General features: G+C 40.6%; 1 protein-coding gene across 7 annotated transcripts; it reads left to right on the top strand.

Moving 5' to 3' along the window:
- The first annotated feature begins 14,489 nt into the window (after window positions 1-14,489).
- CD86 (CD86 molecule) lies at window positions 14,490-77,793 on the top strand. Of its 7 annotated transcripts, none has more exons than XM_037051499.1 (7): window positions 14,490-14,626; window positions 57,395-57,444; window positions 64,720-65,055; window positions 67,263-67,571; window positions 70,314-70,466; window positions 75,476-75,521; window positions 76,789-77,793. In XM_037051499.1, the coding sequence occupies exons 1-7, from the start codon at window positions 14,613-14,615 to the stop codon at window positions 76,883-76,885; spliced, it is 1,005 nt and encodes a 334-aa protein (XP_036907394.1). In that variant the 5' UTR covers window positions 14,490-14,612; the 3' UTR covers window positions 76,886-77,793. The 7 variants fall into 7 exon arrangements, with proteins under 7 accessions (XP_036907394.1, XP_036907398.1, XP_036907393.1 ...); XM_037051503.1 differs by lacking the exon at window positions 14,490-14,626 and adding an exon at window positions 44,578-44,761 and having other exon boundaries at window positions 76,794-77,793; XM_037051498.1 differs by lacking the exon at window positions 14,490-14,626 and adding an exon at window positions 44,578-44,761.
- Window positions 77,794-102,834: the final 25,041 nt, after the last annotated feature.

Raw genomic sequence — 102,834 nt, 5'->3', positions numbered from 1 at the left:
TGTTTGATAAACAGACATTTTCATTATTTATATCAATTAAGGTAATTTGTTAACCTTTTTCTTTAATATTTTTAAGGTTTTAGGGTTTCATTTAAGAAACACTTGCCTCCCCTAGGGTTATTAATATATTCTCCTCCGTTGTCTTCTAGAAGCATAATATTTTGCTTTTTACATTTAGATCTACAATCCACATAAAACTCAGGTGTGAAATAGGGAGTTAAGTTTCACTGTTTTCATAGGGATATCCAGATTCCTTTCCCTACTCAGCAGTGTCAGTTTTTCCAAAAGTCAAGTGTATATATATATATATATATATATATATATATATATATACGATCTCACTTTTTATTTTCNATATATATATATATGATCTCACTTTTTATTTTCTATTCTATCCCAACTCTTGTGCCAAAATCACACTCTTTTAATTATTATAACTTTATAACAAGTCTCGGTATCTACTAGAACAAGTCCTTCCTCACACATTTTATAATCAGCTTGCTAAGTCTCACAAAAATCTGGTAGGCTCTGAATTAGGGTGCCTTACACTGATAGATCAAATTAGAGGAATGTTGTCATTTTTATATTATTGAGCCTTCCAATTTTTGAACTTATTATATACATTCGTGTATTTTTATATTCTGTACTTTCAATATTTTTTGGTAGTAATTCTACACATCTTCATGGGGTTTCTTTTTAAGTATCAATATAGTTTCATGGGAAATTGTATCATTTAAAATTTTTTTATTGTTTGTGGCTGGTATATAGACATTCAGTTTGTATTGTATGTTGACTTTCTTTTGGCAAAATTGTCTGCCTGGTTATTTTTGTTAAATCCCAAAAATTGCATATGAAAAATTATTAAGACTAATTCTGGTTTCACCTCAGAGATGGAGAGAGCTATAAGAGAGTTATTCCCACCCTTTAAATAAGAAAATACTGGACAAACTTCAAACTAATATAGATTCTGGACTCCTTAACAGGACTTCTATCAGAAGACTAATATGTAACCCCAAATTTAGGGAGAGACAAGATTCTATATGGAAAAACAAGATGAGAACATTTGAGTACCTGATGCAAATGCCTCCAGATACTATGTAATCCAGTAACAAAAATCAGCTGGAAAATTATAATAAATTGCTAAAGGCTGAGTGTGAACTAGTGTTATACGGTGAAGACCCTGGGATTTTACACATTTTCTGTGAGAACCTCACCAGGAACTCACAAGAAAAATTAGAGGTTATCCTGTAGAAATTTTCCTTACAGGGATGGCTGGATGAGGGGAACCAGAAATTGCTGCTAAAACTCTGCCCAAACCCATCTATTCTATCTCCCTTGTGGAACAAAAAGCTTAATCTTCAGGGATAATGAAAATAAAAACTGTATCCTTATGGCATTGGTGTGAGTCCACTGAAACTGGGGGACAAAACGAGAAAAAAAATTTACTCCAGGGAATAGATTCTGGCTCAGCAGTAGATTTGGAGGAAGGGCAGGAACACTAGTGAAGGCCCACAAGAAGCAGGCTGACAATGTCTGACTGAAACTGACACAGATAGAACATCAGAGAACTATGACTTTCTCACCCTCACTCCCATAATCACTCTAATAAGCATCAAGTAAAAACAAGAATGGAATACAGTTAGGAAAGCTGTAAAAGACAGCTTTTTCCTGGGGAGAAGTTCAAAGGAAAGTCTCAAAACAAAGCAGAGAGGCATACAGCAAAGAACAGAGCAGATATTGAGAGAAACACTCTGGCAAATATTCCACACAAGGTATTGCTAAAAAAAAAGTTGAAGCTGTGGTGCACTAAGGTTAATCATAGCAACAATAAATTTCAAATCCAATTCAGCTCCAGAAAAAAAAACTAACACAAATACCCAACATTGCTAAGGGTCTAGCAGAAGGAAAGGCATGCTTATCTTTAAGGATAAAACATAATTTACTTCAGGGTCTATTATCTTAATATAACACATCTGATTTTGATAAAAAAATTGTGAGATTGTCTTAGTCTGCTCAGGCTATCATAACAAAATGCCATAGACTGGGTGGCTTAAACACCATAAATTTATTTCTCACAGTCCTGAAACCTGGAAAGTCCAAGGAAGATGAAGTTGCCAGCATGCATGGTTGGGTTCTTATGAGAGCTCTCTACCTGGCTTTCAGACAGCTGTCTTCTTGTGTAGTCACACAGTGGAGGAAGAGAGAAATAAAGTTCTGTGGGCGCCTCTTCCCAGATGAGCGCTAATCCTGTCACAACCTCATGACCTCATTAAAGCCTAATTACCTCCCAAAGGCTATCTCTAAACAGGGCCTCAACCTATGATGCGGCAGGGGGAACTTGATAATTTCATGGAATTAACAAGTTCCTTTGAACTTCTCCCCAGGAAATCTCAAGGAACATTTGACACATACAAAATGGCAAGAAAAATCAAAATCCAAAAGAAAGAATCATGAAACTTGAAAATAAGTCAATAGAAGTTGCATAAACTGGTCAAGAAGAAAAAGAATAAAATGGGAGAAAAAAGAGAATACAGCAATCAGAAGCTGAAGGGAAATATCAAATGGTATAATATACATGTAATTGGAATCCCAGATGGAGCAGGGAAAAAGAATATGAGACAGAACAAACATTTGAAGTGATAGTGAGCAAGTATTTTCTAAAATTAATGCCTACCCCAAACCACAGATCTAGACTGCTTTGCTGCTGTTGGAGCATCAGAGAAAGGGGAAGGAAAGGAAAAAAAAGGGAGAGAACCACTGATATGAGAGAGAAACATTGATCAGCTGCCTCTTGCACGCTCCCCGAGCAGGACAAACCTGCAACTTGGGCCAATCTTCTGAAGACCAGAGTGAACAGCCAACTGAATCCCAGCTAATATGAAGTTTGGAGGCCAAAAATTATAGAGGACATTGAAAACTAGAGGGTGAGGAGATTGCGCCAGGACAGTAAGGTCCCTGGGATCTGTGCAGGGTCCTAGGCCACTGTGGCTCCCCAGCCAGCACCTGCTGCAGGATATGGGGAGGAGAGCTAGATCACCAGCTCCCTCCCCTGCCAGAGCAGGGAGGGCAGCCCAGCACCAGGAGGGACCTGGATGTTGGAAGTTGCTGGGGGGAATAGAGAGGAAGTGGGAGACACACAGAGGCAGTACACGTTGCTGGGACTATGGACACCGGCACCAGAGAAATTGGGATGCTGGGTGACACCTGGAGAAGGGAAGAGTTGGGCCATGTCAGACCCTGACTTGGATAGTCTCTGGAATGGTTGGAAAGTTAGGCTGTGTGAAAAGCCGTGCACTTATTAAGAACAGCATCCCAAAGCAGATAGGCCACAAAGCAGCTGCTTTGTGAGGAGCTCTTGAGCAGCTGCTGGCTCACCCTGAGGAGGATTTGAGCTGCATGTGCCCAGACACTGAGTGGCTCAGTGGAACCTCACACCTGAGCTTGCCTCGTGCTGCGGGCTCAGAGACTGAATGGCTGATTTGAGCCTGGCAGCTCATGAGGAACCTGGACTGGAGGCTGGGCAACTGTGAATATTGCAGCCCAGACCTTGTCCCCATCCTCTCAAAACCATAGGAAGGGAGGAAAAGTGAAGCCCAGCCCTCCTCGTCCTGTGGCATACTGGAAAACCAGCAGAACTCGAAGCACAGGTTTAAAGTCAGCAGGAGGCTTAGTTTTTTTCTTTCCTCTCTCTTTTTTTCCCCTTTCCCCCCACCAAGTGAGATAATAATACATGGAATTATGAAGGGTCCAGAGACAGATCCAAAGGGGGAGCACAAGGCTAACCCCCAAAATTGAGAAACTGAGACAAATGTATTTTTGTTATCCCATAGAGCTGGCATTCTATTGTTTATGTGTATTAGTATCATTTTTTCATTATTTTTACCACCTTTATTTTACTAGTTTTTTTATTTATCTTCCTTATATTTAGTTTTCCTCATTTTATTTCTCTGTTTAATTGTACTGTTTGGCTGGTTTTCCTTATTCTCTCTTTATTGTATCTTAATTTTCCTTCTTTCACTTCACTCATGTTCCAGTTACACACTACTCTTGATCATGTACTTTCTATTCTGGTTATCCAAATCATATATTTCTTGTCATATTATTGTTGTTCCAGTACTATTATAAATAATTTTTCTTCCATACAATTACACAGTAACATACTACACAGCAATCCCCCTGATTTTAGCCCACTTGACTTTATCCCTGAGCATTATTATTGTGGTTAACTCTGTTCTCTCTTACACTACACCTACTTTTTATCCTTTACTCTCACTACATATTATCTAACCTTGTGCAAGTGCTCTGTTTTCTGGATTCAGCTCACAATCCTCCTCCCCTCTAACAAGAGTCTTATCATTCACATTTTATAAAAAATGGCCTGCTGGGTGAAATATCACAGTTAATGCTATACTTACCCAACGAATCTCTTATCTCTTTTCTACTTGCTGGTACTTTAAATTCCATAAAATACTCTCATGCTGTCCTGATCCATTTTGCCTACCCACTGCCACTGATTACATACAAGAATAGATGGGAGCTGCAAACATCAGTATACCTGCCAGAGGAGAGAAACCTCGAGCGAAGGACCCACCAAAAGGTAAAAATTCAAGTATAACAAAAGAGTCCACACAAACAGAAGAAAGGACAAACCTAGAGCATCCAGACAAGGAAATCAAAGGGGCCACACCATTAAACCCCATAAAATTCATGCCATAGGAGTTTACCCTACAAAGACAGCTAGCAAAGTGAAACATCAGGAAGTGCAGAAACAAACAAATAGAGTCACCTAAAGTGGGGAGACAAAGAACATTCAATCAAAAGAAATGGTAGACTCCTCACTAAAAGAGCTAAATGAAATGAAGGTAAGCAAACTATTAGATACAGAATTCAAAATACTGGTTATAAAGATGCTCAAGGAACTCACAGACAACTACAAGGAACTGAGTGAAAACTATATCAGCATGAAAAAGGAAATAGAAACTATAAACAAAACCCAGGAAGAAATGAAGAAAAAAATCTCAGAAATAAAAAGCACACTAGAAGGAACTGCAAGCTACCTAGATGAAGCAGAGGATCAAATCAGTGAGATGGAGGACAAGGTAGAAAAAAACACCCATAAAGAGCAAGGAAAGTAAAAGAGTCTCAGAAAGAATGAAGAGGTGGTAAGGGAGCTCCAAGACAACATGAGTGAAACAGTATCTGTATAATAGGGATACCAGAAATAGAAGAAGAAGAGCAAGGGATAGAAAACCTTTTTGATAAAGTAATGATGAAAAACTTCCTAATTTGATGAGAGAAAAAAAGTCACACAAATCCAGGAAACACAGAGAGTCCCAATCAAGAGGAACCCAAAGAGGCCCACTTCAAGATACATCATAATTAAAATGGCAAAATTCCAAGACAAAGAGAGAATCTTAAAGGCAGCAAGGGAGAAACAGGAAGTAACTACAAGAAAGCCCCCAAAGACTAGCAGCTGACTTCTCAATGAAAACGCTCCAACCCAGAAGACAATGGCAAGGAATATTCCAAGTAATGAGATCAAAAGGCAACATAGAATAGCTGAATGGATAAGGAATCATGACCCACATATATGCTGCCTATAAGAGACCTACCTCAGAACAAAATACCTACACAGACTGAAAGTGAAGGGCTGGAAAAAATTTTCTAAGAAAATAGACAGGAAAAAAAAAGCCAGGGTAGCAATACTTGTATCAGACAAAATAGACTTCAAAACAAGGGCCATAAAAAGAGACCCAGAAAGTCGCTTCATAATACTCAAGGGGAGAATTCATCAAGAAGACATAAACATTGTAAATACATATGCACCCAACATGGGAGCACCCAAATACATAAAGAAAATCTTGGAGGACTTCAAAAAAGATATTGATGGCAACACAATTATACCAGGGGATTTCAATACCCCACTGTCAAAAATGGATAGATCTTCCAAAGTATCAACAAAGATACTGCAGCAATGAACAATGTCCTACATCAAATGGATTTAACTGATATATATATATATATATATATATATATATATATATATCAGTTATATCATATATATATCTATATATACATATATATACATATATACATATATATACATGTATATACATATATACATCTATATACATATATACATATATAGATGGATATATACATATATACATACATAGATGTATATACATATATATATACATATATATACATATATATACATATATACACACATATATATGTATACACACACATATATATATGGACCCTTTTACCCCAAAGAAGTAAAATACATATTCTTTTCAAATGCATGTGAAACATTTTCAAAGATAGACCACATGATAGGACACAAAACAGGCCTCAACAAATTCAAGAAAATTGAAATCATATCAAGCATTTTCTCTGACCACAAGGGACTGAAACTAGAAACTAACCTCAAGGAACAAATTCAAAAACACTCAAACTCATGGAGATTGAATAGCATGCTATTAAATAATGAATGGGTCAAGAATAAAATTAAGGAAGAAATAAAAAAGTTTCTGGAAACAAATGAAAATGAACTTACAATAATCCAAAACTTATGGGACACAGTGAAGGGAGTTTTGAGAGGGAAGTTCATAGCAATACAGGCCTACCTAAAAAAGATAGAAACATTTCAAACAAACAACCTTACCTTATGCCTATAAGAACTCAAGAAACAACAACAAAGACAGCCCAGAGCAAGTAGAAGGAAGGAAATAACTAAGATCAGAGCAGAATTAAATGACATAGAGACCAAAACCACAATTCTAAGGATCAATAGATCCAGGAGCTGGTTCTTTTTTTTCTTTTTCTTTTCTTTTTTATGTAATTCTTGTTCAAGTAGTTTTCTGTCTTATATTCCCAGCCCTGCCCTCCCCCTCAGTGCTCCCCACCTCCCTCCCATTTCCGCCCCCCACCTTAGTTATTGTCCATGTGTCCTTTATTCTTGTTCATGTGAGTCCTTCCCCTTTTCCCCTGTGATTCTCTCCCCTCTCCCCTCTGGTCCCTGTCAGCCTGTTCTGTATTTCAGTGTCTTTGATCATATTTTGCTTGCTTGTTTGCTTTGTTGTTTAGATTCCTGTTAACGGTGAGATCAAATGGTATTTGTCTTTCACCACCTGGCTTATTTCACTCAGCATAATGCTTTCCAGTTCCATCCATGATGTTGCAAAGGGTAAGAGTTCCTTCTTCCTTTCTGCAGTGTAGAATTCCATTGTGTGAATGTACCATAGCTTTTTGATCCAGTCATTTACCTACCGATGGGCATCTAGGTTGCTTCCAACTCTTGGCTATTGTGAATTGTGCTGCTATGAACATCGGGGTGCATAGGTTCTTTTGGATTGGTGTTTCAGGGTTCTTAGGATATACTCCTAATAGTGGAATTGCTGGGTCAAAAGGCACGTTCATTTTTAGTTTTCTTAGAAAATTCCATACTGTTTTCCATAGTGGTTGTACCAGTCTGCAATCCCACCAACAGTGAACTAGGGTCCCCTTTTTCCCCCAACCTCTCCAGCACTTGTTTGTTTCTTTGTTTATGATAGCCATTCTGACTGGTGTAAAGTGGTATCTCATTGTGGTTTTAATTTGCATCTCTCTGATAGCGATATCGAGCATTTGTTCACGTGTCTCTGGATCCTCTGTATGTCCTCCTTGGAGAAATGTCTGTTCAAGTCCTTTGCTCAGTTTTTAATTGGGTTGCTCATCTTGTTTGAGTGGAGTCGAGTGAGTTCTTTGTATATTTTGGAGATTAAACCTTTGTCTGAGGTATCATTGGCAAATATGTTTTCTCAAACTGTTGCTTCTCTTTTATCTTGATACTGTTTTCCTTAGCCATGCAGAAGCTTTTAATTTTGATGAGATCCCATTTGTTTCTTTTCTTTATGACCCTTGTTCTAAGGGATGTATCAGTAAAAATCTTGCTGCGTGGAATATCTGAGATTTTCCTGCCAATGTTCTCCTCTAGGGCTTTAATGGTTTCACGGCTTATATTTAAGTCTTTTATCCACTTTGAATTAATTTTGATGTATGGTGTAAGTTGGTACTGGAGTTTCATTTTTTTGCATGTAGCTGTCCAGTTCTCCCAACATCATTTGTTGAAAAGGCTATCTTTACTCCATTTTATGTTACTGCCCCCTTTGTCAAATATTAATTGACTGTAGAGAGTTGGGTTTATTTCCGGGGCTCCAGGAGCTGGTTCTTTGAAAAGATAAACAAAATCAAGAAGCCTTTAAGCAGACTCATTAAGAAACAAAGAGAGAGGACCCAAATAAACACAATCAGAAATGAAAGAGGAGAGATTACAACTGATACCACAGAAATACAAAGGATTGTTGAGAAAGTACTATGAAGAACTATATGCCAAGAAATTTGAAAACCTAGTGAAATGGACAAATTTCTAGAAAAATATAATCTTCCAAAACTGAATGAAGAAGAAACAGGAAGCCTGAATGGATCAATAACAGCTGACAAAATTGAAGCACTGATGAAAAAACTCCAAACACACAAAAGCCCTGGACCAGATGGTTTCATAGGAGAATTCTACAAAGCATTTAAGGAAGAGTTAAACCCTATCTTTCACAGACTATTCAAAAAAATCCAAAATGATGGAAGAAAGACTCCCAAACTCTTTTTATGAAGCTGGCATCATCCTAATCCCAATACCAGATAAAGACACAACAAAGAAAAAAACTTCAGACCAATGTCACTGATGAACACAGATGCTAAAATCCTAGCAAAATATTGTCAAACCACATCCAGTAATACATTAAAAAGATCATACATCATGACCAAGTAAGATTTATCTCAGGGATGCAAGGATGGTACAATATTCACAAATCAATAAACATGATACATCACAAAAACAAAAGCAAAGACAAAAATCATATGGTCATATCAATAGGTGCAGAAAAAGCATCTGATAAGATATAGCACCCATTTGTGATTAATTAAAACACTCAGTAATGTGGGAATAGAGGGAGTATTCCTCAACCTAATAAAGGCCATATATTAAAGACCTACAGACAATATCATACTCAATGAGCAAAAACTAAAATCTTTCCCACTAAGCTCAGGTACAAGACAAGGTTTTCCACTTTCACCACTTGTATTCAACATAGTATTGGAAGTCCTAGCCACAGCAATCACACATGAAAAGGAAATAAAAGACATCCAAATTGGAAACAAAGAAACAAAACTGTAACTGTTTGCAGATGACATGATAGGATATGTAGAAAATATTACAGACTCCACCAAATAACTGGTTCACCTAATAAATGAATTTGGCAAAATTGTGAGATACAAAGTCAATATTCAGAAATCAAAGGTATTTTTGCATACCAACAATGAAACAGCAAAAACAGAAATCAGGAAAAAAATCCCATTTAATATAGCAACAACAAAAATAAATAAATAAAATACCTAGGAATAAAGCTAACCAAGTAAGTAAAAGACCTGTAATGAGAAAACTACACAACACTGAAAAAAGAAATTAAGGAAGATATGGACAAATAGAAACATATATTGCGTTCATGGATTGGAAGAATTAACATAATTAAAATGTCCACACTACCCAAAGCAATTTATAGATTCATGCAGTATCTATGAAAGTACTAATGGCATATTTCACAGACATTGACCAAACATTTCACAAATTTATATGGAACCATAAACAACCCTGAATAGCTGCTGCAATTTTTAGAAAGAAGAGCAAAGTAGGAGGGATCAAAATACCTGATACCAAATTGTATTACAAGGCCACTGTAATCAAAACAGCCTGGTACTAACATAAGAACGGATATATGGACCAATGGAACAGAATAGAGAGCCCAGAAATAAACTGAAGTCTCTACAGTCAATTAATATTTGACAAAGGGGGAAGAAGCATAAAATGGAGCAAAAACAGTTTCTTCAACAAATGGTGTTGCGAGGTCTGGACAGCTACATGGAAAAAAATGAAACTTGAGCACCAACTTACACCATACACAAAAATAAATTCAAGGTGGATAAAAGACTTAAATATAACTTGCAATACCATGAAAGTCCTTCTGGAGAACATAGGAAAATCTCAGATATTCCCCATAGCAATATTTTCATTGATATGTTCCCTAGAGCAAGGGACATAAAGGAAAGAATAAACAAATGTGATCTCATCAAAATAGAAAGCTTCTGCATTCTAAAAAAAACAGCGTTAAAATGAATAAAGAACCAACTGTATAGGAAAATGTATTTGCCAATGATACCTCAGACAAGGGTTTAATCTCCAAAATATATAAAGAACTCACACAACTCCACTCTAAGAAGAGAAGCAACCCAATTAAAAAATGGACAAAGGAGTTAAACAGATACTTGTCCAAGGAGGACATACAGAGGGTCCAGAAACATATGAAAATATACTCAGTATTGCTAGCCATCAGAGAGATGCAAATTAAAACCACAGTGCGATACCACTTCACACTGATCAGAATGGCCATCATAAACAAAACAACAAATATCAAGTGTTGGAGAAGTCGTGGAGAAAAGGGAACCCTAGTACACTGTTTGTTGGAATGCAGACTGATGTACCTACTATGGAAAACAGTAGGGAATTTCCTCAGAAAACTAAACATGTAACTGCTTTTTGACCTGGCAATTCCACTGCTAGGATTATATCCTAAGAACCCTGAAACACCAATCCAAAAGAACCTATGCACCCCAATGTTCACAGCAGCACAATTTACAATAGCCAAGTGCTGGAAACAACCTAAGTGCCCATCAGTATATGAATGGATAAAAAATCATGTGTATTTACAAAATGGAATTCTACGCAGGAGAAAGAAAGAAGGAGCTCCTACCCTCTGCGATAGCATGGATGGAACTGGAAAGCATTATGCTAAGTAAAATAAGCCAGGCAGTGAGGGACAAATACCATATGATCTCACCTTTAATTAGAACCTAATCAACAAAAACAAGCAAGCAAAATATAACAAAAGACAGTGACAGTATAAAAACAAACTGACAGTGACCAGAGGGGAGAGGATAATAGGGGGAAAGAGTGAAGGAACACATGGACAATGACAAGAAGGGGTAGAAACAGGGGAGAGAGGTGGGATGTTTGGGGTGGTGTGGAGGGGTGAGGGGAAAAGACAGAAAACTGTACTTGACAACAATAAAATTAAAAAATATTTAATAATAATAAAAAACCCCACAGATCTAAGAAGCTCAGAAAATACCATGAAGGATAAATAACAAAAATAAAACAAAACAATAACCCCAGCCCTAGGCATATCATATTTGTATTAGGTTGCTAAAGCTACCATAACAAAATATTGTAGACTGGGTGTCTTAAACAACAGACATGTATGTCAATTCTGAAGGCTGCAAGTTAAAGATCAAGGTGCTAGCAGGGGTGCCTTTCTCTGAGGCATCTCCTCTCCAATTGCAGATGGCTGCCCTCTTGCTTTCTCTTCATATGTTCATCTCTCTATCCATGGATGTCATCCATGATGTCTTTTTCTCTTTTTATAATGGTATCTGTCATATTGGATTAAGAGCCACCTTAACCCTCATTGTAATTTTTTAAAAGAATTTTTAAAAAGATTTTATTTATTTATCTTTAGAGGGGAAGGGAAGGAGAGAAGGAGAGAAGTATCAATGTATGGTTGCCTCTCATGGGTCCCCTGATGGGAACTGGCTTGCAACCCACGCATGTGCCCTGACTGGGAATCGAACTGCGATCGTGTGGTTCGCAGGCCCGCGCTCAAGCCACTGAGCTATATCAGCCAGGGCAACCCTCATTGTAATTTAACCACCTCCTTAAAGACTGTATCTACAAATACAGTCACATTGTGAGTTACTTGGGATTAGGACTTCAACATATGAACTTTGTGGGAACATAATTCAGTCCATACCAATATTCAAACTGCTAAAAACAAGAAAGAAATGTACACTTGAAACCTATATGATCTTATTAACCAATGTCACCCCAATAAATTTAATTTAAAATATTTGCTTAACAGTCCCTTAAGAAATTCCTATTGCAATGTAAATAAAATAGAATATATCAACTGGAAGCTCAAATAAATTGTTTAAAAACAATAAAATAACAGAAAATTTTGAAAATACACAGAGAAAAAAATTACCTGCAGAAGGGCAAAAACATAAATTACAGAAACTTCCCACCCCCCCAGAAACCAGGCAAGTAAAAAGACAGTGTAGTTACATATTTAAAGTACTGAAAAATAGAAAACTGTCAACCCATGTTCTGTGCTCAGCCAAAATATTCTTCATAAATAGTAGAGAAATACTTTTTCAGACAAATACTTAGGAAATTCATAGCCAGTACACATACTTTGAAAGAAATGTACAAACAAACAAACAAACAAACAAAAAAACTTCAGGCAGAAAGAATGTGAAATAGGTAAGAAAATTGGATATGTACAAAAATGAAGATGGAATAAATTAAATGGAATAAATAAAAGAAAGTAAAATCCATTTTGGATGTAAGTGTGCTAATTAAAAGATAACTAAAGAAAACAATAACTCTATTGTCTTATATGTAAAAGTGAAATAGATCATGAAAAAGCTCAATTATAAAATTTACTGATAAGTTCTTAAAATGCTTAGTTAAGGAAGGACTTTATTTATTTATTTATTTATTTATTTTTATTTGCGGAGATTTTTAGTATATTTTATTGATTATGCTATTACAGTTGTCCTAGTTTTTTCCCCTTTGCCGTCCTCACTGCTGTACACCCCTTCCCTCCAGCGATCCTCTACTATAGTTCATGTCCATAGGCAACACATAAAACTTATTTGGCTTCTCCACTTCTTATACTTTTTTTAATTGTTTATTTACAGTTGTCCCCATTTTGCCCCCATTGATCTCCCCTGCCCATTCCCCCCACCTTACACATTCAGTCTTCCCTGGACCCATTGTCTTTGTCCATGGGTCCTTTATACATGTTCCTTGACTTGACTCATCTTCCCCTTCTTTCCCCTGTTGTACCCCTCATGCCCGCCATCTTGTTACTCTCAGTTTGTTCTGTATTTCCATGTCTCTGGTTCTATTTTCACTCACTTGATTGTTTTGTAGATGAGGTTCCACTTATAGGTGAGATCATATGGTATTTCTCTTTCACTGCCCGACTTGTTTTACTTAGCATAATACTCTCCAGTTTCATAGGGGGGACTTATTTTTAAATTAACAAAACTACCCCAGAATTAAGTGGAAAGAATAATAACTATGACTCTTGAAGATTTGGGGGAAAAAAGTAATGAAAAGTGATAGCCTTCATAGATATTGAGAGTATTTGTTGTGAACTAAATTGTATTGACTTTATTCTCAACTGGGATCTTATTTGGGTAGAGAATTCTTCCTCAAAATTTTATAGATGTTGTTTGCTAGTCTTTTGTTATTTAGGGGTAAGTAAGAGGCCAAGCTGGTTGATTTTTCTATGCAGTCATTCTACTTTTTAATTTTGTTTTTAGCTTTTTTGTCTTTGGAATTTAAAATGTTTGCAATATTTACCTGAATAAAAATTTACCTTCTCAAAGTTTTTGATAATCTAAACTCTTTGAGTTTCCTAATAGTGCTTGTTTTAGTTTATGTGTGACTTCTTTTGGTAATAGTTTCTGCTTCATGGCTTTTATGTTTCTTTATAAACACATCTCTTAGTTTGGGGATACTGTTTTTTTTTCCCCCAGGCAAAAATAATCTGTTTGACATTTGGTCTCTGGTTATAGTAGGAATGAAATCATAAAAGCAGTGGCTTTTGTTTGCCATCCTTGATTGTGCAGCTCTCATAGGAGGACACCCCAGTATCCCTGGAGTTCATTAAAATCCTCCATTGTCTTGGGGTGGACATCAACAGGGGGAAGATACTGGCTCTCATTCCACATACATAATAAGTCACACTTCTTATTGTCTTACCCAAATCTACAGAATGCCAAATCTACAGAATGTTGTTTTATTCTATCTTATAGATGCAGAGATTCCCCCCTCCTCTTTTTAACTATCTTACTTTCTAGTTGTTTGTTGTTTTTTTTAGGGAATTTCAAGAGGGAGGATTTTTCTTTAGAGATTTTTCTTTATTTATTTTTACAGAGGTGAAGGGAGGGAGAAAGAGAGGGAGAGAAACATCAATGCATGGTTGCCTCTCATGTACCCCCGACTTGGAGACTCGGCCCACACCCCATGCATGTGCCCTGACAGGGAATCAAACCAGCCACCCTTTGATTTGCAGGCCAGCACTCAATCCACTGAGCCACACCAGCCATGGCTCAAGAGGAATGATTTTCAGTCCACTTCATCTTAATGTTTTGTTTGGAAGTAAGCCACTGAATTATTTTTTAAATCACACATGGGTAGACCTAGCTCAATGAATTCAAATGTGAGGAAGAGGTTAAATTTTTTTCCACAAGAGTCAGCTAACTCTGACAAAAGAGAAAAGAGGAACAGCTTTTGTTAAAGAAAACTACAGGGTATATATAGTTATTGAGAAGGAAAGCTTTCATAGGGTGGAAGGGATTGCTTCTCCTTCCACTGTAACTTGGACTAGCACAGACAGAGACAAGTGGGGTCATTCCTAGACATTAGCCAAACGGTGGACAGAGACAGGATGGATCTTGGATGGTGAGTAAACATTCTTATTTTTCTTTGAAAGGCAATTTTGAATTAAGTGACCTCAGTGACAGGCTGAGGTTTAGGATGGGTGCTGTCTTCTGTCCTTCCTGCCCAAGAATGCTAATATGTATTAAGGACATATTTATACAGAAGCCAAAACTATAAGCACTGGGGAGAAAGAATGGTCTATTCTAGAAAGCACTAGCTGAAGTCCCAAAGCCATTTTCCCCTTCTTGGAACATCTGTTGTAGTTGATTACATAGCTCCAAGGCAGGGAAGCTTTTTAAAAAATTTCTATGAAAGACATTTGACTGCCACTTGAAGGAGAGAATTATTGAGCTGCCCAAAATTGTATTGCTTGTTGGTTTTTTTAAGTTCTTAATTTTAATTTTGTAAATTCTTTTCAAATATTTGAACATCGCAGTTGTTGATTTTAAGAATCACGAAATATTAAAATAGCTACATAAAGATGGGAAATAATTGGGAGAAATTTTGTGTCTACCAAGATCAATTTGGTCCAGGGATGGGGTAAAAAGAAAGAGAAGGTAGAAAGGGACAGGCCAAGGAAAAGGGAGAGGAAGAAGAATATAAATAGAAAATACAGAACATAGATAATGAGTCATCAATAGGCCTTGGGAGATTCTGAGTAGGGTGAGGTGGTGGAAAAAAATAGAGTAATTCAATTAGCTACTGGGTATTGAGCATGCGTGGTGTGCTGTGTACTTTATTACTGTTGTCTCACTGAATTTTAATCTTCACAATGACTCTCAGGCAGATAATATCATCACTGTGCTTTATGAATGAGGTAACTGTGGCTGAAGAGGCTAAAGGTCACACTGCTCTTAAGGAATCCAGCTAAAAATCTTTCTTGCCACTTGGTTCCACACCACAGAGTTTCTCCATGCCCTGGAAGGTCCCTGTGTCAATGACTTAATGAGGGAGGGGTCACAGCTACACTTCTCTTGGATCATGGCAGCTGTGGTAATTACCTATTATTGTTATTTGAAATCTAAGTAACTCTCATCTACCCAGTGCTAACCGGTTTGGGAAACAGCTTTGCTGCTTTTATTTTGAAAATTAGAATTTAATTTGCAAGTAAAGATTTCTTTTCCCTCCAGTGGAATTCTGAAATATTACACACGTGTGAACATTGTATAGATTCTACATTCTCTTTGTTGAATGAGATTATCAACAGGAATTTTACAATATAAATAGCCAATAAATAATGTTCAGTCTTATCTGAAATAAAGAAATGCAAATTAAAATAGTGAAATAGTATTTTCTTTTATCGAAGTGGCAAACATCTTGTTTAAAAAGCAAGCAAGCAAAAATTCTACTTGTTTCTAAGGGGAGAGGAACAGTTATACCCTTATTATCGGAAGATGGTAATACAGTCTTTCTGGACGATAATCTGGTGACACATTTCAAAATCCCTTAAAATGTGTTTACTTTAACCAAGCAGTTCAACTTCTAGGAATTTCCTGTAAGGACACAATCATATATGTTTGTCAAGTTTTAGTGATGTGGATATTTTTCTTGCCCTTGTTTCTAATAGGGAAAATCTTGGAAACAACTTAAGTTTCTAAAGATAGGTAACTGGTTAATTAGGGAACATCTATAATGGAATACCTCACAATCATTAAAAATGCTACTGTAGAACAATTTTTAATATGTTTAGATTAAGAACAAAAAAGCACAATGTACAGTTCTATTATTTTTATACATGATACTTGTATGCACACAATGTTAATCGGATATGTTGGTGATTTCTATTCTCTACTTTGTGCTTTTAAACTTGGATTACATCTGTAGGCAGAAAAAGAAAATTAGATACCTAAAAAAACAGAAACCAATAAATCATGATTTGTGAAATGTCATTGTTAGGGCTTTGGCACTTTGTGTTTAACTTTTTGTCTCTTGACTCCTCTTCAAAAATACCTACCGTACCCATAATTCACTAGATCTTAATAGGATTGTTTTCATAGAACGATCTATGTGAAAGAGACCAGAGCTCTCATTTCCTTATTTTATGGATACAATGGCATGGCCCTACAGTGAGTGACACGTTGGGAAGAAGAACAGTATAGTGGTTAAGTGGTTACACTTTGGAACCTGAGTGCTGGGGTTTGAATCTCAGCTTCTCCCACCTTCTAGCGATATGACCTTGGCCAAGCTGCTTAATGATTGTAATCCTCAGTTTGTTATCTGCATAATGGGGATAATTGTGACTTGTCAATAAGGTGGTTGTGAGGTTTTAATGAGTTAATCCATGTAAAGTGCTTAGAGCTTTGTTCTGATAACTACTAAGTAATTATTATTAATGTTTTTACTACTGTTACTGTTAAGATTAAGAAATAGAATAAAAATGATTTGTCCAAGATTACACAACTACTTGATGGCAATATTAGGACTAGAATTCAGGAAGGTCTTTCTTCAAGCAGGTACTTGATACCCTCTGAGCCTGTCAGGATGACCCCAGACTGGGCTCCAAGGGGAGCTAACCTGAAATAGGCAGAGCCCAAGTACAAGGCCTACCACTTCTTTTTATTTATTTGTTTAATCGTGTATATTTTTCATATTATCTTTTAGTCCTGTTATACCCCCCCACCTCCAGCAGTCACTACACTGTTGTCCATGTCCATGAGTACTTATTCCTTTTTGTTCAATCCCTCCACCCCCTAAAGCACCCCTGCCCCCACCAACTAGCTCTCTGTCCCCATTTTCCTTTTTTGTTAAGTTTGTTCATTAGATTCCACATCTGAGTGAAATTGTATGGTATTTGCCTTTCTCTGACAAGGTCAGATACTTCTGATTACAGTAGGAAACCAAGTGCTGGAGAAGAGGGTGAGGCTAAGGAAGCTAAGAGCCAGGTTAGGCACAGAGAAAAAGCCTGGAGCAGAGGCTAGTGCAGGAGAGGAGACGATGCAGATACTTTTACAGACCACCATCTGTGGCCTTCATGGTGGGTCAACATGGTTTAAAGACCCAAGGTCTGGGTGATTAAATAGACAAGTAGGGTGCATGGGGGAATTGCAACTATAGCTGCAAGAAGATGCCTGACCGATAGTAATAAAAAAGAATGAGGGGGAGACTGGGAGGGTCCAGGACAAAGAGCCTCCAGAGCCCAGGCATCCAGTTGTGATTATCCTAAAGTCACAGCCTAAATATGACAAGTCATAAACAAGCAAAATAATGATAAAATTTGCTTTAAAAATTCCTCTGGCAGCAGAGCACAGAAATGATCTGGGGTGACAAGATCATTTAGAGAATCATTATAATAATTCAAGAAAAGGTGTTAAGGGTATGAAACCAGGGCAGTTATGGTGGGGTCAGAGAGGCAAGGATGCATTTAGGAAATTTTTAAGACTAGAATTGACAGGATTTGGGTCTTGGCGAGTGTAGAGCTTGGAAGGAGAGGTCTAAGCACATAGTGGAGTCCTTCATAAAACTGGGAGTATATAGGAAGTAGATTGGGTTTGGGCTGGGGAAAAAGAGGGAAGAAGTTGAGTTTAATTTCTAACAGGCTTCATTTGAGACCCTGTGGAGCAGCTGAATGGAGATGTGCAAGTAGACAAGTAACTACACAGGCATAAAGCTCAAGAAAAAGTTATGGGCTGGAGTAGACATTAAGAGTCTTCAGCATAAGTATGGCTGATTGTTGCAGTTCTTGTTGTGGGTGAGATCACTAGGGAGATATGGGGGAGGGAGAAGAAGCCAAGGATGAAACTGGTAAAACTTTGAAATTTAAGGAGGTAGAAGAGGATGAAGAGTCTGAAACAGGCACCAAGGAGGGCCTACAGAGATTAGAGCAAAGCAGGAGAAAGATGCAAGAAAGAGGAGGATGTATCTATGGAAAGACCAAGCACATTTACTAAACTTCTACATTGAGCACATGAGATACAACAGGAAAAGTGACTCTAGGGACTCGGTGTTAGGGATTGAGCTGTGTCCTCTCAAAGTTTGTATGTTGCAGTCCTAACCCCATACATCAGGATGTGATCATGTTTGGAGATAATCAAGTTAAAATGAAATCATCCATGTGGGCCCTAATCTAAGATGACAGATATGCTGATAAAGAAGAAGAAATTTGGGTGCAGAAACACACATAGAGGGAAGATGATATGAACAGCCATAGCAAAGATGGCCATCTACCTACCAAGGAAAGAGGCCTGGGAGAGATCCTTCCCTCATGGACCTCGGAAAGAATCAGTATGGCTGATATCTTCATTTTGGACCTCTGGCTTCTAGAACTGTGAGACAATAAATTTTTGTTGTTTAAGCCAGTCAGTTTGTGGTACATCATTACTACATCCTATCAATGTAAAAATGTCCAAACGTGAAGCTCATTTTTATGGGAGTTTATTTGAGCCATACTGACAATTGTTGGGAAGCAAGATCTCAAATGCTTTGAAGAGTGACAGTTTTTCAGTTTCTTTTATGCATTTTGAATTAAGGAGGGAGCATAAGGAAGATTACATGAAGGTGAGAAAAAGCAAAGCAGAGATTGGATTACAGGATAGTTAATAAGAGTATGTGCTCCTTTGAGGGTGGTTACCTTCTGAGGGGTCTGAAAAAGAGGCATTTCAACAGTGTGTTAACCTGAATGTACAAAACCAATGGACAAGGCTTGCTTAAGGCAAAGATTTACCTTTTACTAAAGAAGTTATATGCCTGGGACTGGCCCAGTTAGGAACTTTTTACCAGATCACCCTGTGAGGTTACTTTCAGTTAGATTTATTACAGCGCCCCTTTTTATTCACAATCCCTGGCAAACTAGTAAACTTGGTGAATGTGCACAATACCTTGGTAAGAGTGCATTCAGCTAGAGAAAGAAACTGAACAAATGACTCACACATGGGAGGGGGAGTGTCCAAAAAGGATTAGGTTACCTAGGCTAAGAGGAGAAAGATGTTTCACAAAGCAGAGGGGAGTCACAAGGTCAAATTCTGCAGAAAGGTGAAGTAGGAGAATGACTAAAAATGTCAGTCTCAAGGCCTTCAGTGACCTTTATAGAACATTCCTAGTTAAGTAGGCATAGATCTCAGAGAGCTGAGAATATGGAGACAGCAGACAGATCACTGCTGTGACACATTTGCTGATGAAAGGGGACCTCTTCACTGGACCCAGCTTACCTCTGCTGTCTATAAAGAGCTTCATGGAAACAACTTAGAGTTGAGTTAGCCAGACCTGGAGTCTCCTCCAACTTAACAGCTAAACACAGGAGAGAAGAGTCAGTACTTCTTACTCCACCCAAAACCACTTTGGGAAGAATTTCAGGAAGAAAGGATTTTTGCTGTTTGTCACTTTACATACTGGAGTTTTGGTACAAGCACAGATTCCATTTTGTTTCATTAAGCCATAAGAAAGTTGTTATTCAATGCTTCTCAGAGATGAAACCCACGATGAATCTGGTGATGTAAAGAAGAAAACAAGTTGGAGGAAATTTTGGGAATCACCTATAATTTAAACAAGCAGGAAAAAAACATAGAATTGGGATGGAAAAGCACTAAAGCATTTTCTTAGAAAGCTTTGAACTTTAAATGAGGTTCTAACATATCCTTTCTGCAATCTCAGGGATATCATCAGCAAAATAATCCAAATGTCACAGTTCTATATTAGGGTATCAAATTAATCACATTTGGCTGAAAGATCTAAGAAAAGACCTAATGGGAAAGAAAATGAGCATTTAGTGAAGTAAAACCAATTAGTCACTACTAGCCAGAAGCTAATCATGGGGTAAAATCTGAAATAAATAACTACCCAAAGGTAAATCTACATCATCACCCCAATCTTACAAGTATTTTCAACCAACTAAACAATAAATCTTATGAAGAACTTAATAATTTTAAGAACAAACTTAAAGAATACACTAAAACAATACAGAAGAAATAGCCAACATGTAATTTTAAGAGTCTAATTGGGAATAGAAAACAACAATTTTAAATTACAAAAGCAATGCATGCAATTAATAATTGTGATTTTTATTTTTTGAATTTAACTTCATTGTATTTTTTCTGTAACCATTTATATCCCTGTTATACAACCCCCATGCAGTAATCACCACAATGTAGTCCATGTCCATGAGTCCTTTTTCCTTTTTGCTCCATTTCTACACCCCCTCACCTCCACCCAACTGGAAGTCATCCTGCTCTCCACCTATGAGTCTATCCCATTTTCTTTGTTAATTTAGTTTGTTCATTAGGTTCCACATATGAGTGAAACCATGTGGTATTTGTCTTTCTCTGACTGGCTTATTTCACTTAGCATTAATACTCCCCAGGTCCATCCATATTGTTGAAGACAGTAAAACTTTCTTCTTTTCTACAGCCAAGTAGTATTCCATGTTTAAATGTCCAATAGTTGTTTTATCCACTCATCTACTGATATGGACACTTGGGCAGCTTCCATATCTTGGTGATTGTAAATAATGCTGTGTTGAACATAGGGGTGCTTATGTTCTTTCAAATTAGTGTTTTGGTTTCCTTCAGACATATTCCCAGAGGTGGGAAGCTGGGTCTAAAGGCAGATGCTTTTTTAATTTTTTGAGGTATCTCCATAAACTTTCCACAGTGACTGCACCAATCTGCATTTCTACCAACTGCGTTTCTACCAACTGCATTCCCAGTGCAACATTCCCAGTGCAAAAGGATTCCCCTTTCTCCACATCCCTGCCAGCAATTGTTGTTTGTTGATTTATTGATGATAGCTATTCTGACAGGTGTGAGATGATACCTCATTGTGATTTGAATTTGCCTTTCTCTGACGATTAAGGGACGTTGAACACCTTTTCTTATGTCTATTGGCCATCTGTATGTCCTCTTTGAAGAAGTGTCTATTCAGATCCTTTGCCCGTTTTTAACATGGGCTGTTTGTTTTTTTGGTGTTGAGTTTTGTAAATTCTTTATTTCCAAAAACAATACAGGGGTTGATTTCCAAAAATTTGGAAACTACTAGATATATCAACAAATATGTTCTCCCATTCTGTGTTTTTATTATGTTGATGGTTTTCTTTGCTGTGCAAAAACTTTTTAGTTTAATGTAGTCCCATTTGTTTATTTTTTCTTTTGTTTCTGTCACCTGGGAAGATATATCAAATAAAGTATTGCTATGAGCAATCCCTGAGATGTTGCTGCCTATGTTTTCTTCTATGATTTTTATGTTTTCAAATCTAACATATAAGTCCTTGATCCATTTTGAATTTATTCTTGTGTGTGGTGTAAGAAGGTGGTCTAGCTTCATTTTCTGCATGTATCTGTCCAATTTTCCCAGTACCATTTATTGAATAGAATATCTTTAGCCCATTATATGTGCTTGCTTCCTCTGTCAAATATTAGATAATTAATTATAATGGTGTGGGTTTATATCTGGGCTTTCTATTCTGTTCCACTGATCCGCGTCTCTGTTCTTATTGCAGTACCATGCTGTTTTGATTACTATGGCCTTACAGTATAGTTTGGTATAGGTAGCATGATTCCTCCAACATTGCTCTTCTTTCTCAGGAATGCTGTAGCTATACAGGGCATCTGTGGATCCATATAAATTTTTGAAATATTTGTTCTAGGTCTGTGAAATACATAATTGGAATCTTTTGGAAAAGATTTTATTTATTTTTAGAGAGAGGGAAGGGGAAGAAGAAAGAGTAGGGGAGAAACATCAGTGTGTGGGTGCCTCTCATGTGTCCCCTACTGAGGACCTGGCCTGAAACCCAGGCATGTGCCCTGACTGGGAATCGAACCAGCGACCCTTTGCTTCACAGACCCGCACTCAATCCACTGAGCTACACCAGCCAGGGCACATCATTGGAATCTTGATAGGAATTGCACTGAATCTATAGATTGCTTTGGGTAGTCTGGACATTTTAATGATGTTAATTCTTCCTATCCATGAACACAGTATGCACTTCCACTTATTTGTCTCTTCTTCAGTGTCTTACAATTTTCTGAGTACAGATCTTTTACATTTTTGGTTAAGTTAATTCCTAGGTATTTTATTCTATCTGAAGCAATTGTAAATGAGGTTATTTTTTTAATTTCTCTTTTTGTTAGTCTGTAATTGGCATATAAAAATACAATTGATTTCTAGATATTAATTTTGTTTCCTGTTCTTTGCTGAATTCATTCACCAGTTCTAGTAGTTTCTTGGTGGAATCTTTGGGGTTCTCATGGCATCTGCAAATAGACAGTTTTACTCCTTTCTTTCCAGCATGGATGCCTTTTACTTCTTCTTGTTATCTACTTACTGTGGCTAGGACTTCCAGCATTATGTTGAATAAGAGAGTTGAAAGTGGACATCTCTGTCTCATTCCAGGTTTTAAGGGGAATGCTTGTAGTTTTGCCAATTGAATGTGAGGCTGGCAGTGGATTTGTCATATATGGCCTTTATTATGTTTAGGTATGTTCCCTCTAGTCCCACTTTTGCTTGGAGTTTTTTTTTATCATAAATGGATGCTGGATTGTATCAAATGCTTTTTCTGCATCTGTTCATATGATCATGTGGTTTTTATCCTTCATTTTATTTGTGTGGTGTATCACATTTATTGACTTGTGAATGTTGTACCAAACTTACATTCCCAGAATAAATCCCACTTGATCATGGTGTATGATCTTACTGATGCATTGTTATATTCAGTTTGCTAATATTTTGTTGAAGATTTTTGCATTCTTTTCATCAGAATTATTGGCCTATAATTTCTTTCTTTGTAGTATCTTTATCTGCTTTTAGAATTAGGATAATGGTGGCTTCATAAAGTGAGTTTGGGAGCCTTCCTCCTCTTGAATTCTTTGAGGAATTCAAAGAATTCCTCTTGAAATAGTTTGAGAAGGAGAGGTGTTAGCTCTTCTTGGGATGCTTGGTAAAACTCACTTGTGAAGCCATCTGGTCAGGGCTTTTTTTGTTGTTGGGAGTTTTTTTTATTACTGCTTCAAATTCACTAGGTGTAATCTGTCTGTTCAGATTCTCTGATTCTTCCTGATTTAGTTTTTGAAGATTGTATGTTTCTAGAAATTTATCCATTATATCCAGGTTGTTTAGTTTGTCGTCATGTAGTTGTTCATCATATTTTCTTACAGTCCTTTGTATTTCTTTGGTGTCAGTTGTTATTTCTCCTCTCTCATTTCTGATTTTATTTATTTGGGTCCTTTTCCTTTTTTTCTTGATGAATATGGTTAAAGGTTTGTCAATCTTGTTTATCTTTTCAAAGAACCAACTCATGCATTCATTGATCTTTTGTATCATATTTTTAGACTCCATTTCATTTATTTGTACTCTGATCTTTATTATTGCCTTCCTTCTACTCACTTTGGACTTTGTTTATTGTTCTTTTTCAAGTTCCTTTAAGCATAAAGTCAGATTGCTTACTTGAGTTTTTCCTTTCCTTTTCTTTTCTTTTTCCATTTGTTTTTTGAGATAGATCTGTAATACTATGAATTTCCCTCTTGGGACTGCTAGTCCTATGTCCCACAGATTTTGGGTGGTTGTGGTGTCATCTTCCTTTGTTTCAAGGTGTATTTGACTCCTTTCTTGATCTTGCGCAGACCCACTTATTATTTAATAACATGTTATTTAGCTTCTATGTCATGTATTTTTCAGTGTTCTTCCTGTGATTGACTTCTAGTCTCATAACATTGTAGTCAGAGAAGATGTTTGATATTATTTCAGTCTTCTTAAATTTATTGGGACTTGTTTTATGTTCTAGCATATGGTCTATCCTAGAAAACATTCCATGTACACTTTAAAAGTATGTATATCCTGCTCCTTTGGGGTGAAATGCTCTGAAGATGTCAATTAAATCCATTGATCTAGTGTGTCACTTAAGGCCACTGTCTCCTTGCTAATTTTCTGCCTGAAAGATCTATCCATTGCAGTCAGTAGGGCATTAAAATCTCCAGCTATGACTGTATTTCTGTTGATCTCTCCTTTTATGTCCCTCGAGAATTGCTTCACTTATTTAGGTGCTCCTATGTTGGGTGCCTAAATGTTTACTAGGGTTATATCCTCTGTTTGGATTATTTCCTTTATCATTATGTAGTATTTTTCTTTGTCTTATTATAGCCTTAGTTTTAAAGCCCATTTTGTTGGATATAATTACTGCTACCCCAGTTTTTTCCTTTCCATTTGTATGAAATATATTTTCCATTCCTTCAGTTTTAGTCTATGTGTATCTTTCAATTTGAGATGAGTCTCTTGGAGGGAGTATATATGGGTCTTGTTTTCTTATCAGCCCATCTACCCTATGTCTTTTCATTGTAGCATTTAAGCCATTTACACTTAATGTGATTATTGATAAGTATACAACCAATATTTTGAATGCAAGTCAAATCACAGATTTCCCAAAGAATTTTTTATGGCGTCAGTAGTATATTAATAGTTTTACTTATGTACTCAGGTGACCATGCCAGAAAATAATCTCTGTACAATTCATTTGGCCTCTGTAAAATTGATTTGAATAACACAAAAAATTCTTATACACTGGCCAGCCTAAGCCTCATGGAGAAAATGCTTATTTCCCATGGGTAGACACTAACGTGCTTGGGTTTCCATAGTGCCATTTAACATATTGTTCTAAATTGGTCGAGTAAATGTTCTTCTAATATCCCCTGGGAACTGCTCTGCCTTATAATGTTCCTATCTCAATGAATGTGGTACCTGATACTTATAAAATGTTAGTAAATAAATGTATCTTTGAAGTGATATTAAACAAGGACCAGTATGGCAAATTGCGAAAATTAAAACTTTTTGCTTTCTTAAAAGAAAAGTTTGTTAAGCTCGCCTTTTTTAAAAAAAATTCTTTTTTGTTTTTCTGCTGCCTGAATGTTTCTTTCTACCTTATCTTCCAAATCACTGGTCAATCCTCTGCTTCATCCAACCTACTGTTTATTCCTTCCAATGTATTATTTATTTTAGATATTGCAGTCTTTTTTCTGACTGGTTCTTTTTTATAGATTCTATGTCTTTTTATCATGCTACTGAGTGTCCTTATAATCATTACTCTAAACTCTCTATCTGATGTATTGTTTGCCTCCATTTCATCTAGTTCTTTTTCTGGAGAATTCTCTTGTTTGTCATTTGGGGTCTGTTTCTTCCTCTTTCCACTTTGGCTGCTTCTTAGTATTTTCCATGTTAGTCATTAAACTGATCAGTGATATAAACTCAAGCTGTAATCAGCAGCCTAACTTAAGCACCATAGCGAGGGGCAGAATAATTCCTGTGGGTGGGCATTACTTCCCCTGAGGCTGATGCCACTTCAAGAAGAGTGCTCTGCCTGAGAAAGATGGCTTCTGCAGTATGAAGAATGACTCAGCACAGGGACTGTGGAAATTGTTCCTTCAATTCTCTCCCCAGATCCACCAACCCCAGACTATCCTCAAATGTCTCTAGTTTACTCTGCACTCTCTCTGCCAGAACCCAGGGTAAGTGCCTGCAAACAAAATTTGGTCAGCTGGCCCTTTAAGAGGTTCTCTGCATCTCCAACTGTCTCTCCCTGGCAGAAACCCTGCTACTTTTCACAGCTGGATGTTATCCAGGTTCCTTTCTGGCTCTGGTGCTATAGGCTAGGGAGGCTGGCTTGGGGTTTAGACCCCACATGCTCAGGGATAACGCCCTGGCTGCTGAAATATCCCTTTAGAACTTTGGCTACTGCTTGTTGGAGCCCAGCTCCAGCCCTCTCACATCTCCTCTGCACTCCCTACCAGTCTTGTTGTAGTGAAGGGGTTTCTCCTATCTGTCATTGGTTATAAGGCTTCCCTTCAGCTAGTGCTTAGTTGACTATTCAGGATGATTTGTCTACAAATTAGTTGTAATTCCAGATTGGTTGTTGGAGGGAGTTAATGTAGCTTTCATTTACTCCTCTGCCATCTTGGATCTCAATAATTGTGATTTTTTAAAAAATAAATATAGATGACAAAAATATTCTCATTAGATATTAAGGAAACACCAATTCAAACCCAAATTAAATATTTTCATTTGTTAAACTAAACAGTAAACAAACAAATGAATGATCTAATTGAAAATGGGCAAAAGATGAAAAAACCCATTTCTGCAATGGGAATATGTAAGTACAGATGACAAATAAGCACATGAAAAGATGTTCAATGTCATTAGCCATTATGGGAATTAAAACCACAGGGCGATATCACTATCCACCTACCAGAATAGCTAGAATAAAAACTAAGAACATAACCCCATCATAAGTTGAGGAGCATCTGTACAAGCAAACACTGCCTATTTCTCTGTGTTCTAGCGATTTTTTCAGTTCACTCAGCACCTTTGGTCCAAGCATGGGCTACACATTAGAATTATACCAAAAATGAGTAAATATGATTTTTGTCCTCAAGGAGCTCAGTTTAATGGTAAATATATCAAATGTAATGATCTTTTAAAATAGCAGTGGAATGTGTGAAGTTCCATAGGAGCACAAAGGTAGCTGTCTTCCATTTGTCTGTAGTCAGTATTGTGTCTTGAATAGGTGCCAGAGCTTTGAGTCAGTCAGGCTGGTGTCGAGTCATATGTAGTTAATAAGTAGTTTTATACATATTAGCAGTATCATCTTGGGGATGCTGTCCAACTGCCTGAACATCAGTGCCCCCATCTATAAAATGCAGCAATTAGTACTTAACCAATGCCATGGAGGTTTTAAGAATTTATAATGGATGTAAAATCATGTGGAAATAAAATATTTTTGTCTTCACATTCTTTCCTTTAAGATCTATTATTTATTTTTTAATTTTATTTTTTGATTACTATTTACAGTCAATATTATTTTATATTAGTTTCAGATATACAGCATAGTGATTAGGTAATCATATACTATACAAAGTGTTTGCCCCAATATTTACAGTATGCATCTGGCAGCATACGTAGTTATTACAATATTGTTGACTATATTCCCTGTGCTGTACTGTATATCCTGTGACTATTTTGTAACCACCAATTTGTACTTCTGAATTTCTTCACCTTTTCAACCACTCTCCCAACTCCCCTCCCCTCTGGCCAAAGTCTGTTCTCTGTGTCTATGCATCCGTTTCTATTTTGTATTTTCATTTATTTTGTTCTTTATATTTCACAAATAAGTGAAATCATATGGTGTTCGTCTTTCTCTGACTGACTTATTTCACTTAGCATAATACCCTCCCAGTCCATCTATGCCGTCACAAATGTTAAGATTTTGTTCTTTTTTATGGCTGATTAATAATGTTCCATTGTACATATGTACCACAACTTTTTATTCACTCGTCTATTGATGGACTTAGGCTACTACGATACCTCGCCTATTGAAAATAAAGTTGAACATAGGGGTGCATACATTCTTTTGAATTAGTGTTTTGGGTGTCTTAAGATATACTCATATACCTAGAAGTGGAATCACTATGTCATAAGACAGTCCAATTTTTATTTTTTAAGAACCTTTTTGAGTACCCATACTGTTTTCTATAGTAGCTGTACCAGTCAGCATTTCTATCAACAGTTCACAAGTGTTCCATATTCTCCACACCTTACCAACACCTCTCATTTGGGGATTCCTATATTTTAAATAAATATTCAGTTTTCTTTAGCTCTGCCTTTCCCGATTCAGTTACCAAGAATTTACTATTCTAGTAAATAGATTTTTACCTGTAATCTAGAAGTTGCTGTAGTAGAACTCCTAATTATAAATAAGAGAAGAGCAGGCTCAATGAAGGTGAAAAAGGTGAAAGCCACTTAAAATATATTTCATGTGAGGGTAGGACACCAAAAACATTAAAATAAAATCATTTCCTGTAACTTGTAATCATATGTCTTCATGAAGCTATCTATACACCCCCCATTTTTAGCCTTCTGACCTTCAAAATAATTTATGTCTGTTATGTCTGCTTTTAATTTATAAAGATATTTTTGCTCATTAGCCATCATGAGTAACATTCAAATTGCATTTCTAATTCTAGAAAATATATAAATGACCATTTTACTTTGTGAAAAAATGCTCATTCCTCTTGCTCTAATAATTTTACATTTAGCAATTTAAATAATAAAGTAATAATAGATATGGAAATGTGCATACAAAAATGTTTATTACAGCATTAATATAATAAAAATAATAACCTAAATTTTTCATAATAGGTGAATGGTGAAGCAAATTATAAATGAAGTTGATAATGACAGTTGATAATTTCTTTATTGAAATAATAAAGAAAATAATGCATAAAAATAATGCATAGAAACAAGATAGCAAACAAATATGTCAGAATAGTCATAGTGGTTACCTCTAGATTGGTAACATTATAGAAATAGGTTTCGGGTTTTTTTTTTTTACTAAAATTGCTAAATCTACAATGAATTTACATTGCTCAGCTAAGCAGGATGAAATCAAGGTAAAAAGCAATCTAGTGGTGAGGTACAGACTCTAAGTCAGGAGTGGCAAATCTAGAATGCCCGTGGAGACCCTCAGATAGCCAGTGAGTGATGCAGGCCTGTGGTTATCAGGCCTTCATGACGTATGGATGGTAGAAGCTATGTGGCACCAGCAGATGAGCCCCACCTCAAGCAATGCTGCTGGTCGCCACTCTGTTGTCCTGTGGGCAGGAATGTGGGCCAGCACAACTCAGTCTTATATTTCAAGGGACACCAGAAAGACAGATGTATAGGTGAAATCTCCTGGTTTTTACATACATAATGCCCCAGTGTCTGGATGGGTTGGTTTGGCCCAGGCCACCAGTTTTTACCTTTGACCTGTATTGTGCAACAGAGCTTTAGAGGAGAGGGAGATCATTGTGAATGGAGTGGTTTAGGAATATAGGATATTCCAGGCTTTAAAGAATCAGAGCTGGAAGGGAGGGAATTGGAACTGCTTGTTTGTTAATTTACTCAATACAGTTTTATTTAATGGTGAGAAAATGAAGATTAATACTATAGAGATCCTATTTAAAAGCTACTAAGGAAACAGGTTTCCCCCAGCTAACATTTCTTACCATATGGCAGGCATTAGGGAATACCATGTTATATCGTACATTATTTTCTGTGATCCTCACAACTCCAAGGAGTAGGTACTATCATTGTCCCCCATCTTCCACAGATGAAAACTGAATCTTGGAGAAGTTAAGTAACTTGTCCAGGTCATGTGGCTGATAACAGAACCAGGAATCCAGACCTCCATCTGACTCTAGACCAAACCTCTAAACAAGTGTGTCATGTATTATGTGAGATCAGGGGAAGAATAGACTCCTCTCAGCAGCAAGAATGATTTGTGGATGGAAAGACACGCGGTCAGAGAGAGCTGTGTTGGGTGAGGGTCTAAAACAAGCTCTGGCAATCAACTAGCTCTGATAAGAGCTAGGGAGCCATTGGTCCAGCCCAGAGGTTGAAAACTAACGGCTGGCAAATGAAAAATAGTATACAGACAAACAGTAGTCTTTAAAAATAATTTTTAGTCCTGGCTGGTATAGCTCAGTGGATTGAGCGCGGGCCTGTGAACCAGACAATCACAGTTTGATTCCCAGTCAGGGCACATGCCTGGGTTGTACGCCAGTTCCCGTCAGGGGCCAGTTCCCAGCAGGGGAAGCACTATAAGCAACCATACATTGATGTTTCTCTTCCTCCCTCCTTCCCTTCCCCTCTAAAGACAAATAAATAAAATATTAAAAAAATAAAAAATAAAAAATAAAAATAATTTTTAAAAAGAACTCCATAATTAGTTGTCGATACTTTAAAAATCAGGAGAGGTCACATAGATTTGAATGTTCAGCTCCTCTGGGAAATCATAATACTTAGTAACATTGGGCCCACAGTCCCTGATGGCATCAATTTTCAACATTTTTCATCTTGTGGCACAAGTAAACTAATTAATAAAATTCTATGTCACACACACACACACACATACATATATATGATCTGACAACAAATAGATATAATTTTTGTTCAGTCACACTGAATGGCTACTGTCATATTAGCTATTGTCTTTTTAAAAAATATATTTTATTGATTATGCCATTACAGTTGTCCCATTCCCCCCCAACTCCTCTCCACCCTGCACACCCCTCCCCCACCATTCCCCCCCTTTCGTTCATGTCCATGTGTCATAAGTTCTTTAGATTCTGTATTTCCCATAGTATTTCTGCCCTCCCTGTTGTCTATTTTCTACCTACCATCTATGCTACTTATTCTCTGTACCTTCTCCCCTCTTCTCCTTCTCCCACTCCCCTGTTGCTAACCCTCCACGTGGTTGCCATTTCTATGGTTCCACTCCAGATCTAGCTGTCCTCTTAGTTTGCTTTTGTTTTAGATGTAGTTTTTAATAACTATGAGTTTGCTGTCCTTTCACTGTTCATAGTTTTTATCTTCTTTTTCTTAGATAAGTCCCTTTAACCTTTCATATAATAAGGGCTTGGTGATGATGAGCTCCTTGAACTTGACCTTATCTGAGAAGCACTTTGTCTGCCCTTCCATTCTAAATGAAAGCTTTGCTAGATAGAGCAATCTTGGATGTAGGTCTTTGGATTTCATGACTTGGAATACTTCTTTCCAGCCCCTTCTTGCCTATAAGGTCTCTTTGGAGTAATCAGCTGACTGTCTGATGGAAACTCCTTTGTAGGTGACTGTTCCCTTATCTCTTGCTGCTTCTAGAATTCTCTCCTTCATTTTAACCTTGGCTAATGTAATTATGATGTGCCTTGGTGTGTTCCTTCTTGGGTCCAACTTCTTTGGAACTCTCTGAGCTTCCTGGATTTCCTGGAAGTCTATTGCCTTTGCCAGACTGGGGACGTTCTCTTTTATTATTTGTTCAAATAAGTTTTTCACTTGTTGCTCTTTCTCTTCCCCTTCAGGTACCCCTATAATTTGGATGTTGGAACGTTTAAAGATGTCCTGGAGGTTCCTAAGCTTCTCCTCATTTTTTTGAATTCTTGTTTCTTCATACTTTTCTATTTGGTCATTTTTTTCCTTCCTTCTGGTCCACTCCCTTGATTTGAGTCCCAGTTTCCTTTCCATCACTATTGGTTTCCTGTACATTTCCCTTCATTTCAATTAGTTTAGCCTTCATTTGTTCCTCTAATTTGTGACTAAAATCAACCAATTCTGTGAGCATCCTGATCACCAGTGTTTTGAACTGTGCATCTAAAAGGTTGGCTATTTCTTGATCGCTTAGAGTTATAGGCTCTGGGGCTTTGAGCTGTCCTTGAGCCATAATGTTTTGGTCTGATTGCACCTGTTGTGTATGAGGGATGGAGCCTTAGGTGTTCACCAGGGCGGGGTGACCCAGTCCCTGGGTTGTGACGCTGTACATGGGGGTGGGGTCAGAGAGGGGAAAAAGTGGCACTTTGCTCTGCTGTCAGATTTCTGTCCCCTCTGTGGCTTCCCACAAGCAAATTGGGCCCCTCTGGTGCTGGTTCCTGGGTGCATGGGCCCATGTACCCTCCAGGACCCTGTGGGTCTCTCCAATGAACTCTCTGTGAGCCTGGGAGCCTCTCCCGGCACCTCAACCCTGAAAGTCTTTCCAATTGGTACTTTCAGGCTCTAATTCCCGTTGCTGGGGCCCTAACCTGAGCAGTCTGTCTCATTGTTCACTCCTTCGCTTGGTTTATCTGCACCCGAATGTGTGACTGTGGTCAGCCAGCCACACTGCGCCCTCACTGAGTCCACCTGTTGCCACCCCATCCCTGGGATCTGCCAGCTGCCGCTACCTACACTCCTGGGTTGGTCTGATCAAATGATCTTTCCTGCTTGACCCGCTCTGCCGCTGACTCTGCCCCTCTTGCCAGTCTAGCTGAATGGTTTGTTGTTGTTGGACTTCTGTACAGTTCAATTTTCTGTGTTTTGGCTGCGTTTTTGTTACTAAAACTTTGCTGTCTTTAAACTTAGTTGTGTGAGGAGGAACAGTGTTCCCTCCTATGCCTCCATCTTGGCCAGAAGTCTGTCTTTTTTTTTTTTTTTTTTTTTTTTACTTGACAGTCTAAGGGAAACTAGATCAGTGTGCCTGACTAAATGGGTTTGCATGGTTCAAAATTCTTGCAGTCCGCCAGTGCCCTGTGGCACACTGGTAGAATAGTAGTCCCTTACAGTAACAACTGGTGAATCTGGCAGAGGTTGCTCAGCTTCTAATAGGGTATAAGCTCTCCTCTTTCTGCATGGCCTACTTTGTTCATTTAAGTTCCAGCCAGGAATCTTCAGGCACTTGTGTCTTTTTTAAAGCCTTGGTCTAGAAAGTGAAGCATCAAAGTGTGGGAAGGAATAACCAAATGGCACAAGGCAGATGAGAACTGGGAGCATGGAAGGTGAGGGTGCTTGAAATTATGGGCCCAGAAATACACTTTCTGAGGAACACAAGATCCTAAGGCGGAGGCCATTTATCTTATTCCCTTCTGGCTGGGTTGGACATGGGCCCAAGATCGTCACCTGGATTTTGGAAGAAAGTGGATCCAGTGGAGAGGGGAACCTGATTGAGGGCCCAATTGAGAAGGTGGAAGTTTGAGGGACATGGAGATTTTAGGCCATAGGGAATGAAAAGTTAATGTGACCGTTCAGTCACTCAGTCAAGATTCTGTTTCCAGGAGAATTCTCTGGCTTGCTAAGTGTTCATGATTGCCAGGAAAACTAGTTAGAAAAATAGAAAAAGAAAAAAATCCAAACCCAGTCTCTTTAATGCCTCTAGTTTTGTTTTCATACATACGAGCAGAGTGATTTCTTTACACACTATTTAGGTACTGACCTGAGGGTCCCAATCAGTTCTGGGGACCTTAGGAAAAACATTTCCTTAGATTAAAGACATTTTGGACAGATTACTTACTTACTTCTCTAAGCTTCAGTTTCTTCATCTGCTAAAAGGTTTAATAGTCTCAAATTTTCAGAGGATAAGAATTAAGTGAGTGGCTGAAGGAATATGCAGTGAATGGCTCAGCATAGGAAGGAATAAAAGACTGATTGCTGTGATGAGCAGGGGTGGGGCAAGGAACCTTACTGAAGTGTCTTCCCCGAATCTTTACGATGACCGTGTGAACAAGGTGTTATTTTCTCCGTTAAACAATAAAATGAGGAAATTGAGGTTTAGAGAACCTTAGTAATTTACTCAAGGTCACACAATTAGTAAGGGGCAGAGGGGAGAGGCTTACTCAAAAAGTGCCAAACTATGCCCCCCAAAAGTACTAGTATCTGTCTGACATTCTAATGATAGTCATATAACATTATTGGCTAGAAATCCAAACATTCAGTTCTACATCCTGCTAAAATCTTAAAGTCACCCATTGTGTGTCCCTGGGCAAGTGGCCTAACCTCTCTGAAACTCAGCTTCCTCATTTGTAAAACTTTGTATGTTTATTGTAGAGATTAAACAAAGTAAATACAGTTAAAGTTCTTTGTAAGCAATCAGCTAACAGATGTTAACTCCAGTCACGTTTACTGGAACTGTTACTGTGCCAGGGATGCAGAGGGGAATAAAATGTGTCCATATGAGCGGTGAAATTTTAACACTGAGGAAACTGTTATAACGGGAGAATAAATAATGTGATTTGGGAGGGAGGAAGACACAGATATGGTGGTGCAGGTACAGATATGGAGGGAAGGATGCCTTGGAAAGATTCAGCTGTGAACTATGGAGTAATCTGGATCTCAAAGCAAGAGTAGAGTTTTGCAAACAGACAAGGCAGGAAAGGCATTCCAGGCAGAAGGAACAGGCTTGTGCAAAAGCAAAGAAGGCAAAAAGTCTGAAAAGGTCTGGGAGGATCAGGGAATAGTGAACAGTTCAAGTGTGGCTAGAGGGTTAGCTACCTGGGCTGACTAACAGAAGCAGAAGAGAAAAATTGGATTCACACTTTGAAGGGCCTTATGTGCCTTGCTGAGTAGTGTGACCACTAGCCCATGAGGAACAGATAGCAAGTCTTTCAAGCAAGTGTATTTTATAATCAGATTGCTTTTGATGGAAGATAATAATAGAGGAAAGAATAGTGAGAGGGAACCAGCCAGGAGGCTATTACAATAGTCCACACAAGAGGTGACATACTCCCAAACTAGCCAGCAATATGAATTGCAAGTGGATGGTGAGAAAGAGAAAGTGAAGGCTGAGAGCAATACAATAGTGAAATCCAAGGTATGAAAATTGTTCAGTCCCGTCTTGCTTACCACAGTCATCCCTAAGGACCAAAACAAAAACAAAGTAAACCTCTTTTCAAAATGATCTCTTTTGTTTGTATGCAAATAGGGCATGCACAGTGAAAGTGCAACTCAAGTGAGAAGGTGAGGGCAGTATTTTGTCTCCAACCCACAAAACGCAAAAATGGAATTGGTTTACCAAGGTGTCCTGGTTAAATATTCTAACTCCTCGCATTAAAATTGTAGCCAACCAGTACAAGGCTTATGTGTGATTATTTTCCATCTCAAACCAGATTTGAGGAAAGCTATTTAAGGCCCTTGTCAAAAGAGGCCATCCCTTACTTACTTACTTACTCACTCACCCTGCTGAAAAGTAGGAGAAGCAACAACTTGTTTTACTGGAAAATTTCAAGTAGCAACCCCTCGGGGTGGTGGGGGACCGTTGCAATCTCCCAGATAAGAAGTGTGCAAAGAGAGCTGTAAAAATTGCACCTCTGCACCACCAACTTGAAAGGTGCAAGTCCACGTTGATAAGTACATATCTGAAGGGTTCTCAGAAGCCTTATGTACGTTGCTTTTGGTTACTAAGATGGCACAGGGAAGTGAGCCTTTGGGGGCTCAATGCCCTGCCCTTGACCATGTTGTGAAATGGAAGCTTTAAAAAATCTTTTACTTTCTTAAATAAGCTTAGTCATATTGGCTGTGTTCTGTATGCTGTAATCTGTGTTATTTTAGTTAGAGGTACATATTTTATTTATACTCTTACATAAATATTTTTGCATAAAAAGGTGTTTTCACAGACTGTCATGCTTCCCTAAATTTGAAATAGGCTGCCATTTGTTAAAATGTGTTAGTTTTGTTATGTATTATATTCCCTCCTCTACACACATAAGAAGAAAAAACATACGGACTTAACTCTTCAAGCAACTTTTACACTTAGAATATTACCTCATTTTATTTCTTCTGAGGTTGTAAAGGAAATGACAGATGTCAGATGCTTTGTGGGAGAAATGACAGCTTCTCAGAATGTGTAAGAGTGTCCCCTTAAACAAACAGGCAGCTTTAAACTCAGAGACCGCAGTCTTTTGGATTGGGGTTTAGCGTTCCCAAGTAACTCTGAAGATTGACAGGATAATGAGTTTGGAATCAGATATTTACTTCGTTGAATTCTGAACAGTGCCATCACCGATGTTGGTACTTTACTGGTATCAACTTTGAAACTTGCTGCTGTATGTGTTTCATTCATCTTGGAAATATTTTACTTGGTTTTGTTATTTGTTAACTAATAGGCCATCTTTTATGTATTGTATTATAAATCTTATTGATTCGCTACAATTTAGCATTATTAAATTAAAAGCTAAGGATCACTTAGTCTGCCCTACCCTTGAGTGAGTTCTCTCTCCTCTGCTACCCATGACTAATGGTCATGCAGACCTTGTGCCCGTTTAAAATATGAGGTGAAGGAGAACTGATATCTCTGGGAGAAGCCTATTCCTGAGACGGAGGGTCCAGGAAATCTTTCTTACCTATGACTTACATGACCTAGTAAATCTACCTCACGCTCTTAAGATGGTATTTAGTCATTATTAGGACATCATACTTAACTGAAGTTTTTTATGTTAAACATTGCTTGGTGGCAAGTACCTTGACATGATTAGATTTGTATATGTCTCTTAACACTCACCTGCAGGCCCTGGGAAGGCAAGGACCTTCTGCTTTCTCTCACTGGGCATCGCAGGACCAGCCCAGGGCCTGCACTCAATCAGGGCTGGTTAAGTATTTGTTGGATGAATGGAGGCAAACTATTAAAAAGGAAAAATTCCAAATGGTGCAATTACATCTGTGGATGTTGAAGTACTATTAGAAAATGGGAAATATTTCTGTGATAAAATGATGGGTAGGGACAAATGTAAAGCGTGAAAATGTGAGAATTTGTGTGTCACTGGAGTCTGTAATTACTACCAGTTCCCGTGGACGCCCTGGCACTGCCTCTGAAGCTCTGCCTTCCCTTTGTGAGGTGTTTGCACACAGGCAGGCAAGACTGCTGCTCTGGATGTGTTCTTACTGTTATAATCCTGGTCTCTAGTATCCATGGGGCGAGTTGTGAGTCTCTCGGTTCCATAAGCTGCAGCCCTTGTTTCCTGTTTCCTGACCTTGTTTCCTCAGCTGGCTTAGCCTTGTTTCCTGACCCAAGGTCCAGTTCCCAACTGGCTTTTTGGGGCTGGTTCCCCAGTGACAGGCCTTGTCCCCCACGGAGAAATGATGAGGTGTCTCACCCACCCGCTATAGATATTGCCCTTCACAGAAACTCCTGATTCTGGAGGTGCTGGGATAACCCCACCCCATTCTGCTGTGTCTTCTCCAGACCACCAACCCCTCCCAGACCCTGGATATGGAAAGACAGCTCCTCACTTGCTGGGGTTGGTCTCCCTAACCTGAGCTCTACGCAACCCCACCTTCCTCATCTTGCCCACTCCCCAAACTGCCGAAGTCGCAGCCCGTCAAAAGGTCACACCTATGCCTGGTACGACTGTACTTCTTTTTCTAAACTGCATACATCATGATGCCTACTCTTTTGACATTTTTTTCTTAACCTCTTTTCAATACATGCTAATGTAACTTTCAATCCAAATAAACGTATTTTACTGCAGGGATTAGTCATGTTTTATTAACCCATCATTTGATTTTGAGAGAAAGTGCAGACAAGAGTCTTTTGCATTCATTTCATAGAATCTTACAAATAACTGTCTTGCCTTTCTGAGTTATTCTTCAAGGACATCTAGACAAAAGTATGTCACTATGTCCTAGTTTCTGTGTTTAGAAGTTGATTGAATACAAGTTAAGAAACAATTTACTTTGTCTCTTTTTTTTTAGCATGCATGAATGATGGTTGTTAATTTGCATCATGAGAAAGTAAATAAAAGAAGGTACCCCAGGGCAGTCAGAGAGATCGAACGAACCAACCTAGGACTAGACAGTAGAGCCTGTAAGATTGAGGGTCTCTCCCAACCTCGGCAACTCAGTTGTAGGATAGAAATATCGAGGCGGCAAAATTGGGCTCAGGCAGAGAAAAAACACACAACCTCTAATGCTTAACTGTATAAAGTTCACTTTTAATTGTAAGTCAAGACTGTATCACCACCTCAAAAGAAACTTATTACATTTCTAAGAATGTTCCTCTAGAAACATGGAACTGAGAACTTTTTTTTCGATTGATCTGGCCCTTAGAAAACAATGGGGCTTTTTCTTTTATTTACCTAAGGAATTGACATAAAAATCTATGGTCCCTGCACCAGAAATCTGCAGAAAATGTCAAAATAGACGGCAGAAACACAAAACTGGAGATTTTCACAGCAGCACCAGTGTGTGTGGCATTTGATTGCATGTCTGCAACATGGAGAAGTGAACCTTTGGACTGTGAAATCAATGCTAATTTTCTTACCCACTAGTCTAGAAGCCCTCTAAAATGCCACATCGTTAATTTAGTTACTTTACCAGGAATCAGTGCATGTGGTTACTGTGTGTATTTTTTTAATGAATAGACCTTATTTTTAGAACAGCTTTAGATTTACAGAAAAATCAAGCAAATAGTACAGAGAATTCCCATATAACCCCCTTCCCTGCACAGTTTCCCCTACTTTAACCATCCCTCCTTAATGTGGTATACTTGTTACCATTAATGAATCAGTATTGATATATTATTAATAACTAAAGTCCATACTTTATAGTAAGTTCCTCTCTTTGTGTTCTACAGTTCTATGGATTTTGACGAATTTATAATAACAAACATCCATCGCTACAGTGTCATAAAGAATAGTTTAACTGCCCTAAAAATCCCTGTAACTCCCCTTATTTATCCCTCCTCACATTCTCTGGCAAACTGATCTGTTTACTAGCTCCATGGTTTTGTCTTTCCCAGAATGTCATTTAGTTGGAATCACACAGTAAGTAGCCTTTTCACACTGGCTTCTTTCACTAGACAAAATACATTGAAAGTTTCTCCATGTCTTTTTGTGGCTTGAGAGTGCATTTCATTTTAGCATTGAATTATATTCCATTGTGTGGATGTACCATAGCTTGTTTACCCACTCGCCTATTGAATGGCATCTTAGTTGCTTCCAGTTTTTGGAGGTTATAAATAAAATCGCTGTAAATATTTATGTACAGTTTTCTGTATGGACATAAGTGTCAACTCATTTGGGTAAATACCTAGGAGCGTGATTACTGGATCATGTGGTAGGTTTATGTTAATTAGCTTTTATAGGAAACTGCCAAAATGTGTTCCAAACTGCCTGTATCATTTTTTCACTCCCACCAGAGATGAATGAGAGTTCCTGTTGATCCACATCTTTGTCAACATTTAGTATTGTCAATTTTGGGGGTGGGGATTTAGCCATTTCAATAGGTAGGTGTGTAGTAGTATCTCGTTGTTTTACTTAGCAATCCCTTAACGACATGTGATACTGAGCATCTTTTCATTTACTGATTGCCATCTGTATATCTTCTTTGGCAAGGTGTATGATCTGATCTTTTGCCCATTTAAATTATATTTTTTCAATTAAAGTTTATATTCAATATTATTTTATATTAGTTTCAGATGTACAGCACAGCAGTTAGACAATCATGTGCCTTACAAAGTCGTCCCCCTGATAATTCAAGTACCCACCTGGCACCATACATAGTTATTACAATGTCATTGACTATATTCTCTATGCTGTAGTTTACATCCCTGTGACTATTTTTTGGCTACCAATTTGTACTTCTTTTTTTCTTTTTATTGGATTTACTATGCTGACACTGGTTAACAAAATTATATACACATTGCACAATTCTACAACATATCACCTGTGCACTGTGTTGTGTATTCACCACCCCAAGGCAAGTCTCCGTCCATCACCATGTATCCCCCCCTTCCCTTCCTCCATCTCCCTCCACCCCACCTTCCCTGGCAATCACCACACTATTGTCTCTGTCTGTGAGTTTTTCCTCTTCAATTTGTATTTCATAATGTTTTCACCTTTTTTACCCACCCCGCTAACCCTCCTCCCCTCTGGCAACCAACCGTCAGACTGCACTGCATCTGTGAGTCTGTTTCTATTTTGGTCGTTTATTCTTTTGCCCATTTTAAAATTTAGTTGTTTTCTTATCTTAAGAAAGGTAAGGGAAAGGTAGTGTGTTCAGGTCATCTACTTTCTATTTCTTCATGTCTTGGAATGTAATGAGAACCTTAAAGGAAACTTAAGTTTTAAGCGTTCTTTGTGCATTTTGGATACCAGTCCTTTTTCAGATATACATTTTACAAATATTTTCTCCCAGTCTGTGTGGCATTCTCTTAGCAGTTAGAATATATATGCTTTAAGGAGAAAGGGTTCTAAAAATACAATGTTACGATAGCAGTAAAAGGAAAATTTTGTAGCAGATGTTTTATGTTCTCTCCCAGGTTGTGTCAGGGAACCCTGTCTGTGGACCCAGCTCAGTTTCGTCGAAAGGGGAGAGTCAGAGCCCGGAGACTACTCAGTGTTACTAGAGGTCATGCAGTAGGGCTGGGAATGAGAACAGAAGCTGCATCACTTCTAAATTAAGAACGATTTGGGAACTATGTTTACAGTGCAATCCAACCCCGCTGTGGGGGTTATACTATGCCTAGGGTGTGAATTCCTGTACGTGAATCCGAGTACGTAAGAGATTGTCACTTTTTCATTTCCTTTGATTCAACCTAATACCACCTCTGAGCCACCATTCTACCAGTTGGACAGGAGACTCTTGATTATACAAGGTTCCCTTCCTCTCCGGCAACCCAGGAAGGATTCCCCGCCGCGTAGAAAGTGGTGAAAGGGCCTCAAGTCCCTAGTCTGTCTCAGCAGCCATTGGCAACTTCACTATCTCACCCGCAGTGGTTTATGAAGTCTGGCAGCTCTCTGCCCCATGCCACAGTGGGCTTGACATTATCTGCTGAGGCTGGGACCCCTGAGCCAAAGGCACAAGCCATCTGTCGTCCCTGAGGTTTTTATCCCTTGGGAGCACCAAGAGTGGGTGCTTGGTTCCACTGTTCACAGTATCCACACACCTGTCCCCTTCCCTCCCTTCCTCTTGCATCACAAGAGCACAGCCTATTTGCTCTCACCTTCTAGGGTACCTGTACTGTGTCTTCCATGGGCTTTCACAAGAGTCCAGAAGTGCCTTTGACTGTGGGTTTCTTCTACTTTTTCCCCTGCAAAAATCACTGTGTCAAGATAACTCAGAGAAGAAATGCTAATTAACATTTAAATGGATAATGCTGTTACAATTATTTGTGGGGACTATTTTATCCTATATTGGCACCACCACCACCTGGAATACTTTTAGACTGCCTTTTCCACCCGCTGGCCACAGGAAACCACTTATAAATAACAACAAATGTATGGCTGAAATTGAAACATTCAGCTAAGTGTCCTTTAGATGTTTCCAAATGCCTACAAGTTTCCAACTTTGCCTCCCAGGATTAAGCCTAACTATGTGGTCCCAGGGCAATATCTCATGGGCAGTGTTGAGCAAGAACATCAGGAAGCTATCAGTTTCTTCCCCTCAGCTACTGTCTGTAGCCACTCCCTTCCTGCTGCTTTCCCTTGTAGTCCTCGGCCCTGAGAACATCCAGGAGTGGAGCAGTGGAGGAAGCGGCCCTACACAGAAAGCAGCTTTCTGAGGTTACCAGCGACTTCCTTCTCCCAAACACAAGGAACTGATCTTCATTCTACTCCACCTCCTCAGCATTTGATACCGTTGACCACCATTGAACCACCACTGCTTTTAAAACTTCTCTGTCCTTGGCTCTTATGACCGCTGGATAAGGCCTCCGTATCAGATTTTTGAGTGGCACGAGGCTAGAGGGATAACTAATACAATGGACGATGTGTATGGGATTCTGAGTAATTTTAATTGGCCCCAAACACTGACACACAAACAAGATGAGGCCAAGGTGATGATCTGACTTAACATGTGAAAAAACCACAGTGAGCCCTGGCAGGGGTGGCTCAGTCGGTTGGGCATTGTCCCGCAAAGTGAAAGCTCTCTGGTTCTGTTCCCTGTCAGGGCACGGGCCGGCATTGCGGTGTCCATCCCCCGTTGGAGTGCACACAAGAGGCACCCAATCAGTGCTTCTCTCTTATGCTGATGTTTCTCTCCCTCTCTTTTTCCTGTCCTTCCCTCTCTGTAACAAATAATTAAAATCTTAAAAAAAAATTTTAAAAAAATCATGGTCAGCCAACCTCCCAGTGCAACTGCTTATGGGTTAATTTGATCTCTGACTCATTAACGAAAGTGACATTAGTGTCCATCTCACCCTGTGAGCCCTCTCTTCAAAGAGGTATGTTGACAAATTGTCAGGGGACCGGGTGGCAGTTGGGGAGCCACCAAGTGATCAGGTCTAGGACCACATCATATGAGGGACAGTTGAAGACACTGACTGTATTTAGTTGAGAGAAGAGACTGTTCAGAAAATTGATAAAATCTGCTTTTAAGTATTTCAAGGGTTTTATATAAACCTGGAAATTATTATACATTCCTGTCATTGCAGAAAACAGGACAGGGACAAGTTGGTGATATTTACGGGGCTGGGGAGTGAAGGGTGGGAGGTGTGGGATTATTGTAAAGAAGACCCGTATAACTGTCTTGTCAACTACTGAGTTCTTCTGACAGAAGAGAGAAAGCAAGGTCTGGATATCCATCTGTTGAGGGTAACATCACGGGGGCTCTTGCTTGAGTGAGATACCAAAATGACTTCTGAGATCCCTTAAATAACCTTGCACTTCTTAGGGTAAGAATCCCATGACACCCCCATATCGTCCTTTATTTCTGCTGCCTGTCTCATGACATTGAGGGAGGCTGCTCTAAGAAGAAACTAAAATAAGTAGATGAGGCAGGGATATGGAAAAGAGAAAACAATAAAAACTTTTTTCAAAAAAAGGAGAACCTACTATATGCCAGAATCTGTGCTAGGCACTGTATATGTTACCCTGTTTAATTCTCACCATAAAACCTATGAGATATTTAGTATTACTTCTGTGAGGAAGCTGAGGCTCAGAGAAGTTAAGTAACTTTCCCAAGAACACACAGACATTAACTAGTGGAAATTAGAATTTGAGCGCATGTCTCTGTAATTGTAAAGCCCAGTGTGACATGTTCTTTTTACCCACCCCTTATTTATTGCAAATGATACTGCTTTGAAAAAAGTTTTACTATTCACATAAAGATTCTGTGTAAAATTACTCAAAGTTAAGAGAAAAACCTTGTATAACAAACAATATAGATTTTACATGGATACAAAAGAGTAGCTAGAAAGAATGAAGTTTGGGAAATACTATTCCAAATATTTTGACAGCAGAATGTTCCAATTTAGCCTATCTTATATTTTGACTGCTGAGTACAAGGAAAGGAAAGACACTTAAAGACAAAGCTGAATGTGAATTAATTCTCCTGTGCTTTGATGGGTAGGTAATTTCATGTGTTACAATAAGGAAACCAAATGGACCTTGCAAATAAAAAAAGTTATGATTGTAAAATCCAGAGGAAAACCCCAGGTGGGGCCTACTTGAATAAAGGATGAAGTTTCCAAGGTATGCACAGAATGGCTGAGGGGAAGTGATGACCTTGTGAGTCAGGGCCCAGGACCCACACCGGAGCCCTATGGGTTTGAGAGGCCCTGGGGGGAAGGTGAAGGGGTTTACAGACCTGTTTTGGGAAAAATGATCATCACCTTTCTGGTGATAGAGGGAAGACCTTTGTGGAAAGTTCAAAGTTAAAGTTGGAAAGTCCAAAAAGAAGATAGGAAAATGGTCATGAAGACCACAGAGCTGCACAGATGCCAGGTGATTTATGTGCAAGACAGCATTTGTTGTTCACAACAACGCAGCAAGGAAGTGATCACACTTCATAGATGAGGAGACTGAGACCGGGAGCTGCTCGGTAGTGTGCCCAGGGTCCAGGAGTCGAGCCAGGATGTGCTGAACCTTGGTGCAGCAGTTCTAGACGTGCACCGCCTCCCCCGCCCGAGCCACACATCTTCGCTTGAGTGGGCTTGCTCAACCCATGCAGCAATAGCAGCTTTCACTTTGTCACTTAATTTCTCTAACCGTGCAGGGCACAGCGAGCCTCCAAGAGAGCGGGGGAGTCATGCTTGAAGAGGGTTGCCTCTCTCCTGAGCTCAAATGCTGCAGACATGGAGGCACATAACTGTCCCCCACAGCGAGCAGAGGGCTTTGCAGAGCCTGATCCGGTCAGAAAAAGAAGTGGTAGGTGTGTGGGCAGGATCGTATATGTAAAGCCTGTCCCTGCTGAAGCCCTAGGCTTGGAAAAATCCGCTGGGCATTCACACACACTTTACACTTCTGCTTTGACTTGTTCCCACTCTCAAGGGGACCGCTCACTTCCAGGAATTGTGGACCAAGGTAACAGAAACATCTAGATTAGAACATCTAGATTAGAACATCTAGGAACAGATTGGGATAATATGGAAATAGGAGCTGGGTATATTCATTGGCTTCTAGCAGGATCTATGGAGAGGTAGGTACTCAATGAACAATTGGAGGGGAAGGCAGCAGGTGAAACTTCTGGTCTCTCTGCTCTCTCTTGCAGTCCTCCTGCACCAGACACAGTGCCGGGCATATGGCTGCCCAGTAAAACCTTTGTTAAACTGAGCTTAATCTTTACCCTGCAGGCTGCACCCCTGGATTTGTCCATCTGTTAGGGAATGTGTCTTTTTCATGTTTGTGGCTGGGGCTGTCTTTGGGGGGTTTCCTCAGGGCTTTACACTCACTCTCTGAGAGTGCATTCATAGTCATTATGATCAGTGGAAAAGCCCACCTGCCAATCTTATCTGGAAGAAGAGCCCGGCCCTTTCTGTGGTGTTGTTTCTCTCTAGTCAGTTCCCCTTTCTACATTTGCGTCCTGGCCTCAGCCCTAACATGTTTTATCTCTACAAGGAGTGTTAGGAAAAAATGGGTAGCTCACAAAATCTCCTCTTCACTTATTCTTGATACCTCGTTTCTGTGTTCCTCTGGAATGCCACTTGGCTTACACGTCTGGTTTCTGGGAGCTGCCGTGGATGGGCACTTGTGACAGGTATGTTCTTATGAAGCTGGTGTGCCTGGGGAGTGTGGTGTGGAATGAAGCTGCGTCTGTGGCAGATGTTCAGAGGTGGGGCTGATGGCCACCAAAGGAGGGGGTGAGAAGGGGTGTGGAATACATGCTTAATACCTGTTGTGATCTTGGGGCTTGATTCTCAGACTGGCTGCGTTCGAGGTGGGGCATTACAAAACTGTGTCTTTCAGCCAGATTCCTTCCTCTGCTTTGGTGAGCTTAGCGGCAGGACAGGCAGGAAATAGAAGGGGCCACTTAACCGACAGCCTCTCTTGGCCTTAGTGTGCGGGGCGGGGGGGTGGGGGGCTCCCGGTAGCCCTGCACTAGGAGAAGCTGTGCAAGGATGCTGGCCCCGCCTGAGCCGCCTGTGCCAGTGGGAAGTCTGGGGTGGGGGCACAGGACGAAACCCACAGTCTCTGCAGTGGCCTCTGCTTTCTTCTTTGGTCTTCTCCTTCTCTGGTCCAGAAACCTTCCCCCATTTCTTCTTCCCATCTAGGTGCTTTGTCCTGATATTGGCCCCTCTTGGCACCAGAGACCCCAATAGCTCATTTGGAAAGAAATAGTCTGGGCAAAAAAAGAGCCCAGGCAGCGGTTTACTGTGTTCTGTATACCATGAACATATTTGCATTTGCAGGTCAGCTTAAAATAATGCCTCCAGTAATTATTTCAGGTTCTGGAGAGACAGGTGAAAATAATTTGGGGCCAAGGGAACTTCCCACTACTCTCCAATTTTTTATTTTATTTATTTATTTATCTTTAGAGGGGAAGGAGAGAGGGAGAGAAACATCAATGTATGGTTGCCTTTTGTGCATCCCCTGCTGGGAGTTGGCCTGCAGGGAACCGGCCTGCAACCCAGGCATGTGCCCTGACTGGGAATCGAACCACGATCCTCTGGTTCGCAGGCCCCTGCTCAATCCACTGAGCTACACCAGCCAGGGCCTACTCTCCAATTTTTACACCTAAGGAAGTGGCCTGTTTCTCTGACGTGCAACCTCAGTCTTGGGACTAAGGCTCTGAATTAAAATGAGTCTATTCAATTATGGGCACAGGTTCACGGTTCTATATCACGTCTTCTGTCTGCTTTTCCAGATAGCATTAATGCTATTTACAAGAGCTATCCTGTACAGAATGAAAGCCTTTCTAAATGTCTGTTCATTTGTATGCTTTAAATATGTGTATTGAGTGCTTACTATGTCCCAGGTACTGGGACTTCACAGGGAGCAAAAAAGACATGGTCCTAATACTTTGAAGCTTCTAGCCTGGAGGGAAAATAGTCACACTAAAACTGACTGTATAGCAACAAGGCTATGGAGGGAAGGAAATAGTTCTTTGTAATTGTGCTCACTGTTTAATAACTATGTCATTGAGTTTGATATTTTGGCTACTTCGATATCCCTGAATGTCGGTGTCCCCTCCTGGTGGAGGTGAGGATTGGATTTTTATGGAGATGAGGCGGTGGGTGGGGGCAGGTTGGGGAGGAGAGAACTTGAAAGGTGAAAAGGTGAGCCGAGCCAGATTCTTTAAGAGAAAAATCAAGGTTCCAATACCGTATTTCAAACACCAGCTAGAGGTGGGAGTGAGTTAGGGGTCTCTGGGCCAGGAGACTAAAGCTGTGAAGAGAGAGAGCTAGAGTAAAACACGTCTGAAACAGGCAAGGAGGGTGCTGGGAAGGTTAATGGGTGGTTCTCCAGAGTCCAGGCAAGTTTTGTCAAGTTGTCTTTCATGGTGGGGCTGGTAAGAATATTTGGGAGGCAGGCAGGAAGGATCGGGCAATAGGCTGGGCATGCAGTCTTTATTGGGTGCTCATCCTCATCTCTAACCAAATATAGAGACTTGTTTCTAACTGGGCATCAGTGTGTGTGTACTCTGGCTGAGGTTTGGAAAGTAGATGCCGTTTTGAATGTGTGTTGAGGAAGAAAAGTGTGTCTCCTGCACTTTTCATCCCCCATCAAGATGGGAAAGGTCCTGTTCCCTTTTGTGGGTATAGCTCCTTTCTGAGTTCCATTTCCTACTTAGATAGATTAACTTGAACTTAACTTTTAATGGCTAAAAACAAAAACAAAAAAAACCACACATTTCTTCCAGCTTGTGCTTGCATTTTAACAGGGATTTTCAAAAATGCCTTAACCCAAGGAATGAGTAATTTGGAAATTACAGAGTAGGGATGGTACTTGAAATGGGGAGACGGGGACACCTCTAAAACTGTGCCTCTGAAATGCTGACTTTCTCTTTGACCGCGATTCTGGCTCTGAGAGAAAGAGAAGGAAGGGGCTCCCTTAGGCAGCCGGGATTGGGATGGCTGCCTTTCAGAGACTGTGCGCAGACTCAGGTACCTATAAAACTTTGCATGATGCTTACCCATAGGCACTTTTTGGCAAAATGGAAGAAGTGGTTTCCTAAGCCATTGACAATTTGAAAAAGGCATGATCCTTGACACAGAAAGGTCTGATTCTAGATGTAACCAGGGGAGCTGGGGGTCTGTCGTGTATACAGACTTGCCACTGGAAGACAGAGAAAGCTAAATGCTATCTTATTTAGCTTCTGAGTGAGAGAGGAGAATGACCTCTTCATTTTAATGCTTTAATCACCTACAATATTGGGGAGTGAATAAAAGAATCTTCTGCTCCTTAAGTATTTGCATAAACATTTCTTCCTTGTACCTATGTTCCCCTCAGACCCACGTGGAGGCACTCTGCTCTCAAATGGGTGAGGGAAAAGACAGAAAAATTCTCCAAAAGTGGGGGCCCAAGGGGGTTTGCTCCAAGAAAAGGTTGGAAACCAAGTCAGACATACTGTACAGCCTGAGCTAGAAGGACATGTGGCTGGCGGGGGAGCTCAAGGAAAGCGGCGCTCAGGATGGGCCACATGTGTCCATAGCCAGTGATCTCATGTGTCCAACGGACACCGGGAAGTCTTCATGTTTTCATCAAGGCATCACTGACACTCCTATCTTTTTTGTCCTGCTGGTTCATCCTCTTCATCTCAGGCCCACAAGCCTTTAATACTGGCTTTCTTATTAGTCACTCTGATATCAGCCCTCACCTCTTTCCTCAGGTTACTGATAGGCTTATTTTCTGTAAACTTTCGTTGTGATTTTTCTGCGCCCTAATGATTAATCCCAACTCCTAATTCTCTTATCAAATCAAATATAAACTCCTTATCTGACTTTCTAGGCCCCCTTAAGCGATCCTACCCTACTTATAGGAGCTAATTTCTCATTGTTTGCCCAAAGTGCACTCTTCTAGTCTGGTCAATGTTTCTTATCATCCTGCAAGAAGGCCATGACCATTCCCCCACTTCCATGTGTCCCTATAGACTATCATATTTTCCTGTGGCTTAGAAATTTGCCAATGCTTCTTATACCAATACAAAACATTAAATGCAGGGTTATGCCTCTGTTCTTGTACATGTGTTTGAACACATGTGTATCAAGAATGTGGTTGAAATATTTACCCATTTGGACTCAATCCCACATTTAAAAATAGTTCATCAGAAGACAGTAGTTCTTGAAGACATCAGCTGGATGTCTAGGATGCAGGGTTGTACCTCTTCAGGAATCTGTTTGGGAGGATGGCATGAGAAGAATTGTTGGAAGCTTGCGAAGCCTTTTAAGGACAGAGGCAGAAGTCCACTACATTGCGTTCTAGGCAATCAACAATTGCTAATGTGAAAGGAAAACAGCAGTTCTCTGAAAAAAGATGTTAAGCAATGTCGTGGCAACTTGCAGGAGTGAAAGTATCAAAATGAGTAGGCTTAGTTGGAGCCCATACTGAAAAAAAGCCTCATCTGCTCTAACAGAAGTCAACTCTCCTGCAAATACCCCATGCCTAGCTCACCATGTTTCATTCTCAGCCTACAGTTCTGAGACCAAGTCCAACCTACTTTTACACCTTCACCCCACCTTTTGGGCTATAGGATTGCTCTCTTCCGAAGCCCTGGACCACTTGTAGTCAGCTCAGCAGATCCTCTAAACAGGGGGACCCTCCATACTATACTATACCGTGCTAAACATTAGAGAAATGGACTCAGGGTGGAGACAGGGAAAGGTAGTGTGTTCAGGTCATCTACTTTCTATTTCTTCATGTCTTGGTATGTAATGAGAACCTTAAAGGAAACTTAAAAGTTCTAGAGTTCAACTACCCACCCAAATCAAGAATCCCTCCTAAAAGGCTTGAGCAATTCTGATGATGAAAGAACTCCTTACCTCACGAGAACATCCAGTCTTTGGGTGTAGCACTCTATTCACAGTTCTTCGTTATCTGAAACCGAACTCAGGTTCCCTGTGGCCAGTTATTGGGAGTACTTGCCTTCCAGTAACATGCGTTGTCCCACAGGAGGGCCTTTCCATACCCGCAGAGATCTGCAGATCGCTCACGTACTTCTTCAAGTTTATCGCCCCACTCCTTCTAACTGTGCCTCACTTGACACACTTTCATTGTTTTCTAGTGAATTGTGCTGCTCCTTCTCTTGATAAGCTCTGGCGGTTTTTTAATTATCATTCAAGTGTAACTAACCTCACTAACGTGATACCACGAGTAATGTGCTCTGATAAGCACAGAGCACAGTGACCAAACTCTGCACTAGGACTAGAATCAACTTTTGCTTAGCCATGCCACACTCACATCTCTGTGATTTTTCCACTTACTGTGGATAAGCTACTTCTCTCTCTCTTTTTTAAATACATGACTTCTCTGTTGACCATTTATTCCACTTCACAGTTGTTATTTTAAAACTTAAGTAAGACCTTTATGCTTATCCCCATGAGATTCACCACGTCAGTATCAGACTCTTTTGGGGAGATTTATGAATATTATTAATTCAGCTGATGAACTGACCAGTAACTGGCTCATTTTTGTGTCACCTGCACCTTTGAAAGCAGAAGCATGATTTCTGTGCTTTCATTCATAATTTTACTAAATACGTGAAAGCAAAAAAGTAAAACCCCACTCTGATACCAGCCTATTAAACACGAATGATTCCTGGCATTTGGTTGTTGAATAAATGAGTGAATTAATAAATGAGTGAATAATCAATGAACCAATCAATACCTTGTCATGATCCTCTGTATTTAATCTATCACCATGTCCTGTTGATTATAATCCCAACTATTGCTTGAACCTATCCACTTCTTTCTACTTCTGTCCCTTCCACCCCAAAAGAAGACCAAACAGCCGCCTTCTTTTCCTTAAATGACTGCCACCTAATTCAGCTGCTGGCATCTATTCTGGCCTCCCTGCTGCCCATTTGCTTCATAGTAGCCAGAGTCATCTTTTCAAAATGCCAAGCTGATTATGTCACTCCCCTGCTTTAATGTCTCCAGTGTTTTACATTGCTCTCAGAAAAAAAGACCAAATCCTTAACTGACCCATAAGGTGAGCATGGTCTGGCCCCAGCTGACCTCTCCAGCCTTGTCTCCCACCTTTCTGTTCCCTTGAGCACATCAACCTTCTGCCTTGGTGCCTTTGCATATGCTGTCTCCTTGGCCTAAGAATATTTCCAAGCCATTGCTCAACCTTTCACCTACTGACCACCTATTCAGCCTGTTTTGTTTACCTATTGGCGCATTACAAACTGCTCCAATTTTAGCAGCTTAACACAATAAACATCTTTCTCTCTTTCAATGTTGTAGGTCATAAATTTGGTCAGGCTTCTAAGTGATTTTTCTGTTTCTGATAGCACCAGTTAGGGCCATTTGGTGCTATTAACCGAATGAATGGACTTCTCTGGAGCTTAACTGTCTAGTTTGGTAGTCACTGGCCATGTGTGGCTACTGCTCAGCTGAAATGTAGCTTGTCTTAATCAAGATGTGCTGTAACATTTTGAAGATTAGTACAGAATAGGAATGTAAAATTTCTATTATAATTTTTATATTGATTTTATTTGGGGATTATAATATTTTACATATATTGAGTGAATAAAATATATTATTAAAATTAATTTCACTTGTTGTTTTTAAATTTTTTTTAACATGGCTACTAGAAGTTTTCAAATTATGTGGCTTGCCTTGTATTTCTATTGGACAGGGATGATTAAAGCAAGAGAATTTTTTCTGTAAAAGGCCAGATAGAAAGTCTTTTCAGCTTTGTGGCCACATAGTCTCAGTCACAGCTACTCAGCCCTACCATTGACGTGCAAAAGCAGCCAGAGACAACAATGAAATAAATAAATGGGTGTGCCTGCATTCTAACAAAACTTTGTTTATAAATATAGCTGGTGGCTAGATTTGGTCTGTAGGCTACAGTTTGATGACGTCTGATGTAGAGAATTCAAGCCCCACGCCTGGCGGCTGGGCAGAGATAACTGGAAAGCTGGACCTATTGGGACTGTTGACCCAAACACCAACACATAGCCTCTCCAGCACAATGCTCTCCAGGTAGTGAAACATCTCACACAGTGGCTCAGAGCTCCAGGAAGTGCAGTCCAAGAAAGACAGAAGCTGCAAAGGTTCTTTTCACCTAGCCTCAGACGTCCCAAACCTCTCTTCCACACATTCTATTGGTCCAGTAAGTCTCTGAAGCCAGCACAGACTCACGCAGAGCTTAGATTCCACCCATCGTGGGAGGAGTTGCAAAAATGTCCACTTTTCTTTATTGTTGTTGTTCAAGTACAGTTGTCTCCATTTCCCGCCCCCACTACCCCCACCCATGTGTCCACTTTTAATCTAGCATATTGTTCTTCCAATCTCAGTTTAGATTACTCATATTATAGTAATCTAAATATCATTAAATATACCAATCTCAAAATATCATGAACCTCTCCTTTGTAGCACTTGTCATTGTAATTTTATACTTACTTGTATGACTATTTGACCATTATCTTGCTCCTCTACTTAGCTGTAAGCAACCTCATGAAGGGAGCTGTTTCTGAGTTTGCTCGTCATTACATTCCCAGCACTAGCTCAGTGCCTGGCTCAATAGATGTTTATTAAACTAGTCAACAATATTAGGGCATTGCTTTTCACCCTAGTAAGTGCACTAATATCAACCCCACATTTCCCTATACTGCTCTTAAGCATATCATGAGACACTCTGTCAGGGCCTCATGAAAATTCAGTGACATCCAATTCCCAGAACTCTTCCTAATTTGCAGTTAAGAAACTATTTTTAAAAGAAGTAAGCCTGCCATATTCCTCCCAGCACCTCAGAGGTAGTGCTAGCTGCTCTAAAGGCATAGACAGCTTCAGAGTCTGGTGCTCTGAGAAGTAACCCATGCAGCATGTCCCCCCAGAGGTAAGCCAGGGCCCTGGGAAGTTTGTGCTCCTCCTGGGTGTCACTCTCCTCTCACCTTGCTGACAGTGCCAGTTCGCAAGCCTGCCTTGTCCAGTGACAGTATCAGCTGACAAAGACAAAGGGTCAGGCCCTGGGCACTGCTGGGCTGAGGCCAACTTAGTCTTCCCCCCACAAAGGCTGTGGTGTCCTCCTTTGCTTGGAACCAGGACTCATATTTGCTGGGAGGAGATAAGTATTGTCACCTCCCACACTGGTCCTGGAGCTTGAATTATAGGTATTCGTGGACCCTGTCTGTTTCTCCAGAACTGGGTAAGGGACAAAGGCCTGAACATTTTTATATTCCCCCCAAAACCTCCAAAACAAGCCTGACGCTGAGTAAATTCAGTAAAGGTTTGCGTGAGAGCTGGTCTCAGTGAACACCCTTCTTCAGACAGCAGCAAGCTTACCAGCATTTTTTTCCTAGTACCCTGATCACCACTAATATTCTAGACAACATTGTGAAATAGGGAACAGTTTTGTCTGTTGCTCCCCAACTTCTGCCTTGGAATCCCTCTCTCACTTCCCATGTCATCATTTCTGTATTTCCCTGTTCCACCCGACTGCTGGCCACCACAGTGCACACCCCTTCATACTGCCTTTTGCCTGAATTACATCTTTCATGGGCTTCAGACCTAAGACATAAAGGATCCCTTCTGTATTTCCATCTTTTTCTGCCCAAGTACTCACATTTGCCCAGAGCTCTTCTAGGTGAGGTTTAACTGGAACACAGTAATATGTGCCTGGAGCAAAACCCATTGCAGGAAACTGATTACCTGTCCAGGGCTGGAGGGAAGAAGAGGATTCTCTGCCTGGCACATCGTGGGTGCTGAGGCAATATTTGTGGAATGAATGGGAGCTTGGGACAGAAAGTCCCCTGGTACAGAGGGACACTTCTGTTCCCCTCCCAACACCACCCCACCAAGCATGTTTCCCTGAGTATCACACTGATTCCAGGAACCACCATCATCCCTGGCCGTGGGGGTGTGTTTTCCGCTCCTGTGTTACTCTGAGAGTCAGGATCCTTTCCACTTGCTCCCACAGCAGCTGACACTGGCTGGAACTTTTAAAGGGACTATACTGGTATTTTAAAAAGAACACAGGCTGCATGGGTTTAAAAATCCTAACTTGGTCATTTACTAGCCTGGTGGCCTTGTGGCTAGGGCAAGTTCCTTAACCTGTCTTGGCTTCACTTCTTCATCTGTAACATGGGGACAAATAATCCCACCTTACTGGGAGAACTAACAGTATAGTCATTCATCTGATGCTCACTCACGTTCCGTGATGGGCCAGGTACGTAAAGTGAGGGAAAGTGTTGTAGTGTGAGTGCTCCTCTTTAGTTTCTGAAGTGAACCTCCAACCACTCATTTCAGATTTGTGACCACTTCATGCACCTGCAGACCTTATTCTGCTCCCAGCTGACAGAAATCTCTCAGACACTCTCCTCCATAAATTCTTGGGCTCTTTCCTCTCCCATTACCCTTTTTGCTCTCTTCCTCCAAAGGCGATAGTTTCTACTTTTCAGGCCCTCTGAAGAAATCAGTGACTTGAGGTTGTGGTTGAGACCTTATTCCCAAGGAAACAATGACATTTCTGTTCTTTTTCAGAGCCAGCAACATTGGAGAAACTGGCTTACTAACCCAACTCCACTCCCCTCTCACCTCTCTCTCTCTCTCTCTCACACACACACACACACACAATGGCTAGAGTTGAAATTCTTTACATGGGCATTTATACTTTATAGTTTATAAAAGAGCATGATGTCTGCCTTAAGTATTTTAGCATCATATTTTGTTAGGGTCTCTGACAAACTAGTGTCCAAAGAGCACTCTCCAAATTAATGTTAATGAAGTTTACTAGGACTGTCCCAGCTGGGCCAGGATTTTGAGGAGGGATGTGATCGTTTTCCCCAAACCCTTGAAGAGCTTTAGCAAAGTGTGTTAGGCTTATTCTGGGTAGTTCCAGAGAACAACACAAGTATCAGTGAGAGGAAGTTAACAGGAGGCAGCTTCTTACTTAGGAGAGGAGAGTTTCCAAATAGAGAAGTCAAAAATGGTGCCAACTTCCTGTCAGACCCAGCATTCCTTCCCACCGTGTGACTTACAGGGATAGACCCTTTACCCAAGATTTCCCAGGGCCAGTAATTTCTGGTAATTATTGGACTTCAAGGTGATTTATTAAATTTATAGCAAAATATAACTTGATTTTGTGCCCCTTTTCAACACATCGTGTGGGGGTGGGGTGGAATCTTTGACTAGGTCAAGCATATTGATTATTGGTTTGAAAACAATGGGAGATTCTTATGTTAAGTAGGGGTTTAGATTAAAAGGGCTCTCAGGTCCTCAGACTCTATGATAAATGTGATGCTGAGAGTGATTTAACATGAGGAAGTGCACAAGAATCAAAGAGAAAACTGTTTCCAGGCTCTACCATCAAGCGGTGTCTGCTTTGGCCCAGTAGATAAAGCCAAGCTCTGAAACCTATTGAAATCACCAGAAGTGGGTAAAGAGAGTAATCAGGAGCAGCGTGAGGTTCATATGTTGAACACCTACTGTGTGCTTTAACAACTGAATATATTTACAATTCATTGTCACAATGCACTAATTATTTTTCTGATTAGCCACTAAATAGCACTAATTTTTAAACATAAAACAGCTCCTACAAATCAATAAGAAAAGGGCCAAAGACCCAAATTAGAAGTAGGTCAAAGAAATGTACAGTCATGGAATACGAAACATAAACTTCTATACATTTAAAAAGATGCTGATACTTACAATAAAATACATTCATTTACAAATCATAGTGAGAACTACCTCACACCAATTGGGATATCACACACACACACACACACACACATACACAAACACAAGGTAGATGTTGGCAAGGATATGATGAAATTGGACCTCTTGTGTGCTGCTAATGGGAATAGTGCAGCTACTATGGTAAACAGGATGGCAGGTCTTCAAAAAACATTACAATAGAACTACCATGTGATCCAGTAATTCCACTTCTGAGTATATGCCCAAAAGAAATGAAGTATTTGCACACCCATGTTCATAACAGCATTATTCATTATTAACAATAGCCAGAAGGTAGCAGCAACTGAAATATCCAACAACTGATGAATAGATAGATGGATTCCGATGATGACAGTTGCACAACAATGTAAATGCATTTATACCACTGTACACTTAAAAAATTAGTAAGATGATAAATTTCATGTTATGTGTATTATACCACAATGACAAATATTTTTTAAAACTACAATGAGATGTCATTTTAACTTTCTCTTTTTGGTAAAGATCACAAATTAGAAAACATACTATATTGGCAAAAGTGATGTGAAAATAAGCACCATCATGTTTTGTCACTTGGGGCATAAACATATCATCCTAGGGGAGAATAATTTTTCAATATCTGTGAAGATTAAAGTTGTAGTTACTCTCTGACTTTAGGAAGGTAACTTACTTCCACATACGTGATTTGACATATGACCAAGGCTTTTCATTGCAACAAAAGATTGGAAACAACCTAAATGTCCATTGATAGGGCCTAGCGAAATAAATTATTACCATCCAATAGACTATAACCAAATAATAAGCAACTGTTAGAATTAGGATACTCAGTATGTGGTGATACAGAACAATCTCCAAGGTACTATGGTAAGTGTGCAAAAGTGTGTATACTGTACCACCAGGTGTTTAAAAGTAAAATGAAAAAAAAAATATGGGTCCATGTTTTTATTTTGTTTTCCCTCAAATAACTGCAAGTAGACGCAAGAAAGTGTAAACAGGTGACTGTGGTCACTCCAGTTATGTCTCTGGGGGAAAACTAGGCAGCTAGGGGACAGGGTTGGGAGAGACACTTGCTTACTTTTTCAGGGAGTTTGGCTATAAGAAAAAGAGAAACTAAAAGCAGGAGCAGAGGAAACTGCTGCGAGGAAGGGAGAGAGGGTGGTAAGCAATTTAGTCCCATAAGCAGGTATGATGTATTAAAATGTTTTTAATTAAAAAAAGAGAAGTTATAGTCTAGAAGGGAAAAAGCATAACACAGACACTTTTAGCCCAAAGCACTGTGCTGAGTGCTGTGGGAACAGAGGAAGGATATCTTGCACAGCCCAAAGGGATTGGGGATGGCTTCTAGACAACCCACCCCCAAGGAAGAATCCTGCTATTGGGTCAGGAATAGTTGCGTATCTTTTCCTAAGCCTTGGTTTGTTTTTATTTTCTAGACACATCTATTCATGGGTTCACCAATTAGGTTTTCCTTTCACTTTGGCTGTTAAAACCTATAAGCCAAACCTGTGACCTGTACCATGCAGGGTAGGCATATTTCTATGGCAAGCATTTAGTGTTGACCTTGTACTTGGTTCCATTTTATATTCCTGCATTTGGTTTGTTTTTTCACCTCTTTCTAACGTTGTTTATCTTTCCTTATCCTGTGCCTCCCTGTAAGCCACTTGGTAGCCTTTTTGGTCTCAGCTGAGACAAATGGGTAAGTGCAGAAAGAGGAAGAAAGAGAAGATCGAGATTTTTAGAGCAATTCCTGTCACCTTCCTTGGCTCTCTCATGTAGATTAAGTGAGTAGTGCCACTCTTCCCAAAATGAGGTCCTCGGACCAAGCAGCATTGGCATCACCTGTGAGGGTGTTAGATGTGGGTTTCACCCAACCTACTAAATCACAATCTCTGTGCCCAAGGCCCAGGACACTGCTTTAACATACTCTCCCAGATGATTTTTATGCACATTAAAATTTGTAAACCATAGGGAAATCGAAGGAATGCTGATTTCTAAACATGTACTTTCTGTTTTTTCCACCATACATATTGTGTTGGCCAAAATCAGTAGTGCTAGCTACTGCAATAAACAGTGCTAAAAATTTCATAGCTTAACACAAGAAAAGTTTCTTTTTTGCTAACGTCACAGTCCAGTATGAATCACCGTAGGGTGGAGAGAGCTAGCTTATTAATTTGTTCAGTAAACCAGCTTCCTTTCACAATGAGGCTTTGCCATCCTCTATACCCTTGGACTCCTCTGGACCTTCTGCATTCAAGAAGGCAGGAAGGAAGGAAAAAGAAAGGAGTTTTAGCAGCAGGTCTGAAAGTAACACCCAACTGTTCTGCCCACAACTTTTTTGTCAAGAACCCAATGACATGACTCTCCTAACTAAAAGGGAGGCTGGGAACTAGGGCTTCCCTGCGGAGCTAGGAGGAAAAGGAGATGGCTTTAGTGAACACACAGCATGGTCTCTACTGCACCCAGGGACCTAAGACAGTCCCAAACTTCACTTGTCATGTTTGTTTTCAGTTTGATTTTCTAATCATGTTTTATCTTTTCTTTTTTAACTCCAGCACTATGGGACTGAGTACCACTCTCTTTGTGATGGCCTTCCTGCTCTTTGGTAAGCACCTTTGGCTTTGTAAAGTCCTAGAATCCTTCCACTGTCTCCTGATGAGTCTGACCACTGCAAGCCCAGGCCTGAACCTTGGTGGGTTTTACTCACTTTCTATCCAGTGTTGCACACTACCACATTAAAAAAAAAAAAAGACCTTTGTGGAGAAGAAGGAAACATCATGATTTAGAACAGGTATCTCAGCTGCTGGCAGTCCCAGCCTGGGATGGAGCCCTATCCCCTCTGTGCATCCTTCTCCTCTGCCGTCTAATGAAGTAGGGTAGACTGGCCTGTCCAGTAGCACCCAGGGAGCAAGGAGAAGGTCCCTGCTCTGACACCCCTGAGGCTTAACCCTTTTGTTCCACATATTCTTTTCTGGTCTTCTTTGCTCCCATTTCTGGCATTATCTGGCTTTTAGGAAACAGCTCATGGGCTTCTAAAAGTCACCTTTCATTAGGGAGCATTGGTTTTCCCATTCTCTACCTTCCCTCTCTCCCTCTTCTACCTCCCACACCAGCCCTCACCCATAGATTGAACTTGCCCTTGCTTAGGGGGAGGATCAAAAAATCCCAGCCCTGCCACTATCTACTTCAATGACCTTTGGCTGATTACATCAGCTGATTTACTATAAAGTTAATGAAGCTTAGCTGCTGGATTTCTCACTTGACAGGCCCCACCAAGATTCCATGAGGGGACCTGTCAGTATAGTCACATGTCTTATGCTTTGGTAAAATTTCCAAAGGTAAGATATTTTAACCAGAACAAGTTGAGCCCACTGCCTTTTTTTATTGCGACTCTTCTCTCCATCACATTCTCCTGGGGGTGGGGGGGAGGGTATTATAATGGCCATGGGCATTGTGTACTTGAATTCTGCATTTTGTTTCTTAAAGAGCTCCCCCTCCACACAAAAAGAGAAATTTTAAAAGTGTCAGGCCTCATAGAACTCGGATCTTCCCTATTTTCAGCTCGTCTCTGAGTTTCATTTTCTTCATCTGTTAATGGATTGGTGGCGGTTCCTGTGATTGGTCACATCCTGTGACTGGGTGCCTTTCATATCTCCTGTCCTGCTTCTGCCTGCTGCTCGTTTACCCCACCCTCAGAACAGAGAAGGAAGCCATCTTACACATCCTGGGGTGGGAAAGCCAGGGAGGGTGCTCCTGACTAGCCAGCCCGGCCATGAGTTCAGCTTTGGCTGTAGTAGTTCTGGATCTCCTTAGCCAGCCACACCTGTGCAGACCCTCTTTGAGTGTTTTCTATAGATGATTTAAATGGTTAGTGACAATAGCAAGTGGGGAAACCATTCACTGATATAGAGGACAGGAAAGTTTAAAGGGGAGGGGCAGAATATCTATTGCTATCTAAACAGCATTGTCCAGCAGGCAGTTGGATATCTGGAATTAGAGTGAACATTATTGACTAGAGACAGGCATCTGTGAATTATTAATTTATATATTTGGCAGTCGAATCCATGCTTATCTGTCCTCGTGATTTTTCCTTCTTTTACTAAAGGACAAAAATCCAGAAAGAGAGTAGGGAGATCAAGAGCAGGCACTCAAGATAATCAGTATTTAAGGAATGATCAGAGAAAATTGACCAGGGGGGTCAGAGATTGGGAAAGAATAGAATTTCAAGAAGAAATGGCTGACAGAATGGTCAACCTTCAACAGAGTGGTCAAATAAAATGAGGTCTGGAAAGAGCTCTGAATTTGGCAGTGGTGGGTAGTCACTGACAATCTTTGCCAGGGAAGTTTCAGCAGTGAGGTGGGGGGCAGAGGCTGGGAATGAAAGCAGCAATTGTAATAAACTACATCTCTTACTCTTTCAGGGAGTTTGGCTAGAAGAGAAAGAGAAGCAATAGCAGAGGGAACTGCTGTGAGGAAGGGAGGGGGTGGTAAGCACAGTGAGCAGCCTAGAGGCCAATTTGAGCATTCAAGAGATTATAGATTTGTAATGTCACCAGTTTGAATAATTGAATAATTTCCTTCAGGTATGTAGATCAAAAGCAGAGTGCTCTTGGAATGAATTCTGCACAAAGAGGCAAGTTTACTGAAGTTACTGTCAAGAGAATGATTGAAAAGATATACTACCACTATGCTGTCGAATATGATAGCCACTAGCTGCATGTGGCTATTTAAATTAGTTAAAATTAAATAATATTGAATATTCAGTGTTCAGTCACTAGCTACACATCAAGTGCTCAATGGCTTGATGGTAGCGGCTATTGACGTCCATACTGGTCAGCACAGATACGGAGCATTTCCATTATTGCAGGGCTCTTCTGGAAAGCACTGAACTACACAGTCCAAACTGGATAGATGAAGTTTAAAACAGAGACAGGTGAAGTAATTGAACAAATCTTGGAGGAAGATATGTTGTGGACAAAGGTACCTTGAGTTTTAAGATTCTTGTAACAGAGCTGCTCTTGGAGGTGAGGTTCGGGAGGAGGGGCTACAACACGGTCTGAGGATGAAGATCTTCGAAGTGGGAAACATCAAAGAACTTTCGGGCAAGTTTGTTGGTGAATTCGTCCTTGCTGACATCACCCAAATTCATAGTAATAATTGTTTGAAAAAACTTTGCGTCTAATGCCAAAACGCTCAGTGAGCAAGGAAATGACGTCACTGCTGTAGTGATGTCACAAGCCCTTCCAAGAGCAAGGGCATCGCTCAAGGTCGCTGTGAAGAAAAACAAACAAGCAGTGGCTGAGGCAAGTGGTGGTTTTTGGGTAGGACCACATTTTAATGAAGCATAACCTTGGGGGAAACATTTGAGAAGAGGTGGAAGATGTAGTTTATTACAGTGGAATGAAGTGACGCGGATCCTGGCCAGCAGGATCCATGTGTGTTGTGGCTGCGATGAACAAATTCACACGGACTACAGAAACCCTGTGGAGAAAAAGGGACGGTTTGGGCCACTCTCTAAGTGAGAGAGAGGGCCCTTTCTGGCCCCTGCCTGGACAGGCTTTTATTGCTTTTCTGGGCACATTACAGTGAGGGTGATCCTCATGTACTATGCACAGATTTGCTGCAGGTGATTACCTTTCACATATAACAAAGGAAAGAATGTTGCTAATTACTTCAAAGAGAAGGATGTTGCAGACCAAGGAGAAAGGTGGTTGAACCAGTTACACTCCATATTTGGGGGGTTTAGCACAGACTTTAGGAAGTTACAGTAAGCATTTTCTGCCTCAATTCAGGGTGAGGGAGTTTTAGCAAAAGCAAGTCTCATAGTGGCCTAGGTACAATGCAGGCCTGATTCCCCATGGGAAAACCTATCTAGGGGCATGAGTCCTGTGTGCCAGACTTCACTCCCACTGGCTTTTCTGATAGGGGGCTGGGCTACATTTCCCACACCACCCAAAACGGTTCCCTATAATAAAGCTTCCTGAGGGTAAGGGTGGGACAAAAGTGGGTTTACAGTTGTGAGTCTGAAAAACAGAGTTCATTCTTGTATTATTATTTATTGATTTTTATATTATTTTCTATACAAACAGCTGTAAACCTATTTTCACCACTCCCTGTATAGCACTGAAGGAAGTTTAGTAAAAAAAGGGAAAATTCATGAGTACAGATAAGTATAGTAACATGAATGAGAGATAATCCTTGACTATAAAAGACATGTATTTGGTGTAGTGGCTAGGGAAGAATGAAGTTCCAGGTGGAGTCAGGGACCTTACAAGGTTAGAAGATCATAGTTTTTGTGTGACAGTCAAACAGTATATTGCTCAGGAAGCTCTCAAGCATCCTTTGAAACAAACTCCTTTAGCTATTTAGGGTGGTATCTAGATGGATTCATGAGAGCCTGGCTCCTGATATCATCATAGCACCAGTTATAACGAGGCCCAGACATATTACCGTGGTGCTGGGAAGGAGAGAATCTCAGTGCCTACCCACCAATGGAGTCCCAGTGAGTCTAGTAGCTGGGTGGCCTAGGGTCTGGTGTCATAAGGGTGGCAAGGTGGGGATGGGGGGGCAGGGGGCGGTGCTGAAACCACTTAGGGAAAAGAGACCTTGAGTAAGTCTTTCCCATGTTGTCAGGGGATTAGCACGCATAGCTCTGATGATGTCATGGAAGCCAGTGGTGGTGAGGAACTGTGGAGTACAAATTGTGAAAGACTTTCAGTTCCACCCAGAATGGGCTTCAGAGTGATTTCCACCCCAGAGCAGAAGAGAAGGTTTGGATGGAAACCAATTGTTCCTATCATTATCTCCTCTGTTTCACTCTTGAGACAGAGGTTGAGGTCCTTTATTGCAGCTTCTCAAACTGGAACTTTTGTTAAAATGCAGATTCTGATTCAGTAGGCGTGGGTGCAGCCAGAGCTTCTGTATTTCTGAGCAGACTTTCATGATGCTGAAGTTTTTAGAACACAGACCACACGTTTGGTTGGTAGGTAAGGAGGGGAGCTGTTAGATGGGTGGGAAAAAAGGCCATTTCGGGTCAGAGAAGTTGGACCAGTCTGAGTGAAGAGAGTGAATGGGAGCGAGAGAAGGTACAGTGAGGCTCAGCAAAGAAACAACCATAAATCAAGAAAGCCAAAACCTAAGGCTAAGTTGTTTCTAGGCGCAGAGAGCACAGTTGACTTCTGAGTAATAACATAACATTGAATGATAACTGGCAGAATTTCCAACTGTGTTTGGTTTCTCTATAAGGTCATTTGCCCTACATCATATGGCAAGTTGCTGATACAACCAGAATCAGTTACCACAGAGATAGCTGCTACAAGCTTTTACAGTAGGTGGCACTCTTATCTTATCATTCAGAGTTTAGCAGGACACCGTCCTTAGGTCCCCCTTTCACTGTTTCAGGTACCCAGGTAGATTTTTCCACTTCCCACTAATGTGGGACTGTATCCTGTATGGATGCTGCATTTTTATACTTTCAAGTGGTTCACAGCATTCTAGCGAGCAGAATGTAATGGGCAGAGTAATTCCAATTTGTGCCAGCTCTTGCTGGTGCAAGATTATTTGTTCTCACTGGGCCATTCTGCACACAGTTCAGTTTTTCCAAGTGCATGTCATTGTTATTTGTCCTTCTACTTTTTCTTAGAAGAAAAACCCACTGATTAGATCAATTTAACTTCTACCACCCCTCAATGGACACCTCAAAGGAAACCCCCCTCATCTCTCATCAATCCACCCTGCCCTTTCTCCTTCATAAAGTTCCAAAACGATGAAGCTTTATTTAGAACCCATCTTAAATTTCTCCCCAAGGTGGTATCTAACTTCATATTAACTAGGAAACAGCATTTCCCCCCATCCCTACACTTCTCACCTACCGCTAATATCTTGGCCAGGTCTCAGTAATTCTGTGTCCCAGAATAAGTCCTACAAAAACTCTGGAATTGATAACATTTGCTAATTTTTATTTTTTAATGACCATTTACATTCAATATTATTTTGCATTAGTCTCAGGTCTGTAGCATTGTGGTTAGACAGTCATATACTATACAAAGTGTTCCCCCTGATATTTGAAGTGCCCACCTGGCACCATGCAGAGTTATTACAATATATGGGGGGGGACCCGAAAAAACTGGAATTATCTTCTGGAGGATGGGCCCTTGTAGTACAGACTCTCCTCACTAGGTGAGTGTTCTAGGAACCCATCTGTGTCAGTGCACTAGCTAGCATTGTTGTGAGAGGCTGCATTCACCTTCAGTGGATTGTTTTTGAAGACCCTTTCAAATGTGTTTGCCCATTTCATGATGGGTGATTTATGAGTGCACCTGCCCACCGCCCTGAGTGTTCAGCAATTTTTTACCCAAAATGGCATGCCCTGCTGTGCCCCACCCTCCCTATTCATCCCATCTTGCCACAAGGAACTTCTTTCTGTTCCCCTGGATGAAAAGTCCTCATAGGGAAACATTTTGCCAACATAGAATAGGTGAAACAAAAAATGGCTGAAGCACTAAAAGGCATCAAAATCAAAGAGTTCAAAAACCTGTTGAGAAGTGGAAAAAACGTCTCATTAGGTGTATTGCATCAAATGGAGAGTATTTTGAAGGTGACTGAAGTTTAAAAATAAGAATATGTGCACAATTTTTATAAATAAATCCCAGGGTTTTGAGGGGTGCCCCCTTGTATAATTAATCACATTTGAGGAGTTAGATAGACAAAATCCCTTTCACAAACTCCAATATGTCCTTGGGAATGGAAGCCTTTCTTTGAACTTGCCCAGTCTGTCCTCCAGGGGTTGTAAAAATTTCCAGGGCAATGCATACAGGCAACAGCAAGTTTTTGGTAATTGGGGTTTCCCCAGTACTCCAAGAGCACATCCTCACCTTTCAATCTCTGATTCATTTCCAGCGTTTCATTCATGTACCTTAAATGGTCTCTGACCACCACAGTCCCAAAACAACCATGATATTAGCCCAGTTCTCTTTCCGATTCCTGAAAGAGCTTAGAGAGGTCACTGAGCCTTGGAACTGAGCCATATCCTTGAGAGAGTTGGATGAAAGCTGCAGTCATGAGGGAAGCTCTATACAGGGAATTATTTGCCTCTCACAGCAGCTGCTCAATGCGATCTCCAGCTCTTGAGGCATAATGAAAGGGGGGGGGGGATCAAATTGTTACCATTATTAGAAATCTTGTCACAGGCTAAGGAGTAAGGGGATGGGGTGGGAAAGGGATAGCTTGTGGTGACGGTCTAGAACAGGGGTGTCAAACTCATTTTCACCAGGGGCCATATTAGTCTCATAGTTGCCTTCAAAGGGCTGAATGTAATTTTGGGACTGTATCAATGTAGTTACTCCTTAACAGTTAAGCAAGAGCTTGGCACTGCTGCTGGGTAGAAACAAGGTGCTGGGATGGATAAAACAAAGTGGAGGGCCAGATTTGGCCCACAGGCCTTGTGTTTGCCACCTTTGGTCTAGAAGTAATGGAGCCTGTAACAGCTGCAGAGGATCAATGTTCAGGTTTTAGGAAGGTAACAGATGGGTGAATGAGTTGTCTAATTACTGGTTTTTCATGTTCTGGGATTTAAATTCACATACCCATAGTACTGGAAAAATCCTTAGAACATTTGGTTTGCCTCTTCATTAGACAGAGAAGGAAACTGAGCCTCAGAGCAGTTGCCGTTTACACGAGGCCACACCCATTTAATGAGCTGTAGAGTGAGAACGCAAGTCCCATCACCAGACGCCAGTGTGTATGCACAGTTTCAGAGTTCAGTGTCGAGTTCTCTGGTTCCATTGCTGCAAGATCGATTCTGAGTATATTATATCAAGAGAAATGGAGTTGTTCTCCCCTTTTGTTTCTTCTTTCCCAATTTCCACCTCTCCTTTTTTAGGTGTTGCTTCCATGAAGAATCAGGCGTATTTCAATGAGACTGGATATCTTCCCTGCCACTTTACCAACTCTCAAAACATAAGCCTGAGTGAGCTGGTAGTATTTTGGCAGAACCAGGATAAGTTGGTTCTGTATGAGTTCTACAGAGGCAAAGAAAATCCTGAGAATGTTGATCCAGATTACAAGGGCCGCACAAGCTTGGACAAGGACAATTGGACCCTGAGACTCCACAACGTTCAGATCAAGGACAAGGGCTTGTATCAGTGTTTCGTCCATCGCAAAGGTGCCAGTGGATTGGTTCCCGTCCACCAAATGAGTACTGACCTGTCAGTGCTTGGTATGTTGTCAAAACATGTTCTGATCTCTGACCTTCTAGATGAGACCGCAGTGAGCAGAGAAACTGTGGTGGGGGCCAGGGGGTGGCCCCTAGAGAGAAGGCACAGGACAGCCCTTTCTGGGAAGTCCATTTAAGGGTAATGCAGGCTTTAGGAGCAGGAAACTAAAAGTCCTTTGTACTTTTTATCATTTGCTTCTGAAAGATCAGTAAAAATCTGCTTTGAGGACAAAATAGAGCTAACTGAACAAAGGTAATATGGCTAAGTAAAAACCATGGGTGAGTCGGCCATTACTAAGTTTATATAACCATACAGTCCTCAAACCTCTTTTACATTCATTGTCTCCTTTGGTCCAAGATTTCTCACCTACGGAATCTTTGCCTGGAGCCCTTAATGAGGGTGAAAGCTACCTAATTTGGGTTTTCCCTTCAACCTTCCAGAGGTTGCTTATGAACTGTTTGCTGCCCCACCCTCAGCCTGGTAGACAGAAGGGAAATCTCCCAATGCACACAGTCTAAACACTGGCCAGCCAACCCCTTTGTTTCTCCAGGCCTTGGAAAGCCTAAGTGTTACTATGGATTTCCAAGATTACAATACAGTAACATTAATTATTTTATTTTGGTATATAGTTCTGTCAACTTTATGTATACATTTTGAAACTGACACTCTAAAAAGGATATAAAACATTTCCATCACCATAAAAACATTTCTTCATGCTATCCCTTTCTGATCACACCCTCACCACATCCATAACCCCTGTGTTGCATCCTACAGGCATATGTTTTTGAGAACATCCTGTGAATGGAGCCACTGAGCACATAACATTTTAAGACTAGCTTCTTTTATTCAACATAATGTCTTTGAGATTTCCATGTTGTTACATGTACCAAAAGTCTGTTTCTTCTGGTCGCTGAGTAGCATGCTATTTATCCCAGCTCAAACCAAGAAGAGACATTGGGTTGTTTTCAATTTGGGGCTATTATGAATAGAGCTGCCATAAACATCCATGTGCAAGTCTCTGTGTGAACGTAAGTTTTCACTTCTCTAGGATAGCTACCCAGGTATAGGATCACTAGACACAGATTAGTTTTTGATGAAACTGGAAAAGGCAGATTAACACCAACTCTGAAACCACAGAGTAAAACAGAGATAAAAATAGAAATAGAACAGGAAGTTGCTCCCTTTAAGCCCTGTGTGATTCAAACTAGGCTGCAGGGCTTTGAGGACATTAACCAAGCACTAAATAAATGTTTTCAAAGTGTTGTCAGGTACTATAGAGAAATGTGGTGTGTCTTAGGTGGGACACAGACAGTCATTTTTAAAAACATTTAGTGGTTTCATATTTACTTTAATATGTATTAGAAAAACTGTAAGTAACTTATGTAACCTGCGATTTCACAGATATTGCTAATAAGCCTACACTAGGTAGGACTGTGGCATTGCACCTTCTACAGACCACATCAAGTTACAGGCAGAGTGCTTAAGTAGTGTGTTGATATAGCAAAACTTATACATGTGGCATGCAGATCACTCAAGTTTCTGAATCAACATATTAAATTATACATTATAATGCAGAACCTGAAAATGACCTAGTGACTCTGATAAGGTAGCAAGATATTTGGCTGGCAAAGGGACTAGGTGCCAATGATCCTCAACAGCCACAAAAATCTGAATGGCAAACAAGGCTAGAGAAGCTCTGTCATGTGCAAAACCAGTATTCTGAATATGTAAAACCAAAATCTTCGTCCACTCACATACCACCGTCCTGTGAGAGATTCTCGAAGAAACCTGGTGGAACTGTAGCAACAGTCCTTTTCTGTTCTCTTGGTCTGGCAACCTGGAATGTACCACATGGGACACTTGGGTCCTAAAGTCAGACCACTTCTCCTTCCAGACTTTATTTCTTAGAGAAGTGGCCTCATTATAAATCTTTGATGACTAAAATTCAGCCCTCCTATCACTCAGACAACATCCCCTTGATTTGGCTATGCAGGAAGTAAGCATGGCCCCAAATTCCATTCTTAAAAAAATGTGGGACCATTATGTGGTTCTCCCCATGGGCTGAGGTCCACAATTTAGACACCCTGAGGCTCCCAGGTATGCCCCCAGAGTTCCCAGATCAAGTACCTAGTCATTTGCTATTTTCTTCTAAATATAATTTAGACTGATTTTCTCTCTCTTTCTTTCTTGTATCTCTACTTGCTTTCAGCTAACTTCACTCAACCTGAAATAATGCTAACTTCTAACAGAACAGGAAATTCTGACATCACGAATTTGACCTGCTCATCGGCACAAGGTTACCCAGAACCTAAGAAGATGTTTTTTCAGCAAACAACCATGAATTCAACTACTGAGCATAATGCTGTCATGAATATATTTCAGAATAGTGTCACAGGATTGTACAATGTTTCTGCCAGCGTGTCTTTATTGATATCTCCTGAAAAGAACGTGAGCATCTTCTGTGTCCTGCAACCTGAGCGACCGCAGACAGAGCTTCTCTCCCTACCTTACATTATAGGTAAAGTGGCTTCGCAAGGCTATTTTTTTTTATCAGGGATTATACACACATGGTTATGGCACATCATCCAATGTCCCTTACTTGCCAGGAAACCTCCAACTGAGCTATTTTATACTCAGCAGGCTCCTGCCTCCTCTGAGTGTGGCAGGGTCCAGGAGGCTATAACCCTGTGCTGCACCGGAGGAAGCATGTACTTAAGCCCTGAAACTGACCCACTCTTTTAGGCTACATTGGGGTAGACAGTTCTGAGGTTTGGGTCAGAAAATGCAGGATTCCTCCACGCTAGAATTCTACCATTCATACACACACACGCACCCCATGCTACATCCGTATAGCACTTGCTTTGAGTATAGAACCGTTCTAGACACTGTTGGTTGCAGGGATGAAAACTAAAAGGTATCAGAAAGGCTCTCTGCCCTCAAGAACCTTCCAATAGAATAAAATTTTCAGGTGATGTCTATCCATGAAAATCTGGATTTTAAAAAGATTGGATTGGAATCTAAATTATACTCTGTGGAAAGAAGTTATAAATTTAAATTCAAAAGTGACTCTAATTAGGTTTCTAGGCAATCAGACATAGGCAAGTTGTTGAGGGTGAAAGAAATCTTTCTAGAGGAAGTGGAATCTTATAATACACTAAGAGAAATAATTGGACCTAATGAGTATGTTGAGATGATGACGGGTACTCAGACTTCTGGTGGCTTCCTAAACAGAAAGAAGAGTTTTGAGGTAGCATTCAGGCTTAGAAAGTGAGGGGACTGTAATCAATTAGCAGTATCCCATGTGGGCACAAATGTTCGTGGTGGAACTCAGTACATGTGTGTCAAGAAAAGGCCCAGAGGCAGAAGTTCTTGTGGCATGTGGACAGTGTTGTGTGGAGACCAGCCTAGTTGGAGGAAAGGGCCCACTAATAGGAACCTGCCATTTTAAAGTCACATCTTTGCCCTGGAGGAAATGCATCTGTATTTGAAACCCCACTTTTGATGAGTAGTAACTACAAGATTCTTTCCTGGGGTAAAGGCGCTCTTCTCCCAGACTCTCTCGTCACTGCTCTTTCTGATCCTTTCCACACTGCCCTCCTCCACCTGTCTGCCTTCTGCTTGCCTTGGCCTCTTCTCCAGCCCAGGGCCCTTGCTTTGTCCCCTTCTAAGTGATCCTTCCAACTTTCTTAATGTCTCATTGTTGAAATGTAATTTGTCCTGTGGGCACATTGTTACATACAGTCCCTGGGGCCAGTTCCTACCAGCCAACTTTACCAGTGGGCCTATTCTCTCTCCTCATACTGATGTCCTCCATCCAAACACCTCCGCCTCTGAGGATCCAGTGAATGGTGAGGCTACCCAGCCCATCTGGGTTGCTTCTACTATAGCCTGATGGAGGCCTCTCCCAAGCCACCCCAAGTTCAGCACCTTCTTGGAGCCCCCAATCAGCACACATGGCGTGTCCAGGGGCCTCTGCCACAACTCCCACAGTCAACACATGAATAGGGCCTTGCCACCACGATAGCCTCATCATGATTCATCTTTCTGCTGCTTCTCAACTCCTGCTTCAGAACTGTTTCAGCTCTAGCTGCACCAGGGAGATGGGGCCTGCCTCTCTGTGTCCCTAGTCTGTGGTTAATCACAGATAGGTTAGACCCTGAGTCAAGGAACCTTTGGGCTGTCAAAATGTAGCAGTCTCCACGTTAACAAGTATAACCCTCCTTTACTGGGAATGCCAAACAGGCATCAAGTGGGCTGAATTTGGACAGACTCAAACCGTGTTGAGTAAGACTGGCAATAACTCCTCTTTGCTAAGCTAATGGGAGGTCAGCTAGTCCTATTTTTCTGTAATTTAGAATTAAATACCAGAACTATTTCCATAAATGTTTACAAAGTGGGCTGCTGAATTCTAAGTTTTTCCCTCAAAGCTTGTTTTTCAACCTCCTAGGAACATGTGAGTGTCCATGCAAGGAAGTAAGTCTTGACCTCCCAGGAGCTGATTCTGACCCTGATTCCTCACACCATGAAGAGATAGCAAAGTTTTTCTAGTGGGTGAAACATGCTGACAGCATGCCTGAGGAAATCTGTGACCTCAGTGTGAAAAACAAACAAAAACAGAACTGGAGGTGGGAGGCCTGTGAGGAGGTTGTAATATTTGTCCAGGTGAGAGGTGTCTGGAGCCTGATCTACAAATGGTAGTGGGTGAGGTATTGCCACAAAGGAAACTTCGAGGCCTGGGGCCTGGCTGCACATGGGCTGAGGAAGCAGGGCATCACGTGATGACTGTATACTCAGAACCTTGGCACAGGTAACTTACCCAGATTCCGGAACCAAGGGCCAGGTTGACCTCTTCTGGTCATAGTCATTGTCTTCCAAGCCTCTAGGAAGTAAGGGAGATTAGTCCAGGCATTTGGCCAGAGGCCTTGGCTTGGTTCTTAGTTAGCTGTCGGGGAGACTGGGACTTTCAGTAACCTCACATTGCATATTTCAAGCTCTTCTGGCAGTCGAGCCCTAGGGAGAAGCTGGCATGTAATTAAGAGAAAAAAAAGAGCAGTAATTATAAACCTTTTTTAAAATTTTTTAATTATATATATTTTAATAGCTTATTTTTATTGTATTTTTCCATAGCCATTTCTGCCCCTTATATCCTCCACCTCCACCCCTCCCCTCCACCCCCACCCCACAATCACCACACTGTTGCCCATGATTAAAACTCTTCTAATCACTCCCTGGCTGAACAAAAACTTGTGGTTATTTTTAGGTGCAAAGCCAACGGCGACACCTCTACCTGCCCTAGAACCTGTCATGACTGCGTTTGTGCTTATACCATTGTTCATCTTTCTGTGTGGGGCGGTTTTCTGTGTAAGACTAAAGAAAAGGAAGAAGCAGCAGCCTGGCCCGGCTCCTGGATGTGGTGAGTCAGTGTGTGTCCTCCCTGCAAAGTGGCACCTAACACCTGCTTCTCCGCCTGCCTCCTCCTGGAGCTCTTTGGCTGAGTCCAGACTGGCAAAAAGTCAGCAAGTGGTTGGAGGAAAAGGTTTCCCCTCAGGATTTGTAATCCATGTAGATGGGACTCAACAACCAATAATGTTGCTCTGGATTTCTAGGGTAGGCAGTATTTCTAGCCTCAGGTTTACTATACGATTCTGGTTTCCAGAAAAAAAAAAACCCAACAGATTATTTCTTACTTTACCCACCTCCCTTCATGAGGTGACTGCAGAATTCAAGGAAGTGAAATAGTGAAAACACTTCTAAACGTCAGTGGTTACAGGCCTGGTGGTGGTGTTTGAGCAGAGATGTTTGGTGGGAGAAGGGGGCCATTAGATAACCATCAGATGCATTTTCTCATCTCTAAATCAGGGTTCCTGAGACGTCAGATGAGTAGTTCCCCGCTGAATTTTAAAAATATTAACTTTTATTCGTTACCAAGTACTATATATACATTCCTAAATATACTGGAAAAAATCACCTATAGTTTCATGAGTAAGAAAAAATTATTGTATCTACAACATTTTAGTATAAATCTATGTTATTTTCCAAGTGTGGCATAATATTTTAAGGACTGGTTTTTTTCACAATTAGAATAAACTCCCTTCATGTTTTTGAACTTTTCTGTACCAAATGTAGAAAGAAAATATTCGATGTCATGAAATGGCTACAGGATAGTCCATTGCGTGGATATATCGTGATTCGTTTAACCAGCTCCATGTTGTTTGACACTTGGGTTGTTCCTACACTTTCTGCTGTTATAAACAGCACTGCATTCAGCAGCCTCCCCATATCTGTTGTAAAAGTACCTGTGTTTAATTGGGGAAAGGCAATTCCTGACATTAGAATGAGCCCTGTATGTGGTTTGGGCTGGTTTGGGCAAAGTTGGAAGGTAAAGTTGGACTTTATCTCAGTAATTGCCTCTTGTAGAAGTTTGGTTGGTCTTAATAACTAAGATACCCTTCTTACTCACTTATGGTAAGAAGAATAATGCTTTGGGCCAGCACCTTATTTACGATTTCCGTGTACTGATTTTAGGAGCTATCTAGAAAATAGATAAATGACATTAGCAGCCACTCATTTCATCTTACTGTATTTTAAAGACTTTCTTTATTTATGTACTTATTTATTTACTTAATTATTTATTTTAGAGAGAGGGAAAGCAGGGAGAAAAAGAGGGAGAGAAACATCGATCGACTACCTCTCCCACATGCCCCAACTGGACCTTGCTTGCAACCCAAGTATGTGTCCTGACCAGGAATTGAACCAGCAACCTTTTGCTTTGTGGGATGATGTTCAACCAACTGAGCCACACCAGTCGGGGCATCTTACTGTATTTTAAAAATAGGAAATTAGAGAGTGATTATCCAATTTCAATAAATTAATATAAAGCACATGGCAGAGCAATTTAAACTGCTAAAGTAGGGGATGCACTGAAATATTTCTGTGATATAGAAGTGTAAAATTCAGTGCACAGGATCAGATACAATGGTATACCATGCTTGCCCAGGCTTTGACTTTTCAAGGGAAGATGTTTAGCTTCTCTTTCTTTTAATCTCATTGCCTTTAGCATTGGCTAAATGTGCAGAAGCAACCTTCAGCTTGGGAATAAGCTGTCTCCTAAATTTGCTTTCACATTGGAATGATTAGCTTATAAATGAAACAAAGCAGAAGGAACAGAGAAAAAGAGAATTAAGAATGTTTCTTCCCTCAAGAGACAATCAGAAAAATTCAGGAGAATAGATAAGATAGGAGGACGTGTGTGTACAAATGAGTACATATGAGATGGTCCAACTGGGCCATGGTGATAAAAGGCAGAAGGCAACAAAAGAGCACAGCATATACATGAACCCCCAAGAATGTGATAAAAAGTACTGGCAAGGAAAAGTTGTTTGGTCAGTCACCTGTGCCAGTAAGTTTGGTCAAAGAGAAGAGCTTGATATCACTGGAGGAAGGGAGATGCACCAAACAACTATGACATGTAATATGAGATGTTTGTAAATTTGGCTTCAGCAGTGTCTGCACTTGCTTTGTGAATACCTCTGGCATTGGCTATATGATAAGCAGAATAACAGGGTGTCTATCTCCTATACTCCAGATTCTAGAATATTTTCTCACATGGCAAAGGGGACTTTCATGTGGGATTAAGATACTGACCTGAAGATGATTAAATTATCCTAGATTATCCAGATAGACTCAGTCTAATCACCTGAGTCAGAGAACCTTTCCCAGCATGGTTAGAAAAATGAGAGGGAAGGAGAGATCCAGAGCTTAAAACAGGCTCAGCCCATCATTGCTGGCTCTGAAGATGGAGGAAGGAGCCACGAGCCAAGAAATGTAGGCAACCTCTAGAAGCTGGGAATGATCCTCAGCTGAGAGCCAGCAAAGAAATGGAGATCTCAGTCCTACATCCACAAGGAACTAAATTTTCCAACAGACAGGCATCAACAAGTTTACTGATAACCTGTAGGAATTTCTCCAAAAGTGGAGCTTTTTCTAATTCAATAGTAATCCTTTCCACTGTTTGTTCCTGATTATAGTGTTTTTTCCTCAACCACACATATTTACCCTGTTTAGCCTAAGTTAATAAAAGGGAAATGCCATGGTTATTCCAGCTGGTTCTAATCTCTCTTCCCCTTTCTTTCTCTTTCCCCCTCCCTCCTCCTCTTTCCCCCTCCCTCCTCCTCCTCCTCCTCCTTCTTCCTCTCTCTCATTTTTATCAAATAAGGCACATAATGCATGGGAAATTGTCATTTTGAATTACTGTCTTTTCCCAATCAAAAGCCACCCTGTCACCTTACCCACTGGGGAGAAAGACTAAAATAGCTCCTTCTGAAGTTTTGCTTCCTCATTTGAATTTTGTGTGTAACAGTGACCTAGCAACCAACAGTTTTTATTTCAACTTGCCTCCATCCACCAAACCTTGGATCTCAGCTTTTTCAGAAATAATTTCTTAAAGGGCAAGTATGTTTTCCAAAATAAACCATTTTAATCACCATTTAAATAGAAACCTTCACAAGGCTTACAGACTGAAAGTTGGTGATATCATCACATCTGCCCTTAAAAATGCTAAATGTGTCATCATATCCAAAGGTTAAAAATGTGTTTTTATTGTCTGCTTTCACTTTAAAATAGAAAGTTTTTTTAATAGTGATGATTTTGTCATGGGTAAAAAAGAGATAATTTAATTATTCTGCATCGATCTAAGACATCTAAAATACTGTGTTCAGCTATAAGCACCATTATTTTTTCAGAGGAACTTCAACAAAATTAGGACCTAACCAGATTTATTGTGTCTGGAAACTCAGTCAAATAAGAAATAGCTCAAGTAACCAAAGATGCTTAGCCAGGAAAAAAAAAAGGCCTTGGCAATGATACAAGTACTGCCTACAGATATCTGAGGAGCTGCCATAGGGTGCAAAGTTCTTTTTTTTTTTTTGATAAATTAAACATAAAAATGCAAAAACATTTTTATAGCTTTAGCTCCATGGTTGATGAGCTGGCACAACTCCAGGGGCCCTGTTCACAGAGGGGTTTGTGACCAGCGTTGGTGTAGTGTGGAGAGCAGGTCAGGCCTGTGTAGCCACAGATAGTGGCCCTGCTCAGGCCCCCAGTGCTCCCACCTGGGGCAAAGAGCATATTTAATTGTGGCTCCAAATGGTGTATAGTCATACAATGAAATACAGCCAAGCTAGGGAAAGGAATGGACCACTAGTAACATACCCCACCGTGGATGAATTGCAAAAGCATTATGTGTGCTAAATGAAAGACTCCAGGTAGAAGAAGACTATACATTGTATGATCCTACTCATATGAAACTCTAGAAAAAGCAAAACTCTTGTGACACTAAGCAGATCAGTGGTTACTGGGGGATGGGGTGGGGAAAAGGGGCAAGAGGGAACTTTGGGGGCTTATACAAATGCTCTATACATTGGGTATAGTAGTAATCACTTGACTGCATACATAATGTTAAACTCACCAAAATCTATATGGAAAATGATTGGATTTTGTTGCGTATTAATTATACCTCAACAATGCTGGTTGTTGTTCAACCCTATGTGCACACACAAGAACTGCCAATGATAGGAATGGTTCAAAACCATTAGGGCGGCTGTTGAAAGGGTTCCTGAGATCCCTAAATTCCTCCATAGACACCCAGGTTAATGACCCCTGTGGTAAGGCTCTGAGTGGAACAATAGCACTGTCAGGAGAGTCAACCTAGAGGAATTTACACCCCAAGGCACATCAGTAGTAAGTCCATACCAGTAGCAACTCAGGCTTTGGGAGGTCCAGGAGCTAGAGATTTCCCCCCTGGGCCTGTCCATGAACACTGTGCTGTTGGCAGTGTGAACTGGCTAACCCATTTCAGCATCAACATCTTCAAGATTTCCTTTCCCTCCTGAATCTCATTTTCAAAAAAGGATTGGAAACTCTTTTCTTTTTTTTTTTTAAGATTTTATTTCTTTATTTTTAGAGAGGGGAAAAAGAGGGAGAGAAACATCAATATGTGGTTGCCTCTCATGCACCCCCTACTGGGGACCTGGTTCACAACCCAGGCACATGCCCTGACGGAATCGAACCAGTGACCCTTTGGTTCACAGGCTGGCACTCAATCCACTGAGTTGCACCAGCCAGGGCTTCTTTTCTGATCACTAAATGATTGCTAAAACTAAATGTGTTACCCCTTCCACTAATATTTTTATTTTAGCAAAGAGTAGAGGTGTAAGTAAAATGCAGTAAAAATCCTACTTCCAACATTAGAACTTAAGGCCCAGCGAGCAAATGAAGGCTTTTACTTTTTGGATGCCAGGACCTCCCTCTCAGCCGCCCTGAAACAATTTTCTCTGAGTCCTAGGACTTTGGAACCTCTCCAAACTTTCCCTGTGGTAGTATCAATGGGCAATGCACTTTCTGAGGTTGCTTGCTCTTTTTCAGAAGCCATCAAAGCGGAAGGGGAAGAGAGTAAACAGACTGAGGAAAGGTGAGTTCTGACCTTACAACATTGTTGAAAGAGGTCTGATTCCCAGAGGGTCTATAATTAGAATAGGCTTTAAAAAAACCTGAGGCATGCTGAGACTCCCAGCAAACATGAAGTAATGGAGAGGGAAACGAGATTAAGACTAGTAGGACCTGGAGGAAAATGTCGCAGTTGTGAATGGATGGCAGGTATCCAATGCACAACGCTCCGTCATGGCCAAGTAATCTCTCAGTACCAAAGGGGTTTGATGCGGTGAGCATGGGCTGCATCTTACTCACAATGGTAACCCCAGCACCTAGAAAAGAGCCAGGACAAGTGGGTAACATACATGTGTGAATACATGAGTAAGTGAGGAATGATAACACATTCCATGTAGCTTCTGCGCCTTTGAAACTTCTGTGCCCTTGCTTGGAATATTCTTCTGCCACTTCCTCACCTCATTCTTTAGATCTTGGTTCAAGCAGCACTTTCTTAAAAACCCTTCCCAAATTAGATTTAGTCAGCCTATGGTAGTGTCATGTGGATTGCAGTCCTTTTTCTTTATAACACCAAGTATACAAATAAAGATGTGTAATTGCCTTATTAAACTCTATAAACTGAACTAAACTCAACTCTATAGAGGTCAGGGATCGTATCAGTTAAGTTTATCACTGTGTAACCAGCACTTAGCACAGTGCCCAGCACAGAGTAGGTGCTCAATAAATATTTGTTGGAAGAATGAAGGAATGCATGAAGATGCCTGGTGATCAGTCCTTTCACAACATGACATAATCAGGTTGTCCATACCTCCATCCCCCCTTGAGGAACTGAGCTTGTCAAGAATATCAAGGCTCTGGCTGCATGGTCGTGGGGTCAAAGAAGCCCTCGGTGAAGAACCTGGTCACAGAGATACATTTATGACCCCAGGGTGCCTAGGACCCAGAGTGCCCAGCACTTAACTGGGTACACCAGCCACTATGAGTGTAGGGATCCTGGTGGTGAGCCAGGGTGCTGGATCCTGCCTGCCCTGTCAAACTTGGTTCAGAAATGGTCCAGAAAAGCCTACAGAGGGAAGACAGCAGGGACTCGCGTAGAGCAGGGATAGGCCTAGACAAAAATAAAGGGTAGTTCCTGAAGAAGAGTGTGGATGATACTCTTCCACCTCTCTCGTCAGCAGTTTGTTTCTCCTCACCGCTATGGCAATGCTGCCTGTTCTTGGCCCTTTATTGAAATCTAGAGCGGGAAGTGGCTCTACTGGGAATTCTGACCCAATTCTCTTCTATTTTTCCAGAGTAGGAAACCGTGTACCTGAAAGATCTGATGAAGCCCAGTGTGTTGTTAACATTTTGAAGATGGCCTCAGATGACAGACGAGCTGCACACTTTTGATTAAAGAGTAAAGTCCATTTGACTATCCATTTTTCAAATCACATGTGGATTGGTTCCTCTATTTTTTTCTTTTTTAAATTAAAGTTATTGGGCAGACATTGGGGGACAAGATCACACGCTTCCCTTTTCAAGTTTTCGACTGGCCCTTTTATTGTCTCTCTGAGCCTTCCCAGGGGCAAGAAACTGTTACGGGAATGACAGCGGGCACTAGGACTCACTCTAAATGGAATGGCCTCTCTGTGATGCCAGCTCTGCTCCCTGTGCCAGGGGCAGGTTTCATCTGCTTCGTTCGTTTTTAGAGCACACTGATTGGCTCCTGGCTGGAGGACTAATGCCTCCAGTCTCCAATTCAGTCTCTTTTCTTAATTTTACAAATTGTGTTTTCTGTAGAATTCCCATTTCCTGGAATAGGGGCTTCTGTTTACTCTGGATTCTGAGGTAGTGCCTCAATCTATCTTGCATACCTGACTGAACACCTACTTCTTCAGTCTGAGTGGGAGCTATGTATTTTATGGCTTTATAGTGTTAATATTAACATTTTGAAATATAAAGAAATATGTATAATAATAATGCAATTATGATGCCTGGAGAAATGTCCACCCTCTGCTGAAGAGTTCTTGTTTCTTCAGTGAGGGTCAGTAAGGAAAGTGGTGGCCTAGTGTGCTGACAACAATCACCAGACAAACTCAAAATCTGGGGAACTAGAAGAGGCAAAGAAGGAACCATTTCTATATGGGCTGTTGCTAATATTGAGGAGGATCTGCATGCCTGGCTTAGCAGAGAGCACTAGATAAAGCAGAAGAGTGCTGCGCATCATGAACTCACTTCTCTTCTTGGAAAAACTGACTGAGATGATGGCCTGGGAATTCTGTGCAAGAGCCAATAGAGAGACTACAATACTCAAAAGATAAAAAAGTGGAAGATCTTGACCAACAGAGTTGCATGTGAATATTCAGTCTGTCGAGTCCTTCAACAAGCCTTGGGACGAGCGACAGATGGACAGACAGTCTGTCCAAATGGACTTAAGACGGACAGTAGTTTCCTGGGTGGTCAGTGAGGTGTTTTGATGATACCCAGGTTGTTCTGATGTTTCACCTGCTGAAAGCAGAGGTTGGGGGAGAGAGCAATCATGAGATAAATTGAAGGAGGCTTAGAACTCTTCCCAACTAGTGGCTGAGAGACAAAGGGCTGAACTAAAGTTTGGAAGACCAGGATGCAGATCATCCAGATGCTAATTTTATATATATATAAAAATTATTATGAGCCCTGGCTGGTATAGCTCAGTGGATTGAGCTCGGGCTGTGAACCAAAGGGTCGCCAGTTCAATTCCCAGTCAGGGCACATGCCTGGGTTGTGGGTCAGGTCCCCAGTGCGGGCCACGTGAGAGGCAACCACATACTGATGTTTCTCTCCCTCTCTTTCTGCCTCTCTTCCCCTCTCTCTAAATAAATAAATAAAATCTTTTAAAAAGTCATTATGTCATAAACCTAAAACTAATGTTATATGTCAGTTATATCTCAATTAAAAATACATAAATGCAGGGAAATTCTGGGGGAAAACTGACTTCTTCACCAGTGAACATCGGTCACCTAAGATAGTACCTCAAAACTACTTGTTTAAAAGTTGAATGAAACATTAATATGTCCTCTTATAAAAACATCCCTGCTTGGTATATTAAATTCTCTAGAACTTCTGAGTTACAAGTCTGGGGAGAGGAAAGTCAAGAAAAGTTAAAAGGGGCCACTAGGTTTAATAACAGTGCTAACATCACTATTGTTTGCCCTGTACCAGGGACCCTTCTAAATCTTCACATTTATTAGCCGACTTAATCCTCATAATGACTCTGGGATGTCAGTGCTGGAATATCATGCCTGTCTTGCTGATGAGGCACAGGGAGGTCAAAGCAATTTATCCAAGGTCTCTAATTTAGTAAATGGCAGAGATGGGGAAAATTTTAAAAAGCACCACCCCTTCCACCCCTTTATGTCCCAGCCCCATGTTTTCTGGCCATAGAAGAGACAGCATTTTGGTTGGTTGCAGGTTGAGTGCCGACACCACACCTTACATCACAGTAGCTCAGCCCTCCCAGGTGGTGCCTCCAGAGGACTCAGAACTGACTCTTCTGGAAGCCTTTCCATCATCTCATAAGGCCAGAAGCTATGGATGATGAGGCACACAATGCGACCAGTGAAAATGAGTTTTTGGTCAGAGGGAAAGTGAACTACAATTGCTGCCTCCAAATCCTCTCCCTCCGTCTCTGCCACTCACTATTCTTTTGCAACTCACCATCCTCCCTCTGCAGTTCTGAAGCCAGTTTCATCCATTCAGTGCCCTCACATACATTAGCTCAAGCTAGAAAGCACAGAGTCATTTCTGACTACTGCCCTCTGAACTTTCCCTCTACACCCACTGCCATACAAGGTCATCATCAGGCCAGGCAAGGATTCCTCCAGCTTTAGCATCCACCCCTTCTTTTCTCAGTCATGCCCTTATGTCTAAGAACATGACAACACCACCCACCTGACCTCAGTCTACTATCTCTCTTACCCTGCATTCTGTCCAAAACATCAAAAGGAGCAAGGAGGTAAATAGTGGGAAAAAGACCTCTCTCACATTCCTTTGTCCAAAGTTCTGCACTGCCCTAGCCAAACAGAGGCAATTCCAATCTCCAGCTTCTTATGTATCTTTCCATAGACACACTATGCCTACATATAGTGTGCATATATAGGATATATATACATGTATACACATATATACATGCACATGTATGTATATGTATTTTAATGTATATGTGATATATATATATATTCTATATATGTACGAGGTCTATCCAGAAAAAATACAACCATCATTAATATAACAAAAACTGTTTGTGTGACATCAGTTTAACCTGGCAGCCAAGGAGAGTGGACTGGAATGTGCATGTATGAACAATGGTGGCTTCACTGTACTAGTCGGTGGGGGTCATAGAGCCACTGAGTGAGCTTGTGTGCTGTGTGGCCATTGCATTCAAAATGCCTGAGTGAGTGGAGCAACGAGTCTGCATCAAATTTTGCATTAAGCTTGAACATTCCTCCACAGAAATTGTTCAGGTGATTCAGAAGGCCGTAGCCATGGGCAACTGATGATCGGCAGCTTCATCATGACAACAAGCCCACTCAAGCATCAACTCCTGTGCAGAGTCTTTTGATGAAACATCAAATCACCCAGATGACTTGGCCCCCTCTACAAGCCCAGATTTGGTGCCCTGAGACTTCTGGTTTTTCCCCAAATTAAAATTACCTTCGAAAGGGAAGAGATTTCAGATCATCGATGACATTCGGGAAAATGCAATGGGGCAGTTCATGGAAACTGAGAGAACTGTAAGGTGCCTACTTTGAAGAGTAAACAGGCATCATTGTCCTATGTACAATGTTTCTTGTATCTTTTATCTGCTTCAATAAATGTCTCTATTTTTCATATTACATGACTGGATACTGTCTGGACAGACCTTGTATATTCCCCTTACTTGGTCAGATTTGGTTTTCTTCTACACCTAAGCAACCTAAACAGCATACACACAAGGTTCTTGCTAAGGTGATCAGTCTTTCATTGAAATCCTTCATATTATAAACACTGTTTTATTGTATCAGTTTTCAATCTCATCCACATGCCAGCATTCTTGTTGATCTTATAATAAAAGTGAGATTTCACTGGACTTCACCATAGCTGCCTGTGCACTGAAGGAGGAAAAATACAAACAGATACAAAGTCCTGCGCTGTCCTTAGATACAAATGTTTGAACTTGTTCCAATCTGAGCAAGTTATGTCGTAGGTCTGGTGGATAACAGTCATTCTGAACTGGATCTCCTGTTTCCTGCATTTCATATATTAGTCTTTCTTGACTCATTTCCTCACTTTGGTTGTATATATTCACCAGTAGCTTTCTGAGAAAGGATATGTGAGAAGTAAATTTAATGAGATTTTTCAACCTAAGTGCCCATCAGTAAATGAATGGATCAAAAAACTATGGTCCAACTGTTGGTGGGATTGCAGACTGGTACAACCACTATGGAAAACAGTATGGAATTTCTTAACAAAACTAAAATTGGATCTGCCTTTTGACCCAGCAATTCCATTGCTAGGATTGTATCCTAAGAACCCTAAAACACCAATCCCAAAGAACCTATGCACCCCAATGTTCATAGCAGCACAATTTACAATAGCCAAGAGTTGGAAGCAACCTAGGTGCCCATCAGTAAATGAATGGATCAAAAAACTATGGTACATATACACAATGGAATTTTATGCTGCAGAAAGAAAGAAGGAGCTCCTACCTTTTACAACATCATGGATGGAACTGGAAAGCATTATGCTGAGTGAAATAAGCCAGGTGTTGAAGGACAAACACCATATGATCTCACCTTTAACAGGAAGCTAAACAACAAAACAAACAAGCAAGCAAAATATAACCAAAGACACTGAAATAGAGAACAGGCTGACAGTGACCAGAGGGGAGAGGGGAGGGAATTTCAGGGGAAATAGGGGAGGGATTTAGAGGAACCTATATAAAGGATACATGGACAACAACTGAGAAGGGTGGAAATGGGAGGGAGAAGGGGAGCGCGGGGGTGGGATGGTATGGGAGTAATAGACAGAAAATTGTACTTGAAAAATAATTAAATTAAAAAATTGGAAAAAAAGTTTTCAAATTTTTGCTCTTCCTCTTCTCATTCTGGTACTCCCATGATGCATAGTTAGAATATTTAAAGTTGTCCCAGAGGTTCCTAAGTCTCTCCTCATTTTTTTTGAATTCTTGTTTTTTCATTCTGTTCCAGTTGAATACTCATTTTTTCCTTTTGATACAGATTGTTGATTTGAGTCCTGATTTCCTTTCCTTCACTGTTGGTTTCCTGTATATTTTCCTCTATTTCACTTTGTGTAGCCTTCATTTCTTCCTTCATTTTGCAACCAAGCTCAATCATTTCCGTAAGCATCCTGATTACGAGAGTTTTGAACTCTGCATCAGACAGGTTGTCTATCTCCTTGTCATTTAGTTCTTTTTCTGGAGTTTTTAATCTGTTCTTTCATTTGAGCCATACTTCCTTATCTTGGCTCACCTGTTATGTGTAAGTGGCAGAGCCTTAGGTATTCACTGGGCAAATCCTCTTTGCTGCATTGTGGCACTGCCTGTGATGGAGGGGTCAGAGAGGGAGCAACGCCACTTGCTCTGTTCTCACCCCATTTTCTGTGACTTTCCTCACTTCCCACAAGTAGTTTGTATCCTTCGAAGTGCCGATTCGCAGGTGGATGGGTTTGTGTATGGTTTAGGGCCTTGTGGGTCTCACCAATGAACTGGCCTATGAGGTTGGGACTTTCTCCTGCCACCACAATCCTCACAGATTTTTTTACAGCTTGAGGTTTTGAGTCTTTAGTTCCCACACTGAAACCCTGGGTCTCACAGTCCATCTCACTCCCCTGCTGTTCCCCTAGGCTTGTCTGCCTGAGAATGTGGGATTGCCCTCATGGTCCACCAGCTGCTGCCTTGCCTGCCCCAGTTCACCAGCCGCCACCTTGTTGCACATCCCCTCTGCCTGGCTGCCTGTCTCTGCCCCCCCATCTACCATCTGGATAAATGTTTCTTTAATTCCTTGGTTGTTGGACTTCCATGCAATTGTTTCTCTGGCAGTACTGGTTGTTCTTTGTTTCTGAATTGGTTCTTATCCTTCTCTTGGTGTGTGAAGAAGTAAAGCATTTTTGCCTATGCCTGCATCTTGGCCAGAACTCCTAAATTTAATAAGATTTACTGTATCTGAAAATGTCTTTATCTTACTTTCCTACTTAATCATTGGTTTTGATAAAGAATTTAGAGCTAGAATTTGTTTCCATTGTCTCCAGCTTCCAGTGTTGCTCTTGAAATATCTATAGATTATCTGATTCCTTACCTTTGGGGGGGTTGTTTCTTTTTTTTTTAAATATATTTTATTGACTATGCTATTACATTTGTCCAATTCCCTCCCACCCTTTATTTCTCTCCACCCTACACAGCCACTCCCACCCATACCCCCCACCCCTTAGTTTATGTCCATGGGTTGTACATATAAGTTCTTTGGCTTCTACATTTCTTATACTATTCTTAGCCTTCCCATCTACTTTGTACCTACCATAAGTAGCTTGAAAGCTACTTATTCTCTGTACCTTTTCCCCCATTCTCCCTGCTTCCCACCCCTCTCCCCGTTGATAACCTCCATGTGATCTCTTTTTCTGTGATTTTGTTCCTGTTCTGTTTGCTTAGTTTGCTTCTGTCTTTGGGTTGTTGGTTTTTTTTTTAGGTTCAGTTGTTAATTGTTGTGAGTTTGTTGTCATTTTACTGTTCACGTTTTTGAACTTCTTTTTCTTAAATAAGTTCCTTTAACATTTTATATAATAAGGGCTGGATGATGATGAATTCCTTGAACTTGACCTCATCTGAGAAGTGCTTTATCTGCCTTTCCATTCTAAATGAAAACTTTGCTGGATAGAGCAATCTTGGATGTAGGTCCTTGCATTGCATGACTTGGAATACTTCTTTCTAGCCCCTTCTTACCTGTAAGGTTTCTTTTGAGAAATCACCTGATAATCTAATGGGAATTCCTTTGTAGTCAACTGTCTCCTTTTCTCTTTCTGCTTTTAAGATTCTCTCCTTATCTTTAATCTTGGCTAATATAACTATGATGTGCCTTGGTGTGTTCCTTCTTGGGTCCAACTTCTTTGGGAGTCTCTGAGTTTCCTGGACTTCCTGGAAGTCTATTTCCTTTGCCAGATTAGGGAAGTTCTTCTTCATTATGTTTTCAAATAAGCTATCAATTTCTTGTTCTTCCTTTTCTCCTTCTGGCACCCTTTTGATTCAGATGTTGGAACTTTTAAAGTTGTCCCAGAGGTTCCTAAGTCTCTCCTTATTTTTTTGAATTCTTGTTTCTTCATTCTGTTCTTCATTCTGTTCTGGTTGGGTGTTTCTTTCTTCCTTCTGCTCCAAATCATTGATTTGAGTCCTCGTTTCTTTCCCGTCACTGTTGGTTCCCTGTAGATTTTTCTTTTCTTTCTTTCTTTCTTTTTTTTTACATAATGCAACCTTCATTGCTGCCTGGGTCTTTTTAATGCTGTTGAGGTACCCAGTGAGTTCCTGGAGCATCCTGATAACCAGTGTTTTGAACTGTATATCTGATAGATTGGCTATCTATTTGTCAGTTAGTTGTATTTTTCTGGAGCCTTGAACTGTTTTTATTTGGACCATTTTTTTTTGTCTCGGTGCACCTGTTACATAGTAAGGGGCACAGCCTTAGATGTTTACCAGGGCAGGGAAACCATGAAGCTGTATTGTGATGTTGTATGTGGGCAAGCAGTCCAAGAGGGAACAGTGCCACTTGCTTTGCTCTCTGCTGGTTTTTAGTCACTTCCTCGGCTACCCACAATCAAATTGGTGCTTTCTGGTGCTAATTCTCGGTGGGTGGGTTTTTGTACGCTGTAGAACCCTGTGGGTCTCCCCAACGAGCTCTCCTGTGAGGCTGGGAGTCTCTCCTGCTGCCGCATCAATTCTCACAGGTGTTTCCAGTCCTACGCTTTGAGGCTTTATTTCCCCGCACTGGAACCCTGGGTTACACGGTCTATCTCACTCCCCAGTTGTTTCTTTCTATTTACCTGCACATTAACCACCCAGTCTGCAAGCCACCACCTTGCCCGGTCTGCTAGCCCCTCTCTTGTCGCAAGTCTCCTCTACTCAGCTGTCTGTCCCTGCCCTTCCTACTGGTCTGGGTGATTGTTTCTTCTTTAACTCCTTGGTTTTCAGACTTCCATATAGTTCAATTTTCTGTCATCCCTGGTTGTTTTTTGTTTTTAATTTTGTTGTTGTACTTGTTTTGGTTGTGTGAGGAGGCACAGTATGTCTACCTATGCCTCCATCTTAGCTAGAAGTCCTGGGTTTTGTTTGTTTGTTTGTTTGTTTGTTTGTTTTATTATGGTTGTCCCAATCTTCCCCAGTGCTCTCCCCTGCCTACCCACCCCAACTCCCACAGTCAATCCCCACCCTGTTGTCCATGTGTTATTTATACATTTTCCTGACCTTTTCTCTTCCTTCCCCCACTTATCTTCCTCCCCCTCCCCTCTTTTCACTGTTAGCCTGTCCCTTGTTTCCATGTCTCTGGTTCTATTTTGCTGGCTTGTTTGTTTTGTTGATTAGGCTCCACTTATAGGTAAGATCATATGGTATTTGTCTTTCACCGCCTGGCTTGTTTCACTTAGTATAATACTCTCTAGTTCTATTCATGCTATCATGAAAGGTAGGAGTTCCTTCTTTCTTTCTGATGTGTAATAGTCCACTGTGTAAATGTACTACAGTGTTTTGATTCACTCATTTACTGATGGGCACTTAGGCTGTTTCCAGCATTTGGCTATTATAAACAATACTTCTAAGAACATATGGCTTTTTATATGAACACTTTTAGGATCTTCTTTTTATCTTTATTGTTCTTCAATTTGGTGATGAAATGTCTGTTTGACCACTGTGATTAGCACTAAAATTGCCTTTTCTATCTGGAAACTTTTATCTTTTACTCTAGGGGAGTTTTCTTGAATTGTTTCATGGATTATTTTTTCCCTTTATTTCTCTAATCTGTCATTCTAGGATGTTGGATTTCAATTTTGGATCCCCTAGGCTAATCTTCCTGTTTTCTTATCTTTCTATCTCTTCTGTTTTTTTGATTTTTGTTCTCTTTCTTAAAGATTTCCCTAATTCTATCTCCCAAACTTTCTATTGTATTTTTTAATGATTCATATATATACATATATATTTTTTAAGATTTTATTTACTTATCTTTAAAGGGGAATGAAAGGACAGAGGAGGAGTAGTATCAATGTATGGTTGCCTAATGTGCATCCCCTGCTGGGAGCTGGCCTGCAACCCAGGCATGTGCCCTGACTGGGAATGGAACTGTGGTTATTAGGTTCCCAGGCCCACACTCAATCCACTGAGCTACACCAGCCAGGGTTGTATTTTTTAATTTCTGCTAGCATATTTTAGTTTCCAAGAGCTCTTTTTTGTTCTCTGGATGTGTCTTTCTTCAAGGAGTCTGTTCCTGATGGTTGCAACATTATCCCTTAACTCGCTGAAGATATAGAAATGTTAAGCTTTATTTTTCCTATATGGTCTCTGTGTCCTCCGCGTTTTTTCTTCCTGTGTGTTTGCTTTGCTCTATGGCATGTGTGTTGGAGACTTCCTCGGATGTCTGATCATCTGTGATTGTCTAGTCATGATTAAGAGTCAGGAACTAAAAATATGTTTGGAGGATCTGAGTCTACAGAGTAGCTAACCAACTTTAGCTTTACTGCAAAGGAATCTGGGTGCCTCTGTTGGGAAACTGTCTTTAGGTCTTTTCTCTTGACTGGTAGTTTTACAGCATTTTTTTAGAAGGTAGAAGACTGGCTGCCTTGCATTTTAGAAGCCAAGTGAGAGAAGAAGCGTGTGTGTGTGTGTGTGTGTGTGTGTGTGTTCATATGTGTGTTAGTAGTGGAGTCTCAGCTGTCTTCACTCAGTGTCTATAAATTTACCTAATCCATGTTTTCTTCAGTATGGTAACTCCATCCTCAAATGTGTGAAATATCTCTCAATTCAAGCACTTTTTCCTTACCCTCTGCAAAGAACAAGACTCCAGACTTCTGCCAGGGAAGTTGCCCAGTGGTGTGGAATAAAAAAAGGAGAGCTCTGCCCTGACTGCTTCTCAAACAACTTTTACCCAATCTTCTTTTCTCCCAATCTTCACCCTCACTTAGTGACCAGTCCTACCAGTTCCTGAGGTTTTTTATGATTGTGGAGTATAAATTGGGTTATATCTTGGGTTTCTCAACTGAAAAATAAGATTTGGCTGTCGTGCCTTGCTAGTTATCTACTGCTCATCCATTTACTACTCAGGTTCCAAACTGTTGTCTCCTTCCCTATTCTTGTACTTGTTAAATTTCTCAATTTAAGTTTAAAAATAATTTTTCTTTAGTTTTAATGGAGTTTCAGGAGGTAATGAAATTAGATTTGTATATTTAATCTACCATCTTACCTGGAACTCCACTACTGAAAATTTTCAAGAACTTTACCTTGAAAGTAAAGTTACTTTACTGCCTTCAGCCTAAAATTCAAAGTCATCAACAAAATGACTCAAAATTAGCTCAACTCTTTACCAACCTTATTTTTGCCTCTTTTCATATTGGAAAACCATGATCCTGCAATATTTAGCTAGAAATAATTTTTGAAATATAGCTTATATTATCTTTTTTTCAGTTTTGCTGTTCTGGAATATTCTCTCAATTTCCCTTTGCTTATTGGACTCTTTTTCATCATTAAAGCCTGGCTCAAATATCAATATCTCTGTGGCTCCACATACTTCATTATTATGGAGTATGGTTGTACACAATTGACACCATATCCTTGTGAGTCAAGAATACTTTTTCCAGCAAGGATTCATTCTTGTTCCAACACTGTCCTTCCCCACCAAGCACTATGACTTTGGCCATTGGCCAATTCATAGAGCAGCTCCAGGTTTTCCAAGAGAAACTTTAAGCTACTGAATAAGCAAGTATTCTCCTGTTGTGCACAGTCCTAGTTCTAAACCCTTTGGTCTGCACGGTTTCATGCTCTACATGCCAACTTCTTCCCAACCATCCTGCCTTTCAACTACAGAATTGTCCCTTGTCCTTGTTATACTACTTAGACCTGAAAATCAGTTCCTCCTTCCAGGTTTTAACATTAGTTTTCCACTCTAAGTACAACTTGGATTCACTCTCTTAGATAGCTGACTCTGGCCACCTACAATAATTATCCTCCAATCCAGCTCAGCCCCCAGAACAATTATATCAAAGCTTTCACACCAGCCCAGCTCTTCCCACCCACAGGGGAAGCAGGATTACCACAGAATGGATGATTCTACCCAGGAGGTAGAGATATGCCTGTCTCTGCCCCTCAGTATTAACTAAAGTAAAACCTCTCATTTTGTGAAATCACATATTTTTAGAATTTAAAAGAAGCCAAATAGTCCTTGTCCCTTGTGGGAGACTGATGGAGGCTGGGTGCCACAGGAATTGGGAAGTAGGGTCAGAAGAGATGGGGAACAGAAAGTGAAGACTCACTCAAAGGTGGTGGGGTGGTGGCAAAATTTAAGTAGAATAGAAAAGGGAGAATGTCCACTATGGCAACTGAATGCACCTTGCTGTACTTTGTTTGCCTGAATGTAACAAAATGCTTTTGATCATATGGGCAGTTATCTCTGTCTGTTTCTTGTACATTTCTTAATGTTTTCCTGTGAATAAGCACTAGGACAAAAGGCATGACAATGAAGGAAGCAGAAAAGGGATCAAAATCAGTAGTTTTCACATGAGACATCCCACTTCCCAAATTATTTGCCTTTAACCTGCACTTTCTACTGCAGTAATTAATAACATTTTTAGTGGCAAAGGAAAGAGAAACATCTCAGTATTCACCGGATCCAACCTGAGGAGTCTAAATCAGAATCACAGAGTTGAGGGAACCCTAGACTCTGTGTTTTGGCATCAAGGCTGCCTACTAATGACAGACCTTAGCCTTCCTCATCCCAGTACCAGTTGTGCTGTTCCCTATTCATATACATGTGAGAACAATAAAGTGACTTAATAAACAAGTGTAACATAAAAATTAGAGTGCTCAGTACTTTTTAAGTGTTTTTATTATGATGAGATACCTTTTTAAAATATACATGAGCTTATTTCAAAAAATGTCTCTCTATCCTGACAGTAGTGCCAGCTCAATGCTATTCATAGCACGTGGCAAAGGGGCTGCTCTTCCCAAAATCTGATTGTATGTCATTGTTTGTGAAATCAAAATTATGGACTCATGGGTTTGCTAAATATATAAAGTACAGAATAAAAACTCACTAAATTGTCCTAGTAGTCTGTTAGAGATGGAAAGAATGTAGAAAGCATCCCTTTTATGCAACAAACAAGAGCAAAGAGAAGAGGGATTCACCAAACATCAGAGAGCCATGACCAGAGCTTACACTCCCAATCTTCAGACCAAGGTGCTTTCTACCTGACTGTGCCCCTCTGTTCTTCCCATTGGCTGGAAGAGCTGGGGAGTGGGTGTCAGGAGAGTGTAATTCAGGAAGAGCATGGACTTTGGGTCAGATAGACCTGACACTGCTATAGTTAGCATGTGACTTTAGACAAATTACTTAATCTCTCTGATTTTTATAATACATGCATACCTCATGAGATCAAGGACAATTCAGAAGATTTGAAGATTATACAACTGAGGATAGGAGAGGAGAGGAGAAGACAGGAGAGGACTGGAGAGGGACCCCAGCAAACACGCAGTTGCAAAGCTTGTGGTAGAGTGGGGCTGGGGGTGATGAGGGAACGTTAGCAGTGGGAGAGTGGGAAAAGGAAGCCATCATGGCATAATAGGGGTGAGTGTGGGTTTTCATGCCATTCAGTGCAGAAGTCCTCTCACACCCTGCTGAAAGTCAGAAATGCTCCTACAACTCTTCCCTTGAAGAAGTCTCTCTCCCAGCATTTCAACCCAGGGACCCAGATGATTTGTGCAATCACCTTATGCCCACAGACTTTTCCATCTTTACTGTCTGGGGCCAAAGCCATCTTTCTAAGACCTTCTTTATGTCCCCTTTGTCAAGATTATTTCCACACATTCAAAAATATCTACTTCTCTGTCAAGATAGCAGAAAGCTCTGTTCTTACTAAATATAACATAAAATTCTAAGCAGTCAGGTTGAGATAAAGAGAAATCCAGGGTCCCCTAGCCAAGATTTTGAGAGCCCTCTGTTTTAAGGGGCATTCATGCAGAAGATAGTTTGATGGGGAGAGGGGTGCATGAATCAGAGAAAGGAAAATGAGGAAACTGGCACAAGTATGACATTGCTAAGGAGCTGAACTAAAAGAAACCTCCTTGTATTCCCAGCTGGATCCTAGTTCCTGGGCTTATCAGACCAGGCCAGGGCCAAGTAGACTGCACTACAGGAGCAGACCCAAATGTCTGGGGAATTGAAACTTAAAGCAGTTGCTTTAGGAGAGACAGACCACAGAAATTCTCTGCACTCAATCAGAATGAGAGGGGAGAAATCCTATAATATGGTATTAGAAGAGCTAGGTGATTTGGGCATAACTAGCAGACAAAAAGAGTATTATATATCATAGTCTCTGATTTAGTCACCAAGGCAAAAATATCCTTTTCTATATCATAGTCCCAAGTATGAAGTTAGGGCAAAGGTTAATTTCAGATATGAGAGACCAGAGACACAGAGTAGGAAGCTCTTTGCTTCCAGATCACTGACTATTAAATAATTAAGACTCTTTCTTAAATTCATATTTGCAAACCAAGGCATGTATGTGAAGTTTAAAACATGACAGGGTACGGTTACCTTGCTGACTGCAGCACGGACTAGTTACATGCTGTTTCCACCAGTGCATTTGCCACTTTTTAACTCCACACGTCACATATTTGCCCTCAGGCTTCAGACTTCATAGTCTCTGGAAGAACAGTTGAGCTGTGTCCACTTGATCAGAAAACATCAAGTCCATGTCTCTCTCTCACACACACACACAAAGTCCAAACAATCATATCAGTTTACTAATTTACTAATTTTTTTCTAGTTTTCAATTTATTTATTGAACTCAGAATCTCAGAGTTTGAGACTCTCACTGTCAATTTTAAAAGAAAGAAAAGGAACACTTTTTATATATACACTTTAAAAATAAATCTGTTTCTGTGTCCAAACCAGCCATGCATATTAACATATGTGAATGTTCTCCAAGTTTAAATAATCTTGGATTAGAAAAAATACTATAGCAAGACTTAAAGAAACAAGATGGCAGGTAAATGAAAATTTTACAAATTTTCATTCTCCCTGAGTAATTGCTTATATACAGAACTTACTGGCAATGGTTTATTTGTAGCAGGAAATATAGGTGAGATATGAAGAAAATCTTGCATCAGGGTTTTAAGCACTGGAAACAATTGTCAAATCTTCCCAAACCATGTAACAAAGTGATGTTGCATTATTGTCATTGTCATCATTGTCATCATCATTATCATTATTTATTGAGCACACCACATGCTAGGAACTATGTTAAACAGTTTACATGTATTATCTTGGGAAGAAGGAAAATGGCTGCATCATCTTGTAGAAATTTAATAATTCATTTCAAGAAGAGAAAGGAGAACCGAAAAAAAAAGCACACTGAAGATAACATGAGAATAAAGAGAAGACAAAAACATTATGAGAGCAGCAGAACAGTGACCAAGTATTTTGTTGCATTGGTGCAGGACGGTGCAACATGAACCCAAATCATCCTGAACTAAGACTCTGGTATAGATGATCGTGAGGAAAGAACTGATGGGGAAGAAATGGTGGTACTGGATACACTTTATCTTAAAGAAAGAGAGAATGCAGGCACAAATGTTTCATTCAGGAACCATGGAAATGTTGTCAAAAGGAATAAGTAGATTTTGAGGAAAACGAAATATCTGTCACTCAGCTTCTTTTCTAATTCATGTTTAGCCCAAAGATTGAGCCAGTCCTAAGAAAGCAGATCCAAGAGATGAATCATGATGATGTCAGGCAGGCCCCTCCAGCTGCCCCTGAAACAACTCTACTCCTGGGCTCTTCAGTGATGTGAGCCAATATGTTGTCTCTCTCTCTCTCTCTCTATCTCTATCTCTATCTCTATCTATCTCTATTTCATCCCTTTACCCAGCCAGTGCACCTCTTCCCCAATGTGTGAATGTTGACTGATAACCCATAGCCACCCTCTGAGATTTGCCCTTAGTCCAACAGGAACACCATCCCCTCATTCTACCTTTATTTAAAATTTGATTCTGTTTATCATGATTTTTAACCTAATTTTAACTTATTTAAAATATTGTATTAAAATAGTATTTATATTGATTACTGAGATTCTTGGCAGACCTCAAATTTTACCCTGCCTACCTCAAGAAGCTGCATTCCAGCCCTCTGTTATCCACTCTGGGGACAGGCCTCAGCTAACAATTAATTAATGTAGGTGTACAAAATTCAACCCCCTTACCTCAACATAGGGCTAACTCTGCCATAGAATTTGTGTTCTAAAACTCCCCATGGGATCAGTTTCCAGCTAGTCTCCAGCTGAAACCACATTCTTGCTCATTTTTATTTCTGCCCTGTTTCTGACTTTGTCATTCTCTTTTCCTAAGAGCATTCCCAGCAAATCACTTGGATAAGATTACCTGTCTTCAGCTTGACATCTAGAGAACCCTGCCTGAGACAATTGATAACAAAGAAGGATCCTAGAAAGTAAAAACCAAGGGTGAGATTTTGTAGGTGGAGATTTTTTAGTTACCGGCTGGGTGACAGTGAGGACTGGGTTCGGATACTGGCTGGATGTTGTGCAAGTGAATTACTAAGACTTACCTGTAGTTAGCTATAATGGGGTAGAGGTACAAGGGGAGGCACTAAGTCAGGGGTGTCAAACTCATTTTCATTGGGGGCCACATCAGCATTGCAGTTGCCTCGAAAGGGTCGAATATAATTCCAACTCATAAACAGTTAAGGAGTAGTTACATATATACAGTCCTAAAGTTATTTCAGCCCTTTGAAGGCAACCATGAGGCTGATGTGGCCCCTGGTGAAACTGAGTTTGGCACCCCTGCACTAAGTGGTATAATGTCCTAGCATGAAAGTCACCTGGAAACTTCTTTAAAATGTCCTAGAGGGTATTATGCTAAATGAAATAAGTCAGAAAAAGATAAATACCACATCATTTCACTTATATGTGGAATCTAAAGAACAATATAAATAAACAGAAATCATACTGATGGCTGCCAGAGGGGAGAAGTGTTGAGGGGTAGGCTGAAAAGGTGAAGAGATTGAGAAGTACAAATTGGTAGTTACAGGACTTCCGCCAAGATGGAGGCATAGGTGGAAACACTGTGCCTTCTCCCACAACCAAGTTTGAAGACAACAAAGGTTTGGAGAAACAAAGACACAACCAAAGGACAGAAAATTGAATTATACGGAAGTCCGACTACATCTAACCGTTCAACAGGACGGTAAGAGGGGCGGAGCCAGGAGGGAGCAGGGTCGGGCAGCACAGGTCCCCTGACCCAGACTCACAGGCAGCCCAGAACCAGTTGGGGTGCGGGGAAGACTGACCGCGGGCACGCATTTGTGCACAGTGAGACAGACCATGCAGGCCCCAGGGGGCGAGGGCTGACAGCGGTGGCACAATCGCGTGCAGTGGGATGAAACGCGTGGGCCCGGTGACAGCAGCAACTGCGGCACCAGTGAGGGCCAAGGCGGCAGGCAGCAGACAGGATGCCATAGTCCCTCTTTGACCCCGCCCCCACATCACAGCGTCACAACCCAGCGACTTAGTTGCCCTGTTCTAGTGAACAATTTAGGGCTCTGATCCTGCTATGGAACGGGCACAAACAGCCCAAAAGATGGTGCAAGAAGAACTCAAAGTCCCAGAGCCAATAACTCTAAGCAACCGAGAAATTGCCAGCCTCTCAGAAGCACAATTCAAGACACTATTTATCAGGATGCTCACAGAACTGGTAGATTATAGTCACAAATTAGAGGAACACAGTCACAAATTAGAGGAACATATGAAGGCTAAACTAATTGAAATGAAGGGAGATGCACAGGAAACCAATAGTGATGGAAAGGAAACTAGGACTCAAATCAATGGAATGGACCAGAAGGAAGAACAAAACACCCCACCAGAAAGGAATGAAGAAATGAGAATTCAAAAAAATGAGGAGAGGCTTAGGAACCTCCAGGACATCTTTAAATGTTCCAACATCCGAATTATAGGAGTACCAGAAGGGGGAAAGAAACAGCCACGAGTGGAAAATGTATTTGAACAAATAATAAAGGAGAACTTCCCCAGTCTGGCAAAGGAAATAGACTTCCAGGAAATCCAGGAAGCTCAGAGAGTGCCAAAGAAGTTGGACCCAAGAAGGAACACACCAAGGCACATCATAATTACATTAGCCAAGACCAAAATGAAGGAGAGAATCCTAGAAGCATCAAGGGATAAGGGGACAGTCACCTACAAAGGAGTACCCATCAGACTGTCAGCGGATTTCTCAAAAGAGACCTTACAGGCAAGAAGGGGCTGGAAAGAAGTATTCCAAGTCATGAAATCCAAAGACCTACAGCCAAGATTGCTTTATCCAGCAAAACTTTCATTTAGAATGGAAGGACAAATAAAGTGCTTCTCAGATAAGGTCAAGTTCAGGGAGTTCATCTTCACCAAGCCCTTATTATAGGAAATGCTAAAGGGACTTATATAAGAAAAAGAAGATGAAAACTATGAACAGTGAAAGGACAGCAAACACACAGTTATTAACAACCACACCTAAAACAAAAGCAAACCAAGAGGACAGCTAGATCAGGAGTGGAACCATAGAAATGAAGAACACATGGAGGGTTAGAAACAGGGGGGTGAGAGGGGGAGAAGGGGGGAGAAGGCACAGAAAATAGCATAGAAGGTAGGTAGAAAATAGATAGGGGGGAGGGCAAGAATAGTGGGGGAAATATAGAATCCAAAAAACTTGAGACACGTGGTTATTTACTAAGGGGGGGAGAGTGGTGGGGGAGGGAGTGTGCGGGTGGACCAGAATGAAGGGGGGGAGTAGAACAACTGTAATGGTATAATCAATAAAATATATTAAAATACCCCCCAAAAAACAAACAAATTGGTAGTTACAGAATAGTCTTGGGGCTGTTAAGTACAACATAGGGAATAAAGTCAATTATATTGTAATAACTGTGTATAGTGCCTGGTGGGTAAGGAAACACTTTGTAAAGCATATGATTATCTGAACACTATGGTGTAAACGTGAAACTACTAAAAATAATATTGAAGGTAAACCATAATTGAAAAAAAATACTTAGAATTTTTTTAAACTTCCTAAACCCAGACCACACCTAAGACTAATTACATGACAATTGCTGGCTCTAGGACACAACAGGGCTACAAATGTTTTTAAAACCCTCGGTTGATTCCACTGTGCTGAACAAAAAAGGAACCGCTGTCTCAGGCAGTGGAAAAGTACAGGAGCAATAGGAACTGTAAAGAAGGACTGTGGAATCCAGGAGCTCTTGGTAATCAGTGTGGATTCTTTGCAGAGAAAAAAAAAATCACAGGCTTAGGTCTATTAATCAACAACTTTAAGCAGCAGCAGAGTCACAGTATCTCCCTGACAATATTTAAAGAGACACCCATTTCCTGAAGCCAGAGGGGAGACACAGCGGAAGATGAGGATTTAATGAGAACTTTGAATTGCCTGAACCCACTGGGCCTACAGAAGTGACCACCTCTCCCTTGTTGGAAGGTACAGCCTGTCTGCTGTGCAAAGGCTATAAAGAGAAGTTGAATGAAACTGTGCTTTACAAATAGGCCTGCCAGATAAAGTGCAAAAGGCCCAGCTCGATTTGAATTTCAGATCAACAATGAATAACTTTTAGAGTAATAATTTCCTGTATCCTGTATTTTTTTATTCACTAAATCTGTCAACCCTGTTTTTTCAGTCTTTAGTTATGTCTTTGTTTAAAATTACCTAGCAGAAATGCTTATTATGATTTATGAATTTGTATTCCTTTGAAAACCTCTGACTTATTTATTTATTTTTAATATATTGTATTGATTATGTTATTACAGTTGTTCATTTCCCCCTTCAGTCCCCTCCACCCTGCACACCCACTCCCCCCACATTTCCCCCCTTTAGTTTATGTCCACATGTCTCAAGTTCTTTAGATTCTATATTTCCCATACTATTCTTGCCCTCCCCCCTATCTATTTTCTACCTACCATATATGCTACTTATTCTCTGTACCTTCTCCCCTCTTTTCCTTCTCCCACTCCCCTGTTGCTAGCCCTCCATGTGATCTCCATTTCTGTGGTTCCACTCCTGATCTAGCTGTTCTCTTAGTTTGCTTTTGTTTTAGGCATGGTTGCTAATAACTGTGAGTTTGCTGTCCTTTCATTGTTCATATTCTTTACCTTCTTTTTCTTAGATAAGTCCCTTTAATATTTCATATAATAAGGGCTTGGTGATGATGAGCTCCTTAAATTTGATCTTATCTGAGAAGTACATTATTTGTCCTTCCATTCTCAGTGAAAGCTTTGCTGGATAGAGCAATCTTGGATGTAGGTCTTTGGATTTCATGACTTAGAATACTTCTTTCCAGCCCCTTCTTGCCTGTAAGGTCTCTTTTGAGAAATCAGCTGACAGTCTGATGGGTACTCCTTTGTAGGTGACTGTCCCCTTATCCCTTGCTGCTTCTAGAATTCTCTTCATCATTTTAATCTTGGGTAATGTAATTATGATGTGTATTGGTGTGTTTCTTCTTGGGTCCAACTTCTTTGGGACTCTCTGAGCTTCCTGGACTTTCTGGAAGTCTGTTTCTTTTGTCAGATTGGGGAAGTTCTCCTTTATTATTTGGTCGAATAACTTTTCCACTTGTTGCTCTTCCTCTTCCCCTTCTGGTACCCTATAAATCAGATATTGGGATATTTAATGATGTCCTGGAGGTTCCTAAATTTCTCCTCATTTTTTTTGAATTCTTGTTTTTTTCATTCATTTCTATTTGGTTGTTTCTTTCTTCCTTCTGGTCCACTCCACTGATTTGAGTCCCAGTTTTCATTCTATCACTGTTGGTTCCCTGTGCATTTTCCTTCATTTCACTTAGTGTAGCCTTTAGTTTTTCATCTAATTTGCAACCAAATCAACCAATTCTGTGAGCATCCTGATCACCAGTATTTTGAACTGTGCATCTGATAGGTTGGCCATCTCTTTGTGGCTTAGAAGTATTGGCTCTTGGCCTTGATTTGTTCTTCTGTTTGAGGCATAATGCTTTGGTCTGTTTGTGACTGTTAGGTATTAGGGGCAGAGCCTTAGGTGTTCACCAGGGCAGGTCAACCCAGTTTCTGGGTTGTGATGCTATATGTATGGGTGGGGCCAGAGAGGGAGCAATGAGCTTTTTCTCAGATTTTGGTCCCCTCTGCTGCTTCCCACAAGCAAATTGGGCCCTTCTGGTTCTGGTTCCTAGGTGTGTGGGCCCGTGTACATTCTAAGACCTTGTGGGTCTCTCCCACGAACTCTCCTGTGAGGCTGGGAGCCTCTCCTGGCACCTCAACCCCTGAAAGTTTTTTTGTCAGTGCTTGTAGGCTTTATTTTCCATTTCTGGGACCCTGGGTTGTGTGGTCTGTTTCACTGCCCCCCCCCCTTTTTTGCCTGGTTTATTTGCATGTGAATGTGTCTCCACAGTCAGTCAACCGCCTTGAGCATCACACTGGGTCTGCTCGTTTCCTCCCTGTGCCCAGGTCTGCTAACTACTGCCTCTTCCTGCCGGTACCCCTCTCCAATGGCTGCTGACTCCACCCCTCTTACCAGTCTGGATGAATGGTTTGTTGTTGTCAGACTTCAGTACGATTCGATTTTCTGTCTGTTCTGGTGGTATTTTGTTTCTAAATCTTTGTTGCCCTTACATTTGGTCATGCCAGGAGGTACAGTGTTTCCACCTATGCCTCAATTTTGGCAAGAAGTCCAAAAAACCTCTAATTTTTATTGTACTGTTTTTTTTTAAATTTTTTTATTGTACTGTTTTTTGCTCAGTGAAAGAACACAGTAGGATTTAAGTAAATGTTTTTGTTTTTGTTTTCTTTTTTTATTGTTGTTCATGTACAGTTGTGTGCCTTTTCCTCCCACTACTCCACCCACCCCAGCTATCTCCATCTCCCTCCCCTGATCCCCTCCTCTTGGTTTTGTCCATGTGTCCTTTATAGTTGTTCCAGTAAACCATTCATCCTTTTTTCCCCATTATCCCCTCCCACCTTCCCTCTGGTTACTGTCAGTTTGTTCTTAATTTCAATGTCTCTGGTTATATTTTGCTTGTTTTGTTGATTAGATTCCAGTTAAACGTGAGATCATATGGTATTTGTCTTTTACTACCTGGCTTATTTAACTTAGCATAATGCTCTTCAGTTCCATCCATGCTGTTGCAAAGGGTAGGAGCTTCTTCTTTCTTTCTGCTGCATAGTATTCATTGTGTAAATGTATCACAGTTTTTTGATCCATTCATTTAGTGATGGGCATCTAGGTTGCTTCTGGCACTTGGCTATTGTAAAATGTGTTGCTATGAAAAATGGGGTGCATAGGTTTTTTGGAGTTTCAGGGTTCTCAGGTTATTGTGGTGGGGGAGGGGGCTCCACCTGCAGAGCTCCCTCAGGCTGCCTTGTATGAGAATAATTCTACTAAGACATGATCTGCTTGGGGAGGAACGCTGACCAATCTCTCAGAGGAGGAAAGCATTTAGCGCCCCCCTCTCAATGGCCTTTTATTGAGTTTTGCTTGTGTAGGGATATATAGCAAAGAAAGGAGGTATGGTTTACAGATAACATTTCTTGGATTATGGGAGTCCTTTAGAGTCATGGTCTAGTGGACAGGGTGACACCAATTGGCTGCAAAACTTTGGGAAACAAACTTATTTTGTGCTTGGACCCTTAACATTTAAATTGAGGACATTCTTAGCAAAGCAGGTTCCACAGGACTTTACGTATTCTTTCTTAGGCATGATTGTCCCCTGCCAGGAATCAAGCGGGGGGAAGCAAGGTAGCCAAGAGATTAGGAGACTTTTTACAGATAGAAAGAGGATTCAGTGGACTTCTGGCCAAGATGGAGGTGTAGGTGGAAACACTGTGCCTCTTCGCACAACCAAGTTTAAAGACAACAAAGTTTTAGTAACAAAAATGCAACAAAAGCACAGAAAATTGAACTATACGAAAGTCTGACAACAACGACATTCAGCCAGACTGGTGAGAGGGGCGGAGCCAGCGGCTGGTGGAGTGGGGTTGCGCAGAAAAAATTGGCCAGACTGACCCAGTTGTGCAGGTGGTAGTTGGCAGATCCCAGGTGCGGGGTGGAAGCGGGCCCACCCAGTGAGGGCACAAGGCAGCGGGCTGACCGTGGACACACATTTGCATGCAGATAAACCAGGCAAAGGAGAGAGTAGTGAGACAGACCATGCAGGCCCCAGCAGCGGGAAGCAGCAGAGGGGTCTACCATTTCCCCTCTTTGACCTTGCCCCCACATGCAGCATTACAACCCAGTGACAGGGTTGCCCCATCCTGGTGAACACCTAAGGCTCCGCCCCTCATACATAATAGGCGTGACCTGACCAAAACATTATGGCTCAAGCAGAAAAAGAGCTCAAAGCCCCAGAGCCAATAAGTCTAAGTGATCAAGAAATAGCCAACCTATCAGATGCACAGTTCAAAACACTGGTTATCAGGATGCTCACAGAACTGGTTGATTTTAGTCACAAATTAGAGGAACACATGAAGGCTAAACTAATTGAAATGAAGGGAAATGGACAGGAAACCAATAGTGATGGAAAGGAAACAGATTCAAATCAAAGGAGTGGACCAGAAGGAAGAAAAAAATTACCAAACAGAAAAGTATGAAGAAACAAGAATTCAAAAAAATGAGGAGAGGCTTAGAAACCTTCAGGACATCTTTAAACATTCCAACATCCAAATTATACGGGTACCAGAAGGGGAAGAGGAACAGTGACAAGTGGAAAAGTTATTTGAACAAATAATAAAGGAGAACTTCCCCAGTCTGACAAAGGAAATAGACTTCCAGGAAATCCAGGATGCTCAGAGAGTCCCAAAGAAGTTGGACCCAAGAAGGAACACACCAAGGCACATCACAATTACATTAGCCAAGATTAAATGAAGGAGAGAATCCTAGAAGCAGCAAGAGATAAGGGGACAGTCACCTACAAAGGAGTACCCATCAGACTGTCAGCAGATTTCTCAAAAGAGACTTTACAGACAAGAAGGGGCTGGAAAGAAGTATTCCAAGTCATGAAAGGCAAAGACCTACATCCAAGATTGCTCTATCCAGCAAAACTTTCATTTAAATGGAAGGGCAGATAAAGTACTTCTCAGATAAGGTCAAGTTCACGCAGTTCATCATCACCAAGAACTTATTATATGAAATATTAAAAGGACTTATCTAAGAAAAAGAAGGTAAAGAATATGAACAGTGAAAGGACAGCAAACTCACAGTTATTAGCAACCATGCCTAAAACAAAAGCAAACTAAGAGGACAGCTGGATCGGGAGTGGAACCACAGAAATGAAGATCACATGGAGGGTTAGCAACAGGGGAGTGGGAGAAGGAAAAGAGGGGAGAAGGTACAGAGAATAAGTAGCATAGATGGTAGGTAGAAAATAGGTAGGGGGGAGGGCAAGAATAGTATGGGAAATATAGAATCTAAAGAACTTGAGATATGTGGACATAAACTAAAGGGGGGAAATGGTGGGGGAGGGGTGTGCATGGTGGAGGGGATTGAAGGGGGGGAATGGGATAACTGTAATAGCATAATCACTAAAATATATTTTTTCTTTTAAAAAAAGAGGATTCAGGCTATGATAAAGCCAAGGGGTGAGGGGTTTTTGTCCCTTCTCCACAATTCCCTAAGTCCTTCCCTGATGGCCCCATTGTGACTGTTTCTGTCTTAGGTTGCTCCTTTCTTGAGGAATCTTACCTGTCATTGATTATCCAGCCATCCTCCAGGGGCCAGGCAGGGTGAAGTAAAGGGGCAGGGGCTGTGCCCCTGATGGGAGGAAAAGTTTCATCTCCTTAGTGGCAGATGGTCCCAAGGTCCCCTAGCCATGTGGCCCTTTCACCTGTCAGTGGGGTTACAGCTCCTGAAACCAGGCAGAATGGTTCCCAATGGGGTATAAGCTCACTAGTGGAATTGCTGGATCAAAAGGCAGATCCATTTTTAGTTTTCTGAGGAAATTCCATACTGTCTGATGCCCCCTTTGTCAAATATTAATTGACCATAGAGACTTGAGTTTATTTCTGGGCTCTCTCTTTTGTTCCATTGATCAATGTATCTGTTCTTACACCAGTACCAGGGTGTTTTGATTACAGTGGCCTTGTAATACAGTTTGATATCAGGTTTTATGAGCCCTCCTACTTCGTTCTTCTTTCTCGACATTGCTTCAGCTATACAGGGTTGTTTATGATTCCACACAAATTTTTGAAGTGTTTATTCTATATCTGTGAAATATGCCATTGGTACTTTAATAGGTATTGCATTAAATCTATAAATTGCTTTGGGTAGTATGGGTATTTTGATGATGTTAATTCTTCCAATCCATGAGCATGCTTCCATTTGTTTGTGTCTTCCTTGATTGCTTTCTTCAGTGTTGTGTAGTTTTCTGAGTGCAAGTCTTTTACCTCCTTGGTTAGGTTTATTTCTAGGTATTTTATTTTTCTTGTTGCTTTATCAAGTGGGGATGTGGAGAAAAGGGAATCCTAGTGCACTGTTGGTGGGAATGCAGACTGGTACAGCCATTATGGCAACTCTGTTTTTAAGACAAGCTTTGCCCTCTTCAGGATCTGCCCCAACCTTTCTCTGGCCACCAGATGTGTAGTTAAGGTCACGTCTCAGCAAAACCTGACTGGGGAAGTTCCAGGTTTGCTAAGGGAAGAGAGAGAAAATACAGCAAAAGAGCTCCAGGACTTTGCTAGCATGTACTGGCAGGAACTGGGAAAGCATGTCTGGGCGTGAATCCTGGCAGTGCTGAAGCAAGGGAGGCAGGGAAAAAATCTAAATAAGGAATTTAGTACACCTGTCTGTATAAGTGTCCTGGATGACAGTTTTAATACCTTATTGGGATGGTGCTTGAGGACTGGAAAAAAATATGATCCACAGTAAAGGTGGTAGTGGTAGCAGATCTGCTATGGCAAACTGAGGAAATGCTCAAAAAGTTTAGAGAAGTTGCAATGCTGGGATGAGTCTACATTGCAAACCTGGAAAACCTGCCTAGGTTTTCTCAGACTGTCTAGGTTTCTCAGAAGGGTCTGAAAGGTACTTAAATTAGCCAAGATGATAAGAAATATGCTCCTGATAGGGGGACTCCCATGCATTGTTGAAAGTCCAGGAAAACCCTTTTTCTGTGGGCGAGTACTGACAGTAGAAGAAGCTATTTACAGAAGTGGGCTTTACAGTAGCAATGGAAATGACAAGATTCTGGAATAACCAAAGGCTAGGGGAAGTGCTTACACACCGGAGGTAATGCATACAATTACTGTATGAGCAGTAACTTTGGAACAGCAGTGGGAAGGGAGGGATGAGGGGCAGCAAACCTACAGAGATCTCTAGAGGTAGAATATGGTCTTCCTAGGGGCAAGGAGATGGGCCACCATCAAGGGTCCTGCTAAAATAAATAGGTAAAAAAAAAAGAAACATAGGGGACCATATTTAAATTAAATTCATGTATATTTTCATATTTAGTATTATATATATATATTATCAAAAGGGATCAAGAATTCATGAAAAGAGGTCATGAACCCATTATCCCTCATTATCTCAGGGTTAATCTTTATCCTGCCTATGTGATAAACCTTTTTGTGTTTGATTTATTGTTTTATGTGCTATGTATGCACCCTAAACAATATGGTTTTATTTGCCTCAGTTTTTGAATTTTATATAAATACATTCATACTATGTGGTTTTTGTGTTTACAACTCATTTCTCTTACTCAATATTTGTGAGATTTTTACATATTACATGGGTACTTATAGAATCTTCAGTTTAATTTTTAAGTATTTTATTAAGGTGTAACTGGCATACAACATTATATTAGTTTCAGGTGTACAGCACAATGATTTGATATTTTTACATATTGCAAAATAATCACAACAATAAGTCTATTTAACACCCATCAACACACAGTTACAGATTTATTTTCATGTGATGAGAACTTTGAATACCTACTCTCTTAGCAATTTTCAAATATGCAATGCATTATTAACTATAGTCACCATACTATGCATTATATCCCTATGACTTATTTATTTTATTTTTTTAATTTTTATTTATTTATCTTTAGAGGGGA

Source organism: Sturnira hondurensis, unplaced genomic scaffold (genome assembly GCF_014824575.4).
Source record: "Sturnira hondurensis isolate 20B ecotype Veracruz unplaced genomic scaffold, ASM1482457v3 Scaffold0007222, whole genome shotgun sequence".
NCBI lineage: Eukaryota > Metazoa > Chordata > Mammalia > Chiroptera > Phyllostomidae > Sturnira > Sturnira hondurensis.
The sequence above is the reverse complement of the archived record's forward strand: the minus strand, read 5'-3'. Positions and strand labels throughout refer to the sequence as shown.

Excerpts from the sequence above, each read along its gene's own strand:
- CD86 (XM_037051498.1), top strand. Across the intron at positions 67,572-70,313 it reads CTCCCTACCTTACATTATAG|GTGCAAAGCCAACGGCGACA; the intron begins GTAAAGTGGCTT and ends GGTTATTTTTAG. Across the intron at positions 75,522-76,788 it reads AGTAAACAGACTGAGGAAAG|AGTAGGAAACCGTGTACCTG; the intron begins GTGAGTTCTGAC and ends CTATTTTTCCAG.